General features: G+C 40.9%; 1 protein-coding gene and 1 long non-coding RNA gene across 5 annotated transcripts in view; one reads left to right on the forward strand and one right to left on the reverse strand.

The window, feature by feature from the left end:
* LOC123371639 overlaps positions 1-5,309 on the reverse strand; it is a 17,921-nt gene extending 12,612 nt beyond the window's left edge. Inside the window, exons 1-3 of one of the 2 annotated variants that reach the window (XR_006579878.1) lie at positions 5,267-5,309; positions 3,479-3,578; positions 2,570-2,652 (exon numbers count right to left, since the gene is read on the reverse strand). This is a non-coding gene — a long non-coding RNA (uncharacterized LOC123371639). Of the gene's footprint in view, positions 1-2,569; positions 2,653-3,478; positions 3,579-5,266 lie in introns of those variants that run through there. The other variant, XR_006579879.1, reaches the window with a different exon arrangement.
* A 21,107-nt stretch (positions 5,310-26,416) lies between these two features.
* On the forward strand, positions 26,417-105,085 carry PPARGC1A (PPARG coactivator 1 alpha). 3 transcript variants are annotated; one of them, XM_045019418.1, is made up of 13 exons: positions 26,417-26,528; positions 31,663-31,842; positions 68,111-68,305; positions 69,690-69,812; positions 70,684-70,888; positions 75,058-75,103; positions 75,212-75,285; positions 84,615-85,527; positions 86,058-86,162; positions 86,299-86,419; positions 95,883-96,004; positions 96,361-96,512; positions 101,436-105,085. In XM_045019418.1, exons 1-13 carry the CDS (start codon positions 26,481-26,483, stop codon positions 101,537-101,539), a joined length of 2,388 nt encoding a protein of 795 aa, XP_044875353.1. In that variant the 5' UTR covers positions 26,417-26,480; the 3' UTR covers positions 101,540-105,085. The 3 variants fall into 3 exon arrangements, with proteins under 3 accessions (XP_044875353.1, XP_044875354.1, XP_044875355.1); XM_045019419.1 differs by having other exon boundaries at positions 26,486-26,584; XM_045019420.1 differs by lacking the exons at positions 26,417-26,528; positions 31,663-31,842 and having other exon boundaries at positions 68,274-68,366.
* The last annotated feature ends 39,094 nt before the right edge of the window (positions 105,086-144,179 follow it).

Below are 144,179 nucleotides of genomic sequence, written 5' to 3' on the forward strand. Positions count from 1 at the left end.
TTAATCATAAATCAACATAATGAGTCAAATCCTGCTTGCTGGTTCCAGCAGATAGTCCTGTTATCTGGGATTTGTCCCATTATTTGCCTCTCCTATCAGATAACTTTTAAGGTGTAAATTATTTAGGCCCGTTCCTGGAAACAGGTGAGTAACATTACTCATGTGAGTAACCCTATTGGCACTGATTATGGAAGTAAAGTTACTCATGTGCTGTTGTGTTTGTGGGATCAGGGCCTAATTTTTTTTCCCTAAAGGGGAGTGGGTGTATGTGTGTGTGCCAGAAATAGGTCACTGAACTGTGGATACCTTTGATCTCCTTTGCGCTGTGAGGTTTGGGGCTGACTGGAAAAAGGCTAATGTAGTGCCCATCTTTAAAAAAGGGAAGAAGGAAGATCCAGGGAACTACAGGCCAGTCAGTCTCACCTCAGTCCCTGGAAAAATCATGGAACAGGTCCTCAAGGAATCAATTCTGAACCACTTAAAGGAGGGGAAAGTGATCAGGAACAGTCAGCATGGATTCACCAAGGGCAAGTCATGCCTGACTAACCTAATTGCCTTCTATGATGAGATAACCGGCTCTGTGGATGAGGGGAAAGCAGTGGATGTGCTATTTCTGGACTTTAGCAAAGCCTTTGATACAGTCTCCCACAGTATTCTTGCCAGCAAGTTAAAGAAGTCTGGGCTGGATGAATGGACGGTAAGGTGGATAGAAAACTGGCTAGATGGTCGGGCTCAACGGGTAGTGATCAATGATTCCATGTCTAGTTGGCAGCCGGTATCAAGTGGAGTGCCCCAAGGGTCGGTGCTGGGGCCGGTTTTGTTCAATATCTTCATTAACGATCTGGAGGATGGTGTGGACTGCACCCTTAGCAAGTTTGCAGATGACACTAAACTGGGAGGAGTGGTTGATACGCTGGAGGGTAGGGATAGGATACAGAGGGACCTAGACAAATTAGAGGATTGGGCCAAAAGAATCTGACGAGGTTCAACAAGGACAAGTGCAGAGTCCTGCATTTAGGACGGAAGAATCCCATGCACTGCTATAGACTAGGGACCGAATGGCTGGGCAGCAGTTCTGCAGAAAGGGACCTAGGGGTTACAGTGGACGAAAAGCTGAATATGAGTCAACAGTGTGCCCTTGTTGCCAAGAAGGCTAATGGTATTTTGGGTTGTATAAGTAGGGGCATTTCCAGCAGATCGAGGGATGTGATCATTCCCCTCTATTCAGCACTGGTGAGGCCTCATTTGGAGTACTGTGTCCAGTTTTGGGCCCCACACTACAAGAAGGATGTGGATAAATTGGAGAGAGTCCAGCGGAGGGCAACAAAAATGATTAGGGGGCTGGAGCATATGACTTACGAGGAGAGGCTGAGGGAACTGAGATTGTTTAGCCTGCAGAAGAGAAGACTGAGGGGGGATTTGATAGCTGCTTTCAACGACCTGAAAGGGGGTTCCAAAGAGGATGGATCTAGACTGTTCTCAGTGGTAGAAGATGACAGAAGAAGGAGTAATGGTCTCAAGTTGTAGAGGGGGAGGTTTAGGTTGGATATTAGGAAAAACTTTTTCACTAGTAGGGTGGTGAAGCACTGGAATGGGTTACCTAGGGAGGTGGTGGAATCTCCTTCCTTAGAGGTTTTTAAGGTCAGGCTTGACAAAGCCCTGGCTGGGATGATTTAGTTGGGTTTGGTCCTGCTTTGAGCAGGAGGTTGGACTAGATGACCTCCTGAGGTCCCTTCCAACCCTGAGATTCTATGATTCAGTGTGAGGCATTCCCAGCCCTGGGCCTGAGTGTGCTATCTGGCCTGCACAGAGCAGAAAGGCTGAGTTGGAATCTGAGGTTCTGGATGCTGCATATTGGGGTGCGGGGCTGGACCTATTAAGGGGAAGTGGATGGCTAGGGAAAGTTTATGCATGGGGTTATTCTTCTTTTATAAAGTTGGCAAATACTGCGGTGTGAATCAGCATTATCATGCGCATTATGACCTTTATCCTGATTCCATCGAAGTCAGTGGAAGTGTCATCACTGACTTCAATGGGAACAGGATCAGGCCATAAAGGGAAATGATGCCATGAAGAGTGACTGTCCCCTCCTGCTCCACCTCATTTCCCCCTTCCCTTTGGATTTGCAAAGCCTCGACCCCACAGCAAGGGCTTCTGCAGGCCTGGGGCAGGAATGATGCAGTGAACAAAAACCCTCCCCTCCATTCTGTGTGTGCCAGTCACTTTTGGCCTCTCTCCAGGCAAGGTGATCTGAGGCAGTAAGGACTGCAGGACATGACCCAGTGCTTTCTGTGGACTAATGATGGGTGAGCCTCCAAAGGCTTTGGGTTTGGATAAGTGTCCAAAATTCAAATACTTCTCTGAACCGTTCTGTAAAACCCCTTCATACTAGGAATGCCACAAAAAGAAGCTTCCTTGTGAAATTTGTATCACTTCCTGTTTGTGGGAGATGTGGCAATACTACCAGAATGGCTGTGTTGCAAAACTTTGAAGTGCAAAGCCAGGAAAAAAATGAGACAAATGGAAAGTTAACTGAATTAAAAATAAAAAGGATTCAGTTTGCACTTTGGGCAGTGGTTCAGCTTGGTTCTTCTGCCTCATTGTGAGAATTTGGCCAAGTCACCAGGTTTCTTTGTGCCTCAGTTTCTCCATCTGTAAGATTGGAATCATAAATTGCTATTTCACAGGTGCTTTACGAGTTTAAATCATTAATATTTTTAAAGTGCTTTGAGATCCTTGGCTAGAACATGCTATAGAAGGTAAAAGAATTATTAATTTATTTTACTAGAACTGATTCACACATTCCTCATTTCCACAACAATCTATTTACAAGCTTTTTCCTTTACGAAATGTTTATCCTAATGCTATTTTATTGGGAGAGGCACTGATGGAATGTATTCTGGTGTGAAGCAGATGTATCCATTTAATAGTTTACTTTGATGGCTCCTTTAAGAGGTTTTATAATCTTTATATTTTTCCATTGGGTTTGGAATTTTATGTTCTTTTAACAGGTGTATTACCTTGATCAGATGTTTTCATTTTAAACTGTTGACTTATGAGCACATGGCCTGCAGGGATTGATTTGCAGTAAATTTATTCTTTTAACAGATTTATTCTTATATTCATTTTTTTATTTAGTGCAGGAGTTCACTGAAAACAAAGATGATTGATAACAACAGTTCATTAGTAAAATTGAAACTGTCCTACAGTTGAAATCTTTGTTTTCTCCAGACTCAAATGTGTCTGTAAGAGATCATTAGTGATATGAGAACACTTAGAAAAGCCAATTAAAATTAAGAATCTTTGAGGTCGGAGTTTAATTTTCTGAGTTCACATTTAACAAAAATGCTTTTAAAAGTCTCTTCTCAGTGCACAGGTGTTATTGCTTCATGCACAGTTTTATCATTCAACCAGTTTAAACTGTTTTAAAAGGATGTGTATAGAACTTACTTAAAATGACCATAGTAAAGCTCCCTACCTGATGAATTTGTCGTATGAGAACCAAACATCCATTTTAACAGAATCCAGTAAAAAGTTCAATCTGTTGGATATATAAGATGGAATGCAGCAGCAGGGCCCTGAAATGAAAATAGCTTATGTAATCAGTAGAATATAAATGGCAACAGCGTCCTGTACTCCCTTTTATGATGGTGGAAAGAGAAGGAATTCAGTGGGCAGCCATATGACCAAGTCCTGCATGAGTGAGAAGCTTACATTTTTGCATTGTGCTGTAGCACAGAAACTTGTGTATCCAGGAGGAGGTAAATTGTTCCACTGCCTTGTGACTAGAAACTGTGTCGGAGGGGGAAAAAAGCAGAATAAAGAGCCATTATTTTAGCATAGGCATAAAAATCTGTACGACTGCTGGAAGCATTAATTAACAAAATATTTTCTCATAATGGCCCTAATGTCCTTCTGAAAATAGAGTGGGGAAGCTGTTTGAACTAAAAACTGCATATAAGGCTGGGCGGTTTACAGTTTAAAGCACTGCCTATGCAGACAAAAACACAGGGATCATGCCTGGAAATGCAAGGCATGCAAGGATCAATTATTCAAGGTTTAAATGCAAGGAAAGATTTTAAGCCATTTTATTCAATATGTGATCCTTTCATCATGAATGTGTGATCCACATACTGTTTCCAGTATGGATGGCCTTTATTAGAATCTGGTTGGAGTCCAGTCTGTGTTACTGCATGAAATGAGTTTGATGGTATCAGGTCAGTCCCCTGCGAATGATAATCCAGATTATAAAACTGCTGTAAATGATTCAACATGATTTAGTATTATTTTCAGCTAGTGCCCAGGAGAGGCCAGGACTGAGCTAGCATTAAGAATGAATTGTACATGCTTCCTTCTCTTATATAACTAAGGGTTGAGGTCACAGATAACCATTGTAAGAAAGTAACCACAGCCGCCTTTTGCCGTGTAGATCACTTGCCTTCATAGAGGAAGGTTTTGAACAGGGTTATAAACATATTTGTATTTCAGTTCTAAAAGTGTTTTGTGTTTTCTTGCAAAATTTGCACCTGATTCTGCAAGGTACCAATGACTTCCAGCAAGGTGCAACCCTCACCTTCAATAGTAATTAAGGACACTCAACACAGAGTAGGAAGTGCTCAGCACGTTACAGATTCAGGCCTCTTGTTACTAAGTGGCTAGGAATAGAACATGTCTGTTTCTTGTCAACAGTTCAGTTGCCAACTAGGGCTAGGTGGCCACTACAGTTTGCTAATTTTGATTGTTTCTTCTTTAAAGTGGCAGTCAGGCACCCCTTGCAAAATCAACTTGTTGGGGTTGAGTAATTGTTTGATCGACGAGTACATTATCATTAGTTTTTAGCATCATCCTGGTAAAGATGAGCAGATCTTTTGTTGTTCGGTTGGTTTGTTTTCTGTACGCTGGCTGGTAAGTTGTCATGTGATTTTAAAAGGCTGCATTAAAGGGCGCTAATATGTAGTACTTCAGAACAGGGGATGGGCCAAAGCAAAGCAGATAACATGGAAGCAAAAGCCCTTAGGCAAAACTGAGAACTGTAAAACACAGATGTTAACTTGCAAAGCTTCTACTTCAGTTTTTAGCAGCTTCTTTGGATCTTGCCCTGTTGTTGCAGAGGTCATCTAAGGTGGCAGCAAATAACCCAGCTCTTGGGAATAAATGCATTTGTATCTGTTCAATTACAAGTGGCTATTCTTAGTATGCAGATCGAGTTAATTTAAATAAGCAGGTCCTGTGTGTGTAATGGACTTGGCTGTTCAATCCAACCTACCTGTTTGGTACCATTCTCACTCATAGATGGAAACTATCTTGAGCACTCTTTTCATTAAAGCATTTTCTTGCATTTCTGAGGGAGGAAAAATCATTGCAAATGAGCAGCTACATTAAACATGGCTGATTCCTGCTTGTTGCGCTATTCATCTTCCTGTATTCAGAACACTTTTGCAAACCTAGGCTGAGTTTCTAACAAAACTGCACTGGGTGTAGTAGTCAAGTTTATGGTTTGACCGTTTGGGCTGGAAACTGTCTGAAATTTGGTGGCTTCATTTGCTTGGGAGGAGGCAAATCTGATAAAAACTTGGTGGGTTTTGTTTTGTGTTGTTGGAACTGAAACTGCCAAGCATCGCTTAGTACACAGAGGGGTTGGTGTATGTGAAGAGGAGTCTGTGTCTGTAAGGAAGTGTGTTGTCTTCTTAGTGTTATTTTAGCTGTGTGATAAGATGGGAAGTAATATTTTTGTTCATGCAAAGCGTTAGCTAGAATTCCACACCAGTGGCAAGTGTATGGGTGGCAGGCCTTGCATTGTAGTAGTGTTATTTCTAGTTCTTAATGGTTATACTGCCTGTCAAATTAGGGACATTTTCCTTCTTTTAGAGAATTATTTTCCCTTTTTAGGATTGAGCATCCCTCATAGTCCAGCACCAGCGTAACCATTTCTGCCCCAAACAAGTAGGCTTTAAGAAACGGAAAATCCTGTGCTTCTGTTTCCAGTGCATTCTGCACTCTTATTTACAAGTAAATTCCATGAAAAACCCACACAAATGGAGTTTATCTTGTTAACCCCTCTCTTCCCACACTCCCATGCCAAAGGCCATTGTTGTCAGTAAAATGTCAAACAATACAGTGTACAGTGTGTCATTAAGGCTTTAGAAATGCCCAAGAAGCAAGACTATGCTGTGTTTTATACAGCATTTGGGAAGGGATTAATATTCTGTACTAACCCCAAACTTTAATACTGAAGAGCAAAACAAAAAAGTTTCCTCCTCCCCCTGCCTCCCCGCCCCCGCTGCTCCACAACTTATATGTAAATACAGCTTGTCATGCTGAATGATTTTGATCTCTTTTTTCCAAACTCCATACACTGTATCACACGGTTATCTACAGACAACAGGTCTGCTGTTTGCAGTTTTTCAAAGGGTCAAAGTCTTTCAAAGTTTAATTGTTAATGTACAGACCAAAGGATCAAAAGTAGGATCCGCATTCACACAGATGGGGCAAACGCTGGGAGAAGAGCTGTGAAGTTACACCAGTGCCATGCTGCTGTCAGTGCTGCTGTAATTAGGGTGACCAAATGTCCCGATTTTATAGGGACCGTCCCGATTTTTGGGTCTTTTTCTTATATAGGCACCTATTACCCCCCACCCCATGTCCCGATTTTTCACACTTGCTGTCTGATCACCCTAGCTGTAATTGTGGTAATTTGGGGAGATGGGAAACATCACAAAGCAATATGCAGTTTTAGTGACTAGCTCTGAGGAAAGTGAGTGAGTTTTCTCTATCCACAGCTAGTCTTCACTGACCTGTTTTATGAAATGCCCCCAATGTGGATTCAGTCAGTATGCTATGCAAAAAACTGACCTTTGACTGAGCCTAGTTTAGCACTGCTCCAACTGGTCTGAAGGGGAGCTCTCGTCTACATCACCAGATCCAGTCAGGTGAGCTGAACATGATAGTTGTCTGACCCAGTTCCTCCTGCAGCAAGTAGAAGGAGTCCTCTATATTTAAAGGTGTAGTACACAGAATAAAGAATAGCAGCATCTTTCAGTCACATAAGTATGGTATGTACACCACAATAATGAAACTCGGTACGTGTCCAGCCACTGGGTGGGGAACTCTGATAACTAGTTAAATCCATTCTTGTGTCTGTCCGACTTTTGGTGGACACAACAAACAGAAGTCTGGTCTTAACAGAAATGATCTCACAAAGAAATTCCCATTATGTAGGAGGAGGATCTCTCTCCCTCTCCAGGTTCTCACAGTGACTCTAAATAAAATAAAATAAATAATATAGGATGAAGATTGGCTAGAGGACACCCAATGAAAATTTAAAAAAATTATTGATCTGGGTTTGGGGGAAAACTTAGTGGGAGTGGAATGGGAGGGGGGAAGGTTTTTAGTTCCAAACTATTTAGTGTTGAAAGGCACTAGTTTAACCCATGAGCACTGCATTTCTATCCACACCCAGTTTGCACACTGATTTCTATAGCTGGATAACAGAGCAAAATGTGTATTACTGATATTATTTGTCAAAAGTGACCTGCCTTCCTCTCAACACCATGTAAGGTTCTGTACATATGTAGGACCAAACGAGTGCTGCTTTGAAGGGCATGCAATTTAGACTTGTGCATTCTAATTCTGCTTTCTCTGTTTTGCCGTCCAGTCCTTCTTTCTTTGTAATGTTTTTAGTTTTGTATCATTATATTTATGATATTTCTTTGAAAATTGTAGGCATTATTTTTATGCTCATTTTTGACAAATTGTGATGGGATTTCTTTAAGCAAATCATGTTTAAAATGTGTAACGATTGCAGCTGTAAAATTAATTTCATTTGTATTTAGTCAGGTGTGGGCACTGACAGTCAAACAATATCTAGCATGATAAGTGAGGGTTCAAAAATAATTATGGGTTTCTATTGTCTTCCATACTTTACTCCATTGTTTAACTTAACATGTAGGCTATTGCTAGTTTCGCTATAGCAGGGTCTCTCATTTTGTCTGCTGCTGTTTTTACTGTGCTGAGTCAGTAGCTACAACATAACTTTTTTTCTTTCTTAGGGTACAAACAGTCTGAAAAACAGCTTTATCAGCACATGAAATGGTAGAACTTGTTGTCAATAGCAGCTCTTAATCAAGTGGGTCCTGACAGATTAGTAGAGTATCAGTCAAACCTCATTTTTTTATATATGAGAATATCTGTTTTTATTACTAGATGTAGTAAAAACAGAGATGCTCCATATATTTATAGGATTTGTGCGCCATAGGTAACTGCAGTATAATCTGCATCTTTCACAAATTCAGCTCCTACTTGGAAAATTCCCCTCTTTAAGGGTGAGAAATATTTCACTCTGTCTGCTTGGCCCTACTTGATATCTTCCTACCTCATGCTAATACCAGTCATACCGAATTGTTCTAATTATAAACATGCCAGTTCTGTGAATTTGGATTTTAAACTGCTTTTTCATTATACCATATATTGAGATTCCCAAAAAATTTCACTGAGGAGTTAATAGCAGACTTAAAGAGGTTATAGGCCTGTGTTTTATCCACTAAACCACCTAGTCCACACCTGGAATTGTGCCAAGGAGTACATCTGCTATATATCTCAATGAACAAACTATTCTATTCTGTAAGATTGGTATCAGCAGGGTCCTCTGTTTCCAACCATGCACATTTGCTCTGAGTCATGAAATTAATTAATTGAAAAAAATTTATTGTAAAATAGAGCAGCAGTTCTGATTTACTAGACTTCTGTGCATTTGCAAATATTTTTCCCCCTATGGCTAGAGATATATTAACAGGTTTTGTTTCAATAGATGAACTAATGTTTTAAACAGTGATATCAAAAATTAAATACTTGTAAAGATTCTTGCATATTCTGTCATATTTATTTAGATTTATAATATGCACCTCTTGGTGCACCCACTGTATCTACTGTACTTGCCTCCTACCTTATGTACCAAGCAACCTTTTCTCGCTTTATACTGAATCAGCACTTCTTGAATGATCACACCCTGTCATGTTATGCTTCCATAAATGATGCTGGAGCACTAGAGAGGGCCTGACCCTGCTCCCACTAATTTCAGTGTGAGCAGGACTCAGCCCTTAAACTGTGTTTTTGGACGGTTTTAGAATAAGAAGTGGTATCTCTAGAAATAGGGCTGACTTTTAGTTCATTTTACACAGGAGTTTTTTTTGTTGAAATTGATCAACTGGCTATCTGCCTAGCTGGCACCCAGATATTTTGTACTAGGTGCATTATCTCCATTAATACATAAAAAAAATTAGACTCAGGTAGGTCATGGTCGGGATTGATGGACCTCGGTAGGTTCACAAGGTCATTAACGATTTGGAGAAAACCACAGATGTATGGGAAACTTTTTGAAGTTAAAAATCAATTGAAGTTTCATGCCTAACTCCCCTTCATGCCTTTGAAAATCTCCTACTTATGCATTTTGTCTTCAGTGAATAGCATCTTCAGACACAAGTCCTATTGAAGTCAGTGGGCTATTTGTGGAATAAGGCACTATTCAGTGTGAGACAGCCTCAGAGTTTGGCCCACAGGAAGGGGAGACTCCTACTCCCACTGGCATCAGTGAGACTCCCATTGACTGCAGCTGGAAAAGGGTAGGATCAGATCCTATGTGTGTGTATATTCTATTTCTCCTTGTACGTACATTATCCATAGAATACGATGGAATCCTGTGAAAGAATAATCACACTCCTCACTCTCCCCATCATGTTAATCTATATGAGTGGAATTTCAGAATGACCAGAGCTGGATCCTCAGGTCCTTACTTACTTATTTTTGTGTTGCTGAATGTTTTTTCCTTGTATCCAGAGCTTTGTAACTTGTGTGTTTGTAATTTTATGTACACATATTATCTATTATGATAAACAAAAAATGAGCTCTGTAGGGCCCGATTCTGTTAATTCCTTTAACTTCAATTGACTTAAGTAGTTCAATATCTGTAGTAAACTGAATTATATGAGTATTAATATTACAGCACATGAAAATATGGGAGTTGCCATAGTGGGGGGTCAGTGCTAACGAGGCCAATTCAATTAAGGTGGAAGTAGCCTATTCTCAACAGTTGAAAATCAATATGAGTTTTTCTATCTATATGAGTATTGCTGCTCTTTACCAGATAATTTGTGCTTTGTATGTCTAATATGTAACATGTTGATTAGTGTTTTTGTTATACTAGGAAGGTATTTATTTTACCATATGCCAGGTCTCTTGCAGATTAGTCTACTTGTATGCAGTTTATTAGACGTGCGGGGCAAGATTTTCAAAGGAGCCTCAACCTAACCTATACTTAGGCATCTCTGCTTGTGTGTGTTTCTTGAGTAGACTTGTGGACATGGGCGAGAGAATTTACACATGTGATGGCCACCATCTTGGCTGACATATTGGGGACTGAACCAAAGACTTCCAGAGTTAAAAAGCATGAGCCAAGCCTCTCTAGTTGGGTTGAAACAGACTCATATAACAGATCTCTGTAAAAGGTCTGATGGGGACCTGTAACACACCAACTAGTAGATTACGTATGCACAATTCCCTGTTGTCTAAATGGGTTTTGCATGTGTATATTTTATCATCTCTGCAGGTTACTGTGTTAAAAATTGTGTTTGCCCATGGAGAGTTGTACAAACACAAGTGGAGACAGTGTTTTCAAAATGTCTTCAGGATTAATGGAGAACCTGATCATCCAGTTATTGTCTGAAACCATACACCCTGTGAATGCCCCCGCATACAATGTTATGTGTTTGTGTTTTTAAAGATGATGGTTGTGGAGAGGATTATCTTTTCTCTGTTTACTTTATTAATCCAATTAAAATATTCAAGACTAGGAAGTATTTTTCTGGTATTATGATCCCATTAGTTAAACAAAAGAGGTTATAAGTGCAGAAAGAAAACAGACTACAGTAGAAGCTGTGTAAATAACATACAATAACTATCAGTCTGCTCTGAAATGTAACTAAAAATGGCAACGTCTTACTCAGCAGATCTGCTCCCTATCTATTCCGTTAGCTCTGTTGATATTAGGGATATAAATATACTTTTACTACTTTTTTTACTTGCGGTAGTACTGCAGAGCCAACGAAGTTAAAGGAAAAGGAGCTGGATTCAATTCTGACTCATGCATCATCTATCGAATTGTTAATTAAGGGCCAGAGTCTGCTCTATGATGTATGAACAGAACTTCCACTAAAACCAATTAATGTTGAACCTATGTATCTCAAGGCCAAATTTGCAGGACCAAAATCTGCCCTCACTGAAGGCAGTGCACTTGCACAGATGTAAATGAGACCAGAATGTGATCTGTAGGACCTTTCTGTTTCATGATGCTACATGAGCCAGAAAGAATTCTGATTGATATTCATATCTCAGGATGTGTTCACAGGTTGGCAGTTTGAAAATGATCATTTTGTTAAGTGAGAAAATTGGATTGGGAGTGAGACATAACGATAAACATGGAACCCCAAGATGCCATCTGTACATAGTCACTTTTCAAAGAAGAATGGCACCTTAAGAACATTTTGTTTTTTATTGGAGAAGCATATTGTCTCGTTAATATTTTCAGGATTCTGCGAAAGAGAAGGCGAGGCATGTGATTTCATGCATAATCACCAGTTACTGCGTTGTATATTCTGCAGTCCTTTCATAAAGATGCCAGTAATGAAAGCAAGGGACTCAATATGAGAAACAACTTTCTATTAGGGAGGCAGGCTTTCTAGAATAGATACTGAAGCAGCAAAGAACTGAAAGTGGTTTTTGAGAAGTGTTGACCTCCTTTCGTGCCACTTACTGTGAATTAAAGCTGTGAGTGAGAACTAGTTTGGGCATGTGGTACAGCACTTACAGCAACTGCTGCCAAGGAAAAAGATTTGTGTTTCTAAGGAAATGCAACAAAAGAAAATGGTTTAAGAGCCAGTAGCTGTCACAGTGTAAAAGTATCTATGTTCAGATAGGGAAAAAAAAAGCTGAAATAGGTAATTTTATACACAGGTTGCAGTATGCTCTTATTCCGATAATGCAAAGTTCAAAAGCAAACAACTGTAAGCGTGCAGGGCTTAGCACATCTCATACCATTATAGCTTTCAAAGTCAAACTGGATAAAATCAGTTGTGACCTGCTCTATGCATGTGATTGCACCATGACTTGACTGTTGTTTGTCGTTCCTTTGGGAGTTATTAGTAACAGCGAGCTGCCATATGAAAGGGATATATTTAAGGGAAGGAAACTGGGTTTTTATGGCTACTTGGGAATCCTTTCTTAGCAAACCAAAAGGGAAAAATTGTCAGCACTCCAAAACCAATGCTGCCAAACACTGTCAATTTCCACTACATTACGGTTATAAATATCTGGGGACACGAAGCCAGTTTACATACACTCAGTGATTTGTTGCAAGGATGTTATGAGAATTGGTCATGCAATAAAGTGTCATTAAAGGACAAAAACCATAGGCAGAATGTGAAGGAAAATTACTTCTATATTTATACAGTGCCTTTAACTCCTTTTTCTCCCTTCAGTTGGAAAGGGAACCACCTGTCTCTGTTGCTTATGTCAGACTGCTCCGTGGAGACATAAGGCTGTTGGAAAGCACATGATACAGTACATATTTACACCAAGCCTGTATCTGATTGAGATTGGGCTGTGAGACCTGTGAGTTGACTAGTTTCTTCATCATACCTTTATGCATTAAATAAGTGTTTGAACTCACTTGAAAGCCGTGTGATCTTATGATAGATGCATTTACGTAATAGTTAAATGACTGATCATGTGCTCTCCAACTCCTTTTCCATGCAAATTTTGAGGAAATTGAATATTATCTTATGCGGTGAAATGTCCTCAATAACAAATTACTGTTTAAAATAACCAATATTTGTATGTATATCAATTGCCTAGAAGATATTTTTGTCTGCTATTTGCATGATATGGAAAAGACTTTCACTAACAAGCGTTTTAAGCTACTTGGTGTTGTTTTCCCTTTGGAATGATCAGAAGTGTGCATATTTGGGGATGTATTTTCCGTCTCGCTTTTTTAAGCCAGCAAAGTATCTAATTTGTGGAAGAAGAGAAGAGTCTGAAATAGTAACAGGACTCAAGCTTGAACTAGCAAGTCTTTGAGCAGTTCTGGAAATCCTTATTCAGTAGCAATTGGTAAAAATGAAGGACTACATTATGCCCTTGGATTCACCATTCAGCTCTCACTCAAGGCAGTGGGAGCCAAATGGGAACATCTGACTGCAAAATTTGGCCCTAAGAGTTGTAATGTTCTCTTGTAAAGACATAACCTGTAATCAATGGGAGTTTTGTGTGCACAGGGACATCAAAATCCAGCCCTTGGGGAAACACTGGGAGAGGTTCATCCAAGGCTCTCTGTGCAACAGAATCACTGGTGCACCTCTACACAACAAGTTGAGTGAAGCGGTTTCACATGGAGAACTTTTGGACCTATTGTGCACTAGAGAAGTGCTGACTCAGGGCAAACTTGAGGTGGGCTGGGTGAAAGGCCAGTGGACCTGTGGATACATGAACCCTCACACAGCGAGCATAGAAGAAATCCGGACAATATTCAGCCGTAGTGTACTGCAGCCAAGTGGCCCATCCCACAATTGGGGAGTGACCTTCTTTTCACGCTGAACAGCTACATATGGCCTGATTGTCAGAATTTCATAGAATCATAGAATCATAGACTATCAGGGTTGGAAGGGACCTCAGGAGGTCATCTAGTCCAACCCCCTGCTCAAAGCAGGACCAATCCCCAGACAGAGTTTTGCCCCAAATCCCCATTTTGTATAGGAGTCAGGAATTTCATCCTTATGGGCTACATTCTACCACCCTTACTCATGATGGGGTTGCCTCAGTGATTTTGTTGGGACTGTTTGCTGAATCGGATACTACTCAAACGTGGCACAATCTGGTCCTATTGCTTTGGCAGAAGGGCCATGTGCATTAGTAGAAGAAAGGACTGGAATGAGACCTATAGGTGGGATTTTCAAAAGCACCTAAATCACTTAGGAGCAAAAATGCTCTTGAAAATCAATGGGACTTATTCTCCTAAGTAACTTAAGCACTTTTGAAAATCCCTTGCTATGGGTCAATGCCTAGGGCTTGGCTCTTGGGATCACATGATGAGACAAAAATCTCCACTTCCATTTTTAAAAGTATGTATTTAGCCGTCATGGCTGCCAAGAAATGCTTGAAAATATGAATTTATAGCCCCAAATTGCCCTAATTCAGCCCTGATAGCCTGTGCTTCTCTTTGTCATCTCCTAGAGCACAGAAGTTAGGGCTGGAAAGGAGCTCCTGGATAATCTATTCCAGGGGCCGCAAACTCAATTTACCTTAGGGCCAATGCCAGTCCTCAAATCCTCCCAGTGGGCCAATGTCACTCATGCCACCCAGAACCCACCCCCCAAAAAACTCTGCCCCCCACCTGCCTAAGGCTCCAGGATGGAGTTTGGGTGGGGGAGGAGGTCTTGGGTAGGGGATTGGGGTGCAGACTCTGTGAGGAAGTTTGGGTGCAGAAGAGGTGAGAGCTTGGGCTCTGGGAGGGAGTTTGGGTAAGGGAGGGGGTCTAGGTGCTGGCTCTGGGATAGAGTTTGGGGCTGGCGGGGTGTGGGGAGGGGTTGCAGACTCTGGGAGGGAGTTTGGGGGTAGGAGGAGGTATGTGGGAAGGGGGTGCAGGCTCTGGGAGGGAGTTTGGGGGCTGGAGGAGTGTGAGGAGGGGTTGCAGGCTATGGGAGGGAGTTTGGGGGCTGGAGGAGTGTGAGGAGGGGTTGCAGGCTCTGGGAGGGAGTTTGGGGGCTGGAGGAGTGTGGGGAGGGGGTGCAGGCTCTGGTAGCAGGTTAGGCATTGAGCGCTTACCTGGGGCTCCAAGGCGGGGCAGGCCGGGGGGCCTCCATGCACTTCTGCCCCCAGGCACCACCCCCGCAGCGTCCCATTGGCCGCAGGGGCGCTTGGGGTAGGGGCAGCACGTGGAGGCACAGCCCTGCCCCTGGGTTGCAGGGAGGGGCCGAGGGGCCGGCAGCCACTGGAGCGAGCAGGCAGACGCTGCTCAGCTCCGCTGCCCAGCTGGGGCCCCTGAGGGGGAGCACCTGGGAGCAGCAGGTGGGGCCAAGGGAGAGACCCGGCTCCAAAACTGCTGGAGCCCCATGGGCCACATTGGGGAGGCTTATAGGCTGCAGATGGCCCATGGGCCAGGAGTTTGAGACCCCTGATCTATTCCATTCCCATATGTTAATGCAGAAATCTCTTGTCTACCAAACCCCTCAGTGCTGTAAAATATGATTGATATTAATTAGGTTTTTGCAAAGTACTGTACTCCTCAACTTGAACTGAACCAGAAATATATATATTGCCATATATTAACATTTTATTGGTTGCGAAGAAGAATAGGATGAAGGCACCTATGTGAAATCCAAAGTACAAGCTTCAGATTGAATTAATGCCAGCAGTGCCTTGAGATTAATTTGGTTACTATGGGTACAGCATAAGAAATAGTATACCATAATGTAACTATGTTTACTGATTCATTTCTGGCATTAAAAACTAAAGCCACATTATATATGCAACAACAGTCTTTTTTCCTTGGAAGAAGAAGGCGGGTACATTTTAGTAATTAAAGTGAATGTTGCCCTCTGAAAAGTGCCAATGGTCTACTGGAAGAAAAGCTGTTGTTCTCCTTCAGGATCTGGTCCACCACATGTAGCAGAGTGTGATATACCAAATGAGAACTGAGAAAAAAGAGTCATCATCCCAGGAAATTTCCAGTCTTCTACAGCTTCTTGTTAAGTTTCTTTTGTAACATGATGACCTCCGTTTTATATGCCATTCAAGTGTATTGGTCAAATGTCACTTTCTAACATCATGTTTCTTCGTATCTCATCAGTATGTAAGAGATGGAACAAGTTTTGCATCTTAAGATGTTGAGAGCTGGGTAATAATAAAATAATGCAATGAAAGTACCATATATTCAGAAAGCAATTATTTTAAAGGGTTTCAGTTTTGACATGCTTAGATTAAGTATGAAGCTTTTGTTTCATACACTTGCTGTCAAGAATGTTGTTAAATACTGATACCACCTCCTAAGAGAACAACTTTTAAATTCCAAAATGCAAAGGATAAGCACTAAATATTTTGGTAGATATATTATGCCATAATGTCTACTGTGTTGTTCTTAATACAAAGCGCAGTAGGGCTTAATTAAAAAGTGATTGTACAATCTATCACAAACCTGCATTAGGGATATGGATGCCAAGAAAATTAAGTTGTATAGGTGGTGATAATGAAATCGATTTTTTATTGAATAGTTTTTATTTCTATGGCTTTGTTTTCTGTTCTTGCCTCTTTGTCAACAGTTAAGACATTCTCCATCCAAACTCTTTGAAAGAGCTAATTTGAGTCCGTTGCTTCTTTGTTTGCATATTTATGACCCATGTAAATTATTTTGTTCGTTTTTGATCTATTAAAAATCTTGATAAACTTTTGACTCAGAGAATCAGTGCAGAAGAGTATGACAATAAACAAAGAAAAGCAAGGCCTTCAGATCTTGTTTTTGCTAGTTCCTCCAAAGGAATATGCAGGTAACTACCAGCACAAAGTTTATTTTGATTTCATGGGGTAAGCAAAATTCACAGAAAAACTAAAAGGCACCAGGTACAACCTGAGATATTACTTCACTGACTTACCCCATGATAAGTAATGGTCTGGCATGAAAACATGATAAACAGAGAGCAGTAATGAAGATGAAACTATACTGCTTGTAGTGTAAGAGACAGTGAGGAATGTAAAATGAAAGTAAGAGTCTACAAAAGCTAGGCCAGATTTATCTCTGGTGTAACTCCATCAACTTAAATTCCATCGATTTTTCAATCCCATTGGCGCTCCAGTTATTGGAATTACACCAGGGATAAATTTGATCCTTTCTGCTAAAGCCAAGCACAGTTATTATATACAAAACAAAATGTAAGGAAATAGTCATTGTGTCCTCTGCCATGTAATAATTCCTCACCAAATAGTAAGTCAATCAGAGTTGAATGTGCTGTTCGAGAAGTCACATTATTAAATATTTAGAAATGGATCTGAAGCAAAGTAAACAATAAAACAATAATGATTTGAATACATCCTTTCTTCTTTCCTCTCTCCTTTTTATACTTTAAAAAAGTTGCTGTTTGCAAAATACAGAGGTGGGCTTTCCTAAGCAGAACTCTGGGATCAGCCAGCACAGCTTCATTTTCAAATCTTAAGTTCTCATGTTCAGTTTTGCCACAGTGTCCATTATGCTGTGAACTCAAATAGCACAACAAAGAGGAAATACTGCTTTAAATGATCTTGCTGCTCATCCTGAGTCCACATATTGCAATGCACTGCACATCGCAGCTAGCAACTCCTGTCGTGCTTTGGCGCAATATGCAACGTGGGATAATGTAATAGAGAAGACAAGCACAGCATAAGGCACTGAAAGCCATAAGAAGCACAGAAAGCTTACGTTTCTGGTATGCAGCAGTACAGATATTTGAAAGGTTAGGTTCTGTCTATTTTTAGCATTGGGACTGATCTAAAAATGAGGGTGATGTAAAAATTACATGTCTCTCTCCTGGTTTGTCAGAGATTTTGAACAAAATGTATAAAAGATACTGCTCTCTAAATCAGATGAGATTTTTTGAAGTAAAGCTGTGCTTTTTATTTAGAAAAGAACCTTATATATCCATGATTAAAATACCTTTACTGTCTATTTCACTATCAGATGAGCATTTTTAGACTTTAGCAAAATTAAAGAAATATGACTTTCCCACTTATTGTTTGGGAAGATTTATTCTCTTGTGTAAATGACTTTTTAAAAAAAATTGGTAAGGCATTTTCTCTGGTGCAAAATAAATCTGAAGATAAATTATCTGTACTGGTTAATATCCCCTATCATTAAAATGGCTAAATGAAAATCAAACATGTTGTTATTTAGTGCCTGCATCCCTTTCATGGGAGACAAAATTGAACATGTATATTGGGCAGGAATTGTCAGCTATGCTACAATTTATAGCTCTGTCCGGGGCTCGGATTAACCTTTACCATGTGTTTCCCCCACCCTATCCTAAAACTGTCAGCACTCTATCCCTAAAGTATATGTCTCTGGTCAGATTTGCACACTTCCATTCAGCTTTAAAAGAAAATCTGCAAACAATGTAGTATTATCATGAGCTGGAGCACAAACGCTTTTCCATTTCTTTGTAAACAGGGTTGCATATGAGAATGAAACAGCTGGAGATATACATTCACAAAACCCCTGGGGATGCTTCTTAGTCATTTCTTCATTGTATGCAGTTTTGGTTTAATAAATTGGTAATAATATTATGATTAAGTGCTCTCTGGTTTTGGTTTGCTTGCCTTTTTTTTTTTTTTTACGTGCAGGATCTACTTGAAATTCATAAGTTAAAATAAACTTCAAATTAAGCAGCTTCCTATTTTTGGTTGGTTCTTTTTTGGTGGGAGAGGAAGGGTAAATCTGTGAACATATGTGAAAGACTGATGCTACAGCCATGTCAAGGGTTTGGTGCAGGCACTGTTTCTGCTCATGCATCTCAGTCCTGATCTGCTGTTCCAGGTGTGGAGTTTTATTAAGCAGAGAATGCAAATATTGCTCAATTGTGTCAACTTGCCTAGGAGCTTTTCAGCGAGGAAGATATTCACTAGGGACAAGCATGAGACCAGCAAATTCATTTTACTTGTTGCCTGACATAGATTTGAACTTTAAATGGGTCTCCCCTATGGCTCATAATTTTGGCATTGAAATGATGAAAGAGCAGGCATACAGAAGAGCTTTCAGGATAGGGCTGGTACATATTTAGTAAAGAAATAGCAGACATTAACCTATTATGGACATAGTCAGTGTTATGTGCCTGAGGGAAGAGGACATTATAACAATATTAAACTTAGTAGGAACAAAGAAGTTCCCAGATGAGGTAGTAAAGGCTAATGCAATACCAGTTATGGAACATTGCTACCTTCCCATTTCATTCAAGGAGAAAACTCTGGAATATAGGAGGTTGATCCACATCCAAATTAAATAGGGAAGAGTTTTTTGGAAGCGTTTCTGCTCTGAATTCTCTTGTCTCCATCTCCAGTGATAGGGCCTGATCGAAAGCCCACTGAAGTCAATGGAAAGACTCCCCTTCACTTTAGTGGGTTTTGGATCAAGCCTATGGTAACAATTTTCAACACGGCCCTTCTAACTGCCTCTTTTCAACTTACTGCACATCACTTTCCCACCAAAATGTCTGGACACGTGGTTTGGATAAAGTAGAAACCAAACCAAAAAAAATTGACTTGAACTTGAATCGCATCTTTTAGAGCGTTGAAAATGTGTGGTCAACTTTCCTCCCATTGTATTTCATTTCCCTACACTGTCCTTTGGCTCTGGTTTTAAGGTAGACATGCCAAAATAGTGAACCAAACCTCACTAGATTTGGGTGAACCACAGAAGGTTTGGTGTTTTCATTTGTTTGAGTAAAGATCCAAAAGTTGGCATGCTCACCTGAAGGTTAATTAAATGATCGGAATGATTTGGGTCTTGCACATTTGGCCATTCGGATTAATTGTGCTGATCAAAGAACAAGGTTTGAAAGAATACTTATCAGAGGGGTAGCCGTGTTAGTCTGGTTCTGTAGAAGCAGCAAAGAATCCTGTGGCACCTTATAGACTAACAGACGTTTTGCAGTATGAGCTTTCGTGGGTGAATACCCACTTCTTCGGATGCAAGTCCGATGCAGCCGAAGAAGTGGGTATTCACCCACGAAAGCTCATATTGCAAAGAATACTTAGACTTTCAAATGCTATCAGTTGGACACCTGGAAACTTTTGAAGATTCATCCAGCACGTTTACATATTGCAAACTGTAATGCAAGGAGAGTTATGGCTAAAAGATAACATTTGGGCTCAGTTATGGCTGGCAGGAACAACTCTGGGTAAGGGTTCATGTAAAGCTGCTCCTCCAGGAGACATTGTTCCTAAGTGAGGATCTGTTGGCCCGTGCAGAGAGTGGACAGCACCTTGACCCTGCCTCCTCCTGGCTCATCTCTGCCCTTTTTGACGTATCTTATGCCTGCAGGAGCATGAGGCAAGACCATTCTCTGCACTTATGGTCATTCAGAGACTAAGCTGGTGCCAGCTGCTTAAAGAGATAAACTTCTTGTACCCTTTCCACACTCTTTCCTTCCCCATACTTGCTTACTTGGAAGTCAGGCACAACCTGGCCCTTTATATGGTGCAAAATCAGATTTTGTAATTCCCATTGTTTTTGTATATTTTATTTTCCTTTGTGTTCATATAAACCATATCTATGCCCCATATTACAACAATTAGGTCAAATGACTAACATTTAGAATTATTTCCACCTTATACTTTGTTTTAATATAAAAAATGCCAAGAGCAAGGCCCAAGAAAAAAGGCTGACTCAGTTGTACGGAGCTCTGTCTGAGGAAGTTTTTTATTTGAACATGAGAGATGTGTCGGTAAGGCTGTCTGTCATCTCTAGTTTATTAAAAAAAATTGCTAGGAGGCACTAAAGCTGTCCACTGCCTTTCCCTCTGTTCCTTCACTCAAAGGTGCTTCATTCACGTTGACTTTACCATAGCTGTTTTGTGTAAAACAAGATTAGATTTTAGAGCATTTAAAGATTAGTGTTCTTTTCAGTTCTGTACTGTGTACACTCCAGTGAAACCATTTTCCCAGCCATTTTACAGAACAGACGAAGTTAGAAAGCTATGTGATGTTTTCCCCCCATTAGATACAGTAATGCTTTGAAATGGAGCTGGTAGGGAAGGGTGTTGTGCTTGCCCGTAGCAATGGGAACTCCCCAACATTTTGGTTTGTGTTTGGAGATCTCAGCCCCATGAGCACTCGAAGTAAGTCAATCTAAGTCGATCTAAGATACGTTGACTTCAGCAACGCTATTCTCCTAGCTGAAGTTGCGTATCTTAGATCGATCCCCTCCTCCCCCCTCCCCCAGTGTAGACCAGGCCTTAGAGAGCAACTCATCTAAAAATAGATTTAATATTGTTAATAGTCGTATATGTTAGTATTTACAGTACTGAGCACCAATAGTGTACACAGAGTGTACAGATACAGAGGGAGTCAGAATCCTTGCCCAAAAGAATTTACTCTTAATACACCTTAAGAGTACTTTAGGTGAGACTGTTAGAACAGTCTTAGCTCCTAAAAAATTGCCCCACCTAGTATGCTCCATGTGATACCAGATACTGAGGTTACCCTAATTAGGATTTTCTCAGAACAAGTCAGAAAAATATTGATCATTGTTAATGAAAAACAATGGAAGAAGTTTCTACAAGTTACTATAAGAGCTTAAGGGAAATTAAGTTATGACTGATGCTAATAAGTGTAACCAGGAGAATCTGGATGGGATTTTCCAAAGCACTTAGGAGAGTTAGGAGCACAAGTATTATCCCTTAGGTGCATTTGGAAATCCCACCTCTGGAACTGTTGCCTGGCTGTTTCTTGTGTTGGAAGAGCAATTGCACACATGGAAAAGTGCAATAACAGTAAAGTGTTCAGCCTGCTGTATGGAAATGGTGCTTTTGAACACTTGGGGCCAGACTGAGTGGGAATGCAATTGAAGAGCTTGCAAGACACTTGCCCCTAGTGCCCACAGTCAGTCTCTGCATGCTTCCTAGGGACTTAAGAAAAATGGATTTTTTTAAAAGGGGGGGGGAATTAAAGAAAGAGAGAGAAAAATAACTCAGTGATTCCCATCCCATTGCTGTAACAAAGAGGTACCAACAGTGATCTGTGGTCCCAGTCCTGCAGCAGACTCTTGGCAGACAGTTTCCTGTGCTGGTATAGAGCACCACTGACTATAATGGAGCTCTACTCTGGTGTAAGAGTCTGCCCATGTGCAACAAGTTGTGAAACTGGAGTCTGTCTTCCTTACTAGCAGGAAGTATCCAGTTTTTGTTTTGTTTTGTTTCCCCTAAATCTGCTCTCAACCCCTTATAAAGGTTTCTATAGGAAACTGGCTCCTTTATGTGGTTCAGTCTCCCAAGACTGAAAAATTCTAAGCTCGCAGGTGTGATATAAAAAAATGGGTACATTTCTTTAGTCTTTCTTTAAAACAGTGATACCGAAATGAAAGACATAGGTCGTACTACTTTTAATGAGGTTGACAAACTGGGTTTTTTTGCTGTTTATAGCGAATATAGGTTCTGGAAAAACACGTGTTTCAAAAGTTAGGTAAAACCTATTATAACAAGCATATTATTATACAGTCAATTTTTGGTGGTGACAAATCCCTTACTCTTGTCTTGATTTAATAATATTCACTAATAAATAATTTTGTAATGTTTTTTAAGGGAAGATTTCAGAAATGCCAAAGATAATTAGGAGTCTAACTTTCAATAGGACTTAGGCTCCTAAATCATTTAGGCACTTTTGAATATCTTCCCATAAACTTTCAGTCATAAAGGACTATGACTGTGAAACCCTTACTCCCACTGATGAGCACTTAATCTGGTAACTGTTCATCTTCAGGGCAGTGCGGTCACTCACATCTGTAAGTATTTATCAATGTGAGTAAAGCTCAAAGTATGTGAAAGTATCTATTTTTAGACCCAGTCTTGGCCAAACTCCCATTGTCTTCAGTGGTGGAGGACTGAGGCCATTGTACCAGTATTGGAGACAGACAAAAATCTAATAGGGCAAAAATGTAGCACACGGCTGGCAGAGTGGTAAACAAATGCAAAGTGAAGAGGGGTAGAGAGAACATTTCTAATAAAAAATTAATACAGTATGTATACTTTATATAGGACACCCATTTGTGCTAACTTAGCTTCTGAGCAATGTTCTTCTGTCCTTTATACATAGCACAGGCTTATCTTACATAAAAAACAAATTGTATGACTCCTGGGGGAGGTAGTGGAAATGAGTTTAAATTCCATGAAAACTGGTTTGTAAACTGTAACTTGCTGAGAATCTAACATGTTGTTTGTGATTTGTTAATCCTAATGGTTTGCTCATCATTAGACTGCAGCATCTCCTCTGATAAAGTAGCTAAATCTGTTGAGTATCAGGAACATAGAGTACGGGGGGCAGGGGAGGGCATGTAAGTACATCCCTTGTTGATCAGTGGTACGGGTGAGAGAAAAGGGTATTAGAAGAAAGAGACCAAGTGAAGGATGTGTGCAGAAAAAGATTGCGGGACTAGAGATAGGATCCTAGAAGAAGAAAAAGCAGAATTTTGGAAGCACAGCGAAGCAGAGACGGCATGCTTGGGAAGCAGAGGAAGTGAAATGGCCGTCAACAGAGTGCTGGCCTGACAAGAGAGGGAAAAAAAAACAGTGCCAAAGATGCCTGAAGTCTTTACCATAAGATCTCTCTGACTGAGGAGTGTTTTTGTTTCACATGATGCTGCAGGGCAGTCTAATTAGTTTGAAAAGTCTACTTGTAATGAGTGTGTCCTCAGCAACTGCCTAGGAAACACATTTGTTCAGCTTTTAGCATTTATGAAGCATTAGGGATGAAAGTCACTGAAACTGGCATAGGGAGGTGTAAGAATCCAGGTTCCTTCGGGGAGAGTAGCTTTAACTTCTACTGTCAGCATCCATTAGAGGCTGCGTCTTCATGTGTAAAGGCTGAACAATCATATGAACCCATCTTTTACTTTGGAGTAGCCTCCATAAGCTACCCTCCTGTTAGAAGGCAGTTTGTGGCCATTGCATGCTTCTTTGATAGATGAGACCCTGCCATCGCTCTTTACTCTGCGTGAACAATAGGAGACTCTAATCCCATAATTGAAAACCCTCTGTCTACACAATTGCTTATGATCACCTCAAAACTATTTTCCATCATGATATACTATTGTAACTTTGTTTTGCATTACATATATGGTTGGTTACACACCATGTTTAAGGACATTGATAAAAAATACCTAATGGGCAAGTTCATGGTAAAATTTGAGCTAGACAGATCTTTAAAAGGTAAGCCATAATAGACTGAGAACCCTTGTTTAAACCATGTGATCTGGAATCGTGTTGGAAAAATGGTTTTCAAGTACACTTTGGTCAGAACATTCCTTGACATCCATTCTGGAAAATTGTTGCTGCAAGAATAGGTCAAGCCAAAGTGTGGATGGGCCATAAGTAAAGCTCTAGAGGCCCCTATACTGTTATTAGTTGTTGCTGGTACTATCCACTACGTGCTAGGAAAGTTCTCCCATCTCTAAAGCTTGTATGAAATCACCACAAAGGTTACAGTTTGTGTTTATCAGTTAATTTGCTAATTTGAAGCAAAAGCAGTGAAGTGGAGTTGTAGAAAATAGAAACAACACGAGCAGGTCAAAATATCCAAAACAGCAATATAAAATGTTCCAGTGTAAATAAATTTCTATAAGAGGTGTGAATGGAACTTAAAAAAAAATGATGGATTCTGTACAGTCAATGAACACAATTATAAGTAGGTATTGAAGGAGAATATTCCACCAAGCATGGATCCACTGATAATAATTAATAAGAATCTACTCCACTTCAGTCAGTCGGGTGCCCAACATTATTTCACAGTTGACTGTTCTGAGGGTAGAGGTAATGACCTTTGCCCCAGATCTTAATAATTTACTGCAGTTTTATCATTAAATCAGCATATAATTGGGAAGGAAATTAGTTTTTTTTCATGGTGAGAGCCAAGTAATACCGTTAATTTAATCATTTGTAGGAAAAGGCTTTCTGTAGTCACAGGGTATTTTGTTGTGGTTTTTTTTAATTAAGTAAAGTAAAAACAATGCCATTTTTTGTCATACATGTTTGATGAAAATATGACAGTGTGATGTGATTTGCAACTTAAACACAAGCAGGGAAATCTGTACTTTTTTTCAAATCCGGCAATGATAAATTGTCAAATAAGTCAAGTGTTTTCCTGTGACTTGTTACAATTTTTGGAATGCATTTAGTATCTGAAAAATAACCTCTTGCAGCCTCTTTTTGTCTTTTCTCTCAGCAAAATCTCTGTAGCTGGATAATAACCACATTCATGTAGCATTTAGAATAATCAAGTTTGCAAATAGCTTACAAGTGAAAACGAATAGATCATAGCAAGGAGAATGACCAATGATGGTTTTGTGACTATAACTAGCAGGACAGCGTGACTCATATCTAGCACTTATATTTTGCAAACTAGACTTTTGAATCCAGCTAATTAAAAAGACAAAAGACACAACTTTTTTTTAAAATGAAAAGGCAGGTGGAAACGGTTAAACAAGACCTTTATTTTTTTCTGTTGTGGGAAATGTTCTGCAGTTATGTTTGGTACCTTCAGTTTGTTATGTATTCAGTGTGTAGTGTCATCATAAACCAGTTGCACCTGCAGCAGCTCCCATTGTCTCAGAGAGAGAGCTGTAAAAGGCTTAAAGAAGAAACACTTCTGTTAATTGCATGTCGTGTTTTCACATGACAACAAGAGCATTCTTGTTTTTAAACGGAAAATGCACAACCCAGGTCAGTGAGGTTGGAATACAGTGTTTATACAAAAATGCACCCTGAGGCAGCACTGAGGAAATACTACTTATATGAAAATGCAGACAGGAATCTGAGCAGTTATGGGCAGGACTACAACAGTTGTATTTAATAACACTGTTTTCCAGGATGCAGGAATGAGAAATGGAAACGATTAGAGAAGAGCTGAAAAAAGAAATCTGTATTTCAGTGGGAGCAGGATTAGGCCCCTTGTTTGTAGCAGATGCTAAATAATGTGTTTGCATTGATGTTTGCAGCCTCACTGTGAGGTACAATCTGTGTAGATACCTTTGCTTGTTAAAAAAAAAATAGCTCCAGTGGTTATTGATCAGAAGTTTCTAATATACCACAATTTAAAAAAAATACTCCACTAGGTATAAAATGACTAGTAAAAATTAATCATGCAGTAACTTTTTACACACCTCTCTAATAGCATTTCCAAATTAAACAGCACTAGTTAGCCAACCCTAAGTAGCCCACTTAGAATCAAGGTATTCAAAAAATACATGTTTAACTCATATTAGAGTTACTTCACTTTTGTCTTTGTAATAAATACAGCTTTGTCTGTTGTTTGTTTTGGAAAAAAAGAAATTAAAAAAAGATTGTAGGGGATTTTAGTTATATGGCAACAGCACAATTTAGGGGGTGTGGCATTAAAATCTGATTTTAATCACAGTGTGGTGCTGAAGACTCAAAGGTCTGAGTGGTTTTTAAAAAGATTTACTTCACTTAAGCCTAGGTCTGCCTCTGACTAGTGACGTCACTAGTTTTAGCAGCAGCACAAGAAGGCTGGGTGAGTGACAGCCCAGCCTACTTTTTAAATAGCTTTGTCATGTGACTGGGAACAGTAGTAAGACAGGTGCCTTCAGTTCACTCTCAGTAAGGGTCTAGTTGCCTGCATGAGTGTATGCTCTGTGTGAGACTGTGGATTGTAGTTTAAAAGCTATACTGCTGTCATTCAGGAGCTGGATGGCGTGGGACATGTGCAACCAGGACTCTGTATGGAGTGATATAGAGGTGAGCTTTGCATTATGAACAGTGTGAGAATTGTCTTGTCTGCAACCCTTCTGGAGGTAATTTTTTTTAAATGTAATAATTATAAAAGTATACTAGATATTATATGTTGGAAAGAAGTCTTATGTGAACCCCAGTAACTTTACTAATTTAAGGTTACTCTATGATGCCTTGAGCAAATCAAAGCTTAGCTGCTGTCATCAGTATCTCCTGCAGTTGGAAACTATTTTCATGTGCCTTTGGCTCGCTTGCCAGTCATATGCAATATTTATGCTCTAAGATATTGATATGAATCAGTGTCTGAAGTCTTTCCAGTGGCATTTAGTGGCCTGGTTGGAAAAATGCCATGTCTATTTATAATTATATTAAGACTTTTTAAAAAAAGTTAAAATTACTCAGTGGTTTCATATTTTGATTTTTTTTGTTTTGTTTTTTGGTGTGCTCTGTTCAGGATTTTTCTCATTTATCACTTGCAGAATTGACACACACAGACAGAGAAAGATGAATATGATGTTGTTGCTTTATTGTTTTAAATTCCTTTAAAACAGATTACTGGAAATAGATGTTACTTTACTTCTGATTATTGAACTGGATTATAGTATTGCAGTTAAAATGTTCCATAGGACAAGGTTCTCAGTTAATCCAAGTAGTCCAGCAAATAGTTAAATCCTACTGTACAGCAGAGACAACAGGATGAACCATGAGAATAGAGTTTATGCGGGACTGTGTGAGCTGCTGCCGCTGCCGCCGCTGCTTCTATAAAAATAGATGGCAATACATCAAATCCACAGCTTCTGCTGGCTACAGTTCATAAAGGAAAAAAGCAAGCAATTCCCTGGTAATCTCTGGAGTATAAAGTGAGGTTTGAGGATTTCTGCATATTTGCATTCAGCAAAATGGAGCATTATCTGAAAGTTCTGGCAACTTGTGAAGCAAAGGAAACTTTCTTTGGACCCAGTTGAGAGGAATCCAAAAGACAGACCTGCTCAAAGGAACTGACCCCCTGACGACAAGTTTGGAATAAGTACTTAAAATGCTCCCCTTAGACATCTTTTAAATGAGATGCATATATGGTGCAGAGATACACATCTAAAGTGAAAATGTGCTGAGTTCTCTGTTTGTACAATTACATTTTTCCTATCTAGTAAGGCATGCATCGGATTCTTAACTCTTTTTGTCGTGTTTTCAATATTTGCAGCACATCATTGTATCCACTGATTTCTGTTTGCATATTGTAATTGCTCTTATCTTGTTTTGATTTCTTGGTAAAATGGAATAGATATGGATAATTCATATGTCCTGTAGCTATTATGAGTCAAGGCTGTAAGTGGATGACTTTCTGGCTCCAAAGTTCTAATTGTTTCTGAGTAGCTGGAGTATCCTGTGGGTTGTTGTCTGGTTTATAGAGTGGGTCTCAGCTGCTGTAGCTTCATTTTTCCATCCATGTATTATTCCTAATGCTGCTAGGATTTGATTGAGGAACCAGCTTATATGGAAATATTGAAGATTTATTTTAATCATCAGAGTTCCTGCAGTAATTTCAAGCTAGTAACAGAATAGATCATTTATAGCAATCATTTTTTTCACAGAGGAAAAAAGAGCTGATCTTAATATTAATTGTGTGGTGGATAGGATTAGCTGTTGGTAGATTTTTACCAACTGGCTCTTGCATTTTACTTTGTATAGCGACATAGTGGTGGCTGCATGCTGCTTTGGCTCTGGGGATCACCTTTATGATCTACAGTATTACAAGCAGCAGGTACTGTAGGCAGCATTCATATTTTGAATTGTTAATGTTTGTTGTCAACTTAAAATGCATTATACCCTCTTGCACATAATGACAGGCTAGCGTGTTGCTTAATAAAGGCCTGCATCACTATAGCTGATCAGAGTCCCCAGTGTTTCACTGTTTAATGAAGGTGATGTACAGTCAGGTTGCAAAGATTGATAGAGAGAATCTGCATGGCACACATTCCATCAAGTCTGTCATTCTTTACTAGGTTCATCCCCTTGTTGTTTCAACAAACTTGTTAAAAATAAAAAGAAGATTATTTTTACATTAATATAATTAATGTGGCACAAGTCCAGTCTTTTTTTTTTAATTTACCTTCAAAGGCACAAAGATGTCTAAAAGGTTAATGAAGAATTATACTTAATTATAATGATTCATTATCATCAGTGCAGTTAAGCTAATTTATTGTTTGCTCCTTAACAAAGAAAAAAAGTCTGTTGAGGGTGAAATAATACACAATAATTAACCTTTTGTGTTTAGCGACTACTCTATCCTCTTAAATCTTATTATAAAATTAAGGATATAGTTGTGAAATAACTGTCATACCTGTGAAAAGACAGTGAAATGTGTTATGGCAATGCAGGCACACCTGTTACAGATGTAAAGGCAAAGAGTAAATATCAACATGTCAGATGAGGACAGTTATAGGACTTGGAGTGTTAAACCTGGCATCATCCAAAAGCCAAATATAAATTAATAACAGGAACACTTGTTACTAATGTGTCTCAGATTAGAAGCATAATACCATATTCAGAAACATTGATTTTATTATCATGTTAACATTGGCAAGAGCATGTGTACTTCATTTCAGCTGTTACATTTTTTAAGTGACACTGCCGTCGTTATAGACAAATGAAAGCTGCAATGGACATTTTTATACAGCTGTTTATATTGCTTAAAATGCCCACTGCAGGACTTTCAACATGCATATTACTATGTCCCTAAGATGTTTAACTAGGTGATGCACAGAGGGAAGCTATTTTTACAAACGAAAGTAGTAACAGATCAGCAGGATACTTTGGAAGTCTACAGCATCAGTTTTAAGCCAGTGACCTCCACAACATAAACCTGGGAATGATGCTGAGAATCTACCTTTTCAGTCAAAAACTAGATTATCCTTTAATGAGATCTCATCTGTGCATCAAAAAAAGGTCATCTCGGCATTATAAGATTGCTGCTGGAAGGTTATGTGAGCGCTAGAAAATGGGGAAGCTTTTTAATTTCTTTTTCTTTGCAGTTTTTCTGTGGCCAAAATAAAAAGAAGTAAATTTCATTGTACAAAATTTCACCTAAGCAAGGCCTTGGCCTGTTGAAGTTCCAAGCCCTCTTAAACAACAGGAAGAAAAGCAATTGATATTTCAAAGGCTCCCCTTGCAATCCCTTGGTTCCTTTGCCCCTTGGCCTATTGTATAATTGTCTTGTAGTGCCCTAGTAGGCTAGTGGAAGTTGCATGGTAAATTATAGCCTTTACCAACTGGACTGAGTCTATTGACTCTGTTCCTGGTTCCCAGAGTGTTGCTCACTTATGCTGCTGCATATCGCCCATGCAATGCAGACTTGCAAAGATTCCCAGCTACAAAAATCTCAGTGAAATTTATTTTATTTAAATGTATGTTCAGCTCTCTTATATCACTGTAAAAGGCAACATTTTTAAGAGTAGCATAACTAATATTGAGTTATCCACATCAGTGGGCATGGTAAGGTTAGTGCCCTACAAACCTAGCTTTTTAGATGGTGGTACTTCCGGGATTGACTTCATTTGAAATTGAACCTAGGAGATCATTCAAATTGCCCAGTCAGCTAATTGGAGTCCAAGAGTTTCTGATGTCTGGATTTTCTGTTTGGTCCATCCTTAACATTAACACAAACTGATAAAGCTAGAGACAATCAGTTAAAGGCAATTGTGAAAACCCATTCTCAGCTGACTTTGTTATGGCTTTTAACCACTTAATTGCTGAATCTGCCAGCAGCCTCTGTACAGAAGAACCCTCCACCTTTCTTTCCAATGATGTATATGGGGCAGCAGTGAAAGGAGCTGCTGCATTGGTTATCGCTGAAGGTGTGGACTTCAATTGTATATTTCTTGGTTTCTGTTAATAATGAAAAACGGTTCAGGTGGTATTTTTGAATTAAAGTTTCTGTGCTACAGTAGAAGCATAGTATGAAAGTGTGTATTTTTTTTTAGCTCAATTGATACCTAAAATGACTGATCCTGACGTACTAAAGAAAATATTCTGGGTTTCTAGTAATGAAATTGATATCATATTGATCTGTACTCTATTTCTAAGGTATGCAGAGGACGACATTCACACTAGTGAAGAAGGTCCACACACTTTAGTCCCCACCCCTTAGTCCCTTAATACTGGGCTTAAATGTTGCATCTGCTCTATGGTGAATTTCCCCAGCAATGACGGGAAGATGAGACAAGTGTAGCATTGCACTAGATGGGGAGGCCAGAGGAAAGCTCCCTCTTGGTGCTTCTGATATAGCTGCTGCTTACAGACCGTAAGTCTCTTAGCTACAGCAGTGCACACACGTACAAACAGAACAGCCACAGGTTGGGAGTCTCCATGAAGTAACCATGACTGCTCTAGCACTTGGCAGGTGCATGAGGTACACTTCATGGTTTGCTTACTATGAGGACAATAGTTTAGAACCATGTTGTTAAAATCTGTGCAGTTCCTGAGGGTGCTGATAAGCCAGAGCCTTTGGTAGGTGGCTATAGAAGTGTATGGCCTGTGGCAGGCAGGCACAGCGTCTCCAGGAGCTTTGGGAAGTCAACAAAGCAGCATCTACTGCTGTATCCTTCAGCAGGGTGCAGTACATGTGGCAGTCAACATCTCGACTGATTAAACCAAGGGATTAAACAAGGCCATGTAGAGCTGAAAGCATGAGCCTCCGCAGCTTGAGGTGCAGATCTAGCCTGTATAGCTGGAAGCTGTAACAAGACTCACATCTTCTGTGGTTTGGGCATCGAGGAGGATGCATAAAACACACTTACCAGTTGGTTACCCAAGCACTCCCACCTGCTCTGATTCCTTTCTGCCAGCCGGGACAGAAAAGATAGGGCCATGTCTTGGCAGTCCTTGTTGGGATTTCTAATGCTGCAGGTGCTGGACTCTCCAAGGAGCATAAGAAAAAGGATAGTAGTGGCCACTTTGCTCACTTGTGCAGGCTAGTCACAATCTAACACGCGGTGTATCTTTCTAAAAATGAGATTAACTCTAGTGACCTGCTCTGTGGAAGTGAGTGACTTAATCAAGGCTTAATTCTCATCCCATGCAGTTATGGTTAACACATTCCAGTGATTAATGAAAGTGTGTGTTTCTGTACTTCTCCCTGCAGTGTGCTGCTCTGGTTGGTGAAGACCAGCCTCTTTGCCCAGATCTCCCAGAACTTGACCTCTCTGAACTCGATGTGAATGACTTGGATGCAGACGGTTTTCTGGGTGGACTCAAGTGGTACAGCGACCAATCAGAAATCATTACCAATCAGTACAGCAATGAATCATCAAATATATTCGAGGTAAGGGAAGCTGATGCAAAAGTATATTTCAGATTGCTTCATGTTTTTACCAGGTGGAATGACAGTCTTCTAATAAAAAAAGAGCCAATAGATGCTGAAGTACAGCTGTGACGTCTGTTATAGCCTCCCTCTGACACCCTTAATCTTCATGATCAAAACCAGATCTATTATCTGGAGAGAAGAAATGCTTGGAAAGAATTAAGTGGAATTCTGATTTCTGGAATGAAAGTGCTGAAGAGATACCAGGTTACACTATGGCATAACACAAAGATATTGCGAAATAGTCTGTTGCAAAGAAAAACAAAAGTTGAAACCTGTTTGTCGTCTTCTACGTACATTTGGCAGAAACAACCACAGTGGAATACAGCATCTGTTGATGGCTCTTTAACATTTTATATGTTACTAATTATTATTACACCTACAGGCCCCAAACAGGCCCCAATTGTGCTATGTGTTGTACATGTGCATATCAAAAGTCCTTCCATTCTAAGTACAAGATGAGGCCATAGGTGGATGCAACAAACAGACTGGGGGGAGCACAGCATCAGAGTCAGATTATTCTGATTAGCATAATAAGCAGTGGTCATAGCATGCCAACTGACTAGCCACCGATGTGTGTTTTGTAGACATAATAGCAGAGGGCAGTCTTAAGGAGAGAACTGAAGGATTTCAGGAGCGATTTAAATGCCCTCTTTAAAATACTGCTGTGGGGGTCAAGATGTATAAGAGATGGGCTATGCTCTCTTTACCTCAACCACTAATTCTCCTTTCCTGTGTAAGACCTCAAGATTCTCCACTACTTAATTCTCAGACAATCATGCCCCTCCCGAACCCTAATCTTCTTTCCTCCTAGATGGTAGTAAATGCAGTAGATCATCCTCTGGCTGGGAAATTGGGCAATAGTACATTTGATGAGCTGGCAGGAAGACCTTGGGCAACAATAAGCTATCACCCCTGCTTCACCTCTGCCTAGCAGATCACAAACATGTCCTCTCCAGGAAGCATTCCTGGTCCACTTACTTGAGGGAATCCCCAGAATAAAGACTGTTAAATTTAATACCTAGCAAATACTAAATGTTTCAATAAGGTAAAATGCAGTTGGAGGTGAAGTACAGCCTTTATGAAATACTCTGAACCAAAATCAGCTATTACTTATACTGGCATCATTCAACTGCAGCAAATTAAGTTACTCTGGTGACACTGATGTCACTGAGAGCAGAAACTGGCCCTCTGAGCCTGGTCTTTCTATCATTCACACTGGTGTAATTCAGGAGTAATTTAATTCAAGCCTATAGTATTATACTAGTATAAAACCAGTGTAAGTGGACCAGAAGTCAGTTCTCTGTCTCCAAGGGAGAAATTTAGAAACATTCCATATTCTGAAGTTTTGTGAAACTTCAAATTGTTGTGTCCTGTGCTTAAGTTTCAGTCATAGCAAGTAAATGACACGTTATAATCAAGTAATTGGGCTGCTCTGTTATAGTATTCTTATAGGGTGAGTATGGGAAGGAGTTAATAATGTTTATAAGCAAGGTTAAAATAGTGTTATATCAGAGAAAATTAATGAGTTAGAACTTCTGCTTCCAAATAAATCACTAAAAACCAAATGTATAGACCTCTTTCATTGGCTGAAGTAAAATCAGCAAAGGTTTAAATTCAGTGTTGATAAATGCAAAGTAATGCACATTGGAAAACATAATCCCACCTATACATATAAAGAGATGGGGTCTAAGTTAGCTGTTACCACTCAGGAAAGAGATCTTGGAGTCATTGTGGATAGTTCTCTGAAAACATCCACTCAATGTGCAGTGGCAGTCAAAAAGGTGAACAGAATGTTAGGAATCATTAAGAAAGGGCTAGATAATAAGACAGAAAATATCATATTGCCTTATATAAATCCATGGAATGCTCACATCTTGAATACTGTGTGCAGATGTGGTAGTTACAGCTCAAAAAAAGATATATTGGAATTGGAAAAGGTTCAGAAAACGGCAACAAAAATTATTAGGGGTATGGAACGGTTGCCATATGCCATTAATAAGACTGGGACTTTTCAGCTTGGAAAAGAGACGACTAAGGGGGGTTATGATAGAGGTCTATAAAATCATGACTGGTGTGGAGAAAGTAAATAGGAAATGTCATTTCCTCCTCATAACACAAGAACTCAGGGTCACCAACTGAAATTAATAGGCAGCAAGTTTAAAAAAAATGAAGTATTTTTTCACACAACACACAGTCAATCTGTGGAACTGCTTGCCAGAGGATGTTGTGAAGGCCAGGACTATAAGGGTTCAAAAAAGAACTAGATAAGTTCATGGAAGATAGGTTCATCAATGGCTATTAGCCAGGATGGACAGGGTTGGTGTCCCTATCCTCTGTTTGCCAGAATCTGGGAATGGGTGACAGGGAATGGATCACTTGATGATTACCTGTTCTGCTCATTCCCTCTGGGGCACCTGGCATTGGCCACTGTTGGAGGACAGGCTACTGGGCTAGACGGACCTTTGGTCTGACCCAGTATGGCCGTTCTTATGTTCTTATGATTTAGTCTTCTAAAAATTAAGATCCTGATTCTGCAATGTATTTAAGTGTGTGTGTAACTTTAATACATTTAATTTCAATGGGAATTAACTCCCAATGAGACTGCTCATGCCTTAAAGTCAGGCATGTTCTTAAGTATCTTGCTGAATCAATGCCCAAACTTATAAAGGACAGAATTGTCATTTATCGTGCATGCTGATTCCATTCCTGAAGATCAAAATGATATACAAACACAGGGATAAATACATGATGTTTAAACTGTCTTGGTTGGTGCACAGCTATGTCGAGACATTGGTCCATCACGTGGCATTTAAAGTCAGTCATATTAAGGTGCATTTGGAGGTGCAGACAACCAGGGTGCAGTAGAAAGAGGTAGATGGAATACATCTAGAGGAGTGCATTGTGAGGCAGCAACCAACATGTCAGAAACCAAGATTTGGAGAAGTGTTTTTCCATCTTCCCTAGCAGACAAATTCTGCCATCATTTACTCAAATGCCACCCCTCAGACTTCAAGGACTTCACTGACTTGAATTACAGATTGCACTGAAGTCAATGAGGGCACACTTTGGCTCAGAGACTACTGACTCAGAGGGGCAGATTGTTGTCCAATAGCACTTTGCCATATTGTGGCATAAGGGCAACACTATATTCAGTCTGTCATTTATTATATTTAAACTGCCTTAGTTGGTGCACAACAATATGTACAGCCATTGGTCTATCATGTGGCATTGGGGTTTAAAGTCACAGTCACATTAGTCTGCATATGTCATACCTGAGTGTAGACAGAGGTAGGAGGATTACATCTAAAGGGCAGCAATTACAAGAGACTTGAAAAGTGCAGTGGACACCCTTCCTATGCTGGGCCCTAGCTGCTTCCAGTTCTCAAACGTAGGCAGGGTCCTGACACACCGCTAGGCCCCCCTTGGGCTGTGAGATATTGTTGGCAGCAATAACACACCTCTGACACGTAGCCTTTAGGCCTGGCATGGCTAGTGCCAGAATTCTTCCTGCATTCTTGCAAGTGTGCAGCGTAGGCTAAGACCCAGATTTTCAAAGATATTTAGGTATTGCTACATTCAGCATTGCCATGCATTATGGATTTAGGAACATACGTCTCATTTTCAAAAGATATGTAGGCACTTAGGAACCAAAATCCCATTGACAGTCTATGGTATTTAGGCTCCAAAGTTCCTAAATCACTTTTGGAAATGAGACTTGGGCTCCTAAATCAATTAGATGTAGCAAGGCTGAGCACAAGAACAGCTAAATACCTTTAAAATTCTGGGCCTAAGAGTTCATCTGCAGTTTCACTGTTATCACACAACCATTCATGACTGGTCACAATATCTCTCATTGTGTATATAAGCCTGTGTTAAACTTCATGCAACACAGGCTGTGGGGAAGGGGAGGGTTGCTATGTAGCTTCTGGCAACCTGATTGAAGGTTACTAATATTCCGTATCTTGTTATCATGTTAATAATTTCCACCATTACCGTTTTTTGTCATCATTTAGTTCTAGGAAGGAGGGAAATAAAGGAGTTGTTTTCTTACAGGGTAGGCAGTAGCGATCAGGCAATCCAAACTGAACAATAGAAAACTCGCCCTTCTTTCTGGGCCAGCTTTTTCCAAACTTTAACCCCTATCCCCATTCTCCATTATGCAGCTGTATATGTAGCACTATTTCTTGTCTCTGCTGCTCCTTAATGAGACAACTGGGGGTGCTCAAGAACAATAAAAGATGTGTCCTTTCTCTGGGGATTATCTTGGTGATGCTCTGAGACAAACTACTTGTGTTAGTGCAGAGAATGGAACCTCTACCTAGTCTCTTGTTTGTTAATTTCTGGATTTTTCTATATTGATTAGCTTTGGCATTTCAGCTCTTTCTTTTTAAAGAAAATATAATTGTATCTTAATCATCCTGGGGCAATATGTTTTAGAAGCCTTAAAGCCTCTATCTGAGAGCTGACTGCTATGAAAACATAAAATATATTCCAAATTTGTTCAAAACAGAATTGCAAACAAAAGATCGAAAGTACAAGCTGCACAATAATAATTGAAAACCTAACCTTAAGTGACTCTCTCCTTTGAGTTACCAATGCATTGCTTATGGCACTGTCTAGGTGAGGGCCTATATTTGCAAAAGGGACTTATGAAATGTTGGGTTCCCAGCCTGAGGCACCTTTAATGGGGCTTGTGTTTCAGAGGTGAATACTCTGCACTTCTGCCTCAAGCTGAAAACTGAAGCATACTAAAGGCATTTTCCTTCCAAAAAATAGTGAATTAACTCTTTGATAATTGAGTATTGTAGGAATTATTATTATTATTATTTATTTATTGTTTTATTTTATGACTGTATTGTGGTAGTGGTTAGGGACCAGCTGAAAACATGACCCACATGTACTAGACAATGTGCAAACAGAGTTTACCCTGAAGAGCTTACAGTTTAAATATGATGCATTTACAGGCTAAATCTAATGAGAGATTACAATCTAAATGCTAAGATTGACAGCATTGCTACAGAATAGGTATTTCTGATTCATCACTACAGTACTCCACTTGTATCCCAATGCAACTGGTTTTACACTGACATGAAACTGGAAGAACACAGTGATGAATTAAGGCCTTCCACTGATGTTGCATGTTCTTTATCAGTGTTGTACATTTGTTAATTTCTTTTTCTATTCATAGCCTGGCTACCTCTGTTTTCTCCCCTGATTTTCATTGCCTGTGATTCTGACCATTGGAGATGTATGTTAAGGGAGCTTTTACCCCTAAGGGCACTGTCTATTGACATAAGCTCATGCAAGTAAATAGTTAACTGCTCGGGTGTGACTTGTTAGGTAGATGGCTTTCTTTATCATTCACTTTTGTGATTTGCTTTTGGAAAGGATCAGACCTTCAAAAAATATATTTGTACAAAACTGATTCTGCTGCCCTTTTACAAAAAATATACTGGTTTCAATTCTTAAAGTCATTGTTGTATGAAATGTGGAGACCTGTAGATCTTTGAGTAATGTGAATTAGAAGGATTTTTTGTGTTCTTCCTCGGGAGATGAAAATTGTTACCTCCTGAGGTGTATTTCAAATATACCGTACCTGCTATATAAGGTTAGTCATATTTAAAATTATTTACGAAGAGTGGACAGCATTATACAGAGGATAGACATGCGCAAAGATAAGTATATGCTGTCTGCACCATTCACAAATAGATCAACGGAAGTCATCTGAAAAGAGAAAATACAGCTAGACAACAGCCAATTCAAGTCTAATTTAGCAGCATAGTATCAAAAAGAATTTTCAAGTATGGTGTTCTGACAAAATATGTTTCACTTTTAAACAGATTTAATAAGACCTGAGTTTCTTGGCCTGCCCTGAATTTAATTGCTGGGTTTTTGTTTTGTTTTTAAATGCAATTCTCTATTTTTAAAGAGTTGTTTGTTTCTTTTTAATTGTTCAGCGTAGTCCAAGTTACTTTCAGGACTGTGCTCTGTGTTATATATTTGGAAAGCTGAATAGGCTACTGTGTTTCACTGTGGGCTGCCAAAAATGCTGTATTACAAGCAGTGAGAATGAGGGAGTGCGAAAGAGATTCACAATGAATTCCATACTCTGTTGTTCTTGGCAAAGGAGAAATTTATGAAGATAAATGACTGCTTATCCATTTGGAATGGTTTGCATGAAGAAGATGATGGGGGGCTTTTAACACCATGAGGGTAATTTGCATCAGTTCAGGTTATATACTCTAATCTTCGGTGGTGCTGCCAGTCTTTGTTACTACTGCAAGTTATTCATTCAAGGTTTGCAGCCAGATTGATTAATGAATTACCAGATCTTACGTAAAAATAACTTGGCCTGACTTTTAAACAACCACCAGTGTTTTCTTTGCCAGTCTTGTGACTGGTGTTAATGGGTTTCCAGGGACTGAACCTCTATAGATTTTCTGAACTGGCCTCTTCCAGAATTTTTTCCACTTTTTAATTTTCTCTAAAACTAGTAGCCCAAGGCAGGCAGTTCAAGGAGATATAATCTTGGAGAAAAAGACATAGTAGTCAAATCCTTGATGGCTGATGCCCTTCAGTGCCAATTCAGCATGATTTATCATAGCCATCTATTCAGCACAACAGAGTCTAGAGGTGAGCTGCATGGTGTACCTCACACAATATGCATAACTAGAGCTCTGAACTTTGAAGGAAAGCCTCAGAGCTATTTGCAAAGTGCTGGTGCTTAGTGAATACTAAATTACATTTAGGAAATAGTCTACTGCTACCAGTTATACTTCATTTTTATTCTTGACACAGACACCTAAATCAGAGAACAGTAACATTTCAGAGATTATGGAAGCAGTTTGGGTATGTTCCAACACTATAATAGGATCAGAATTTTAAGGCCTTTTTTATTATTACCAATAGTCACTTAGTTTCTACTGCAGTGTACTTTGTAGGGAATTACAGCTTTTACTAAAAAGATTAAAATGCTATTATGCAAATGATTGCAGTATGTTATTATGTTTACAAATTAACATCCATGGCTCAACACACAAATTAACTAACTATTCCATCTATATTATTAAGGATTTAATAAAGTAACTGTTGATAAAAATGGGGAACTTGGAACAGTTAATAGGAACTGATTGTGATTTAACATAGAACTTAAACATTGTGTTTAATGTTCTAGATGGTATAATGGCAGAATAAAGCTTATCAAAGTGCTTAAAAGAATTGAGATTGTGTGAACAGCATAGCAGTATGTCTTAGACCTTAGCAAACATAAACTAAGTAGTTCTGGGCCATAATGTATAGTGGGCAACATATCAGTAAATCTAAGGGTAACACAAAGACCATCTTATACGAATACGTACATTAGTGCACTAATATGTAGTTTATTAAAATTCTAATTACTGTACGTTAAATGTTTTATATATTATAAACATGTCTAGCATACTTGGCAACTTGTGTCCCTCTAAAATGCATCTTGTAATGAATTTTTGCTATGGCAAATGGGATTTCTCTGCAGAGAGTATCACTGTATGACAAAGGAGGGGAAGGTTGAGTTCAGACTGAGATGGCTTTACAAACAGCGCTGCAAATTGCTATTCCTAGCAGTTCATAAGAGCTCATAAAAGCAAGCAGATAAGAGCCACCAAGGTCCTAGAGAAATGAATGTACAGTATGTGGTTACAGGACAGATTTAGTAGAGAAACAGACAACATTGTAGGTTTAGTACAACAATAAACATAAAAGGGAGAAGATGCAGATTTGGGATAGGAACTTTATAATAATAATAAAAGATAACAATGCTGTAATAAAAAAAATTTAAACTAGGAGAAAGACCCTCAGTTCCAATGGAACAGAAGAGAGGATATAGGGCAAAATAGCAGGTAATGTAGCAATGTCAAATATGTTATGTAAATATGTTTACCTTTACAAATATCTTTGGCTTGAGTTGTATAACACATTAATAAGAGAGTTAAGAATGAGATTAATGGGTAATACTGCATACCCTTGGCGCTCTGAGTCTACTAAATAAGTGCGTCTCAGAAACAACATTACATCTGTATGACAGGTGTGTGTAAGCTATAATCCACCACAAAGTTTGCTTGGGTTTAAAAATTCTCAAGCAGTAAGTGCAATTTATTTTGTTCCAAACAGCTACTATGTTATTGGGAAGTGTTTATGCAAATTTTCTATATCTTGCTTTAGCAAGGTGCATTATTTCTTCGTTCTCTTTCCCAACTGAACAAACTGTGCTGTTCTGTACTAGTCCAAATTTGTCTCTGTTGAAGTAAGCCCTTGTAAATTAGTTGAAACCTTCAGGCAAAAAGAACCCGCAAAATGAAAAAAAAACAATTCCTTTGAGAGCTTATTGTTTGATGGCTTAGTGGCCTTGTACCATTCCCAGGCATGTGATCAAGAAAGGGCACACAATCAGCCGCACAATCCTGTTATGTGTACATTCCATTGCACTGCCCAACATTTTACTTGGAGTGGCCAAGGTTTCATGAACTCACTGTGTCTTTACTCAGCCTAAGCATGCCCCTTTTGCAATATGGATAAAATAATGTTCACCCAGAACAGTGGTAAAATACTGGCAGACAAATGGCTTGACCTGTGTTAAGAGGTTCTTAAGGACACAGTGTTCCACTGTGTTCCCACCAGTCACATATCTAAATACAAACTGGTGTCAGTTGCCATACAGACAAAAATGTATTAGCCTCCTTTCACATAGGTCATTATAAATCCCTTTTGGTCACAGTCACACTGCACATCTGTTTTAGTGAGATGCAGCTTCTTAAGGTGGCTTTTGGACTTCATCAGCACACAAATAACCAAGCCATAAATTACCACTGCTGGAGTTATTTTGAATAAGCATATACTGTTTCATATTTATAATGGTGAGACTTCATAATATTCACACTGAATATATAACACAGATCAGTTCAACAAGCATGAAATTGTATGTTGTCAACTTGTCACATAGATAGAGCCATATTCTGGCTTACGATAATGTTGAACTAAACATTTTTCCCTAGAATTGCAGAGAGGGTCACAAAAAGTGGGAAGGTAGCATTTCCTTTTGTAGGATACACAGTCATTTATGTTCAGAAATAAATATTGCTGTGTGGCTTTTCTCTTTTTCTCCCCATTTAAAAAAAAAGTTTGATTTACTTAGACAAATGTTAATTGGCTAAACTGATAATCTTTCCTCCCCAAATGGTTTATATTTCTAGTGTATCCTTTTATTATTATTATTGTTGCTATTTTCCTACCGCACATCAATGCTAATTGCTACTAAATGCTACAACTTAACCCTGATATGCTCTTTTCCTCGTGCCCCATCTCATGTAACATTAACTCAGGCCCATGCTATTAAAGAAGGATGAAAATCATAGCTAGGCTTAATGTAGGATATTTTGTTTTCCGCAGTACCACTAACCTATTATAACTGTGGCAGGTGGAAGGGTTTGCTGAGAGCGAAGTTGTATAGGAAGAGATATTTGGTATTGACTTCATAAAGTGAATCCCTTAAATAAATAATTCATGCAAGCAACAGCTTTCCCTAACGATTCTAATAATTACACGTTCAAAATCCTTGACTAAAACCTTAGCTGTACAGAATATGAAGGGGCTTATTTTTAAACGTTCTGAACACCTACAACTCTAGTTGATGTCAGGGAGAGCTGTGAGTGCTCAGGGCCTGATTTTCAGCCTCTGGCTTCCAGTTGTGCGTGTGCAGTTTTGTGGGTGCACAAATGCATGTATGTATTTTCTGTGTACTAATGCCTGTGGTTTGTAAGTGACATATAACAATGGAACATGCAGGAGTTAGAATTTGCATGTACAGAACCCCACTGGGAACACTTGTGTATGCATCAGTGGAGGACAGGTGTAGGCCCCTCTGGAAATCAAGCCCTATAGAGTGTATAGGAAATGGCTTTGAATACATTTTGTCTGCTGAAACTCAGACAAAGCAGCCTTATTTCATAATGGGCTTGCAGTTTGTGATAGGGATGAGCCTGTGTGGCTGTTGGTTTGGGTTTTTGCCACACCTCAGTCATTATGTTTTGGTTTTTAAAGCACAACACCAAAAAGTCCCCCAGATTTTGGATTTTGTTTTGGATTGGCCTATCTGAATACAGCTTTTGCTGTGAGGAACCCACATGCTAGCCTCACCTTCCTGGTATTGCTCTGCTTATTGATTTATGAAACTACCATTGAGCTGTCTGAATGGATTATCACCATCACATGAAGACTAGAAAGGGCCAGATTTACCACCCTTATGTCATGGAATTTGATGTGCAGGGCTGAATCCCTGACAGACCTAGATCTGTGTGCTGAAAGGGGGCACAGAGAACTTCCCATACCTGTTGACTTTTGTCTGCAGTAGCAGCTGCTTCTTGAGGGTTCTCTGCAGACATTCATCATGTCCTCACACCAATATAGGGAGTGATGGACTGCTCAAATAAGGGTGAATGTGGCCTGTAGATCTCCCTTGTGTGGGGTCTACTTAATCTGAAAGTGGAGAGAATGTCTCCTGACTCATGGAATGATTTCTATGAAAAATAGTGCTTACCAGCATCTGAAAGAGCTGGTTTGTCTGATGGCATCCAACTTCCCCAGTGAGCTATTAAGAGGACTCCCCTGACAGGATTCTGGGATGTGCTAAAAACTACCCCCAAGTGGGATGATCTCTGAGAAGGAAATAATTCACTCTCCTCCCAAGCTGCCCTCTGAGCCTCAAAAACTGACAGACCTTTCACAAGCCAGTCACGGAGACAAGATAACTTACTTTGGTGAAATGGTACATACCACCATAATGGGGACGTTGGAGAAAACACTGGGAGCTGATTCAAGGCTGAACAATCAAGCGATGATTGAAAGTTCTCTTGACCCAGAGTGAAACACAGGTATTTCTGATATAATGGAGTGACGGGTTTATAAATATTTTACATATATGGCTTCTAGGAAGTCTCCAGGTTACAATTCTGCTATGCTGCCAGTTTTCTCCATCGTTTATCCTTCATATGCACTTAGCTTTTAAATTAAGCAAGCACACATTTCACTGGGATAGCCTCAATTTCCATGGGTCCTATTTTGCCCATTCTGGTAGGCTGCCTATTCTTTGAAAGGTGAACTAGTGGGATATCTCACACAATCTTTGACTTGATCATTTACTGTATAGAGAATCGTGCAAATAGTGCAACTTCCACCAGCTTTAGTAAACAGAAAGCTAAGTGCATGGCTGTAGAGCATAGCAGACCTCTGACTGGAACTGCCTTGCAGGGCATTCCACTAGTCCACAGGGAATTGGGGCTTTCAAAAGGAGCAAAGTGGCATGTGCCTGGTAAGGACTGGAACACTGCATGGAAGAGGATCTACAATCCTTCAGAAGTTTCCTCTTTTTCTTCTTTAGACTTTGCTTAATTACCTTTCCCCCCGACCCAGGAGTAGGTGGAGGTGGGGGAAGTGTAATGATGAACAAAAAACGCTGTTTTCATTAGCAGGATGATTTGGGGAAAATGCTGCCAGTTTGTCACCCCCATTATATCTGGAGAAAAGCCAAAATTCATTGGTTTTCTGATGGGTGTGAAAATGTTCACAGTTCTAACACCACAGAGCTTTCCATTTGCAAATCACATCCCTTTCTAACTAAAGGGTGTCAATCTGCTTTTGCTTGTACATGATTTTAGTATTGCCATCCCTTGTAATTTCTTTGCTGTTGATCCCGCTCTTGCATATAAAAGGTCAGTTCAAATGTCGCTGGAGACCAGACCTCCTATTTGCAGGAAGAAGTCTCTCAGGTGGAGAGGATAACATTTCAAAATAGAGGGTTAACATTACAAAACAGCTCTGCTTCCTCTGACGCAAGCTAGAGCTTCACAGACCAGCACCTTATTATCTATGTTTTTCTGTAAATCCAATCTGAGACTGTCATTATCAGTCTCAGATAGGTGAACAACATCTGGGTGAAATAAACCTGTGCCAGTGATGGCCTGGAGGGGCTCTTGTTAGTTAATCATCCCTGCCTTGCCTTTGATTACTTAATTTGTGTGTTGAGCCATGGAGGAGCCCCCAAGAGCCTCTTGTTAAAATTCTGCCAACAGATGGATGATGGGAAGATAGGGATGATTTCTCTGCCTTGGATGGAGTTCATACTATCTTTGATATTGCTAAATCTTATGTAATACTTAATTTGGGGTGGGATCTCTCTGTTAGAATATTGGCAGCACGTTACTGTCTTGTGTATTTAGCCCTTAAAATCATCAGCAGTGACTCAGCTCCCTAAAAAAATCATATAGTTACTTAACGTTACTTTCAGTTCTTTGTTAAGGTGGTCTAGTAGCTTGTCTGCCACCACACTTGCTTGATTAAGATGTCAGAGCATACTCTTTTTTTTCTCTTGAAGATATTATTATTTATTTTGTAGCAGTAGTGTCTAAGGGCCACCATCAGGGATCACAGGCCCATTGTGTTGGGAAGTGTACAAAAACACAAAATAGATGGCCCCGGCCCCATCCTTGACATGTTCTTGTGAGTAATGGGTTCTTCTATCAGTCCAAATGGTAGCATTCAGAAACGTTGCCATCTCGAGATCATTAGCTCCTAGTAGTAACATTAATATATCAGGAACTGGGAGACCCACTTGTGTTTACTGATGTGGCCTTCACCTGATTTTAGCATATTTCCACTTACCTAATTATTGTAAAAAAAATTATTTCCACTAATTATTGTAATTTGTCATCCATCAATAGGATACTTAACTGTGTACCAGAATTCCTGTGTATTAGCCAGTTTTCTGACCAGAATGCATAAGGATGTACAAAAATCCATCCACGCTTCTTGTCCCTTCCAGTACTTGCTTTTGGGAGTGCAGTGATAGATAGCAATTTATTGTGTATCAGAGCTGGTGCTATGTGTACAGCAGATTTAAGAGTTTACATTAGGCCACAGTGCTATCTTCCACTTTTCCTAATTCTATCTCCTGGCAATCCCTCAGTTATACAGTTGGGGTGGCTGCCCCTGTCCCAAAAGGAATTTGTGTCAATTTCTGCAGGGACAAATCCTCCCTGCAGTAAATCGCTTTGCAATATTTGCTCAGTCTGAAATTTTGACAAAGACATTCAGTCCATATACACCAAAAGAGATTTTTAAATGCTCTTGGAGGTAACTGGATGCTGCCTGTACCTGGCTGATAACTGAGTCTGTATATCTATGCAGCGTCATCCATGCCCTTTTTAATTTGTCTTTGAATGACAAATGCGTATCTTCACTGAGTCAGCAAAAGAGATGATATCCTGCAATAGCACTCCTGGCCCATCTATTGCTTTTGTAATGGGGACAACCAATTGGTTTGCCCTGAGTTTTCCCCATCTCCCCTCCTCCACACCAAAAAGAAGAAATTTAAAAGCTAATGTAAACAAACAAGAAAAAAAACACGCTTCCATCTCTTGTTCAGAGCACCCCCAAGTTCTCAATGTGTGACAGGAAATCTCTGATCAAGGATCATCTATTGATTCTTTAGAACCAGAATAGCCCCATTGGGTCCTGATACATTCCACCTTCAGAAAGGGTAATGCTACTAGATCTTTGTTGAAACTGATCAGTTTCACACTGCAGGTATTTGTCCAAACATTCAGTTTCAATCCTGATGGGCTGCCACCCTCCAGTGTCAACCTGAATTTTGAGTGTGACTGACCTCAAAAAATCAAAAGCAAAATTCATCAGAAGCCACTACATTTCACAGAGAAGCCATGCACAAATCAGCCTGGATTTGCTTGAAAGGTTTGCAAACTTTTCAAGGAATGAGTTTTGCGTTTATAATCAGACCAGAAATCAGGGAAGTTTTGCATGGTTTCAGTTTTCACTGCAAGCACTTCACACAGCCCTAAAATGATACCGCTATTACCTTTGTAACTGCTAAATCATAAGCCAGACCTTCCTCATAAATGAGATCTTGGCAAAATACCCCTGTGATGGGGCAACATTCCTTCATAATAGTACCCTTGTCTACATTAGCAGAGGATTCATAGTGTGAATGGGAATGGAAAGAAAAGGTATAAAACCTTGCTGACTGCTAATTAAATGCTTGAACCCTCTCAGATTGTTTGGATGCAAAAACAAGCAAGCAAGCAAACAAACAGAAAACACGTCTTCTAGTGCCAAGTTTCTACATATCAAGATTTCTGGAAATAAATCCACCTGCTACTTTCTGAACACTTGGTGAAACCTCTGATATGTGTAGATAGCCTTTCTGATCCTATAACCAGAATGTCAGCAAATAGTGAAGGACTGCAGCCACTTCACCAGATTTTCTTCCTTCTGGAGCCCAGTAACTGTAGTCTTACCATCAGCATGCAGCTAGCCCAGGGGTCGGCAACCGGTGGCTCGCGGCTCGCCAGGGTAAGCACCCTGGCGGGCCGGCCCGGTTTGTTTATCTGCCGCGTCGGCAAGTTCGGCCAATCGCGGCTCCCACTGGCCGCGGTTCGCGGTCCCAGGCCAATGCGGGAGGCAGGAAGCGGCGCGAGCCGAGGGATGTTCTGGCCGCGGCTTCTTGCCTCCCGCATTGGCCTGGGACCGCGAACCGCGGCCAGTGGGAGCCGCGATCGGCCGAACTTGCCGACGCGGCAGATAAACAAACCGGGCCGGCCCGCCAGGGTGCTTACCCTGGCGAGCCGCGAGCCACCGGTTGCCGACCCCTGAGCTAGCCTGACTGATATCTGACAAGCCTTAGTCCTTCAACCAGACTCCATAACTCTGAGCATCTTCCCAAATTGCATTCTGTGATTTGGTTAGATTATATCTTATCTTTAACCTTCTTGCATCCATAAACACACACTATCTAGTCTATCTTTAGATACACCTTGCAAACAAGGGAAAACAACAGGACTTAATCGGCTGCCAGCATTAGTGGCATGATTCTTTTCACTGATTCCTATTCACTTTATCTGATATCTCACAAATACCTTTGTGGAAGGCTTCCACTCCTGCCCATGTCCCAAGGAAGTTTTCTTCATCGCTAATTTGTCTGTCCTCTCATAACTTCCAGGGTGACTTTTGCTGAATGTAACACCTTATAAGGAGTTATGCATGGTAGGCCACCATTCATCTCTCAGTTGTTCTTCAAATGCTGGATTAGTCAATTTGTTAACCAAGCTGCTGGGGCTACTAACTAGCTAATATTTCATCTAGAAGTGTTAAAACTATCCCAGAATCAATAAAAAGCTAGTTGCTTTGCTGCTGATTAGCAAAAAGAAAAATTCAATTTGAAGGTATCAAGAGGAGTGAAAGGCGGAGTTGGCAGTAATGCAAGCATTATTTTCTGTCTCTGGAAGTGGCTGGTCTTGCAGTTGCTCCATATGAGTCTCTCAAGAAACAGAGCCCAAACCTGAAGTCATGGCAGAAGGTGAGGATGCACAGAGGCTACCATTGTTGTATTTCTTTTCAGCATTCTGTATTTTAAAGATTATCCTAATCCCAAAATAAAATCTTTCCTTACTCAGTTTACAGTAACATGGGAACCTCTAGGTGAAGCTCTGCTGCACAGAGTTTCCACCCTCCATAAGTTTACCTACCACCTACCTTTCTCTACCTCAAACCTTTGCTTTTGTGTGTGAATGCTTACTTGTCTTCCCAAAGTAAACTAAAAGGCTAATGGGAGGCCCCATTTAAACACCTTGTTCTTCCCTATCCCTCCAGAAAATGTCATTGTGCAAGGATACTCACCTATTTGCCTTTTTACGATAGCCTATTCCCCTGTGGGGTTTTAATATGTTCATTTCTGTAGTCTTATAGTAATGTCTTTGCTCACTTTAAGACCATACGTTACTTGGCCCCTACCTACATGCCTACCCTTCCCCCTTTATTCTTCTCTGCCAGTAATGCCATCCCCAATGTTCATCTCTCATACAAATATCTCAGTGACTCTGTTCATGCTACCCCCGATGCATGAATTGCTCTTTCAACTGTGGAGTTGAGGGTCAACCCACTATCCTCTTCTCATTTAAGTCCCACTGGAAAACTCACTTCTGCAAAGCCAACAATGGAATCAATACTATATATATTCCGCAATTTCCATGAGCAATTTATTTCAGTACTTAACCACCCTGACCTCTCAGTCTTCTCTTTTCCAGACTAAACAAACCTATTTTTTTCAATCTTCCCTCATAGGGCATGTTTTCTAGACCTTTAATCATTTGTGTTTCTCTTCTCTGGACTTTCTCCAATTTGTCCTCATCTTTCCTGAAATGTGGTGCCCAAAACTGGACACAATACTCTAGTGGAGGCCTAATTAGCGTGGAGTAGAGCAGAAGAATTACTTCTGGTGCCTTGCTTACAACACTCCTGCTAACACATCCCAGAATGATGTTTGCTTTTTTTTTTTAAAGTATTACACTGTTGACTCATATTTAGCTTGTGATCCACTATGACCCCCAGATCCCTTCCTAGGCAGTCATTTCCCATTTTGTATGTGTGCAACTGATTGTTTATTCCCAAGTGGAGTACTTTGCATTTGTCCTTATTGAATGTCATCTTATTTACTTCAGACCATTTCTCCAGTTTGTCCAGATCATTTTGAATTTTAATCCTAGCCTCCAAAGCACTTGCAACCCCTCTCAGCTTGGTATCATCTACAAACTTTGTAAGTGTACTCTGTATGCCATTATCTAAATAATTGATTATGATATTTAACAGAACCAGATGCAGAACTGATCCCCGCTGGACCCCTCATAGAATAGAATCATAGAATCTAAGGGTTGGAAGGGACCTCTCGATATGCCCTTCCAGCTTGAGTGTGAACCACTGATAACTACTCTCTGGGAATGGTTTTCCAACCAGTTATGCACCCACCTTATAATAGCTCCATCTTGGTTGTATTTCCCTAGTTTGTTTATGAGAAGGTCATGTGAGAAGTATCTAAAGCCATACTAAAGTCAAGATATGCCACATCTACCACATCCCACTTTTCCAAAAGGCTTGTTACTCTGTCCAAAAAAGCTTTTAGGTTGGCTTGACACGAATTGTTCTTGACAAATCCATGCTGACTGTTATCACCTTATTATCTTCTAGGTGTTTGCAAACTGATTTTGTAATTATTTGCTCCATTATTTTTCCAGGTACTGAAGTTAAGCTGACTGGTCTGTAACTCTCCAGGTTTTTCTTATTTCCCTTTTTATAGATGGGCACTATATTTGCCTTCTTCCAGTCCTCTGGAATCTCTCCCATCTCCCATGGCTTCTCAAAGATAATCGCTAATGGCTCAGATAGCTCCTCCATCAGCTCCTTGAGTATTCTAGGATGCATTTCATCAGGCCCTGCCAACTTGAAGACATCTAACTTGTTTAAATAATTTTTAACTTGTTCTTTTCCTATTATAGCCTCATTTTCAGTGGCATTCACTAAGTTAGACGTCCAGTCGCTACTAACCTTTTTGGTGAAAACTGAAACAAAAATGTCATTTAGCACTTCTGCCATGTCCACATTTTCTGTTATTGTTTTCCCCCACTTATTGAGTAAAGAGTAGGCCCTATCCTTGGTCTTCCTCTTGCTTCTAATGTATTTGTAGAATGTTTTCTTGTTACCCTTTATGTCTTTTTAAAGTTTGTTTTTGATTAAAATGTTAATAATAACATATAATAATGTAGATGGATTAATGTTTCCCTATGTGATTGTGAAGAAAAGGCTGGCAAAATAGATTAATAAAACTGAATGCACATTCTCAAAGGCAGGGCTTGCTCAGCAGCCTAGTGACAATGAACATGTTGTTTATTTGACAGAAGCAGTGAACTTAACTCCTGACTCACAAAGAAAAACTTGCTTCCCAAATGAAGATGTATGGATGGTTTTAATGACAGTTGCAAGACATGTGGCTATGTTACGCCGCTCTGCTTTAGCATATAAAGGCACTGCATGTATATCTTGTGAGGAATCTGTGATTTCCACCACTGCTTAAGAGCAAACTCCTTTCTCACCCTTAAAGAAAAATTATATCTAAGGATGACCTCAACCAGCTCCACTGCAGTCGAACAAGTCATCTGGCCAAAGAACCAGATATTGTTACCAGTATGAGAAGAATCTGTTCCTCAGCTTCATAGCTCTGGGTCCTGGTTTAGTCTTGTTCCGTATGCTGACCTCACTCGAATGTTTTACATCTTTCAGTTATGTATATGTGGCATACTTTGAAAATTGTAGTAAAACCAGCCTTACTGGAAAACCAGCTTTACTGGAAAACATGCTAAAATACATGTCTGAATAAGGTTCCATTTGGCAATGCAGTTTTTGGCAGTCTCTCTAGTTCTGCCATTGTTTTCCAGCATTAAGTTCCAGGTGAAAGGGAGTGGATAGGAAATAGTTTAGAGGCATTTGTGCTGTTCTGAATCTTGGGCAGGTTCCTCATGCAGTGACTACTAACTACAATAGAGCAGACTGTGTCCAGAGGTGCTGAGAGGTGAAACAACAACAGGGAATACTAGTCATGGTATTTCTGCTATTCTCTTCTTAATGCTGCATGGCTGCATTTGTAATCATACTTTTCAGGCTTTTGCTAGTAGGGGTAAAATGAACATAAGGGCTGAGAATATCTGTGTTGTGCTTTGGAGGTGGTCCTTGCTATGGTATTTGGACTATGCATGATGGAGGTGCAGAAAAGTGGCCAAGATTTTCAAAAGTGATTAGTGCTTTTGGGTGCCCAGCTCGAGCCACCTTCAAGGAGCCTGATTTTCAGAGGGCAGGTGCTTAGTGCTTTACAAAACTCACCTCCTTTAAGGTATCTCAGTTTGAGCCCCCCAAAATTGAGGCACCCAAAAGCACTAATCCCTTTTGAAAACCTTGGTCAGTGAGCTTAAAAATAGTAAACTAAAGTACATTTTAATTTCTTTTAAATATGTAATAAACCAGTTTTTTGTTTTCCTGAGAGATGCAAGGGAGGGTGAGGGAGTGGTAGGGGAACGGTATCTTTTCGTTTGCTCTTTGCTGCTATGTGTTGAACATTTATATTCCAAAGAGGTATTTCTACCTACCCTGTGTGTTTGGGAGGTCCAACAGCTCATTAGATGTTCACAATAGCACCATTGCTCAATAGAAAGGATTTATAGGCAAAGTACCCCCCCCAGGCTATATCTCTGAGAGAAAATGTGGCAAATAGAATCAGAAACTAATTAAACAGACAGCTAAAGCAAGCATAACTTTAAAAAGCTCTAAAACTACCAAAAATGGAAACCTATTCCAGTTATCTGCATTCACAGTGCAGAACAAGTTTGGTAGTATTTAAGATAATTCTCTAGTGCCTGCTATTTTTAGTCCAAGGGTAAGCTTCTGTAAGAGCCTTTCAGCGTTGCATCCCTTTAACCTGGCCTAACAAGCTAAGCCAATAAGCTGTCTGATTTCCGTCTTACATGAGGAAGAGAGATAGCTAAAACAAACCATTTGTGGTGAAAATGTTCAGCCTATCTTGTATTAAGAGCTTTTTTCATATAGATTTTTCAAACATCCCAATATTAAGTGTTGCTTGTCAGAGACCAAAATGTCAAGCTCTGCTGTTTGGAAATTGTAGAAGATGCAAAAGGAGGATTTTATAGACCCACCCTAATGGAAATAAACATTGCTACGTTACCACTGGTGACACTGGATCTTTGCAATTTGAGATATCATTATCAATATATCTGAAAGAAAAGGGAATGTGTTCAGTTTTTCTTTAGGGAAAGAAAGGCAAGCATAAGGGGTCTGAGTCTCTTCTCACTTACACCAGTTCTGAACTGGTTTAAATCTACTGACTTCAATGGAGTTACTTTTGGTTTATACTGTTGTAAGTGGGAGGAGACTCCAGGCTAAGATCATGGTAATTAATTGTAGGACATTGACTTCAGGACCTAGTCGCTCCTTCCTGTCAGAGTAGAAAGCAAGTACAATGCAGCTGTAAAACACTCAGCTGATCATTCTACACTAACTTGCAGTAGGGTGAAGTGGGGGGTTGTGGTGCAAAACATCGTTGCAATATATTCAGTTACAAATATTTCTTTCTTCACCTGAAATGGTATGCTTTTTATTTTTGCATTGATTTGTAAGATAAAATAGTACCTTCCTTTGTCTTCCTCACTGGGTTTACAAAACATGATTTTATTGCTGCCTAAACATGAGTGAGTCCCAGCCACTCCCTGAGCAGCTGAATGCGCAAGAGTTGTTATGAGTATCCTGCCCTTTGTTTGAAATTTATAGTATTAGAGGTCATGCTGCCTTGGTTAATGTAGGCGCTTCAGCCTTCTTTCTCCCAGCTTTCACTTCAGTGGAGCTGTGCATGTGAGTAAGGGCCCTAAATGAAGATGATGTGCTGGATTATGAGGGGCTACGTGGGTGTCCAAAGTGTGGCTTGTAAGCTCTTGTAGCCAGATGTTAACCCCACTTTGAAACAGAGATACAGTTAGCAGAAGGCACAAGTCTCAGTGTATAATGCTCCATCTTGATACAAATTGAGGCCACCTGTTATCAACAAGATGGAGTGTGTGTAGTGACCAGTGGTTTCTAAGGATCACATCTCAGTACTAAATATGAAGGTGAATGCAATTTGCTCCATTTCTTGCAAATTAGGCTCATCCCTCAGGCGCTCCACTCTGTTACTTACTCATGTTGACTTCAGTGAGATTACTCCTAGAGAAAAATGCTACTCAGCATGAGTAGCATATTAGAATATTGCCTAGAGTGAATATGAACTCACTAAGAATTGTGACAAAGTTCCTCCTCTACCTTGGTGGGTCCTGCGCTAATTTGGCAGATTTGCTCCCCTGAGTGATCTTCCCCACAGTCTGGGTCAACTTCTCCTGTGTCTGATCAGGAGTTCGGAGGTTTAGGGGGAACCCGGGCCCTCCCTCTACTCCGGGTTCCAGCCCAGGGCCCTGTGGATTGCAGCTGTCTATAGTGCCTCCTGTAACAGCTGCATGACAGCTACAACTCCCTGGGCTACTTCCCCATGACCTCCTCCAACCTTCTTTATCCTCACCACAGGACCTTCCTCCTGGTGTCTGATAATGCTTGTAGTCCTCAATCCTCCAGTAGCACACCCTCTCCCTCTCAGCTCCTTGCGCCTCTTGCTCCCAGCTCCTCACACGCACTTCCTCTCCTCTGGCTCCCTCCTCCCTGACTGGAGTGAGCTCCTTTTTAAACCCAGGTGCCCTGATTTGCCTGCCTTGACTGGCTGCAGGTGTTCTAATCAGCCTGTCTGCCTTAATTGGTTCTAGCAGGTTCCTGAATACTCTAGTGCAGCCCCTGCTCTGGTCACTCAGGGAACAGAAAACTATTCATCCAGTGACCAGTATATTTGCCCTCTACCAGACTCCTGTACCCCACTGTACTGGGTCTGTCACATATCCCTCCCCCCTGCTCAACACAAGAGGTTGGGCAGCTTGGGATGCCAGACAGTGCACACGTGACAAGCCATCGGCATTACCGTGACGGCTCCCTGCTCTGTGTTGCACACGGAACTGGAAAGGTTGGAGGGATAAGAACCACATTGGTCACTCTTGTGTTCTTCTCCTTGTTCCGCTGCATCCATTGAAGAGGGGCATGGTCGGTCATGAGGACAAATCTGCGCCCGAGCAAGTAGTAGCGCAATGCTTCCATGGCCCATTTTACGGCGAGGCACTCTCTCTCCACCACTGCATATTTTTGTTCCCTCGGAAGGAGTTTCCTACTGAGGTAGAGAATTGGGTGTTCCTCCTCCCCGACCATCTGTGATAGAACGGCCCCCATCCCTACTTCCGATGCATCTGTCTGCAGGATAAATTCCTTGGTGAAATCAGGGGCTATCAATACAGGGTTACTGCAGAGGACAGTCCGTAGGTCTGTCAATGCTTCCTCTGCTGCGTCAGACCATCTCACCAGATCAGGGCCACGGGCTTTCACTAGGTGAAAAAAGGTGAAAAAAGGTCAGGGGGCTTGCCCTTGTGGCAAAGTGGGAGATAAATCGTAGGTAATACCCCACTACACCTAGGAATGCCCGGACTAGTTTCTTGTGACGTGGTCAGGGCCAATTTTGGATGGCCTCCAACTTGTTCACTTGGGGTTTTACCAGACCTTTTCCCACAATGTAGCCAAGATATTTGGCCTCCGTAAACCCTACAGCGCACTTGGCAGGGTTTGCTGTAAGGCCAGCTCGCCTGAAGGTATCAAGGACTGCCTCCACCTTCTCTAGGTGGGTTTCCCAGTCTGGGGTATGAATGATCACATCGTCCAAATAGGCAGCAGCATAACTGTTATGCGGGCGTAATAGCTTGTCCATGAGGCGCTGGAAAGTAGCTGGGGCCCCAGGTAGTCCAAAAGGGAGGACAGTATATTGAAAAAGACCCTCTGGTGTAGAGAACGCAGTCTTTTCCTTTGCGTCTTCTGCAAGGGGAATCTGCCGGTACCCCTTTGTCAAGTCTAGGGTAGTCAAGTACCGGGCATTCCCCAGACGGTCCACTAGCTCATCCATGCGAGGTATGGGGTACACATCGAACTGCGATACTTCGTTTAGTCACCGGAAGTTGTTGCAAAACCTTGTGGTGCCATCAGGTTTGGGCACCAGCACGATTGGGCTGGACCACTGACTGTGGGATTCTTCGATGATCCCCAACTCCAGCATTTTTTTTACTTCTGCTTTTATTTCCTCTCTTTTGGCCGCTGGCACTCAATAGGGCCTCATTATTATTTTGGCCCCAAGGTTCGTGACGATGTGGTGATATGTCTCGGTTGTTCAACCCGGTTTTGTCGAGAACACATCTTGGTTCCGGAAGATCATCTCAGACACCTCATTCTTCTGGTCTGGTGTTAAATTGGGAGACACTCTGACCTGTTTGGCAGGCTTGTTTTCCTGGGTTAGGTCTTTTTGGACAGTTATGCATGCCTCTTATGCATACCAGGGTTTCAGAAGGTTGATGTCATAAATCTGTTCTTGTTTTCGGCGTCCTGGCTGCCGCACCTTGTAGGTTACTTCCCCCCTGGGTTCAACCACCTCATAGGACCCCTGCCATTGGGCCAGAAGCTAGCTTTCTGCTGTGGGTACCAACACCATCACCCGATCCCCTGGTTGGAACTGTCGGACTTTTGCCTGGCGATTGTAATGGGTTCTCTGGGCCTCCTGTGCCTTTTCCAAATGTTCCCGTACAATAGGGGTGACACGGGCTATCCGGTCTCGCATCTGTATTACATGTTCTATTATATTTCTCCCCTCATTGGGTTCCTCTTCCCAAATCTCTTTGGCGATATCTAGTATGCCATGGGGGTGACGCCTGTATAATAACTCAAATGGGGAAAACCCAGCTGAGGCCTGAGGTACCTCTCAGATAGCGAACATAAGGTAGGGCAGTAGGGTGTCCCAATCCTTCCCGTCCCGACTTACCACCTTCCTTATCATAGCCTTGAGGGTTCGGTTAAACCTTTCTACCAATCCATCATTCTGTGGATGGTAGACTGAAGTTCTCGGGGTATGTATATGGAGCAGCGTACAGAGGTCCTTCATTAGCTTTGACATAAATGGGGTTCCTTGGTCTGTTAATATCTCCTTTGGTAGCTCCACTCGGGCAAAGATCCCTACCAGCTCTTTGGCTATCCGTTTAGAGGCTGTGTTCCGCAGGGAGACGGCTTCTGGGTAGCGAGTAGCATAGTCCAAAACAACAGGTATATATTGGTGGCCCCGAGCCGTCTTCTCTAGGGGTCCCACTAGGTCCATGGCTATTCACTCAAAGGGGACCTCTATGATGGGAAGGGGTACTAAAGGTGCCCTCAGGTGGGGACGGGGACTGTGCAGCTGACACTCTGGGCAGGACGCACAGTACCTCCGCACTTCTTCATGTACTCCGGGCCAGAAGAACCGTCGTAGGACTCGTGCCAGGGTCTTCTCTATCCCCAAGTGCCCCCCAAAAAGATGACTGTGAGCAAGACTTAATACAGCGTTCTGGTGTTTTTGAGGTACTAGGATCTGCTGTACCTTCTGTCCCTGTACTGGTGCAACCCGGTATAAGAGATTCTTCTTCATTATGAAGTAGGGTCCTGGTCCCTGGGTTTTCCCTTCCACAGGGACCCCATCTATTTCAGTCACCTCCTTTCTAATGTTGTCGTACCTTGGGTCTTCAACCTGGTCCCGTCCAAAATTTCCTCTTCCGGGGCTAATCTGCCCAAGATCTAGGGGCCCAGTCTCTGTTACCTCTACTGGTTCAGAAGCGTTAGGGTGGGGGTCAGACTCGGGTGCTTCTCCCTCCTGGGTGGCCTCCTTTTCAGCTGCTCGGGTCCGCCTACCTACGAGAGCGACCCTCTGGCTTTGGGTCAGTATTCGGGTTCCCAAGGCCTTAGCTGCCCTCCTTTCCCTTTTCGACTTTCTACCCTGTCTGGGAATGGAAAATAAATCTGGGGATATTTCAGAGAAGACTGGGGGTTGACAGTCTACTGTGGATGCCTCACTAACTTCAGGGTTCCCCTCTTTCTCCAATCCTCCTACTGGGAGTAAGTCTCCAAACCCTGGGAAGTCCCTCCCTATGAGCACCGGGTATAGGACTTTAGGGTCTACACCTGCTGCTACCTCAGTAGTGTTCCCCTGAATCTCAGTTTTTACTGGGATAGTGGGGTAATGGACACATGTTATCCCCTTCCCGTATGCTTAGCCCGCAGCAGCTGACTACACTTCATGAGCTTCCCCGAGACAAGCGTGGTAGCACTCCCCGAATCAACCAGTGCTGTGGTCTCTACCCCATTTAGCTTTACTGGTCTGGTGTACATATGTGGGGTTAGTGAGACCCCCACAAGGTGGATTAGGAAGCATGGGTCCGCCCAGTTCCCCAGGTTACACTGCATCAGCTCCTCAGCATTGGGACACTGTGCAGCTATATGTCCCCACTCCCCGCAGGCATAACATCTGTATGGGGCCTTAGGCATTCCCCGGTCTCTTGGTTTGGGCAGTCTAACATCACGATCCTCTTCTCCCTCAATGCTCCGACTCTTTGTGGCTTCTGGTGGGCCTTCAGTCCCTCTCTTTTTCCACCTATGATCTCCTGCTTGCCCAGTCACCCGAGCTCTAGGGCTTGGTGCTGCTAGTTTAACCCTGGGTGCCTCTTCCTTAACTGGTCGGGTCAGCTCCCTCGCTGTCCTTTGCCTCTCTACCAGTGTGACAACCTCATCATAGGTGGAGGGTTCGTTCTGGCTTACCCAAGCACGAAGGTCTGGCGGTAGCCCCCTCATGTATCGGTCGATAACCAGAACCTCTAGTATCTCTTCCGGACCCCGGGATTCCGTTCGCAACCACTTTCATGCGAGATGGATGAGGTCATACAATGGGACCGCGGGGTTTTGTTTTCCTGGTACTTCCACTCGTGATACCACTGGACCCGCACTGCAGTTGTTACCCCAGATCTGGCCAGGATCTCTGCTTTCAGTTGGGGGTAGTCTGCTACAGCCTCTTCAGGCAGATCATAGTAGGCCTTCTGGGCCTCCCCACACAGTAATGGGGCAAGGATGCCAGACCACTGATCTCGAGGCCAGGCCTCCCGTAGGGCTGTCGTCTCAAAGGCCAGAAGGTATGCCTCTACATCATCCTCCCGCATCATTTTCTACACCCAATGGCTGGCCCGTATGATCTGCGTCCCATCATGGCAGCGGTTCAGCTCTGTAAGGGTCTTTACCTGGTTTACCAGTTCCCGCAACATAGCTCGGTCTTGAGAAGCCTGGTCCATCAGCAGGCGATTAGTCTCTTGCTGCAGCCACACTGCCTCCTGTTGGGCGGCTGCCTGGACACAGGTAGCCTCCTGCTGGGCCGCCGTAGCTTGTATCAATGCCTGCACTAAGTCATCCATTGTGGTGAACCCCCCCCTTTTTTTTTTAAATCACCCTCCTCCTTCTGCCGCGCTGCGCACACCAAATCCCACTGCTAACACCAGTTGTGACAAAGTTCCTCCTCTACCTTGGTGGGTCCTGCGCTTATTTGGCAGATTTGCTCACCTGAGTGATCTTCCCCACAGTCTGGGTCAACTTCTCCTGTGTCTGATCAGGAGTTGGGAGATTTGGGGGAAACCTGGGCCCTCCCTCTACTCCGGGTTCCAGCCCAGGGCCCTGTGGATTTTAGCTGTCTATAGTGCCTCCTGTAACAGCTGTATGACAGCTACAACTCCCTGGGCTACTTCCCCATGGCCTCCTCCAAACACCTTCTTTATCCTCACCACAGGACTTTCCTCCTGGTGTCTGATAACGCTTGTACTCCTCAGTCCTCCAGCAGCACACCCTCTCACTCTCAGCTCCTTGCGCCTCTTGCTCCCAGCTCCTCACACGCACTTCCTCTCCTCTGGCTCCCTCCCCCCTGACTGGAGTGAGCTCCTTTTTAAACCCAGGTGCCCTGATTAGCCTGCCTTGATTGGCTGCAGGTGTTCTAATCAGCCTGTCTGCCTTAATTGGTTCTAGCAGGTTCCTGATTACTCTAGTGCAGCCCCTGCTCTGGTCACTCAGGGAACAGAAAACTACTCATCCAGTGACCAGTATATTTTCCCTCTACCAGACTCCTGTACCACACTGGTCTGGGTCTGTCACAGAATATAGGGTCAGATCCCCAGCTGGTGTAAATCGGTGAAGCTCCGTTAAAGCCAATGGAAAGTAATTGATTTACACCAACTGAGAATCTGATCCCTAATTCTATTTCTTTTGGTTACGTGTAGAAAAAATTAAATAAAAGCCTATGGTACTATTATTTATATATATGTATACATATATTTGTATTATGGTTGCACCTGTGGACCCCAATCATAGATCAATATCCCATTGTGTTAGGCACCACACAAATATGTAACAAAAAGACGGCTCCTTCCTTGAGGAACTTAAAATCTAAAGTTATACAGTACAATATTTTAATGCAAGCCCTTAGAGGTTGCAATCTTTGTTTTTAAAGAGGCAAATAGAAGAATTTTGCACTTCTTTTTCACCATCTCTCATGATATAGTGGCTTGATAAAGCATCGGCATCTCTCAGATCTAAGAAACAGGCAAATATAATCTCTGTTATGTCTTTCATAGTGAGTGGTGGTGGCCAGGAGCATAGCTTTAAAAGGCTATCAGAGAATGAGCAGTATATTTAATTTTGATTAAGAAATGTAAACTTTGAATGCAAGGAATGCAGCCCCTGTGTGATTCATAACATGCACGGCAGCATTAACACTAAATAGCTCTGTCTCTGCCAGACTGGTGGGAGCAAACTAGCAAAGCATTTTACCTGTTATACTGAACCACATTTAATCAACAGTGTCTATAATGACTAATGAGCTTCAGTGTAACTTGAAATCAGAAACCAGCAGACTTACTCCAGACAAACCCCTGTAACAGAGACCCCTTGCTGTGATTGTTCTGTGTAGTTTGCTATTTAAAATCTCCTACCTCCAGTTTATGATTCTATTCACACACACACACAACTGCATTAAAAGAACATTAAAGTCATGGCACATGGTGACAAATCAAGGAAATATATAGTTAAGGGTATTATGAGGTGGCTGAGACAGCTAAGCCAATCCGATTGCTTGACTGGTTGAACATTCTGACACCTCTCTTTAGAGAGATGATGTTGGCTGACTGCACCATTCTGTTGCCGCTTTTTGCAGTGAAGGAGGTCATTTAAATATTGTGTAATGTTTATATTTTGATTTAATACAACTATATAAAATGAGCTGAAAATGGTAAAATGCATTTGTGCTTTGTGCTACATTAGTACTTGCACCTGACAGTATTACTTTTACTATTAGTGTCCTCACATTCTGAATTAGAGCTTCATTGTATGATCTTTTTTGGTTTCATTCAAGTGATGATGCCATAAGGCAGGTACAAATAGAGGAAACTGTAGGCCCAACCAAAGCCCCTGAAGAGATTTGTAAAGGAAATACACCATTGTGACTAGGTATCAAAAGACTTGCTGGGCAAATTCCCTCTTCATACCTGAATGCAGCACCCGTTAGTGACAAGCCTGTTTAACTTCACAAGAATTGTGCACACATATCTAAGGACAGAATTTGTCCCACTGCCTATGATGTGTTTCCCTTGGTCATTTTTGGGTTTAGTCTTATGAAAGCATTTTCTGTTGTGTCTGCATCAAGTCACTTAAAGCCAGCCCACGAATATAGAAAATGTGTGGTGTGTTGCTATCCATCCAACTGGATCACAATAAAAAGTTTATGGGAAGCCCAGTTGTTTTAACAATATGCTTATCCATTCACGCTACAGGTTTAAGAGAAACCTAGATATATCTATTCCTGTGTGAGCAGGACTAAAATCTGTCTGTTTGAAATACCTGTTCAATAGACCCGTTTGCATAAATTTGATGAAGCTGAACCCACTGACCAGTTAAAGCATTCTAAAAAGTAGTTAATAAATAAGACACTTTAAAAATTCTAATTTCTTGGTCAAAATAAATTGTTTTTTTAAACAAAAGGCATCAAATCAAAGTGTCTCTCATATTTTGATCTTTACAAAGAAGCTAAAAGGCATTAGAAACCATTTTTAAATGCCTCTGACAACAAAAAAAGGCTCCACATATTTGAACCAAAATTAAAAAAAAATAAAACTTCTTCCTCATCTGGGAACCTGTGTACTGTGTGTAATTTCACCCCGAAAGGAATTTATTTTTATATAGAGTCGTAAATCTCCAGGAAGAGATGGGGGTTTTGATGGAAGTCCTGACATAGCCTTAATTATTGTGAATATAGCAAATGTGACATGACAATAATGAGATGATTATGTTGCAGAAGAAGGGTATATAATGCCACAATAGCACATTTTTATGGAGACGTCTGGCATTACCAACAAGAAGAAGGATTGGCATAGATTAAATATGTGAAATAATCAATGTAAAATAGAGTGAAGTGGTGTTCTTTTCCCCTTAACATACTGCCTAACAGGCAGATATATGGAGCAAAGCATGTGTTGTGGGTGAGCATTTAAAAATTCCTTGCAACTGCACACAGAGTTTAGGATAGGCGTGCACCACACTTCAAATAAATAAAGAAATGTGAAAAAACAGACAGTGTTGGAGTATTTGGGCTGAAATGTTGTTGGCACTTTCAGCAGTAAACGAGTAAGGGGGAAGAGTCCCATACACCTCTTCGATCTTATTACTGTCTTTATCCTTCCTCTTTGCTTCCCCCTTTTTTTCAATTTAAGATCCTTGGGTCAGGGCCTATGGCTTTGAAGCACCTGGAACATTGTTAGGCATTCAGGACCATGTCACTCTTATGAATTACTGGCTGTGGGTGGGGGGAGCCATGATGCTGTGGGGAAGGAAGCATGCATGGTAGGCACCACATGCCTCCACAGAGAAAGTTGCTAAGCTGTAAGCATGGATGTTGGCCTGGGTAACTTCAGATACTCTCCATTAGCGTGAACTACCCTTTTGCCTCTTGCAGTTTTAGATACTTCTCACAGGCCTGGCTATTCTCCTAGTTTCACCACCTTCATCGGCGTTCCCAAATTCTCTCAGCTGTGGTACCCCCTTGCTCAGCTCCCTCCTTCATCAACACCCCATGCTGACCCAGACCCCACTTCCTTCATTCACAGATTCACTATGCTGCATGCTACACTCACTCACATTAATACAGGCTGCCAGCCCCTCCTCCGAAATAAGGAAAACTTCCATCCTGTCCCTCTCCCCTTTCCTCTACCACTCCTGATTAGATTTATCTCCTTCCATGAGCCCCTGCCATTGTCTTCCATTCTCTCTCTGCCAAGGAGAGGTGGGCAGAGCCTTGCATTTGAATGGCAGGGCTCTCATGCACCACAAGGGGAGATGCTGCGGACATTCCTAGTTTCCGCTTGGATTGCAATTCCACATTTCTGGCCATGGACTTCACAGACCTTTTGCCATGAGAGGTCATAATGTAGCTCTTGCGTGTTGTATTTCTTGTCTCCGCAGAGCAGGAGATAGTTCCGCTAGGTTCTCAACACTGTGAAATGCAGTTAATATGTTAATGATAAGATATCTGGTAATGCTTTTATAGTGTCAAGTTCTTTACAAGTTTAAACATCCCTCTGGTGAGCCCAGACCAGTACAAAACATAGGTAATGCATTTATTTAGTAATCAGCAAATTACCTTATGTAGTCAGTAAATGTTGAAGCCTGAACTGCTGATAAGATCATTTGCTTTCAGGTGTTTTCTCAATATTGTGCTCAGCATCGAGTATAAATTGAATAGAGTGACCTTTTGATACTGAGTCAAATTGACTGCATTTCCAAAGATTCTGTGGTTTCAATTACCATAAATTTTTGATATTGGGTCCACAGCCACTGCATTGGCTCTAGCATAACAATATCTTATCATTGGTCCTGTTAACACAGTCAGCAGAATTATAGCTTGTTCTCTGTGTTTTTGTTGTAGGTTTGTTGTGTCTTCTGTTTTGTTGTTTGGTTTTTTGTTGCTCAGAAATCGAAGCTTACTGTCAGGTAGAGGAAAGATATTCAGTTTATACAAATGAAATCTAATCATTAAGTGGCTTGCAAAATGTGAATGATTTTTGGTCAAAAGATGTAAAATGTGTCACAGGTTGCTAGCTGGGATCCTGAGTTTGTGAGATGGATAAGTCAATTAGTAGCTCCTCAGTTTGTTAGAAACTTAATTGTCAGTCTGTAATGGAAACTTCTGAACTGCAACAACTCATTAGAAGTAATAAAACGTGTCTTTTTGTAGAAGAATATTTAGAGGACTTGTTTAAAATGCCATATTTGTGTATAGTATAAAAGCTGAACTTTACACCTGGAAAGAAGTTTCAGATTAAGGGGAAGTGAGGAAAGATTCTATCTGATATAGCCTGTACCTGTGGTTTTCAGCTGACATCTGTTGCCTAAATAGGAGAGATTTCGTAATGCTTTTACAAGTCAGGTTCATTACTAGTTTAAGCATTTCTCTGGTGAACTCCAGATAGTACAGAATGAATATCTGTATGTACAGCTAATACTTGACTACCTGATTGGCATGTGCACAGATCACGGGTTTTTTGCATACAACTTGGCTCTGAAAAATTACAGGCACAATTTAAGAGCCTGAGTAAAGATCCCTTTGAAAATATGTTACTTTCTCTTCAGTTGTGCATAGTGCATTACTATTTCTTGTGGCCAGCAGTAAAGTGCTATAATGCACTATATCTTCCTATCAGAAAGAAGAGAGGTTGGGAGAAGATACTAAAAATGGATGCAGGGATTATTTGGGAGGTTGCAGATAACGTGCTGGCTGTATGAATATTTATTTATTTATTTAGTACTATTACTGTTGATTTGCTAAATACTGCCTCTCTGTTCAACGCCGTTAGAGAAGAAATGAAAATGGCCCTTGTCCTGAGGAGTGTACAGTTTAAAAGACAAAGGCGGAGAACATGATGCACTGAATAGCTGACCTGCTCACTTTTTGTTGGCAAAGCAGAAGTACTCTAAATGAGTACTAGATATCCCCTACACACCTCTGAGCAGAGGTGATGCATGGGACGGGCATGCAGGGTCACATGTGTGGTCCCCTTCCCCCCCAGATTTGCTGCTTGGCTTGTACAGTTGTGAAGATTAAGGGTAAATTTTCCAAAAACGCCTCTTAGGTGCCTAAATCCCATTGAAAGTCATTAATGTGCTCTGAGGTCAGTTGTGTGTTTGACATGTGTAGAGCACCGTGAGATTCTCAGCGGGCAGATGCTATAGAAAAAAAAATTAATTATTATATTATTATTTAGTAATAGTGCTACTGTACTCCTAATCTCTCAGGCCACCAAACAGCTGTAAGAAATGAGTTGATGTGTTGAAATGACAGTTCCCAGTGGCTCTAGGTTTGCTGCTACCAGATGCAAACTATCCTTACCAGCCTTCTTTACCCACACAAATAGTTATCTTATATTTCCCTGCCGCTAGTTTCCCCCGACTTTATTCTGCCAGGCTGGTGGAGCTGGCTGTCCCGGTGATTAGGAGTTTTTTCTATGACACATTTGTTACTTGTTGGCAGTCTCATTATAGAGACCACAGACTCAGTGAGACAGGAGTCTGAGCTCCCCCTTTATTCCTGGAGATGGCTCCTCCAGGAGAGATACATAGGTGGTGTGGTGTGGTTGCACTTTCTTCTTCCTGAAAAGAGGATCCTAGTCTCCATGGATGTCATCAGCAGTGATATCATCAGACTAAATTTAAAAACAGCTGCCATCGCCACCATCCCCACATCACAAGTCCCTAAATACACAGGGGGCCAGAGTCCCAGCTAGTGTAAATCTGTATCGCTCTGTTGTAGTTGGTAACACTATGCAGATTTATACAACATGAGGATCTAGCCCATCATTTTAAAGATTTTTTTCCCAGTGCTAATAGTAACTCCATCACATTATCCTTTGGTTCTTTTTCTATCATAGTATGTGAGGCTTGATCTTATTGTAGTCAATAATAATCATACCTACCTCTTCCGTAGCACTTCTCATTCATACACATCAAAATGCTTCGACCTCAGAAACTAAAATCAGCTAATGAATGATGACGGTGCCCCAAAGTTTTCTTCAGACTGATCATTTGAATGATGAGAAGGGGCTTGATTTTTGCCCACCTAGAGTCATATTGGAAGATTAAGGGCTTAATTGTGACATTAATCCACAGCCATGAGTTGGGAGCAGTGGGGAGTTGCAATGCCCCGGCAGACAGTCCCGGATTCAACTGGTGTAAATTGTCATAATGTAGCTATGGGGTGCAGCAGGTACATATCTTTGTGGCTAAAAAACTCTGCTCCCAATGTGCCTCTTTCCATGGGAAGCCATTAACCAAGGACAGTCCTTAACCTCAGAGATGTGGAAGGACTGCCGCTGTGAGTGGCTGTTACACAGGCGGTGTAAGTTGGAGAAGACTCCATGCTTCTTGGCTCCCCCATTGTGATGCACACCTCTAGGGGCCAGACATGTTCTGGTCCTAATCTGTTTTTATCAAATGATCTTTTAGCAAAACATCAAGCATGTGTGACAAAGTGGGAAAGCAGCACATAACTGTCCTGGTAGCAAATGCATTTAAAAAGTCACAGTAATCAGCAGGATCCAGTCATTCCAATGTGTTTTCACAAAGTCCCTATTTGCATGTATTTGTAAATCCTCCCACTCCGTCTTCCATGCAGACGTCCATTCAGGTAATTCTTGGCAGTTATCTGTTTCTTATTTAGATGGAAGCCAGTACAAATTTAGTGTCACCGTGTTTGGAATTTATGGGCACAATTCACTGATCTGCTGAGTGCCTCCTGTGATGTGCTGAACATCCTCAGTTCCCACTGACCTCAATGGGAGCTAGGGGCGCTCAGTGCCTTGCAGACAATACTGAGCAGCTCACAGGTTCAGGCTCTGTGAGATTAGAAGGCTGGATGCCCGTATGGAAAATGACCCTCATAAGTGGCAACACTAAAATGGTGGAATTTACTGCATTTAGCTGTTGCATAGCTTCTCCCTACTGCTGTCAACACTAAGACTCAGGCTGTGATAGTGAACCAGAGTTGCCACTTTAGTGATTATTACTCAGCCGTTCATCTGCTATACCATCTCACTCTCCCCAATTCCCCCACAGCCCAGTTCCTGCTGTATCTAATAAATATATTCCTATATAAACACTAATTTAGGACAATTAGGAACAATAGCACAGTTAAAGCTTTTAAAGGTTATCTTGCAATGTCATTTTACTGACTAATGTGTTCCTGCTGCCATGTCGTTTGTGAACAGACATGTGTTAGCCAGCTAGTGTGCTTCATCTGTGGTGACTTTGATTTATTTGCTCTGTAAATTGGGACTGAAGCAATAATGGAAAGTGACATTAATTGTTTAACAGAGTCCTCTTTGTCACATCCTTTGCTTTCTCTAGGGTGTTTGATTGTTGAAACTTGTACAAAACTAATTGAAATTGCTATGATGAGGAGCAGTGTCCACTCAACTTTCTGTTCTTGAATGTCAGTGCACTTGAATGTCTGTTTAAAGCACAAACGCAAAGCAGCTAACAGCAAATATCAGGGTTTCTCCAAGCATTATATTATTGAAGGAGGCATTCCAGGTCAGAAATAGTAACACTTAGGGCTCTGCTGTGGGTTTGGTAGGTTGTTGTGCACAGAGGGGAGGTGGGAAGTGGGTGAAGGTGCACCATACCAGCAAAATGTCCAGGCATTCTCCTTGCAGAGCTAGTGGTCAACTGGGCAGAATGCCTCTGGGGCCCCTTGGGGCAATGTGCTTAGGAGTGGCTTTTACACCTTCTTTTCGGACTTTAAAATGTAGTCTGCCTCCTACAGAATGTCTGCTATAAATTTCTATTCATAGATTTAAATATTCAATTAAAAGGGTATTAGTCTATTAGGTTGTATAGAGTTGTTATGGAAAAAGGCTGCCTTATATACCAGCATTTGGACTTTAATTTTGCTTGTTTATTTCAACAATGCAACTGAGACAACCCAAGTTAGAGGAAGATTCTCTTTAAAAAATTGGCTTCCATCTCTTCTCCTCACCCCCTTCACCTCAAAACACAACTGTGATAAACTGGTGAATTATGCTTATAGTTCTTCCCATGATTCTGCTGTTTTGCTTAAGATGTGGTCATTTATGTTGTTATGCTGGGAATCACTAGATGGCACTGTTAAATGTAGATTTGCAAGTTCTTTTTCTCAGAGTGGGAGCATTGTTCAGTCTTTGAATAAACACTTGTCTTGTTAGTTTCGTGATATCGTTTCTTTTTGAGGAGCAGTTGCAAGCAATAAGAGAGTTTTCTCACTGCTTTAATTTTTCTAACTAGAGTAGAGTCTTAGGTCAGATCTGCTCTCTCAAAACGGCATCAGTATTTTCTCTGAGCTTCCTGAAAGAGGGAATTGCCTCAGTGCTATTTGACCACCTCTGTTCAAAGATTGGTGCATTTAGTGTGAATAGAAAAGTTACACTAAGAAAATACCTAGACTCCACATCACTGATTTCTCTTCCAACACTTAACTGGCAAGACCCCAGTGTTTGCTAGTAGTTGGCTGAGGGATGACAATATTTTGTTGTTAGATTATTCAATTTACAGTCTCTACAGAGAAACATATTTTTAAGGTCTCGTTGGTATTTTATCTTGCAATCTTTGTCCATTCCTTGATCTTCTAAACTGTGAGAACTTTAAAAAATGTTTACTCAAATTTCTCTGACAAGGTGTGTGTTGGGGGCTGGCCCAATTTCCATTAATGTCAATGGATAGACTACCATTGGCTTCAATGAGATTTGGATTAGGCCTCTGAATTCAATGGGCGTCTTTTCATTGACTTTAATGGGAGTGAGATCAGAGTCCAAATAATAAATAATTGATATGACAAATCTCCCTAAAATTAATATATAACGTTTTTATTTTCTGGGAAACCTTGTTTTCCAAATACACTATTGGATTGATTGATAGATAGATAATTGAGAATGTATTGCATTAAAATATAAGGAATTTAAATTTATTTGATTTGACACAAACAAGTCCTGTTACGGAAATAAGATATCTAATATAAATTCACATTACCTCCACATCTGATGAGGAATTAATCTACTTTTTATAATTGCAGACTGAATTACATAAATGTATACAATAGTTTCATTGAGCACTCTAACTACATAACTGGGAAGTACAACTTCAAAGGCAACGTGCATAATACATTTATTTTAAAAGAACCCAAAGAGTCTATCAATAATGTGAGCGCTGACTGAGAACAGAAACGTGTGTATTTGTTTTTGGAGCAAGAATTTTTAGAAGGAGGTGAGGGGTGACACAAGATTGCATACATGATCAAGACTTGCCTAATTTCTCAACTAATGCATTTTGGTGTTCTGATTAGCTGTCTTATTCTGTGACTCTTGTAATTTTGTCAGGTCAATTAACTGGAGTTCAGTGCTAGACAGAGAGAAAGAAAGAGACAGCCTGGGCAGTGCTAGCTTCATTAGATGTCAGTAGCTTAGGTGCATTCTGTAATACAATTTGTGCATGATAATTTAACCATAGTTGTTAACATTGGATTAAAAAAAATCATCTCAGGAAGAAAGTAAATTGGAATAATACACTGCAATTGCAAAGAGATTTCTCCCGCCAAATGCGGAAATGGATAATTTCATTGCCAAAAATTACATTTTATGAGACTCAATTGCAGGTTGCTATTGCAAAGACAAGTTTTAGACAAAGTTTTTACTTTTCATATAGCGATTCACCATTTTATTTCTCCTGTCTCTCTTACATCTGTCTGTCTCTCTCTGTCTCTTTTTTTGTCATACAGAAGATAGATGAAGAGAATGAAGCAAACTTGCTAGCAGTTCTCACTGAGACACTGGACAGTATCCCTGTGGATGAGGATGGATTGCCTTCATTTGATGCACTGACAGATGGAGATGTGACCAATGAAAATGATGCTAGCCCTTCACCAATGCCCGACGGCACCCCTCCGACTCAGGAGGCAGAAGAGCCGTCTCTAGTAAGAACCCTTCCTACTGTTTAACAGGAATTGGATGTGCCTCTGGCTACCCGCTGCATGGGTATGATGTAGTCACAGTAAGGTTTGGACTTTTCATTTAGACTGAAACCAAAGGAAAATCAAGTCAAATACTAAAACTTGCAGAGGGGGCAGGGGGGCAAATCCCAGGATAAATATTAAGAACTTCTATTGAAAAAATGTGTTGAAGAGAGAAGTTTTAATTTGAGATTCTTGTTTTAGAGACTGACACTTTTGGTTATTATTGCATTCACATGAGTAACAGTAATGTTTTTAATTCACATTTCCTTTCTTGGGGCTCTGTTTGTATGTATAGACTTCACTTCTGATAATGTGTAAAGAGATCCCTGTTAATGCTGGCTGGATTTGACACTAGCTGACATGCCTTTAACAATGACTTGACTAGTAAGCACCAACATAGTGCTAATAGGGGTGGGGTGTCAAAGGAAGATTCTCTGTCTTTAGCTTTCTTCCCTTCTGCAAACAGTAGCATCACATCCGCTTCCCATGCATCCTGCTGTTGTGCAAGTTGCATAACCTCACAGATAGTTAATTTTTAATATATCTCACTCTAAGGATACATCTGCGCTGCATTTGGAGGTGTGACTGCAGCACAGGTTGGCATAGCCATGCTAGCTATTTTGCTAGCATGGCTAATAATAGCAGTGAAGTTGCATCAGCTTGGGCTTCAGTGTGAGCAAGCAGTGCAAGTATGTTTCTAGGACCCCCGGTGCCCTTGTACAGCCTGAGATGAAGCCCATGCTGCCATGACTTCATTGCTATTTTTAGCCATACTAACTAGATTAAAGCAATCATGGGTCTGCTTCATGTGGACATATCCTTATGAACCCAATGTCAATGGACTTGTAGTGCAAACCCATTACTTTTGCTTTACAAAAGCAATTTTGAGTCCTGACTCCTGATCTTGCTTTTGTTGAAGTCATTTTATTATTGACTGCTATAGGAGCAGGATCGGGACCTTAATTTTAATATTTCACATGTCTGTTAAGGTGACTTTTCTTCTGGATAGAACATAAATGTTCTACTGTTGGCATGGATCACTGAGGAGATTCTCTTTTGCCTTGCCTTGCAGAAAACCAAGGCAGTCGTAATTTCTTCCTGCACTGCAGTATACTGTAGTACAGGAAAAGGAAACACGCCAGCAAGCATCAGAGAAAAATCAACCCTTTTTTGTCCTGTGGATTATAGAGGACTTTGTTCTGTGTTAATATACGCTGCTTGAAGAGACTGATGTAACTAATTTTAAGTAACTGTGCAAAATAAGATAAATTATTTTAATCCTTACAGATGCATAACTTTTCTCTCCCCAACCCACCCTCCTTCTTCTTCCCTCATGTGTTTGTAGCTTAAGAAGCTCTTGCTGGCTCCAGCCAACATTCAGCTAAATTACAATGAATGCAGTGGTCTCAGCACACAAAACCATGCAAACACTAATCACAGGATCAGAACAAGCCCTGTGGTTGTTAAGGTACAAACTTAATCTTTGTAATAAGGCAAAAAAAGTAACTAAGACTTTTATGCTTTCAGCAACTGAGTAAGCAGTAGATCTATATGTACAGTATTAATCTGCCCAGCATCCTGCAACTGCTTCAGAAAATGTGAACAGATTATAGATTTGGTTCCAAAAAAAATCACTCAAGCTCCTTTATGCTGTGAATAGTTCATTTATGCCTTCTCTCTTGGCATTAAGAGGTAGTCCCACCGTCTGTCACTCTTTGCCCACTTTATTGATATACAGAATAGTAGGGGGTGCAATAAAATTTGCTGATGGGCTGATGTTGTTTATGAATGACTCCAAGATGCAGTACTGCCATTTTACCAGCTGTCTAACCTAAGAAAGATTGTACTGGAATCTCGGCAAAAGGTCTGTCTCAGCCATTAATTGGGTAGAATACTGGCAATGACATAATTCTGTTAGCAGGCTGTATTAAACAATGTTTGTCTTGCCATTCACTGTAACTGGAAACGGAGCATTTAGGGGTACTTAAGAGAGTTGTGAATACTGGGCTCAAGCAAATCAGGAGCAAATTAAGGTTTAAACCAGTTTATTTTTTTGTTCACAGTAAAGGTGCTGTAGGGTCTTGTTAGTTACATGTTGCTGAGAAGGAACATTGAAACGTAGGAGAAATGAAATAAAAAGCTGCATAAATGTCATTTAGGAATTTTAAATGTAATTTTCTTTCCTTGTTCTGCAAACAATTATTCACAGCTCATAGATCTAGTACACTTAGACTGAACACTTCATTGAAAATCTCATCTCTTCAGAAAACCTATATCCATTCTGATAAGGTTCAGTTCACTAATTTTAGCTTTTTTTTTTATTATGCCTTGTTTTTAAGACCGAGAATTCATGGAGCAATAAACCGAAGAGCATTTGTCAACAGCAAAAGCCACAAAGACGTCCCTGCTCCGAGCTTCTCAAGTATCTGACTACAAATGATGACCCTCCTCAGACCAAACCAACAGAGACCAGGAACAGCAGCAAAGACAAATGCATCTCCAAAAAGAAGCCCCATCTGCAGTCTCAGGCACATCATTTGCAAGGTAGGCTTGGGACCCAAGAATGTAATTTTGGCAACGGCGTTAATGGCAGGAAGCTGAAATGCAATGACAGTGAAAACACTAAAACCCAGTACTTCCTCTGTTCTTTGCGTTGGTATCTGTGTGCTGTAAATTCAGAAGCTGTTCAGCATAGAGGGAATTAACAGTCTAGTTAAACGTAGCCTTTTTAATATAGACAATTTAAATCACAATCCCCTTAGAAAAGGAACCTGAAAATTTTAACCAATTTACAAACAATTAACAGACACTGAACCGTCCGCAGAGGTTTAATCATAGAGTTCTGTATCACTAAAAAGTACTTATACATCTGAAGAAGCTGGGCAAGCCAGTTCATTAATGCGCTTCTTTCTTTTTGCCAGTGTAAAAATGAAGGCATTGTTAACTTGCCACATGTGCCTTAAGAGACAATAAATAGTGCTCTTGCAGCTACTGAATAGGCAGTAAATGTGTCATTCCTATTACACTGAGAATGCCAGTTTGTATTTTTATTTTGTAAATAGTTGAAGGTTTAGAAACCAGCCTGACCCTTCTTTCTCTCTCTTTTTCTTAAATTTCTTTATGGCCAAAACGAAACATCTGTGTTGACTTTTAGCATCCTCCCATGTACAAAGAGCTTGGCTGGTGCTGTAAGTAGCTTCTGTGGCAGAGATGCAAGAACTTAAAGACGCTCCCCTGGCAGACATTTTCTATTCTCTTCTCCCTCCCTCCTCCCCTCAGCTAGGATAAAGAAAAACTCTATAAGCTTATGGGCCCAAAGGGAGCTTATTTAAAGTTACTGTTATTTTAAAATACACATACTTATGTACTGGTGGTGCTTCCAAGAGAGCAAGGTTCTGATCTCAGTTACATAGGTGCAAATCCAGAATAACTTCCTTGAAGTGAGTGGCATTTACCCTGCTGTAGCTGAAATCAGAATTTGACCCGAAGGTTGCTACTCTGATTTGTTAGAGCAGGAATAGAAATATTTTAAAGTGTCAGTTCTAAACATACGCATCTTATTTTTGTTTTGTTTGCCCCCATTTCCCTGCCTGTTACCCCATCCCTCCTCTCAAACCTCATTTTGACCCCTGATTAATACAGCTATGTTTAAATCTTCTCTCCCCCCGCATTTTAATCTTCTCCCAGCTGTAGATTCTGACCTTGGTCGTGTGGTATTACCCATTTCGGTTCAAATTCATGTAAACAAGAGGCTGCTTAATGGCAAGTGACACTCCTTTCTGCAGGTTTTAGCAGACTGCTTCAGAGCAAAACCAGACTGGATTGTTCAGGGATGATATGGGTCTTTCTGCTGAAACTGTGCTGAAACAACTTGATAAACTCAGTGTACAGATGCAAGACAAGTTGGGTTTGGGCTAAAGGTGAACAGGAGGATTAATACTCCCCAGTGTGTCTGTATGTGTCTCTTGTCTTTTACTTACATTGCAAGCTCTTTGGAGCAGGGACTGCATTTGTACAGCACCTGGCACAGTTGGGTCCTAGTCCATGTGAGGGGCTCCTAGGCACTACAGTAATACACATAATAAATAAATAATAGAAAAGACCCCACAAAGAACTGTACTTACGGGAGTTTAAACAGAGTTTGATTGTTGGCTGTGGCTTTAGTAATATTACAATATTGTCAATATTATTTTCTTGAGTTCCTGCAGCTTAGTCTCCAGCCCCCCAAAAATGTAATTTTTCATTAAATACTGCTCTGGCACACCAGAGCATGGCGATTAATATCAGAGGTCCTGCATAGGTGCAGCTGAGAGCAAAATTAAGCCCTGAAACAAAAATGGGCAAAACTGGGCAAAGTTACACTCCTAAATCTTTATTCAGGTGCCTAAATGTGAACTTGGAAATGTAATTTTAGGCACTCAATTGTGGAAGTCTCATCACTTATCTTTCAAAACCAAGAACATATATACTATAAATACAAGAGGTGTGTGAAACTTCAACTTGAACAACAAATGCACTTGAAATCAGCCTTGCAAATTCAACCCACATTCCCAAATCAGCAGTAGTTTGCTCAAACATTTAATCAAAACTGGATAATGCCTTTTTGCTCCTTCCATAAATATGAGCTTGCTCTTTTATTTCAAGTGCCATTTATGTTGACTGGGAAAACTCACTCGGGATGAGACAAATGGCATTTTCCTTTAGGGTCACTATCCCAAATTCTTTGTGAACCCACATGAATGTTCACAAATCCATCGAGGCTGAGCTTGTCTGTGGTTTTGCAATGAGATTTGCCCATGAGAAACTGGGTTCTTTTGAAACTGAACATTTTTAATCTACAGGAGGAAGCAAGCTCATGTTAACTTTTATTGGCATTAAAATAGAATAGAAATTGGAAGCTCTAATAAACAGCCAGTAAGAAAACTGGCATCATGTTGAGTAAATATTTCCTCACAATTATGTGTGACGGTGTTTCTTCATAGCTGTTGTACTCAGATTCAAGTTCAGTAGCATACAAAACTAATAACTGGCGTAGTGGTTTATAGTGAGTTTAGAGCTGTTTGAGAATTAGCCACTATCTGCTTAAATCTAGGGATCAAATCACAGGTCTGAGAGCTAGCATCTGAGTTCAGTTCCCAGCTGTGTCCCAGATTTCCATGTCATTGTGCCTCAGTTTTCCAGTCTGTAAAAAATATGTTATTTTATACTTCTCTTCGCTGTTGTGAAACTCGGGGGGAGATTTTTCAAAAGCACAAAGGGTGATTAAGCACTTACTCTCCATTGGAAGGATCAGTCATCTATAAAGCGCCATGTAGATTTTACTCCATTAATAGGATGGATGTGCTTCCACAAACTTTGCCACTATGGTTGAAAATATCAATGCTTTTTAGCCACTTAAACCTGTAGCTAGCCATTGGGGACTTTGGCAAGCCTTATTGAACACAAACATTTGTCTAGTAAATATGTATGTGCCTAGCTAACATGTCTACAAAACACGTATTCATCTCATGGTAACTTGCTAGTTAGTATATAGTAGTAGCCATACTGGATCAGACAAGGGGACTGTTTCGGGCAATTTCCTATCTCAGGCTCTGGCTAGTTCCTGATGCTTCTGAGGAAGGTGAACAGAAGTGCTTCATCTTCCTTTTTGAATTTTCATAAAAGGAAAAAAATGCCTGGCTCATGAGGATTGGTGTAGACTTTTAAAAAATGAATGATCTCATTGGGAATACTCTAGAGTTTACAGAAATAATTAATTTGCATGTAAAATCCTTTGATGTCAGTGGGAATTCCATACCTGGAATGAATGCAGATTATGCAAGAGTCACACTCTGGACAAGAGATCTGCAGTGCAGGAGTGCTAGAGAGGAAAATGTTGTCTTAAATAATTAATTTACAGAAAAGACCCCCCCCCCCAGTAGCAGTTTTTGATATATTTACTGCCTTTAAAAATAAATCCAACTCCTGCAAACTAAAATTTGCAAGTAGTACTGTTTTTAATTTTTAATCACTTTATTAGCAATTAAAGAATGCTTAATCGGTTGAAAATATTTTAGTCCTTGGTTTGCTTTGTAAAAAGACAGATCTGAACAAATGGTAACTACGAAAGAGTTGTATTTTGTAACTAAAACTTTGTTGTACACTTATTTAGTGTAAACCATCTGTGACTATATCTGTGGTATAGCATAGTTTGCAGAATAACTTGCAAAAATTTGGATTATAGCTGATTCAGTCTTAGCCTCACAGAAACAACCTATTCTCAACCTTGTATATAGAACTGTATGCTGTAGAAGTAAAATCAACTGACTATTCATAACATCCTGGTGCTTTATAGTTATTCTGCTGCTCTCATTTCCAAATAAAAGGTGAACTGTAGTTTAAATTAAATCTAAGAGAGATAACATTTTCACAGCATATTCTGTAAATTTCTCCATTGATTGTTAACATGTACCGCTCTATTTTCTGAAAGGTTCTTTACATTTGGGCTTTATACCATACTTCAAAGACTCAGTAATTGATGTAAATCAGTGTTGGAATTTAGGTGCCAGTAATAAGGGGTCAGAATGGATCTCGTTCTTATTTAGCCATCAGATAAACTGAGTTTAGCCCTAATGGACTCAGGTAGAATTCCTGCACTGATATAAACAATATACTAATATAAATGTCTGAGTCTCACAATATTTCATAATCAGTTTCTTTTTTTCCTTCTTCAGCCAAACCAACAAGTTTATCACTTCCTTTGACACCTGAGTCACCAAAGTAAGTATTAAGAAATGTAAAAGTTTACAAAAGGGAGGGGGCTTTAATACATTTTGGCTACAGCAACTCCATTTCAGCTTGTTTTTATAAATGTGCCCTGTCTTCCAGTGATCCCAAGGGTTCCCCATTTGAGAACAAGACTATTGAACAAACCTTAAGTGTGGAACTCTCTGGAACTGCAGGTGAGAGATGTGGAATATAAACATTTTTGTCTGTAAGCCTGACTTTTTTTTATTTGGTAAGAAATGTATAGTGGGATGTTAAGGAGGTCCTCAAGGGATTAATTTTAATGGTTTAGCATTGACTTTTTACCGAGTTGCCTCACATGGGGTATGTTTAAAACTGACTTCAAACCTACAAGCAGAGCACAGTTTCTGGAAAAATGTGAATGAAAGCATGTATCTGGAATGTTTCCCCATTCCCTCAGAGATTTGTGTGGTGCTGAGCATTGTTTTTCAAACAGATCCGATAGCACAGACTACAGAGGTTGCAGATGGAAAAGTTGTGTTATTGAGTCAGTATGATGCTAATGTAAGGCTGTTCCTCATTGAACATTTTGGTCAGTTCTAGATTTAAATGCCACAAATGACAGAGTTTCTTCCTTTTTCCTTGGGAGAATGTTTTTCTGATATTCATCTTAATCTTTTCTTTTCTTAATTTCATCCCATTAACCCTCTTGATACCTCCTTTGAGCGATCTCAATCATTCCTCTCCTTGCTCTCTGGTGTTTTCATCCTTCAGGTATTTGTAGACTTTTATCTTGTTCTCCTTTAATTGACATTTCACCAGGCTATACATGTTTAACTCATTTGCTTTTGCCCACAAAAGTCAGTTCCTCCAGATCTCAGATTTTTCTGTTGCTTTCCTCTGAATGCCCTCCAGTTTGCCTGTATTATCATGGGAATGAGGTGCCCAGAACTGAGCACAAGATCATGGGTGTAGTTGCACCAGCATTGTTTAGAGAGAGACTATTGCCTCTCTGCACAGAACAATACTAAAGGACAGTGTGGTAGAGATGTGTTTCATTCATGAACATGTACAAGAGCGGACTCTGAGATATAAATTACTTAAACTTAAACTTTTGTGAGGCACAGCAGCAGCATTATGTTAAGGCTTGGATTCTCCTGCCACCATCTGAAGGAGGAGGTGGTGACATGATGAAGTTCTACATGATAATTGTTGAAATGGCAGTACAAAGAGCAAGCTGTCATCCATTCCAGCCCAGAAAATCAGCAGCCTGCACTTCACATCGGCAGACTGGCCAGAAACAAGAAGTCAATATGACTTGAGGGTTTGTAATGGTGCCACAAGTCATGACAGTTGGAAATGCTCTGGTATTACCAGGTTCATTCCATTGATTCTCCTCTGTGTGTAGCAGAAAAATGTAAACTGTAGCAGTGTTCTATGAAGGTCAGATCTACAGCTGGTGTAAATCAGCATAGCTCCAGTGAAGTCAAAGGCTGATTTATACAAGTTGAGGGTCTGGCTTTAAGTTTGTAACGGCATTTTGGACTATTGATTTCATGCACACAAAATCATCCTTCCACTTCTTCAGAAGCTGCTTCATTAATTCAGCATTTAAACATAAATGCGGCATCCTGATAGTCTGCAGCCTGAGTTTCTCCTTATTCAAGTGAGGAAAAAAAGATCTTTTGGGCAGGAGACCATCTTTCGGTTCTGTGTTATATAGCATCTAGTACAGTGGGGTCGTGGGCCATAACTGGGACTCTTTGGTGCTAATGCAATACAAATAAATAATAATAATAATAATTAATTAATTATAATGTCAAACTAAAATGGTATGCAGGCTTGCTGTAGCCGTGTTTGTCTCAGGATATTAGAGACATAAGGTGGGTGAAGTAATATCTTTTATTGGACCAACCTCTGTTGGTGAGAGAGACAAGTTTTCAAGACAATGGTCTGATAAAAGATATTACCTCAACCACCTTATCTCTAGAATGGTGACATTTGATCTCTTGGGAAGAGAAGGAACATAAGGTTCTTTCAGTGGAGCATCCCAGGGCAGGTGGTACTAGTGGGTAGGGAGGAACAGTTCCCCATAGTGTCCTGCTGGTATCTGACTTCTGCAGTATAGCACCCAGACAGCACAGGATGTAGCACTTGGTAATCCTCATAATAGCACAATCGTGTGTGGGAGTCCTTTGCCATTGAACCCAGACATTGAACAAAGATGCTATATGATGTAAAAGACACCTTCCTTCCTCCCAATGGACTTCATCTTTATAAAATCAGATCAGATGTTTTTGCAAAACCAGAATAATCTACAGTGTGTACTCATGGAAACCAGTGAGCATCAGAATGGCTCAGGCGCAGTGGAACCAGCTTCATCGTCACTGCAAAGCACATCAGGACAAGACCAACCTTTTGTGAGGCACAGCAGCAGCATTATGTTAAGGCTTGGATTCTCCTGCCACCATCTGAAGGAGGAGGTGGTGACATGATGAAGTTCTACATGATAATCGTTGAAATGGCAGTACAAAGAGCAAGCTGTCATCCATTCCAGCCCAGAAAATCAGCAGCCTGCACTTCACATCGGCAGACTGGCCAGAAATAAGAAGTCAATATGACTTGAGGGTTTGTAATGGTGCCACAAGTCATGACAGTTGGAAATGCTCTGGTATTACAAGGTTCATTCCATTGATTCTCCTCTGTGTGTAGCAGAAAAATGTAAAGTCTATATTCATGCAATCCAATCACGTGTTGCACCAGCAGGTAAAAATACTGTATGTGCTGATGGGTAAGTGCCACCATTGCTTGAGCTATGAGAACAAGAGCATTATAACATGGATATACCCTGCTGTTTTTCGGGAGACCATGTCACTTCAGTCACTTAATAAGTGGGCTGGAGAGGGGGTCAAAAAAGAGAGGAGGAATACTGGCCTTGGGAGTTGACACTTGGTTTACAGACAGCATAGAAGACTACCTAGCAGCACTCCTGCCATGTGCCACATCGTAGCTATTTCTCTCTTGCTTCCAAACATTTGCTTTTTTTTGTGTTTCATTGTATTAATCTGTGCCTTTTTGTACATACTCTATGTGCAGACAGGTGAGTGGAAGTGACCCATTTTTCAGTGTATTATTATTTATTGTATGTATTGTGGTAGCGCCTGGAAACCCCAGCCCTGCTGTGCTAGGTACTGTACAAGCACATAAAACACAAAAAAGAGATAACAATCTAAGTGGGCGGTCTTTGCAGGGTCAGGGCCTAATCAATAATAAAAATAACAGTAGCAGTAATGATTAATAATACTTAACAGTAGTATAAAGAAAGACCCTCGCAAATCCAAATTCTACCCAGATGACTACATTGCTCAGTCAGCTTATACAGCACTAGCACCATCTATTATAATTTAAATGGTAGTTGCCTTGATCTCACTGCTGAACTGAAAAGACCATTAGTGGTGTTGCTTGCACTATCGAAGCACAAAGTATGTTAGTATAAATAGCAGCTGCCTTGATCTCTCTGTTGAAAGCAGCTTCGTTTCCCGCACCAATGAATTAACTGTACATTAGAAAAATAAATAAATAAATAAATAAATAAGTTAAAGTATTCCCCACTCCAGCCATCAGTGTTCATCACACATACGTAAAATTGAATTAAAAACTGTTCTCTTACCCAAATGAAATTTTCTTTAGAAGGGGCTGCATATTATACATACATGTACTTTTTTTCCCGTTCTAAAACTGAAAAAATAATTTCCATTTTATAATTCCAATATTGCCTACAAACTGCATATAACTCCAGGAAGTTAAACCAGCTCATGCTAAGGCTAAACTGAGTTGTTGATTCAGAGCTGCTTATGGAGTCTGGAGAAAGCTGTACAGTCAGCCAGCAACGGGGTATAAATATACCAGGAGTCATTTAACTGGAGTAGGATCATGCGGGTGTACTAGCAGCATCCCCTCTAGCAATCCTAGGAGCAGAAGGAGAATCCTGCTTGGCTAGAAGCAGGAGTAGCAGTAGCCCCAGCTGTAGCAGCACATGGAGAATCTTGTTGCTGATTGTCATCAGAAGGAGCAACAGTGTCGAGCTCAACAGCCCCATAATCAGCACAGTCCTCCTGACTGGCAGCAGAACCAGCGGCAGGTGCCACCTCCCCAGCAGCAGCAGCAGCAGCAAGGAGCAGCAGAGCCCCTCTCGCTAGTTCTCAAACAGGAGTGGAGCATAAGACATCATGCTAAGCAGTCCCTGCTTCCGCCGTATCATTCAGATAGGCCGGAAATAAGCCTGGCGCTGCAGGACTTCAGTGGTGATTGTCCTCCTCTTGCTTGTCAAGCAGTTGCACTTGTAGCCCTCTAGCTGCCAAAAGCCCCGTGTAAGCAGGTTCTGTTCCCTCCTTATTGGCTGTTGCTGGTTCTTACCTCTGTCTGTCTCCAGGAGCCACTCAACCACTGTAAGCTCTTGCTCTCTCCTATCCATGACTCATTCCTACCAAGCAAAAGCAACACCCAGTGGTAAGCCACATCTCTGCTTTATGCTGCTCACTGGTCAAAGGGCCTGTGGTCTGGTCCTTCCTGACAAGCTCTGGTGCTTTCTCCCCTATCCTCAATTACCTCTGACATTATCATGGGTTGAGGAATTCCTCCCCAGATGTGGGGATCAAGTGACTGTTGGGGTATGCTTGGGGTATGCTGTGCTGTGTGTAGAAGTGATTGCAGAGGGCAGTCATTCCCAGGTGCTGATCCCCATGCCTCAGCATCTGGCCACTGCTGCTTATGGTTTTTTGAAAATCAATGGCTTTCTTGGCCCCACATACTCTCCCTGCCTCCTAACACGCTCTGTCCCAAAAGTACAAAGCCACTGTATAAGGTATATCAAAGGGTGGCTCAGTGAACACTTGCAGAATGATGACACTCCTTTACACACAAATCCCTGTATTTATGTGAGTAAAAACTCCCCCCACAAATTTTCATGCAGACAAAATTTGGTCACTCAGAAAATCTGACAAAAAAGTGTGTAAACAGAGATTGAATAGTGATTTGGAATTCACATGCATTTTTGCAAACCCCAGTATTCGCCCATCGCTAGACCTGAGCAGCCGCTTGGTTGCCAGAACAAATACTTCAATTCTACCAGGCAAAAACTTCTTTGGCCTCAAAATGATTTCTGGTACTTGAGACAGAGAAAAAGAGATATTAGTCCAGAGGGAATAAAATCTAGTAAATTATTAGATATTTTCAGGGTCTATATTTATCCTTTGCGGTAGTGACAACAAGATTAAACTGACTGCTCAACAAGCATGTAGTTTTTTATTATATGATGGCTATTTAATTTTATTATATTTTCCTGGCTTCTGCAGTCTTGTGCTGTACAAAAGCTCTACCGATTACTTTACTGAATCAGGCTATTATCTTGCATTCAGTGCTTTAAGTGGCCTTAAATAATGTTTCTCTTGATAATCCCATTTTCAAACTCATAAGATATAAAGGAATCCATTTTTAATAACCCTCAGAACCTCAGTGCGCTTGTACAAAGGTTCATCAAGATGCATTTCCTGAAGGATGTGAAGGCTCCAAAAATATACCAACAAGCAGAAGCATCATCAAACATTTAAATGCTAACAGTAACATTAGATTTTGCTGCCTATATGAAACAGCATTGTAAATGAGTCTTAAAAAGTCAAGATGTGACATTTACTGTAAATGTATTCCCCTAATTTATTCTGATAAACCTAGCTGAGCTAAATGAGTTACTAAGTTTTCTTTACCGCAGCTCATGGAATGCATCTAGGTGATATGAAAACTTCTGCCTGTCCTCACAGACTTTTCTATAAAACAGGTCACTGAGCTGAGCTGGCGGAGCTGGCATACATATGAAAGTCTGTTGTTGCACAGATATAAGAAGTGGTGCTCATTTGGCATATACACTATTTTAAAGCAGAGATCATTGAGTGAGTTCATAGTATATAGATGAAGCGAGGCAAAGTACAAAGTTACCATTTTCCAAAGCCATTCAATTAAAGAAAAGTCCCTACAAAGAAAATGGTTTTATAGCATGTCATGAAAAAAATACTTGCCTTTTACTTAAAAAAAAAAAAAAAAGACTGTTTAAAGGGGATGATTGTAGCGTATGTACCACTTCTAACAGATTTGCTGTGCAGAAGTACATAAGTGTGAGTGATGTAGAGGTACTTGTTTATTATAGAGCACATTTCAATGCAGTAATCATAAATATTGCTAAGGTTGTGCTCTGTTGAAATATGACCTACATACTCTTGATTGTTTGTGTTACGTGATTTGTCTGACACCCATTACATTCTGGGTAATGGCAGCCATTTGTTGCTGTGCACAGCAGGCTCTTTTGACAAAAGAAAATAGGCAGCAATAAAAAAGCTATAGTCTGAATTACATTCTGCACAGTGCTGCACTGCTGAGAGTTTGTGCAAGTGTGTTAACAATGCTCTGAACTGCCTCTTGTCAGCCTTCAGCCTGTAATGGCCATCTGTCCTTACATAAATCTGTCAAAACCTGCTAAGTTCAAGAGAGAGCCCGGAATATACCTTGTACTGTCAACACTCAAATGTACACATTCGCAAAGAAATCAGCATGCATGAAATAATCCAAAGGTCAGAGAATATTTTAGCACTATTGATTTAGGATCATGGTGTGAAATTAAGATTACTGTGTAAAGATGAGCAAAGGTGACAGTGATGGTGAATAAGTACAGAATTAATTTTCTCAAAGTTTAGCTGTTTGGATGCTGAGCATGGGGAGGGGCTTGGAGGTGTAGAATTCAGCAGTGACACAGACAAAACAAAAGCCAACTCCAAGCTTTGCTGCAAACTAAAACACTAACCTTTTATTCAGGTTTCAAATGTCCATCGAACTTTTTGAACAATTTATTTTTCATTTCTGCTCACTTGTGCATTTCTGCTTCTGTCCAAGAGCAGAAGGACAGGTGCCAAAATGCCATGAGGAAACCATTCCTCAGGACAGTTCCAGCATGGTTTTGCAGGTGAAAGAAACTCCAGTAGCTAGGCTCAGCACCGGTTCTTCTCTACACCGAGCCTTGGTCTCCTTTGTGGTTGGCTCAGCATCACTACTCCTGAAAGCAGTTACGCTGTGCGTAAAGCCAGTGCTCACACAGGGCCAGTTTAACAAAGGAAGAATGCAGAGATGATTTTATTTTGTTTTGGTAAAAAATAAAAAGTAAGTAAATATTTCAAATGCTGACGGTGAAATGCTTGTGTTTATAGAAAAGCAGCAACTAGTGATGGGGATAAATATTCTCCCAGGTCATTCTTCCTGAAGGGGCCATTTGGCATTGGTTTTTTTAAATAAATATAAAAATTTAGTAATTAACCCTGGGGTCACTCATGGGGTATCTAATTTTACAAATCAAAATGCTCCTTGTGAATTTTATTTGACAAAAGTAATGGAATTTACTCATTAATTATTTGTTGATTTTGAGTCATTATTTTTAATCCAGAAATGATGGTGTAGAATGTCAAAGGGAATTGTTCTCTCCAATTTACCCAACTGACAGTAGCCCATCTGGAATATTCAGCATGCACATGTAATTGGCCATTTGGCTAGTTTGTTAGTGGGTAGGCAAAGAGGAGGAGAAAATGGAAGATGTGAACTGAAGGGGATAGTTGTACCAATCATGAATTTAAAACGTAAGCAGTTTGCTGAGGCAGCTTTAACTTGAGGACCAGTGTTTGTGTATTAGGACTCATTGCCCTTGATGCCATTAGAGGAAGGCCTTAGTACACATGAAAAGTTCATAAACATTATTTTCAAATGTTCAGGCAAAATCAGGCTTTTCTTTTGCATCAGGTATTCATGTCTTGCTGTTCCTATCTGTTTTGTTTTTTTTTCTGGAGCAGATTCATTGCCGCTAATGCAGTGGGACTCCCAGTCTCCATTTATGTCCCTTAGAGAGCACTATGCGTTGATGGAGGCTTTTCCTTCTTTGCTGCAAACTGCTATAAAACATGTTCCATTTCTATTGATCTGCTGAGCTCCATTGTATGGTTAAAAATACAAAACAAGAGGAAACTCTGCCCATATTTGAAATAGGCATTTTCCCAAACTGTATTCACATTCCCTGTCCATTCTCCCTAGGGAAGTGATGGAAGGCCCATTGCTTGAGTATTTTAAAACTGGGCTGGACAGCATTAGAAAGTTGGTGTAAGAGATGGACTAGGTAATCTAGTATATTTTTTCTGTCTCTCTCTACGATATTTTCCTATCTCTGGCTCTGATACAGGAAAGCACTTCAGCACATGCTTATCTGTAGCATATGTTTAAGTCACAGGGAAACAATGAGATGTAAATGCATGCTAAGTTAAGCATGTGCTGAAGTGCTTTCCTGAATAGTAACATTTTCTTGAACAAGAGCCGCGATTTACTATTGTTCTAGATTTGTGAACAAAGTTGTCCTTTTATGCAGTGTGAATGTCTCCTTGTATGATGTCTGAAAGAAACTTCGAGAGCAATACACTTTCTCTGCACAGAAATATTGTAAAATTAGCTGTAGAATGTAGGTTTGGCTCCCTGCTTTTTAAGGATTACAGTTATGTTTAAATTTTCATCTCTGTCTAAAAATGTAACTTAATAAATTATCATTGTGCTGTGGAAAAACCTGGTAGTTATTGACATGACATTTATCTAGTCTTTATTTACATATGTGTTCAGTTGATAAACTCAGGTAAGTTTCAGTCTCTCCACCTCATGACACTCCACGAATATTTAGTTCTAAATAGAATGGCTCATTGCGGCTGCAATATTTATTGGTACAGTTCACTTAGGTTTTTGCTGCAGAACCACATTTTAGGCAAAATGTATTAGTTATGCTTACAAGAATGTATTATACATACATTAGCAATGGTTTACTAAGTTAATGAACTGTGGAGACAAGGAATCATTGCAGTCAAGTTGTATAGTTGCTGTAGTTCCTTGCATTAGTGCACTGTGCATTACAGAAGTTACTTTGGTAGCATTCATTTCATTTTTCCAGATTTGCTTTCATCCAGGTTTTCATCTGTTAATTTCTTTGGCCTCAGGACAGACTTCTTTGGTTTGGGGGAAAAAACAAACTGTGTGAAAGCTAAAAGTAACTTTCTCAGTATACATCTTATGTAATAAATACAGTTGAAGCTACTGCAGGACTCTATCTCTCTCTGTATACAGATACACACACACACAGCGCGCGCACACACACATACACAGAACATTAAAGTGAGTAGTAGATGTACTTGTAAAAAAAGTGACAAAAATAATATTGAAGACCTTGGGGCAATATGCTAATATTTGCTAGTGTGCTGATGTTGTTAGCATTTCTGTCCAAAACTCTAAATACTGTTGCTGGTGCATAACATCCTAGTAAAGTCAATTTATGGTTACAGAGGTACTTAAAGAAAGCAAGTTGTTTTTTTTCAGGCCATGGGAAGGGAATCTTGGTTTAATTTCTTTTTCAAAGAAGAAGAATCTGTGCTTTCTGGAAAAGCATTTTTCTCTGTTTAAAACTCTCTCTTTTTTTTTTTAGGCCTAACTCCACCTACAACCCCTCCTCACAAAGCCAACCAAGATAATCCTTTCAGGACTTCACCCAAGCTGAAGTCATCATGCAAGACTATTGTACCACCCTCAAAAAAGCCCCGCTACAGTGAGTCTTCCAGTTCTCAAGGACATAACACAATCAAGAAGAGTCCAGAACAGTCTGAGCTGTATGCACAGCTTAGCAAGACAACAGTACTGTCCAGTGGACATGAGGAGAGAAAGACAAAACGGCCTAGTTTGCGGCTGTTTGGTGACCATGACTACTGTCAATCTGTGAATTCAAAAACCGAAATACACATTAAAATATCCCAGGAACTTCAGGACTCCAGACAACAAGAATTTAAAGATTCTGCACCTGGGTGGCAGTGTCAGATTTGTTCTTCTTTAGAACAAGACCAGTATTACAAGAAAGAGACTTTACAGGCAAGTAAGCAGGGTTCCCACTCTAGCAGCCGAAAACAGCTCCAAGACCAGGATATCCGGGCCGAACTGAATAAGCACTTTGGTCACCCCAGCCAAGCTGTTTTTGATGAAGAGGCAGATAAGGCCAGTGAACTGAGGGACAGTGATTATAGTAATGAACAATTCTCCAAACTACCTATGTTTATAACTTCAGGACTAGCTATGGATGGCCTCTTTGATGACAGTGAAGATGAAAGTGATAAACTATGCTACCCTTGGGATGGGACAGAAGCCTATTCATTGTTTGATGTATCGCCTTCTTGCTCTTCTTTTAACTCTCCATGCAGAGATTCAGTGTCTCCACCCAAATCCTTATTTTCTCAAAGATCCCAAAGGATACGCTCTAGATCAATGTCCTTTCCTCAACACAGGTCTTGTTCCCGTTCTCCATATTCCCGATCAAGATCAAGGTCGCCATGTAGCAGATCCTCCTCCAGGTACTGTCTGAGAAATGCAAATATATTTATAATGGACATGAAGGAAAATAAAACCAGAAGCAGCTGAATCTAGAGAAGCTCCTCTTATTGCCTTTCTTGAAGATAATGGGATTGTGACACAAAACACTTGTTGCCATTGTCCTTTAAACTTGCCAATGTTGAATACTCCTAGTGGAGACAGTCAGACCATAAACAGAGCAGTCAGTGAGAAATTTACTTAGCTAACTGTTTCCATTAGCTGCAAATCTGCCGTGTGCCAATCTCGTTGCAATCCATATAAGATAAAGTTCACACTGGCTGACTTGGTGCTCTGTGTTAGCATGAATAAGGGATACTTCAAAACACAAAACAAAACACTGCACTCCAAGGCTCCTAAGTTAACTATGAGATCATAAACCGCCACTAGAAAATCTCACTGGTTGCGTCAAAGAAATTGTAGGTTCAGATAATATGTAGCTCACAAGAACACGGTGTCAATAGACTTATACTAAATGATAGAAACAAATGTCCTTTTGTGTTCTTTCTTACAGATCTTGTTACTATTATGAGTCCAGCCACTGTAGACATCGAGCATACAGAAGTTCTCCTTTATATGCAAGATCACGATCCAGATCACCGTATAGTTGTAGACCCAGGTAGCATGTTTTGTTTGTATTTGGCTCATTTTTTATTCTGTTCTTCTGAGATAATGAGATGCTCCAGAAATTGTATTATTCATTTTACTTTGACAAATTCAGGTACTTGATTTAATGATGAAGTTATGTTTCCTAGATATGACAGCTATGAGGAATATCAGCATGAAAGACTGAAGAGGGAAGAATACCGCAAAGAGTATGAAAAACGGGAATCTGAAAGGGCCAAACAAAGGGAGAGGCAGAGACAAAAAGCAATTGTAAGCACTGTGAAGATAATTTTCATTTTGAAAGAGGTTTTGGGGTGGTTATTATTGTTATTATTATTTTTGGGGGTAGATTACTAAAGCTAAAACTGTGGCATCCTTCTCGCTTTTCCTTATAACAAACAAAATCCATACAAAAATCTCTTGGCACACATTCCTTAATAATTCTGATCTCTTAGGCTAATATGTGTTTTCATTTCAATTTTCATTTTGACTGTACAAATTAATTTTTTAAAGACACTACTAATTGTGACTTTCAAATCTATTCACAGTCAACAAACAGGCTTTACTAGACAAAGCTTTGTCACAGATAATAAGTAGCATATTAAACATTGGTCCCATCTCTTCATCATAAAAATGCATCTACATATATTAATCTATTAGAGAAGCAGCATCTGATACAGTACATCATCTACCAATAATTGCCAAAAATGTGACACAAGTATGTACTCCAGCATTTTGATTTCTTACACAAGAAGTAATAATTGGTATTGATAAGTGCACGTCTTAAAACTTGTGTCTTCATGGTACTCAAAAACTGTACCCAGAAGGCCTGAAGTATAGTTCTGTGGGGGGAGGGCAAATTGGGCCCTTAATGACAAACACACCAGCTCGGTCTTTCTTCTGTCTATGATGTTATTAATTTTAAGAGATTTTATAGCAACCGTTGAAACTGGCTCTTTTCTAATGAACAAGTGCTATTTAATTAAATATCTTTTCAAAGTCTTCAAAATACCTGATGCAGTGGGTTTTTTTTTCTATCCTAGGTGCAGGGGTGGCTCTAGCCATTTTGCCGCCCCAAGCACGGTGGCATGCCACGGGGGGCACTCTGGCGGTCGCCGGTCCCGCGGCTCCGGTAGACCTCCCGAAGACGTGCCTGCGGAGGGTCCGCTGGTCCCGCGGCTCCGGTGGACTCCCACAGGTGTGCCTGCGGATGCTCCACCGGAGCCGTGGGACCAGCGGACCCTCCGCAGGCACGTCTGCGGGAGGTCCACCGGAGCCACCTGCCGCCCTCCCGGCGACTGGCAGAGTGCCCCCCGCCACGGGCCGCCCCAAGCACGCGCTTGGCGTGCTGGGGCCTGGAGCCGCCCCTGCCTAGGTGCCCTGGGCACATGGGGCAAGGGCAAAGGCCATTGTTGCTGGGATCAGTAGCAGTGTTGTAGCAGTAGGGTAGTAGGATGGATCCAGTAGGGAAGGACAGTGTCTGACTTCTCTGGTTCCGTGCTGTCATTGTATGATGGTCTTAATAAAACTAAATGTGGGGGCTGCTTTCAGCCTGGCTCCCCTGTCCTCTCCTTTTGATGGCCTGTCCTAGTGTCCCCTACTTTTGTACTCGTTCTCCCGTTCTTTCCATTCTGCCTTCTTCCTACTGCTCCTCCATATCCTGCTCCTCCAATTACTCTGCCCTATTCTATCTGCACAATTTGGGCTCCTTTAGGTTTCCACAGCACTCTTCTAGGGCCTAATCCAAAGCCCATTGAAGTCAATGGGAGTTTTTCCATTGTTTTCAGTGGCTTTGTATCAGACACTTACGCATTCAGCTGACTGCAGCACTGACACATTTCTCCTTACACTGCTGGGGGCCTTAACCATTGAGATCAGGCCACAGCAACTGCAGTGAAGGGAAGCAGTGTGGGCTAGTGGCTAGAGTACTGAACAAGGACTCAGGGGCCCTGGATTCTATTCCCAGCTCTACTACTGCCCTTCTGGGCAACCATGGGGAAATCACTTTACTTTTCTGTGCTTCAGGTTCCCCAGCTGTAAAATGTCGATGTCTTTTGTAAAGCGCTTTGAGATCTATAGATGAAACGTGCTCTGAAGGTCTGATCCAAAGCCCATTGACTTCACCCTGGATCAGTCTCCATAAGAGTTAGCTGTTGTTATTCATTTGTAGAATACCAGGCTTGTAGCTACTCAGAGAAGAGCACTAACATTCAGTAGCTGTAGCTCTCACCTGAACTTCTTTGTTAGGTACAGGGCTTATCTGAAACTCAAATAGACCGCCGTCAGAAGTACTGAATCATGCAACCGAGTACATAGAAAAATGTATGTAACTTAAAACAGCAAACACCTTTGTTCTCTCATAGGCCAGCAGCTAGTCAAGTAAAAATGAGGAGGCTGTGAAAGGTTACATTGAGGTGGGCAGGGGTGAAAATGAAAATGAAGTCCAGGTATCCCCAGCTGCGTTTCCTGTATGTTAGAAGAATTTTAGACAGTTCAAAATCAAAACTCCATTAAGAAAGCAAGCACCTGGTGTGTACTTATCCATAAATCAGTACTAAAATAATCTAGCAGTGTGGCAAATTATATCCTGTTAAAATACCAATAATTGCAGCATAATAAAAACATAGAGCCCTTGTGTACGTTGCATCAGCAGAGGATGGAATCCTATCAGTTTTCTGTCACCATCATAAGCTTTATATTAAAAATGGTAAAAAATGAAAGCAGGTTATTTCCTCGCCTGTATGAATGAGCACCAGGAGTGAAATTCTTGCCCGTTGAAGTCAATGGCACAATGGGGCCAGGGTTTTACCCTGGGTCTCTCTGTCCCCCTCTCTAATGCTCCTCTCCTTAGAAAGCTCTTTTCTACTCATCTTCTCTCTTGAGAGACTCTCCTCATTCCCTCTTCAACAACAACAATCTTTCCTTCATATTCTTTCCTTGGGACTCTCTTCCCACTTACCTCCAAATTAAGGTTGCTTTGTCCTCCACCTTCGTCTCTTCTAACTCTGCAAGGACAAATCTATGTTTTCCATATAAACACGAATTCCTGAAATATGAGGCTCCAGCTCACTGTCTCATGCTACTGAGGTTGGACTGGACAGATGTCTCTTCTCCACAAGAGACGCAGAGCCAGGATCTCAGGAGCTGACTGCAGGAGATGTGCTAACGAGGCAGCAGGAGGTTGCATAGGACTAGGTAGAAGCAGGTATGATTGAGCTAAATCCGGGCAGGTATTAATGGTTCAATACACAGAGTCAGCCTAAATGGTACAGCAGCATAAATGCACCTAGAAAGAAGAAAAAAAGACACATGAATCAGGTAATTTAATATGTCAAAACCAAATGTGCAAAAATGCCTTCTGATTGCACATGGCCAACAGTCTGTACATGCAGTTAGCATCTTGGCAAATGCAAATATATATTTTAGCCACAAAATACTGAAGATGCTTGTTTCCAAAATCTAGATGCCTGTTCGTACTCCAATGTGATGACTGTATGTGTAAATGGTTGTCCATTCAATCTGGTCATGCAGAAACTGATGCCAGGTTGAGGCTGACTAAAACTGTGAGCCAACATTTTCAAACGTGGATGCCTAAAATTAGGCACCTAAATTCATATCTGACCATATAAATAAAAGTGGCTTAACGTTCAAAATGAGGGGCCTCCTCAGCTCCCATTGAAGTTAATGGGAGTTCAGCCTCCTGAAAATCAGGCCACTTATTTGGGTGTCTCGATATGGATTTAGGTCTTAATTTTAGGCAACCAAGTGGTGGCCTGAGACAATATGTATTTTTTTAAACTGGAGTTTAATAGTTTTATTAATGCTATTGTAAAAGGAGATGTTCTAGGGAGTGGTATAACACCTTGGTGAACAAGTTTTATATATGTGGGGTGAGATCCTGGCCCCATTGAAATGAATAGTAAAACTCAGTGGGGTCAGAATCTTACTCTGTGTGTGTGTGTGTGTGTATGTGTGTGTGTGTGTTCATAGAACAACAGTTGAAGCCCTCTTTAGCTAACAAGATGTATCCAAATCACTTAATAATGCTAAGTGGCAGCTTTCTAAATTATCATAATAAAGACCCCTCCATCATGACATTTAAGGCACAACTCTAAGGGTTCATGTATACTGCAGCCAGGGGTGCAATTTGCAGCTCACATAGACATACCTGTGCTAGCTGTCCTCTAGCTAGATCCAGGGCTTAAGTTGTGCCAGGACTTGCCAGGCGTGGCAGTTCATAGCCCCAGCACCTCTGGGCTTGCTGCATCAGTTATGAAAGTACAAAAAAATTGCTTGAGCCCTGGCATTTAATTGCTTGAGTCCAGCACCTCTTTCATTACCAATTAAGCACTGGCTAGATCATTAAAAACAGCACTGAGGACGCTGCTGTATGGGCTTCAGTGCAGGCTACCAATGGAAGTATCTAACCTAGGAGAGTTGTGGGGGAGGGGGTCAAGCAGGCTTGTGCAGCCTGTGCTGAAGGCTGCACTGCCATGTCCTCACTGCTACAACTGGCAGCAGTATGTTACTCGAACTGAAAATCAGCTCCTGCTGCAATCTAAAGGTGCCCTGCAACAGTTGATACAGGGAACTAAGAATCCAAACCAAAACAAGTGACGTGCTATGAAGATTCAGAAGCGCCTGATTCCTCTGAGAGTTGCAGGTAATTTCTGAGCTGATGCAGAGGCTTTTGCCACCACAGCCTATATTCCTACATGCCTAATAATTCTCAAGCTGTGGTTTCAGAATGATAATTAACGCTTTACATTCCTGGAATCTGCGGCTGGGGTAGCAAAGCTTAAGTAGTGAGAGGAATTAGCAGATGGATGAACATCACAGAAGAGACATTGTACTGGCCAAAGAACAGAGTGGCAACTCTGTAGTGTGCTACCCAGCATGCAGTGGGAAGCAGTTTAATGTCATCAGTGAGAGGGGAAGAAATAGCAAGAAGGCAAAGGCTTGAGAGCAGTGGTGGCCCGGAGGCCTAGTTGTACTGCAGAGGAAGCTTGAAAGGGCTGTAGAGCTACAGGTGTGATGGAACACAGAGCCAGCCTTCAGAGCATTATCACTTTAGAAACATTGAAACCCTTTGATGGTTCAGCAGCTCTCGACGCACCACTAAAGTGATGCCTTAGAACCAAAAGGTTAAACCATGTGATTGGCAACCTAGCGTTTATAAATCTGTGCTGCTGCTGCTGTGCTGATTTTCTGTAGAATTCTCAGTCTCCCCTCATTTGCAACCTGCGCAATCTGCAGGCAAGGAATCAGGATAACACAGTGCCCCTTTGAAATACGAAACAAGAAAATTACTCTTAACATCTTTACTTCTCATTTCTTAAGTGCTGACAATGGACATGACACAAATCTCAGGAGAGCCCTTGCCCCAGAGAACTTATAGACACAGGGAGAGTACAAAGGAAGCATCATTTTAGATCAAATACATTGCTTTGCAACATGAAGGCAAGAGAGAGACCTTTTTATAAATGACTTCTTTAAAACACACCAAACACTGCCTAAATCCCCAGTGGTGAGAGGTTCACGGTTTCTTTTGTCTCAATGATTTTCGATTGCCCCTCCTCCTGATAATTACGATGTATTATTGTATTGCAGTAGCACCTAGTGGCTTTACCTCATTGTACAAACACAGAACAAGTGCTATCAACAATCACTCTTTTTTGCCCACTCTCCTATAGTTCACCTAAGTGCGTTGTTGGACCATTGCAAACATGGAAATCAAAAACCACACAGGACACATTTTCTTTTCAAGTCTTCGTGCTCTCCTTTTTGCCACACTTGTTTCCCTACAGCAGCATTTATTCACTGATTCACTTTCGAAAGCAGGTCTCCCGTGTGACCCTGCTTGGGTTGGAAGAAGGTTGAGATTTTCCCAACTTTTTTTTTCTTTTTAATTTCTCAATCTAACCATTCCCATTGCACTTTCAAGTGGGGGCTTTGCCTGCAGCTATAAGGATGAGCTCCTTTATTATCTTGCGCTAAAACTGACTTGCAGATCACTTACCATGGTAGGGAAGGTAGTGATAGGGTTGTAACCTACTTTCCACCCACTCTTGGGGAAACAGCAGATCCTTCAGACAGGCCCAGGAAATAGTGAAAAGAGTTCAGATTTACCTTTTGGTCTCCCATGGTACTGCCTGAGTTTGTGTAAACATCTTTATATATACTGGATGATGTAGCATTATGTGGATTTCTGAGAACTGCATGCAGACCACACCCTAAAAAGGGTGGGCCAGGGTTTTGTTAATCCAAAGCAAACATGGACCATCTTGGAAGGACATTGTGAGCAGCATTGTATGAGCCTTTCCCAGTGCACTGCTGCAAGCACACCAGCAGTGCACAAAGGGGAAGGAGAAGCAACAGGGAGAGACATGGCTGAGCATGGCTTCCTCTAGTGCTACTGCCTTTGGTAAACACAGCACCCAGAAGTCACTCGGTAGCAGGGGCGGCTCTAGGTATTTTGCTGCCCCAAGCACGGCAGGCAGGCTGCCTTCGGCGGTTTGCCTGCGGGAGGTCCCCGGTCCCGCGGATTCGGCGGCAGCCTGTGGGAGGTCCGCCGAAGCCGCGAGACCAGTGGACCCTCTGCAGGCATGCCGCAGAAGGCAACCTGCTTGCCGCCCTCGCGGCGACTGGCAGAGCGCCCCCCGCGGCTTGCCACCCCAGGCACGCGCTTGGCGTGCGGGTGCCTGGAGCCGCCCCTGCTCAGTAGCAGCCCAGGAGGCAGTGGGCAGAAGAGCCTGGCATGGAAAAACTTTGTTCCTTGCAAAGCTGACATTTGGGGATGAGGGAGAGAGTTCAAGCAGAAGGAAGAAAGTTTGTGGGGGAGAGTGTTTGGGAGGCAAGAGAAAGCTCAGCATAAGATGGCAGTCCTGGCCAAACTGGACGTGCAGATGGCAAACCTGGGTCTCATTCTGACTGCAGTAAGGAAAGCTTGGTCACGCTAGGAATGCTGGCCTCACTAGCTTTTTAAATTTGAAACCATACATTTTATTTATAGATCTACATGTTTTCCTACCCACACGGTCAGTAAGCTAGTTTTTCTGAGGACAGGATAAAAAGCAGGAAGGTGATCTTAAATTAAATCCAAAGGAGGACCAGGCATGTTGGGCCAGAGGGGGTTGGCAAGGCATTTCTTCATATACCTGGCAAATCACTGAACCATACTCAGAGCTTGTGATGCAAGGTAAATGATCTGCAGACTGGGGTGAAAAGCTTGACAGTGTTTTCCAGAGTTTTCTGCACATTTCTCTCTGCCCACATTAAATTCAAAACAAAAAACTTTCCTCTGTAATTTTCCAGTGTCCCAGTTCATACATCATCATCTATAACAAGTGCAATAAAGGGCATATTTAATGTGTACATACGGACTTGTGCGTGTTACTTTTTATAAAACAAAAGGAGTATGTTGTAATCTTGTTATGCTTGTGTAGCTCCTGTTATTAAAGGTGTATGTCTTTATGAGAGGAGATTACAAATAATCTCCCTATAATCACAATTAAATCAACAAACGCCAGCCATGCCAATGTCAATGCTGAAATGAGCCCTATTCTCTCTAATACTTAGACATCATGGCACCCCCTTTAAACAAACAGTTAATGAGAACATCTTGTTGTGCCTACATATTGTAGGGCATATGGTACATTTCAGCTTTACATTTGAATTTCCTTAATTTTGTAGTTTTAACTTATTCCCTTAATGATACATTAGCAAGATTTTTTTAAATTGTTCAGTTTTGTTTTTTTACAATTATCTTAAAGATAAAAGGGCAAAAAACAAACAAACAAAAAACCCTGCACACACATCCTTACTCAGTCTCACAGAAGTGTGTGCAACAGTTATTTCCATCACATTGTTATATAACAATCTCAGCATCCATGTGTGATACATTATGTTTTTTCAGTCAAAATGTAGTATCTCAGATGACGTGCATTAGTCAGTTTGATCTGTTATGTTATACTCCATCTGGCCAGTCATTTAGGTTCAATATTTAGTGTCAGTGGAATTGTTTCTTATCAAGTGGTTCAGTGCGGTTACATCCTCTTTTTGGTAAGACAGTCTGGAAAGTAATTATTGTGCATATGCAGTCTTTACTGTTTTTAAAGTCTGTGGCGGGGGGGAAGGTCTGTGCTTCCTCATGCCCAATCATACTGAAAGCAAGCAGAGAGGAGAGGAAGGAGGTTGGAGTGCTGACCTCTGCTGCACGCTTCTCAAATCCCTCGTCGTTAACAGAAAACCCTCTGTTCACTCCTCCACCTTCTGCATAACCATGGATCTGGGTTGGACATCTTGGAGTTAGAGGTTGAGGATAGGACCAAGAAACAGCTGCTGTCCATAGAGTGTCTCCCTCGTAATCCCATGGTTATCTGTGCGCAAGTTAATGCTTCTCTTAGTTGCATTAATTTCTTTGTGCTGTGTTACTGTCAAATTCTCTACTAGTGTAAATTGGTGGTGTTCCATTAACCAGTAGAGCTGTGCCAATCTGTAGCAGAGAATTGGCTCTGAGACAGGATATTGGACATACATGTGGGTGGGAAAAGCCAAAAATGTGACAATGGTTAGGCTACTGATGTGGAGAGACCATGACCTATCTTGCTGGACTAATAGTGTTTCCATCTGTCTATCTATAACCATCTTTTTTATATTGTCTTAGAGTTAGATTGTAAGCTCTGTGGAGCAGGGATCATCTTTTCTGTGTCTGAACTGCACCTGGCACAGTGGGGTCCTGGTCCGGGAGTAGGGCTCTTAGACACTACAGGAGTTCTTCAAAGAACTGTGCTGCCTGAGTGAAGTGTTAGTCAGAAAATCCTTCAAGTGAAACTCCCAGAGTTCCCTAGGTTTGGGCACTCTGTCATGGATTTTAGCTTGGTGCGGGGGGGCGGGGTATAATGTGGAGCTATGGCTGGAGTTTGGGCTATTTGAAAAGAGGTTTGTTCCAATTACCAAATAACAACATACCAGTCAGCATTAGTGCCTGCAAAATTGCACAATTGAATAAGAATGTTTCAACATTTTTACTAAAAACCAAAAATGGAACTGTAACTATAAGAAATGTGTTATTTTGCTTTCTCAAAGAAACCACTCGTAATAAGAAATTGTCTCTAGTCTCAGGCTGAGAACAGGTCTTCCTTCATTTTGAGGTTATAAATCACTAAAAACTAGATTATGGTGGCAATGCTGACTGTCCCGTACCTAGGTCTGCTGTGTACGTGTCTAGAATGTATTTTTATTATTGCTATGATTGTTATTTATTATTTTTATTACACTTGCCCCCAACTGAGATTGGGTCCCCATTGTGCTTGGTGTTGTTCGGACACATACTAAGAGACAGTCCCTGCCCTAAAGAGCTTACGGTCTAAATGGACAGACAGACAGAGGACTGGAGTGGAGCAGAGACATAGACAGATGTTCCATGTCACATAACGGACAGTGGCCTAGACAGTAATAGAAGCACCCAGGTCTCCTGACTCCTAATTTGGGGCACTATCCCCTGGACCACACTACCTGTCACATGTAATAATACCATTTAAATATCTACCATGTCCTTCCTCAGAGAACAATATTGCCATTATCAGGGGGATGGATCTAGTAGGCCCTTTCCACCTCTAACTATACTACCATCATTATGCAGCCCCAACACACCCCTATATATGTAAATATATATCATCTGTATTGCACCTATCATAAAAAGTCCCTCTTCTTCCTTTCCCCATCTCCACAGGAAGAACGTCGTGTGATGTATGTGGGTAAAATCAGAGCTGATACCACCCGAACAGAACTGAGGGACCGGTTTGAAGTTTTTGGTGAAATTGAGGAGTGTACTGTACATCTGCGGGATGATGGGTAAGAATTTACAAGGCTATTTCTTGTTTAGAAGCTGCCCTATGTAAAAAAAAGTATGACAGTAAGATCACCGGTAGGGGCGTTACCAGTGTAAGTGCTGTGACAGATGACATGCTGAGTTCAAAACCTTATTTATTTTCTTTCAGCCTTATTTATTAATGTTGCTAGTTGAGATTTCCTGTCCCAGAAATAAGTATTTAGCTGCATGACAGGACAATCATGCTGATAAATGGATGCAGTAGCTTTGTCATTTGCACTACAGTAGCACCAGTATGTTCCTGCTTTCAGGAAAGGGTTACGTTGATGTGCATTAACGCTTTTTAACTTTTCTTCCCAACTGTATTTTTCAATTACAGAGACAGCTATGGTTTCATCACCTACCGCTATACTTGTGATGCGTTTGCTGCTCTCGAAAATGGATACACTTTACGCAGGTCAAATGAACCTGACTTTGAGTTGTACTTTTGTGGACGCAAGCAATTTTGCAAGTCTAACTATGCAGACCTAGGTAAGTATTTTGCTGTACATGAAATGTGAGTACTTGATATAGAGATCAAAATAAAACACATAATCCAGGGCTATCCAGGGTTTGGTTTTGTTCGTAGCTATTGTATTTAAGTGTTGCTGTTTTTTTAAAGGCAAATGGTTTCTGCTTATGTGGCGAAAACAAGTTTAAAAACTACAACTTTGTCTTATGGCTGAGTGGCAGGCTTTCATAGAGTTTATGTACCATTCATTTGCAATTTATCTATATCGGTATGGAAATCAATGGACCCTATTGGTGAAAATATTGCCTTGGCGAAATGACAATACTTGGAAAACTTTCTGCATGCATTATTATTCTCTGTAACATTATAACTTCTTGGTGCTGATATCGGATGTATTTATATGATCCATAAATAGAGGTAACGGTAGAGTCCCCAACAAAATAAACTTCATCATGATTTTTGCCCTTTCATATGTTTAGGTGCTAGTTATGTAGAACCAGCTGAAGACAAGGACTACAGACTCATAGGGTATGTCTACCCTGCAATAAAACACCTACGGCTGGCCCATGTCAGCTAACTTGGGCTCGTGGAGCTATAAAATTGCAGGGTAGACATTTGGGCTTGTGCTGGAGCTGGGGATCCCAGACTACAGCCCAAGCCCAAACATCTACACTGCAGAATTATAGCCCTTCAGGCTAAGCCCCACGAGCCCAAATCAGCTGAACCAGGCCAGCTATGGGTGTTGTATTGCAGTATAGACATGCCCATAGATTTTAAAGCCAGGAAGGACCATTATGATCATCCATTCTGACCCCTTCCATAACGCAGGCCATAGATGTCACCCTATGATTCCTGCACTGAGCCCAAGCTTGTAACGGAACTAGAGCTTTTACAACGACATCCAATCTTGATTTAAGGACTCCAATTGATGGAGAATTTACCCACTCCCTTGGTGTTCACTGTTCCTGTGATTGTCTCTAATTGCAAGCACTTAAGGCAAAATTGTCACAGCCCTTCCTGATATTGGAACATGCTGGGTGTAAGACCTCAGCTTACTCCCCTGTTCAGACTGTGACTCAGGCCTTGGCCAGGAGAGCAGGATGTGCTCATCCAGTGCTGCTTCTTGCAGGCAAGACTGTTTAAAGTGTGTGTGCAGGTGTTAATTTTTTACAGCATGCACGCAGGTGTTTGTGTGTGCACATACAGAGGCCATATGATCCACCTGAAAATTGGCTCTTAAATATGTTATCATGCATACGTTCATCATATATACATCCTATTTTAATAGCAGCAAAGAGTCCTGTGGCACCTTATAGACTAACAGAAGTTTTGGAGCATGAGCTTTCGTGGGTGAATACGAGTATATGTTTTGGAGTATTCACCCACGAAAGCTCATGCTCCAAAACTTCTGTTAGTCTATAAGGTGCCACAGGACTCTTTGCTGCTTTTACAGATCCAGACTAACACGGCTACCCCTCTGATACTTGATCCTATTTTAATGACCTTTTAAAATGCGGATTATTCACTAAATATTAAACCTTAGCTAGTACCTGTCTAAATAGAATTAAGGTAAAGCAGATATTCTTTTCTGACTAAAATACCAAGGGAAATGTTATTACAGTACCTTCATTAATTGGTTATTGTGTTTTTATGAATTAATGACCACAATCATTAAAATCTCTGCATAACCCTGTAACACAGGGCTAATGAAATCTTGTATGCGCTGCCCTTGGCTTTGTGTGAAGCAAGAAGTGAATACAAATATATTTTTTTCTAACCAATTGATGTCTTCTCAGAGTAAATGATAAAAGTGATATGCATTGTTCACAATGAATATGCTATAATTCACTTCACTTGCTAAATAGATAGTGTAAAGCTGGGAAAAGGCAGCTGACTGCTGAAGAGATATGGGACTGATGATGAAAATATAAAAGGTGGCAAGTCATTTGTTCAAATGTTGGCTGATAAAAACAGCAAAGACAGATTGAAGTCTTGACTTGGTTTGACATATCTTCTTGCAGTGATGAAGCCGGGGTGTATCTAGTATCTCAATACATCTGGGGCTTAAAATAAGCTTCCTGACGGGGACCCTCTTGAACATTATTCATCATTGGCTGTGGGCCCTTCAAGATCTTTCTCTATTGAGTGGGATCCTCAAAGTATTTCTGAGCTGAACACCTTTGCTTTGTACTACTGACAGCCTGTGCCTCTCTCCACTTCAGATTGCCCTCTCTGAATTTCACAGACTGTGTATCAGATATAGGGAAATGATGGAGTGAATGTTTAACTTCATGAGTCCGTATAAGGGCAGAGGCAATTAATCAGCACTGGGTTGAACGTCTGACCTAAGGATCAACAACATCAAAAAAATACTGGGAGCTGCTTTTGAAGTGGCCAGAAGTTTAGCATTTCCATGATGAGGCCTAATCTCAAAGTCAAAAGAACTTGTAATGTGCATTGTGTATTCAATGCAAACATATCTCATGATTCAACCTCAGATGTTAAAAATGACTATCATATATGTAGTGTAGCACAAACACAAGAACCAGGAATAGTCAGTATTAAATAGTGATGTGTCTGAAATGAAATGCCCGCAACCTCATCAATGTACCATGGTCCCACTTCTGCATTACATTCATATCATTACATACATAACTTTTCCTACAAGAGAATGGCCTCACTGAATTCACATGACTAGAGTTACATGAGTGATTGTGCAATCTCGGGCACGGTGGGTAGGTTACTTCCAAAACACAAACTTAATATTTGTTTAATCATTGTAATCTGGACTGTTGAACAGCTGTGTCTCCTTAACTCTCTAGCCTGGGGTGCCTTTTACACTGTTTTGCTGTCAGAACATCCACTCCTGGCCTGCTCACACAGCCTTCAGCATGCAAATACACTCCCAGCTAAATACATGAACACTCTGAGCAGTCGCTCATGAATTACATACAGGGCAACACCCTCAAATTCTTAGTCCCAGCCTTGTTCCCCCAGAAATGTGCTGCTTCTACTGTTCAGTTCCCTTCCAAATAGTACAAGCTCTTAGGAAGTCCATCATTTCATCAAAGGAAAATGATAATGCACCAGCCTTGTTATCCCAAATGGAGTTTCCCATGCACTTTAATCCAAACACACTCGTTAAGATAAAACAATAAAATACATTTATAAACTAAGTGATTACAAGGGATGATACATAAAACTCAAGATTGGTTACAAAAGAAAATAAAAGTGTAAATCACAAGCTAGTACTTAACAAACTAAGAGAACTTAAAAGTAAATGGTTTTGCCTCACCATTCGCTGGGTGGGTCTCCTTTCAGCCTGGGACCCTTCCCCCTTAGTTCAGTTCTTTGAGAGCTGTTGATGTCATGAGCAGAGATGAAGGAGGAGAGAGGTATGAACTGTCCCTATGATGAAATGTAAATTTCTTTTTTTACACCTTCCCGTTGATGGAGAATGGCTGCAGATGATAGTTTTTTAACACCTGACTGTGGTGTCAGTGTGTCTTTGTCTCTGAAAAGCTGGTTTGGGCCTGCTTTTTTAAAAACTTGGAGCATGTTACAGCAAGGATACATAATAGAATCTTATAACTTCACATATAATGTTGATACACATATTTTACCAGGACAATAATGTTCAGCAGATTATGACACTTCAAATGATACCTCACAAGGCATATGTTGTTTAAAATGTATCATAGTCTTGAAAAAGTGATGAACATAATAGTATAGACCAGCAGTTCTCAAACTATGAGGCAGGCCTCTGAAGGGAGGCATGGAAATGTGTCAAGATATGTGCGAGCTGTGTACTTTTTTTTTTTTGAAGAGCTCTCGCTGTCAGCCCTGGGTGGCTCATGCTGAAGGTCCGGGCACACCCAGGAGGCAGGAATAAAAGGGACAGCGGGGGCCTCGCCAACCTGGGGCTGACAGCAAGAGTCCTGTCACCTGAGCTCAGGCTCTCCTTCCCTCCCCACTCAATCCCTCACCTGGGGGCGACAGGCCTCAGGCTTTCCTTCCACACTAAGTTTGCTGTGAAAAGTGATTGACAAATATCACTTTTCACATTGCCACTGTTACTTCTGCGCTGCTGCTGGCACAACGCTGTCAGAGCTGGGTGCCTGGCCAGCAGCCGCTGCTCTCCACTCTGCCTTCAGAGCTGGGTGTTGGTATGTGTACTTGGGGGGAAGACCATAAATGACTACAGACCCAAAGAAGGGGGGCCCAATCAAATCAGTTTGAGAACCACATTATTATTTATCATTTGTATTATAGTAGCATCTAGAGATCCCAACTGAGGGTCGCTAGTGCCAGATGCTGTGAATGGATGACTGGAGATGGATCACTCAATAATTTCCCTGTTATGTCCATTCCCTTTGTAGCACCTGGCATTGGCCACTGTTGGGAGACAGGATACTGGGCTAGATGGACCTTTGGTCTGACCCAGTAAGGCCATTCTTATGTTCTGTACAAAGCCATAGTCTTTGCCCTAAAGAGCTGACAGTCTAAATAGACAAAGTAAACAAAGGGAGAGAAAAAAATACAGGAAGGTGAAGTGACTTGTCACCCAGCAGGACAGTTGCCAAGTTAGACATAGAATCCAGAGCGCCTGGGTCCCAGTTCATTGTTCTATCCACTGCCTTTCTGCAGAGCCCTTTATCCATGATTTTAACCTGCCTTTCTTCAAGCTATGATTTTATTAGAAAGCCCCTTTCTTACACAAAGCTTCTCCACTACCCAAAGTCTTGATTCTGGCACCCTGTCATATTACAGGGACATGTGAATTTGCTCACTGATGCCTTGTTGTTTCCATAATGCTAGTGATTCAAACTGATATGAAGAACAAACTGAAAGCCTTAGGAAGCATTATTGTGTGGGGAGGGGGAGGGAAGTGTCAATGAAATTTGCAAGATCTCTTAGCTCACCTCTGCATCTCTTGGTTTCAGACTCAAACTCAGATGATTTTGATCCTGCTTCCACTAAGAGCAAATATGACTCCATGGATTTTGATAGTTTACTTAAAGAGGCACAGCGAAGCCTGCGTAGGTAACATGCATCACAGCTGAGGATAATGGAGGGATGGCGAATACCTCACGGACATCATGTCCTTCAATAATGGACAATTTAGAAGTCATACTTAGGAATTTCTCCTACTTTACACTCTCTGTACAAAAACATGGTTTACATGAACACAGCTGCTTGAAGAGTGAAGAGGCAAAATGGATATCCAGGAAGCACATGTATATCCATGGGTGTCAGCTTTACTTTCCTGGGGTGATTGGCAGTGGGGGGGTTCTGATGTTCATAGAGAGTGCAAGTGCAAACCCCTTGAAATGGCAGCAGTTCCACAGAGTTACACTTAAAATGTAGAACTTCAAAATGTGTACATATCACATTTTAACAAAACAAAAATCAAATTGAGAACTACAGCTGCTGATGTCTGGGAATCAGACGCTGCATTTCTTTAAAAAGGCGCTTCTTCCCACAACATAATGATAATATGACAATCCAGAAGAAACCACAGGTCCTAGAAGCTGACTGTCCTTTTATTTTGTTTTTCTGATGGAGGAGAAAATGAAAGGCTAAACCTTGCCTAACATTTTGAAGTTTCATCTTTTAATTCTGACACCCATGTAAATGTCCAAACTGTTGATCTTCCACAATGAATTTTTCAAAGCCTTGTTAATGGTAAAATGTGCAGCTTGTTCAGCAATTTTATTCTGATGAGCGGACATGGTGTTGTATTACTAACGAGAGTTGGGTATAACTATCTGGGGGAGCGATGTGTACAGATAGCTTATTTGCTACATTCTCTAATGTAGTTGAGTATTTACTGATGTGAAATGGGAGTATTTTTATTTTGTGTACATACTGTATGACAACGTTCTTTTTTGGTTACAGCTATGCACTGTAAATGCAGCCTTCTTTTCAAAAACTGCTAAATTTTTCTTAATCAAGAATATTCAAATGTAATTATATGAGGTGAAACAATTATTGTACACTAACATATTTAGAAAGCTGAACTTATGCCTATATATATTTGATTGTAACAAAGAGAAAAGTGTGCGTGTGTGTGTGTGTGTGTGTTGAGTGCAAAAATATCAATGCTTTACACACATTCATCCCTTCTTTGGTGACCTTATCTAAGAATTTTGTCAAGAACTATCCAAGCCCAAAAGGTATTAACCACTTCTGCAATATTTTCCACATTTTTCTCATTGTTTGTTTTTCTTTTGCCGTTTTATACACTGAATTTGTTAGGGGAATGAAATTTTCTCATCTAAAATTTTCTAGGAGATATCATAATTTTATGTAAAATCTCTTAAATGGGTAATGGTTAAGAAATGTTTTTATTTTATGTATCAACAGTAGTTTTGGAACTAGAAGTCAAAAATCTTTTTAAAATGCTGTTTTGTTTTAATTTTTGTGATTTTAATTTGATAAAAAAATGCTGAGGTACTAAGCACGGTATGATTTTTACAATAATTTTGTGTGTCTAAGCACTGTTCTTGAAGCCAGTAATCTTTTCATTGGCAGAGCTTGATGGTATTTATCTATATTTTTTACAGTTATGCATCCTGTATAAATACTGATCCTTCATTCCTTTGTTTACTAAAGAGACATATTTATCAGTTGCAATTAACATATTTATTATAAATTATGAGACGACTAAAATAATAAAAAGGCCAGTGGAAATTTTGTACCTAGGATGCATGACACTTGTCAGGTTGGAGTAAGTGCTTCATTTGGAAAATGCAGCTTTTGCAGGAGCAGTGTTTTTTTACTATGCACTACCATGGCCTCAGATGTGCCCATGACATTGTTGATGAAATTGCTTCTGCTAAATTAAATAGAAACTTCAGGAAAAAAAAACTACCATTCTGAATATCAGGATTTCATCTGAACTTGGAGCTTCTAGACTGAATCAGTAAAGTTTGGAGTCCGCTTGTAAGTTTATAGATTGGTATTCTATTACTGTTTGGCATTCATGACTTCTTTTAAAGATATGGCACACCTACCTATTTAATCTCCCTTCTCAGCCCGACTCTTAGAAAACTGATTTCACCCCCAAGCCAATGCAGCTGATTTTGATAGCTGCATTCATTTTATCACCAGCATATTGTGTTCTGAGAGATTCCACTGTCTGTCTTGTTGGATGCTTGCTTGATTTTTTGGCTTCTTATTTCTAAGTAGATAGATAGCAATAAAAAAAGAGAACTTTTTCACAGGTTCAGTGTTACAATTGTAACATCCTTTAATCTGCATAATTCTTGTCGTTGCTCTGTAGGTTAAAATGCAGGTATTTTAACTTTGATTGTGTGAATGCCAAACTAAAGTTTACAGTTTTCCTTTCTGGATTTTGAGTATCTTCTGTTGTAAAGAAAAGACTATTAAAAGCAATAAATTATTTTTTAGAAATCAATATTTAGTATATCATATTATGTGTTCAAGGACCAGATGCATTACCTATTTTGCCTTTAAATTCCTGTGATTAAATTTTAAGTATGTTCTCTTTTGCCCTGGATTGCTGAGATGAACAAATTGTGTGCTTTTCTCTTCCTTTTCCCCCCCTCCCCCTCCCAACAGACATTATACCACAGTTCAATTTTTTTTTCACTGGCCTGACAAATATTCTTTTCTTGAAGATGGCTTTCCTCCGTGGACTTACAGATTGCATATGAAATTAACGTAGAAGTAGGATCTCTGAATAATCTGAATAAAGCTATTTGTATCTTTTGTAGACACTGTGGCTAGCCCATCAAAATGTAAAGTTAGGGATTTTTGTTAAGAGAACATTTCAAATTAGCACATGTATCACATCATCACTAGAGGCAAACTGCAGTATAGATCTGTATGTCTTTTAGATGAAGATTGTACCGTTGCTTCCATGCTGTGGTAAGTACCACATCTGCAATACTGGTAACAGAACTGGTACTTAGGAACTATGGTCTTTTCTAGAGATGTAACAAAGTAATTCCTACATAACACAAATTGATCTGAATCCAAACAGAAGGAGCCTAAAATTGAGGGGGAGGGGGATTCTCAATCTGTGTTAAACAACTCTGAACAACAGTTGGGTTGCCAGTGCCGATAACAGCACGGAGAGAAAAGTTTGTGCTACTAGGGTATAATAGTTGGGTCAGCTGAAAAAAGAAAGCCTTCTTTTCATCTCTTTAAATGTAAGCTTACAGTAGGTAATGATTATGTGTCCTTTTTGATGGCTGTAATGAGAACTTCAATCACTGTAGTATAAGATCTGATCTATAAATGATCTAGAATAGCCATGTAATATAATGTGATGATTCTAAATTTGTACTTATATGACAGACATTTTCAATAATGTGAACCACTGATCTGATGGAGCTACTGTAAAATTTGTACAGTAGGTGAAAGTGTAAAGCTATTGGTTGGACTATGCTGAATAGGGAAAATGAACTATTAGTTTAGCCCTAGCTGGGCTATTTTCCACCTGCCAATTCTACATGTACTGTTGTGGTTTAATTCATTGTATGAAAATTCCTGTGATTTTTTTTTAAATGTGCTGTACACATCAGCCTCACTGAGCAAATAAAGGGAAACGAATGTTTCAAATTCATTTCTGTTTCTCTTATTTATCACAAATGAATTAGTGGCCTATTTTCTAGCTGGACACGCACTGGGTTTCCTTTTACGTTCTATGTATGTTCATAGCGGATTTCAAACAATACAGCTTGCATCTGGGCTATTGCTCTTTGTTTTGAGCAGGGGCAAAATAATGGGTTTACAAAAGAAATCTACTAGGTGAAAAATTGCTCTCAGATTTTTTCACCTGATGTAACTAAGAGTCACTTTGAAAGATCAGCAGATCTAAACTTTCAGTTTAGAACTCGCTTAAGGAAGAGTTATTGACTGTTCAGCAGTTGTAATGGGGTACAGCCTTTCACTTCTAGGTCACCCATTTGAATCTAGCTCAATTTGGTAAAAGGGGTTGATATTAATATTGGCTGAGGACCTCCGTCTACTGCCTAATGAATAACAAGCCTCTGTATCATGGAACACCCCACCACAACTGGCACTCATTAGCATCGTTATCTCAGTAGAGAGGCCAAAGTGTTAACAAGCATGGAGATTTGGGGCTCAAGCCTCCTTTGCAAATGGAAGATGTACACCTGCAGAGCCATTCACATTGGCTCAGGTAACACACAGGCAACAACCTCAAAGTTCAGTACAAAGCCTACTACAAAGCAAAGTGCATACCCAGTATGGTGACCTGGCAAACTATACTTTCAGAATGAATGCACAGAAAAGAGGTGCAGGTGGAAGGGGAGAGAAATGAGTTTATTGGCTGCAGTTACACTGAGCTCTCATGCATGGTATATTAGTGAGAAGTCGGTGACCAGAAAAACCCCATGCTATGGCACTCTGCTGGGAACCTACAAGGATGATTAGTAATAAAGCACCAGGCAGAACGGCCTTCTCAATGGCTCTTCTAGTGAGCCCCCTCTGCATGATTAGGGGGAGGGATAGCTTTACCACCACCACCAAACCAGTGGTTTGAGCATTAGCCTCCTAAACCCAGGGTTGTGAGTTCAATCTTTGAGGGGGCCATTTAGGGACCTGGGGCAAAATGAGTACTTGGTCCAGCTACTGAAGGCAGGGGACTGGACTCAATGACTTTTCAGGGTCCCTTCCAGTTCTGAGATAGGTATATCTCCATATATTATGATGCTAGCTTGAGGTTTTAGTCACCTTCTCCTCCAGAAGAGAACTGCGGTGCATGCGGATGGTTGCCAATACAATGCTGGAGGTAGTCTGTAGATAAAAAGAGGACTGTCTGTCTGAGAGATTTCAGGAGCTCTAAATTCACTTTAAAAACAATTCTGCTCATAGAGCATATTTCAGTTCTGTCAGCTCCTACCCTGTCCAAATTACAACTCGTTCCAAATCCTGCCATTCATTTGATCTTCTGTCTGCATGTGACTCTGACTGACTTAAATGCTTCCTGCTTCCAAAGCATCCAGTTTAAGGTGCTGACTCAGGTATTTAAGGCCTTTCACTCCAGACTTCCATCTTAACTAAATAACACAGTTTCAGTAGTGAACCAAGTTAAACTGCTTCTGCAGCTGCTTTGTCTGTTGACATGAAAGGAGATTCTAAGTACGTACTACTGCACTGAAAGGGAGGAAGTATGGATCTCTGCTGGGGCTATGCCTACTCCTCAGTGTCCCCCGGGCCCAGAATTGTACAGGGAAGGCAACCATTTTTGTGGGCACAAGGACAGACACCGTGTCCTCTGTCATGCTGTGTGTTTTGGCTCACAACTGCAAGTACCTGCCTCAGGCAGACTTTAAAAGGAAGGCAGATGCCCCAAACTGGTGCTGTGTTCTCTCATTAGATTTCACCACGCCAGTAACAAATGTGAACTGTAACAATCTTACCATGGCGTTACAGGCAGGCACCTTAAACTGGTGCATGTATCTTGCCACCTGGGCTTAGTGATAAATGGTCATTTGTAACAATAATCACATCACATTTAGGTTGCTTCCAGTCCCAAGAGACCAGTCACTTACCCCAGATCAACTGGTACTCTAGAGCCTACACCAAAGACAATGCCTGTAGTCAATCCTGTAATAAACTTTCTAAAGGTTTATTAACTAGGAAAAAGGTATAAAAGAGTTATTTACAGGATAAAGCCAGCAAACGTACACACAAATTGTTACCATCTAAATTCTAAGAGTGACAGAATTGTAGTGATCTGTCAATTCAAAGTGTCTTTCAGGGCAGCCCCAGGAGGCAGCCCCTGGCTTCAGCTTAGAGACTCTGGCCTTCCAGAGTTCAAACAGCCAAAAAAGATGTGGTTTCTGTTTGTCACAGATCTTTATCACCTCCCCCAGAGTTCAAGATGATGGGATGAGTTCATCTGCATCTCTCTTCTTCATGGGTGGAGTGGGAGTGGGGAGGATGCAATCAACAAAGTCTTTTTTATTTTGATGTTCTGCAATGGTTTGTGTGGTGTCTATGGACCTTCTGTTGTTGGGCAGGCGATAACATCTCCTGTGGCAAACTAGTATTTCACACTTGGTAATATTTCTCTCCTGACTATGGGGGTTTACGGTTTCAGAGCAAACACTTAAATCAGTGTTTCCCAAACTTGGGACGCCACTTGTTTAGGGAAAGCCCCTGGTGGGCCGGGCTGGTTTGTTTACCGGCCGCGTCCGCAGGTTCTGCCAATCGTGGCTCCCACTGGCTGCGGTTTGCTGCTCCAGGCCAATGGGAGCTGCGGGAAGTGGCGGCCAGCACATCCCTCAGCCCGCGCTGCTCCCAGCAGCTCCCATTGGTCTGGAGCAGCGAACCGCAGCCAGTGGGCCCCACGATCGGCCGGACCTGCGGAGGGGGCAGGTAAACAAACCGGCCCAGGTCGCCAGGGGCTTTCCCTGCACAAGCGGCATCCCAAGTTTGGGAAACACTGATTTAAATAATACCTTATAACATGGGATATAGATATTATAAGTGAGATTAATACATGCAGCAATATACAGGCATTTCATAGAGTCTAAGCACTAAATACATCATTTTGCTCAAAATAGGTATTAGTCTTATAATAAGTGTGATCTGGTCTCCAGCTACGAGGTTGTCAGTTCTTAGCTAATGCCTGCAGCCTGTCAGGCACTGGCATCTGGCCTGCGGCATCACACTGATGCCAGCACAACAGGTGCAGAAGCAGTTCAAACAGAGTCTGTTGGCCACCTGATGACGTCATTAGACTGCTTTTTGCTTTTGTCACACTCGTCCCAGTGCTGACTGGCTGCTCATCCCAAACCGCTCCGTCGTCTCTTCCATTGGCTGGTTGGCTACACAAGTCCCTCCTAACAAAACTCCATCCAAAGGTTTAAAGGCAAACACTAACCAAACAAAAAGCCATGGCACAGACATGAAGGTTGGAAAACCTGTACTCTGCTTATATGTGCTAGTCCTTTCCCTCTACCTTTTGCCTGTCTTGTCTGTTTGAACTTACAGTTCTTTGGCACAGGGACTTTCTTCTACTCTACATTTGTACAGCCCCTAGCAGTTGGCCATTGCTGAAATAAATATAATAATTAACCATAATGCTGGGGTTTCTGTTTAGTAGCAACATTTTTAACCATTTACAGATCCTAAATATTGAGCTTTTTGCTCACATTGCTCTTGGAATGAAATTTTTCACTGTGTGGGATTGACAGTGATGCATTGTTCCAGTTCATGTTAATGCCTAAAACTTAGCAGGCCAAATCCATCCTTGATGTAATTAATCAATGTCAGTGGAGTTGTACCAAGAATGAATTTAGCCCAATATTTCTCTAGTTACTGTGCTATTTAATTTAATTTGTTTATTCATGTCATGACTTTTGCAAAGCACTTTAATGCTTGCAAAAAGCACTCTATTAAATTTGCAATAAACTAAAGTATTTCTTTTTTTCCCATTCCATCATTTGATATTATTAAGGTTTGTTGCATAAAATCAGGCTCTCATTTAATAAGAAAGCATCTCGTCTATTGCCTAGGCTCCACCCAGAGTCCTAGACTAAGTACTGAGCGTTAAGCTCCTGTGGTCACATTTAGGCACTTAAATAAGCAGCCACATTTTCAAAAATGCTGAGCACCCAGCAGTTCCCACTGACTTCGCTTACAGCGGCTGGTGCTCAGTACATTAAGATCAGAGCATATCTTTAAACCTGCAATTCAATAAGCCATTTAAACATGTGCTTAAGTCCTGAATCAGCAAATTACTTAAGCATGTATTTAAGTTCCATTGAAGGCAAGTGCTTAAATGTTTTACTGGCTAGGGATGGAGTGCTAAATTGGAGTCTACATGCCTAAATTTGGACTTAGGCACCTAATTTTACACACCTGTTCTTGAAAAGTTAGGCCTTAGCTGTAACCTTTAACATGACAGTGTCTCTTGAAAAGGTCATGATGTTAATGCAAATTTTTCAGTAATAAAATAATGATAGAGAAATGACAGAAAATCTTACACATAGTCACAGTTGTGACTAAATAGAATGTTTTAAAAGTTTTATAACTGGCTTTAGCAAGATAGTTTGCTTTATTAATATCATTTCACAGTACACTACTAGATATAACTCATTGAACATCATGTGCTGTTATTCTATTGTCATTCAGGATTAATTAATAAACCGCTAAATAAAAGTTTAAGCAATGTAACTTTTCCCTTATATTTTGCAGTTCATCCACTCAACATTGGTATTCTAGGTTCACAAGAAAAATAAACTATAAATCAATTTTCTCTACTTTATAAGAAAGTAATAAATAAGGTCACAAACAGTACAGTAGTTCCTTGGAGGTTTGTAACATCATGATTTAAAGCTTAAAAAGATTGAATCAAAAGTTGAATTAATCCCTAAGGGAAAAGATTCTATATAGATTCTATTGATAGACACAGAGCAGCCCAACTTCATTGGCATGTAGTATAGTTGTTAATATGCTGGGACAAAGGAAAAGAATCTCAACGAGAAAAGAGAATTAAATCTTCAAAGGGAGGAAGTGAAAACATCCTGGACAATCCCACCACTTCATGTTGATCTGCTTTTCTTCCTTTCTGCTGGGAAAGCACCAAACAAATCACTTTTCTAGAGGACAAACCATTTTTCTGAATATGTATAGTACATGTCCTTTGCTTATTTGTTCTGAGGACATTTTTAAAAACAATCTATAGTCTCATAAACCATTGTAAACATTCCATGTGTCATGTGCACTAAAGCCTAAATGGATGTGATTGAATTCAGATGATTTCCCCTCTAAACCTTAGCAGCATATGAACTAAACGCAGAGGGAAGAGTTCTTCTTCATGTGTAGGTTCAAATGTCAAGACTTTGAAACACTACAAATATTGTTCCAAACCTATAGACATGTGTGTTCCCCTCCAACTCTTTTGTGAACCCATAGTTTTTAAAGACACGTGTCTCCGTTCATATTAGTTAAAAATAAAAATCTATAATCTAGCCACCGCAACTGGCCTAGGTGAGGCAACCTCTCCGTCCAAATTTAAATAGAAGTAATAAATAGGAATGAATCCTTGGTAAAGAAACCTATGGGAATATTTTTCAATAATTGCATTTTGTAGTAGTTTAGAATAACTGTACACACAGAATAAATTGTAGTGGTGATCTCTGAAATGCACTATGCTTTTGTGAACAGATACCTTTGTAAATGCAGTATGAACCCAGCATTTCAACTTCCTCACTGAACAGTTTCTTATGGTATTTGCTAATAGAAATTCAGCTACCCATGGTAGAGGTAACTGGACAAAAACCTTAAGTGAAATATTGATCCCTTCGAAGTCAGTGACCAAAAAATGCCAATTTACTTCAGTGGTGTGCAGGACTTCACTCTTTATGTTTACACCAATTTGGAAAATAGTGGCCACTTATCAACCATAAATGAGCCATGTGCCTTATCTGCTCCATGCTGCAGTGTCAACCACATTTGGGCCAACTGAAAGCCAAAATTAGTGCAAAGAAAACCATGTTCTAAATGGTGAAATACCTAAATGATTATGAGGCCTGTTAATTGAATAAAATGTTCGCTGCAATTTATTCTTGACACTGTACACTCCAATCTCAATTAAATTAATACCTGATAAAGTACTAAAATTGTTACAGCCACAAAGTTACAGCCCTATGCCCCCAAGGCAAGGTATTTAAGCACTCTCCTCTGTGTCTTCATAATATTGACTTTGGCATCATGAAAAACATGTACTTGTACCTCACAGTAATGTTTTCCTAACACAGTCTTATGCATACAGTGTGATGGCAGTAACCTTTTTTTTTTTTTTTTTTTTCAGAAAACCTACCTACCACACACATGAAAAATGATGCAGTGCTTGCTCTCTTTTAACCATTTACTAGGCCCATGGCATTGTAACTATAGTTTTCTACTGTATGACTAATGTATCATATTAGCTAGACATGCTCTCGGTTACAAACTCCTGCCAGCAAGTAGTGGATAGCAAGTGCTATCACTGAATAATGATTAATTGCTCACCCTTCTGAAGGAGCCTCGTTTCATAAACTGGTCACACAGCATGTTACGTGGACTGTGTCAGCTTCACATGAGGTTTCTTGCAATCACTTAATGAGACATAATGATGCACATCGCAACGATGCTTTGTTGCATGTCTTTGCGCAATGGGAGTATAGCTGGAAATCCATTTATTTACTTCTTTCATTTGCCAGTGGGTACTAAAGTTTAGCGCAGTGCTGCAGTGGTGCGGGTGCTACTGCTGCAATGCTGACATTTTCCATAAGACACTATAACAGCTTGTTTAGGCTCCTAGATCATCATTTTCAGTGTATTTTCTTTAGACAGAGTGGGCTAGCAAGCAGCAGTGGGGGCGAGCCCCTAAAGGGGTGACGGCTGTGTGGATTGGATACTTATGTGACATGTCTCCAAACCCCCTTTGCTGTAGAAATCTACTGGACATCTTCTGACAGCAGACGTGCACACAGGATTTTCATTCTACCAAGGTGTTGTCTTGTCGGGGACTACGATGCAAACAGGTTTTTGTGTGTGACATTGTGTGCTTCCACTTCTGGCCAAAATGAGGCTATTTAGCAATACAGGCCTGAAAAACAAGCATCACACATCTTTCTGAACCTTGACAAAGGTTTGATTTGGTGTTTGGTTCGTGCACTTTGTGAAAGTTAAGGTCACATTCTAGTTTATCCAAACCAGTTTGCCCAGTCCCAGTAGTGTATTAGCACAATGAGGACAGCATACCAAGAGTAATCATGCATTATAATGCCTACATTAGCCCTTCAGGTGTCATGTAAAACTGTTTTCCTCTAAGTGAACTGGATTTTATAAATTCTGAATGAATTACTAAGTATGGTTAGTTCAGAGTTGTGTATCATTCTACTGGACATATTTACAGTCCGGGCTCTCCCTTGCACACAATGCTTACGATGAATCACATCTTGCATTGATAACTGGATCAGTGCTGCTATATTTCTATGCAAGGCACAATGAATTAATTACTCCCTGTTCATCCTAGAGACCATCAATGGCCAATTATTTATTTTCTTTATCGTATGGGATCAATGAAAGGCTACTGAGGTAAGATGCGCTAATTGGACTGTTAGAGTGCTTCCATTCCCATGTAGTAGGTATTTATCCTGACGTTTCTCAAAGCCTCACTCTTGCCCTCTAGCAATGTCATAACCTCAGCGTGCACCTCGCCCTCCTGTGCATGGCAGTCATGCAAACCATGACAGATTGCTATGTGCCTTTTCACTGAGCGGAAGGCAGCCATGAGATTCCTTCATGTGATACCAGAAGTTTAGCAGAACACTGGAGGAAATCCATCTGTGTGCACTAGACCCCAGAAGGGGAATATTACAGAGACATGCTGGCTGCTATAATATTGTGGTATACTGTCTGGGTGAATAGCTAGCCTAATCCTACAGACACTAAAAGATATTCTCTTTTAGCAGAAACGGTAGACGCCTGCATTTTGGTGGCTAAATATTGTATGTGGTTTATTGTATGTGGCCTAACATATGTGGTTTAACTGACTAATGTGATATCTACATGTATTTACGCCTGGATCCTTGCAGACTGAGACCCTGGGCAGCTGAATTGAGATCTATGTGTAATCTGTGATGAATAGGGACAGGGATTGGACAAGAAGCACTGAGCAAGTAGGTTGTTCTGTATTTTGCTGCTATGTTTAGAAAAGCACAGTGGAAGGAAATCTGCCTTCATCCCTGATGTTTGGCAGGGATAGAATACAACCAGGATAGCTGAATGGAGTTACGAAATAGTCGGTAACAAATTACTTACAAGAGAGCAACAGCTTCAGGCGCTGCCGTGTATACCTGCATGTTCACAGCAAATGCACCTCATCGAAGAGCTTATAAGAACTCTAGGCTCCTCCTACATTCCCCCCGCCCCACATTTCCCATTCTCTGACTATTAGTAAGGCCATTTGTTTTGGGGGGTTTATTGATTTCCTACCAAAAAATTCGTATCAGGGATTTTTTTTTGGTAAGACATAAACACTGGTAAATTCATGAGAAATTTTAAACAAAATAAAAACCAAAAATGAAGGGCCTTGATTATTAGGAAGACAATGTATTTTCTGAAATCTATGCTTAGTCACTGTACAAATAACATAAGACAAAGATAGTAACACAGTAAACTAGCTCAAGTGAGGTACTAAATGCATCACAAGAACAGACTGAAGATTATTCTGGCCCATCTGTGTTTGCTACATCTATCCGGCTACTGGGCTCTGTAACACTTGGAGTTCCTTATCACTCTCCCTCTAGAAACATTGATCTCAGGACTACTATTTGTTGGCACCTAACTAATAAATACAAATAATAATGTGCTTGGTGCTGTACAAAATATAGTTCCTGCCCCAAAATCTTAAAGACAGATAGAAAGAAAGTAAGACTTACCCAGAGGAGGAACTAGCTTGGAGATTTCTGCAAGACCCAGAGGAAGGCATAGACGAGAGATTATGGGTTTTTTCCTTCCTGTTTACAATATATAAAATTATTTTGATTATTTTTAATGCAACAGAGTAAGAATCAGTCATTGTTACCTTTTGGTGATCGTGACAGTCTGGCAAAATGGTTTGCGTGGCTAGCTCTGCCCCTAGTTTCCTGTGCAGTAGAAATGGTAACGGCTGATCATGTACCAGGCATCTCGGAATCTGGGATGGTGGATTGCTGAGTCTCATTACAATAACTCTCCTGGGATGAGTGGCAAATTTCTCCTGTTCCTCTTGATTGTATGTCTTGGTATTGGCTGTGTAGGGTCCTTTGAAATGTTCATTTGTTTTGTACAAAAGCAAGTGTTGCTCAGTCTCTCTCTCTCTCTCTCACATACCATCCAATTTTACACTCAACCAAGCACCAGCTAGGCAATGCCCTGGAAGATTTCCTTTTGTCAAAGGGAAATTTATATGGATCTTTTGCACTTTTCTCAGGCTGTCTGACCTTACTTTAGATTTGCTCTCTTAGGGTGCATTTAGTCTGCTACAGCAGTGAAAGCAGGTGGAATTTCCCCTCCACTCCAGTCAGAGTATATGCACATTTCACATCTACTCCACATCTACTTCTTTCCTCGGGGTTGGCTTTACTAGTAACTCAGATGACAATAACAAAATATCAACTTCAGTCTAACTTTTCTTCTCAAGCCTGGTTGTTTGTAGGATTTTCTTGCAAGAGCTAGTTCCTTCAGCCCAAAGAGATACCCCATCCCCACTTCTATTTTTGATTGGTGCTAACAAGATCCACTTACCAGCACGAATTGTATATTTATGCAAGGCTCTAGCAGCTGAAAGTAGGGTTGCTCAACAGAGGAGCACTGAATTCTTAAATCATCTGGGTATAAATAGGCTATTCTTCATATGTGTTGAGCTACATTTTATTCAATTTATAATGAGTGGCTGAAGAAGAGCCTGGAATTCCTGCACTGGGGAAATCCCGGGAATTTTGAACGGCCTTTATGACATCCTGACCTTTTTATCCACCATACAAGGGGCAATGTGAGTGTGAGCATCTCACCCCTAGTCTTTCCCCCTGTGCAAGCATTGTTCAAGGAACTTATCAAAGTTACCCTGGGAAGATCAGGAAAAATATGCAATTTCCTAATATCTGAGACAAGTAGTCAACAGCCATCAAGTACTTCTATCAACCTAGCTCACAAGTGTCTAGCCCAGGGGTAGGCAACCAATGCCATGCGTGCCAAAGGTGGCACACGAGCTGATTTTCAGAGGCACTCACACCAGTACGGTGCGGGGGGGGGGGAAGGAGTCTGCAATTTAATTTAATTTTAAATGAAGCTTCTTAAACATTTTCAAAACCTTATTTACTTTACATACAACAATAATTTAGTTATATATTATAGACTTAGAGAAAGAGACCTTCTAAAAACGTTAAAATGTATTACTGGCACGCGAAACCTTGAATTAGAGCAAATAAATGAAGACTTGGCACACCACTTCTGAAAGGTTGCCGACCCCCGGTCTTCTACAAGGTCTTGTCTGGCAAGTGAATAATTTTTAATGTTTTCTTAAGCTGGAGGTGCTTGGTTCCTTGACAAAGCTCATACTTGACTAGTCATTTGAATGCCATTCCCAATCCCTGGTCATAAAACAGACATCTTGGCTCATTCACACATTCCCCTCATAGTGTTGACACAATCAGGATTTACTGTAGCTTTTCGATTTATGTACTGAATGTATTTATATATCACAGACATTTATTTGGCCTCCATCACCATCTTATCTGGCTACAAATGGTTTAGATGATACACAGCATTTAGCTGGTACAGTATAGGTGCCAAACTCCCAGGATTTCTCATATGCCTGCAACTTTACCTGACACTGCTGGGAAAACTCTGCCAGCAGGCTGAGTTCTAGGGGAAACCAGTACCAACCATTAGTTTTACTTCACCTTATTCTGCGGTGCTCACTTCTGTCAATGTGTATATAAAATCTGGATGTTGAACTGGTGGGATTTACAAAGAGAAGTAGGCATTGCAATGCTAAGCGTCACAGCATCTAATTTTTAAATGTCTAGAAAAATCACAGGAACAACACTGCAATCCACAAAAATCCAGTTAGGTGCCTAGGCTTTCTGTACAATGAATGGGGAGATACAGCTGCCTATGAATGAGATCCACAAACATCAGCAGGGAACAGTGAAAGCTACCCAGTGGAAGATGCTGATGACAGGGGTGTGTTCTAAGCTATGCCCCTCTCTCGGTTACAGGTGCCTAAGTCCGGGCTGCAGGGAGGCACCTAGCTCTGCAAGTGATCCCGGCTCCTGGAGTCAGAACTAAGTTGGGTCTTGAGGGAATGAATTAGGTGCCTGCCTCCATCTACACAAAATGGTTGGAGGAGGAGAAGGTGGTGCTTAGAACACTTGCCTAGGATGTAGGAGACCCAGGTTCATTTGCCCCTGCTCTCTGTCAGAGGGGGAAGAAAGGTTTTGAACAGGGGTCTTCTATTTCTCAGGTGAGTGCCCTAACAACTGAGCTATGGGGTAGTCTGATGTGGGTTCCTTCAGTTTCTCCCTTGACATGCTGGGTAAATGAAAGAATTATTAGAATAGGGGGACTGGACCCAGGGTATCCCATCTCTTGCGGGGGGGCTTGCCACTGGACTCCACAGAACCATTTTATCTCTCTGGCCCACCCCCATCCAGTGTCCCCTCTCTAGACGTGGCCATCTCTGATGCTTCAGAGGCAGGAGACCAACCTCCCTTGCACACCCAGAATACACAGGGAAGGGGAATCTTCCTGACCCCTGCAGGTAGGCAGCTGAAGCCATGAAGCATGAGATTTTAGAAACATAAACTGGAAAGGAGCCCCAGGGATGCCGAGTCCTGACCCACCCCCACAATTGCATGCATAAATTTGTCCAGCTCTCTTAAAACTATTTAAGTTGTTTGCCCCCACAACTCCTAGTGGGAGGCTGTTGCAGAACCACACCCCTCTGATGGTAAGAAACCATCTTCTTGTGCCAGCCTGAATTTGTTCATGGCCAGTTTATAACCATTTGTACTTGTGCCAACATTGTCCTTTAGCTTAAGTAACTCTTTACCCTCCCTTGTGGTTACCTCTCTGATGTATTTATAGACAGCAAGTATACCGTCTCAGCCTTCTTTTTACTAGGCTAAACAAGCCAACCTTTTTCAGGCTCCTCTCCTAAGACAGACCCTCCATTCTCCTGCTCATCCTAGTAGCTGTTCCTTGCACCTGTTCTGTTTGAATTAATCTTCCTTCAACATGAGTGACCAGAACTGTAGGCAATATTCAAGATGAGGTCTTACCAGTGCTTTGTACAATGGCTTTTCTAGCTCTACTGGAAATGAGGAGCCTGATAGGATTGCACTTGCCTTTTTCATAGATGCATTTCATTGGTGGCTCATTTTGTCATCAACCTATATATCCAAGTCTCTCAGCTCCTCTGTTGCTTCCAAATGATGTGTCCCCACCTTGGAGCACAAGTTCTTATTATTAGACCCTAAATACATGACCTTACCCTTTGTACTATTGAACTTCATCCCTGTATAATTTCCTGTATAATATTCTGATCTTCCTTTGTAGTGATGCCTCCCAATTTTGTCACAGCAGGAAATTTAACCAGCACACTCCAACTTTTTGTGCCAAGGTCATTAATAAACATATTGCATAAGATTGTCCCCAAGATCAATCCTTGAGGAATTCCACTAGTGACCTTTTTCCAGTTCTATAGTTCCCTTTCAGCACAACCTGTTGCCTTCTCCCCTTTAGTAAGTTCCTTATTCACCTAATAATTCTGATACTAATCTCTATCTTCTCTAACAATGTCTCATGTAGTATCCAGGATATTACCCAGGGTAAAATCTGGACAGGTAGACAAGTGTGTCCCCTCAATTCTCCAACCTGAAGTGCCTTTTACACTGCTTTGCTGTGACAGCAACAATTCCTGGTTCTGCTCACAAACAGCCTCTAGCATGTAAACTACTCCCAGCTGATTAATATGAGTGCTGTTGGCCAGCCACTCCTGAATTATATTGCAGCATGTGATGGGGTGGACTGGACCCAAAGGCCCCCGGCTGGAGACCTCAGGATCCTGCCACACCTGTCCCAGGAAAGAAGCAATGGAGCTAAGTCCTCCAAGTGGCTTAGAGAGACAGCACAAGATGCAGCCAATCAGAAGGCTGCAAGGGACTAGCCAATCAGAAGGCTACAGGCTAGTATAAAAGGAACTGCAGCACAGTATACAGTCTGGTAGGGCTGAGGCTGAGCATAAAAGAGCCCTGAGGTAAAGCTGAAACTTTGGTGAAGGGAGGGTTTGTGGGGAAGTGGTTCAGGGAACTGAAAGCTGTTTCATTAAAGGGGTACAGTGGTGTGTACCTGCTGTTTTTAGGGTCCTTAGGCTTGGACCCAGAGTAGTGGGTAGGCATGGGTTTCTCTCCCCATAGGCTACTGGGGAAGTGACCTACAATTGAATAGCGATAAACCCCCAGAAGGAGATCTGAACTACTTAGTGGCCCAGCTGAAGAGTCTGTGATTTCATTAATAGAAAATGCGCAAACTTTGTTCTCTCAAATGGAGCTTCCCAAACACTTCAATCCAAATACACAGTGGTTTAGATAAAACAATAAAACAAGCTTATTAACTACAAAAAGATAGATTTTAAGTGATTACAAGTAATGAGGCATAAAAGTCAGAATTACAAACAAATAAAAGGTAAAATGCAAACTAATACCCAGTTTAACGAGCTAAGTGAATTCAAAGTGAAAAGTTTTCTCTCCACACATGTTTACAGCAGTCTGGCTGTATCTTTTGAGCCAGGACCCCTCTCCGCAGTTCAGTGATGTCTTCTTTGTCTTCCAATGTTGTTGATGCCATGAGGGGGGAGAGGTTGTTTGGGGCCTCAGTTCCTCATTTTTATATCTCTTCCTCCTCTTTGAGAATCCTCTCCAGCTGGGGTTCAGGTGACAGCCAGTCTAGTTACAGGGGAACCCCCAGCTATTCCATTGCCAAGATGTAAATTTCTCGCTTACACCCTCTTCCTGCCAAAGAATGGCTGCTAAATCAAGTCAGTATTTGACTATGCTGACACCTGGCTGAAATGCTGGCTAGACTTTTGTCTTTGGGAAACTGGTTTGAAGCTGTTTCCCTAGATTTGGAACATATCTATACAGAAAGGTGCCAATGGGGGGGGAGCAGGGGAGAGGGGGAGCCCCCCCATGAGTTTCATACAGGTGTGTAAGCTCCCAGGTGGAGCTTTTAAGTACAGCACAGCATTAGTGTGAAATGTAAGTTCTGCTGCAGAGGAAAGGTGCTCCTGGGGCAGGGAGTCAATATTTTGTTTACAAAGCGAGACAGGGTGATTAAGATAAGAAATGGCTGGTGATTAAAATAAGGATATGGAAGTTTAGCCTGTAAAACAGGAATCCCTCTGTGGAGAGGGAGGAAGGGTTGTTTTAGAGAGAACATGGGGAAAGGGACGCGAGGGAAAAAATACAGCAAAGCACTGAGCCTAGGTTACATTCAGAAAAGGGGGAGATTTGTGGGCTTAGGTGAAAAGAAGGGGTTAAACCCAGGGAAGCGATAGCAGAATACAGAGAAGTTCCCACTCTACCCGTGGCACTTATGTGGCCCCATCACCATGGTACCATTAGCTGGAGACTCAGAGAACTGGCTGCCTTGTTTTTGCCCCCATCTATCAGTCCTCTTTTTTTGCAGCAGGCAGAAGAGAGAGAGGTTGGTCTGCTGGATAGGTTCTGCCCAATGCTGGGTTGTAGAGCAATGGCTGCTGTGCGATTTTACATTTTAACTGAAAACCATTTTCTTCAGTGATTTTTGTTTGTTTGTTCTGAGTTTGAGAAAAGGAAGGAATAAGAAAGTGTCAGATGAGTATCAGATGTGTTTATGCCTCAAATTTCAGCTGGATTCAGGCCAATACCAGAACAAAGAACAGAAACTGCATCCACAGAGTCTATAAAGTCAATTATTATTGCCATGATTTGCATTATTCACTGAGCACCATCTACATGCTCAGCGCGGTTCAGAATATGCCAGAAAATCCAGTCCCTCAGCCAATGCATATAAGATGTGTGACTCTGGATAAGATGGCTCAGATATTTAAGTATGAAGTGTATAGTTATTGACCACACATGTTATCACATGGTCACTGTGATGTTTATATCTATGAGTGGAGGCACTGATGGCAATAGACGTTTTAGCTGATTAAGAACTAGAAGATTTGACTCTCCAACTTTCTTGCTAAAAGAAGAGCTGCCCAGTGCTCCTGTGCCTGTTTCTTTTCCTCTCCTGCCTGCAGTGGCCCTGATATACCGCAGAAGTCTCAGTTTTCTTCTCAGCTTTAAAATATAGAATTTTCTTAGTGTTTGGTTTTAAATATTCTCCTGTGAAAACTGCAACTCAATCTCTGCAGTGTTGTGTTTAAGAGACTTCTGGAAAGTAACTTGCCTTTAAACAGAAGTAAAAGCAGTGGTGTCAACTCTCATGGTTTTGTCATGTCTCATGATAATTGTTTTCCTTAAAGCCCCAGCTCCTGGAATCAAGTAGATATGTGACGATTTCAGCCTTTATTCTTAAGGAAAAATAAAGTTTCTAGTCCTCATGGCTGTGGAGAAAGCTTCAAATGGGACTCCAGTGCACCCTAAAGGCTCAAAAAGCAGAAGGCAAATAAAAAGAACCTCAAATCTGTTATTTTTATGTAAGCTCCTGATTTTAAAGCCAATCTCATGATTTTTGGTGAGCCTGAGTCATGAGTTCTTTAAGTGACTGAAAGCATCAGTTTCACTCCTGTTTAAGGTTAGTTTCTAGTCTATTATTTGTAGTGTGGTATCACCTCTAGAGCCCGAGGCAGGTGCAGTATAAACTCCTGGGCCTTGCCCCAGTTGGATGATTCCAAATTTAAATGATCTATTCCAAGCTTGATGAACTGCAGAAATGTGGTAGAAAGTAATCTAGATTTTTCTACAATTGTTTCAATTTTTGTATTCAAGAGTTAGTAGCAATGAATATGCATTAAAATTTTAAACTTAACCAGTGTTCCTTAAGTGACTTGACATAAGACAAGAACATGTTAGTATTAGAGCTGAGTGGGTCCAATATTTATTAAATCCTCTCTTTAATATAGGAATTAGATACAGTGCTCCTATTAGCTAATTCCTAAGTTATCTGTAAAAAGAAACCCTAGAGATTTCAGGTACCTAAGTGCCCTTGGAATCATGGTTAAAGTTGCCCACCCAAAAAAATCTAAAATGTCGCCCCTGAAAAATTGTGTAACTTTACATAAAATGTTGCCACACATATTTTACCAGGACAATAATGTTCAGCCGATTATAAGCTTTCAAATGATACCTCACAAGGCATACTTTGTACAAAATGTATCATAGTCTTGTAAAATGGGTGAACATAATGATACAGACTGTCACAGTATCATGTCACATGCTTTATTTATGGCCAAGTACATTAGATCTTCTGTGTCTCTGTATTTATGTGCTCACTGAAAACATTTTCCACTGCAACTCAAAGCCCTTTGGTTCCTTTTGCCTTTGCTGTAACTTACATCAATGAGAATAATGTCCAAAAGGGGTCAAGTATGCACTATGTAATATCTTGCAAAGGCAAAGCCCATGTTGCCTCTTTGAGAAGGGTGTGGTGGAAATGGATTGCTACTGGCACTATGCTGTAGGGAGAACTGGACTACTTTGCCAACAATTAATGTAGTCAGTCATGTTGCTAAATTGGTACAGGACTGGCATTAGGGAGAAAGCGCAGCTGGTTTGGTATGTGACTTTAAATGAGAAGTAGAACTATCTATTTTTGTGGGCAACGGCGATAATGTTGCTATATGCTATACATCTTGTTCTGTGTACTGGTAAGTGGAAGAATAAAATCCATCCCACTCTAAGAACAGAGGTAATTGTGGGTTAGGAGATGATATACATTCAAATATATACAAGTAGCCATCATAGCATGTAACATTGGGCCTGATTCTCCCTTCACGTATATCAATTTTGCACCATTGACTTCAGCATTTACATTTACATCAGTATGCATTAGAGAAGAATCAGGCCCAATATGTTAGGCCTATGAACACAGCATAAATTTGGGTCCCAGTAGTGGGCAGAGGACAAGGCCATCCAATAGAGCACTTGGTTTAGAAATTGCAGCATGTTATGTGTCCTTTGTTCCCTTATCTGCTTTTTCTCTCATTTCCCCCTTAGCTCTTGTTTCTGTCATAAGTTTCTCTTTGGCACAGTTTCCCAGGACTCTCTGTTATTCACCCTTAATAGCAATCTAGATTTAGCTATAGGCACCCAATTGCAGATCTTTACTATGCATTTGACAGCTTGATTTACTTCTAAACCTTCATTGCAAAGCTGCTTCTTGACCCTCCCCTAATATTCTATATGCAATAATTTTTGTTGGGGAATAGGCCATTACCTTAAACAGCAAGTTTGCACAGCAGAACAACCTGTGTGATCAGACCTTCAAATCTGTGTGTTACTACGTAAGCTGATGTTATTGATGATTAATAATTTCTGTTTCCCTGTGGATTCTTGACTTTGGTGCTTGCACATTGGACTTTGACATTGTAATTTTTTTTATGCAAATCCAAGAAACAGAACTAAGAACAATAACTCACTGAAGATTCACACCTTCCTTTATGGCCACATGGAGGTCCAGGAAACTCACAGATAACAGAGCCAGCCTGCTTGACACGTCAGTTCATGCAGATCATTTCCCTGTATTAGTCCATGCTAGTGGCAACAATGCACAGAAATATCCTACACTATGCACTGCTACCTTTTAATAGAAATGGGGTGGAGGGCAAGGGCATGTTTAGTACAAAAGACTTTTAAAGGGAATGTCCAAAAAAGGAGAGTCACTGCTGGTGATAGCAAAATAGAAATCAGGCTTTCAGAAGAAAAGCAGATGTTTTCTTGAAATAAAAAATCACACAAGCACTTCCTGCTGCATATAGATGTATTAGCATCCTACAATAAATCATTTTACAATGCTCCTATTACTTAGTTTTCCCTCATATTTATCAGAGAATCAAGTTTGTGTATTATATAATACCACTATTAAAGTCTTCTGCCCTTCGAGTGGTAATAAAATTGCTCTGAGGAAACTGGAGGTTGTAAAAATAACAATGTCATATGAAAGCAGTTGTTGGATAGTCCATTTCTTGTTTAGGGTACATGTACTCGTTTCACCAGAGAGCATGCCAGTAATATGACCTGAAGGCTAACTGTTTGTTTGCCTTTTTTTTCCACACATGCTTGTGCAGGGACATGCATTCTTAAAGTGGGCTTTAGTTAGCCCCTGGCCTTTTAGGCATTCTTTTAAAATATGTTATTGCAATAGTAACCGATTAAACGAATTAGTAAGAAAGAAGCATGTTTCAGCACTTAAGTTAATTGAACTGTTACAAACTAAATATGATTCTAAATTGTTTCTGTATTTCAAACCTCTTCATGCATGCAGATCAAATGAAAAAATTACTAAATCGTTTTGAAATGTGCAAATCGGGCATACAAAACTGACATTTAGATCTGTGACCTGATCACAATGTAGTAAGTACCTTTAAAAACGTTGCAGATTTTAAAGCTGTCATACAAAACCTTTGAACCACTGCTTGATGTGATATTCAATAAGTGGAAGGCAGGCTGCAATCGAATTGTGGAACTGTCTGCATCAGAGTTTTACTACCAATTTACCCAGAAAATAATCTTTCCCTGATTCATTTCACGCGCCAAGTAAGAAAGAGATTGTTGAAAGGAGGAATGACTTAATGTATAAAATACCATGCTTTAGCCTATGGGACTGTGGTCTGAGTTCAATTTGTGGTCCTAACTGTAACGAGCAGCTCATTCCCCAATGACTAGTAGTCCATATCGTTGAACTACCACACACAATTAGGTACAATTGGCCATCTCTGCATAGGAGAAGTTGAAGACTGATTTAGCATGGAGACTAAATCACATCTTTCAACCATAAAGTAGGATGGCCCTTTCTGGGACTGTGTGACAAATAATAAAACATATTGTTTCTTTATTTCAGCATTTCTCTGGAACAAGGAAAATAAGGGATGGGAAAGGCTCACTCTCTTATAATGAAAGCCAGATGGCAGTGCTAATTTGCAGCTATTCTTTTTTATTAAGAAGCTAGCAACTACTACAACCGGCAGAGTGCTGGTGAACGTATCGGTACAGAGAACAAATGCAAAAAAAAAAATTATACTGGATAGGCTGAAAAATCCTATTGCTTGGAAGCCTGGGCAAGATATCTACCTAGCTATTTGTCCTCCATGACCACCGTATCTAAGGACTTGTCTACAGTGGGGTTTCAGCATGTTTCTGCTCTGGGCTAAGAAGCAGTGATACAACAGTGGTGTAAGCCAGCTCTACAAGTAGGGGTTGTACAACGGGGAAAGAAGAAGAGAATGGCTGGATGAGCTGAGTGAGAGAGCAGCAAAGAGAACTGAAAAGCATTAGGAGGCAGAGTGGGCTGAGAAGAACAATAAAGCTGAACTGCCAATCAGAGGAGCTAGTGAGGCTAGAGGGAATCCTAATGTGGCATAAAGCTGGAGTCAGTTTAAGTCACTGGAGCTATTTCATTATACCCCACTTGAGGATATGGCCCATGATTTAGGAAAAAATAATTAGTGATATTTAGCCATCCATACCTTCAAACATATGTTGTTGTTACAAAAGAAACATAGCAACTTGCTAAAGAAAGTGAGTAACATATGATACCTTATATTGCAAACTATTGTATTTACCAACATGACTCCCTGAAGGGAGTTCACAGACTTTTTTGCAGATTTTTGGCCCTTCTCGGGGAATCCATTAATTTTCATTACTAGCTGTACTTGTCCCTTTCATCTTAGGAAGAAAAGGCTGCACTTGAATGTAGACTGCAGCTCTACTTTTTTTAACTACTGGAAATGAGTTAATAAATGCAGTCACAATAGAGGGTACCATTCTCATTCCTTACCGATATCAACCGTACTGTAACAATGAATTTCAAAGTGTTGCTGATGTAAACTCTACCTGAAGCCTGTTTGATCTCAGATAAGTATCTTCATCCCATTCTTCATTTCAAGAAAAGAAAATCTTACTGCACAGCAACATATTAATCTGCTTTGGGTTCAGTTCAAGATAAGCCATGCTTTGCAAAAAAACCTAATTAATATCAATCACATGGAAAACAGAAATCGGAAGGAAATGTGCTTTCATTTTTTCAAAAACAGATCACCCGTGATACGTATGCAAAAGGACATGACAATTTGTTTTATTGTGGACGTACCAGAAAAGACACATTCTAGTTATTGAGGTTGTTATTAGAGAACGCAGGCCTAATTGTGTTCTCATTTACACTGGTTTAAATAAACCAGTAATTCTACTGTAGCCAACAGATTTACAATGGTGTAAATCAGAGATGACTTAGACTGTAGATTCTGTTGCAATTAAAAGAATGTATAGTCAGAAGTCCAATAATAAAATAGTGCACATAATGTGTTATGTACTTTATAGAAAAAGAAATGGTCTCTTCTCTAGAAGACTTTACAATCTACAATGTGCCACAGAAGTGGTGACTAGTAGGACAATGCACTTCTGCCACCAACTCAAATCCAAGCATAGCACATCCCCTTACCCCACCCCCCCAGCTCTGTGTACTGGTTACCTTTCCAGAATGCCAGAAAGACTAGTAACTAATACATAGGAAATACAACAATTGGAGAAACTGCTTTCACTAATGTTAAAGAGGAGTTCAACAAGTATTAAGAAAAATATATGCTGGGTACAGATGAGGTTACAGCCCTAGGGTCAGATGCAGACCTGGTAAGTGAGTCTCAGGTTAATCTCTTACTGAATTTATGTTGGTCCCATAATTCTAAAATATTAAGCTGTAAATGAGATGTGCATAATCAGATGCAATTTTTTTTGAAGCATAGTGTGTGTGTGTTTGACAAAATAATACTCAGTTCTCTACAGTTAACTATTTACAAATGATGAAAGATTAACTTCTAATAACATCCTCTCTCTCATACTTTTATATTTTTACTGAATGTTATGAGAAGAGTCTATACAAATTGTGTGTTGTGTAGAGGAATTCCTCCAGATCTGGCATATTCCATTCAAATATGGATATAAGGGATAAACAAACCTGTCCAGATAAAATCAGTTCCCACACATTAGCTGGTTGTAGAAGGTGAATTTAAACCAAACCTTTACTGAAGATCAGGAATTATTTGGCTATCTCATTTTTTTCACTCCGGTTGTCAGACAGTACCAGAAGTACTGAAGTAATATGAGAAAATTTGTTTGTACTTCTCATGGCACTTCCAAGTGAGACTAAAAATGGAAGGCCAACAAATACCATGGGAGAAAAAAAATCTATTCAAGAGATTTCCAAACCAGCTTTGCCTATTCAAAAAATATGGCCAGCTCATATAAACTTCTAGCTAAACATCAGACTTACCTGAACCAAATCTGATTACTGCATTTGTTGAGGTTTTGCCTCGCTTTCATAGAAATACAACTTTTTGCCTTCTTGCCACACTTAACATATTGCGTGAGGGAGAGCACAGACTAGCTGGTAACAGATGTGCTGCTTAGTCCCTCCCTCATTTAGCTTCCCATAAACATACGTGAGCACCTTTAGTGGATAAAACTGCCATTCTGAGCATACCCAATGAATAACAACTAAGATTTGACGAACTGGAGATGCCACTCCATGTTTCTAGAGCCCCAGTTTTACCATTACAAGATACAAGTAACTCCCATGAATTTTGTGTCCTGCAGGGGGAAAATGAGGCACCAGGCTAAGGAAAGGCATGTTCTTAATGGTCATCCATGCTGTCCTTTTTGAAATTACTCCAGATAATGCCAACTATGTGGCAGGGGAGAAACAGAAATTAAAAAAAAAGAGAGAGAAATTAGTTTTAAATTGCTCATTTAGAATTGCTAGTTTCAATCAATGACAATTTTGAGATATTAAACACATTCAAGAGTAACTTGTCAAAAAAAACCCTGCAGTTGCTGACATTCTCAGAGGTTTTTTAATAAGATCAGGGTCAGTGATGGGAAATAAGCAGGAAGATGAATAGGATGTCAGAATTAAATTGAGTTCCAGAAGAGTTATCTCAAATTCCCCAGCAAAAGGAGCTCATGAAACTTTGTCTCAAACTAGATGGTTAGTGCATGTTTCAGCTTAGACGGCACTGGGAAGGCTGATGATCGTCTCTAGAGGTATTAGCAACCTATGCTTTTTTATCAGCTTGAAAAAACACCTTCTTCCTTTGAATTCTGGGAGAGAGAGCCTTCTACTCATTTTACATCCTAATGATTTCTGCTGTACCAAGCTTTCATTTTTATACAGGAAACCCAGATTAATTGTCACAACCATCTGACTATCCATTACAATCACAGGATGTACATCTTGTTAAAGTTTCAGACTTGTTGGAGAAAATACAATTTTTAATAACCCATATGTCCGTGGATTTTTTTAGCTATTTTGTTAAATATTGTAGCACTTTCTTTTGTAGAGATTGAACTATGCTATAAATCCACTATTGACCAGGCTTGTTAATAATCATCCATGTTATCAATAATCAAACATTCAGTGAGGCAAAAAAGTTGGACACCGAGGACTGTGGACTAATTAAGGTTTTTGAATAATACTATTTTGGGCTTATTTGATAACAGAGTATGAATGTTAATATGAATGTATCAATGCTTCATGGTAATGCTGTCTAACTAGTGGCTAAAATCCTACTGGAACACCGCTACAAATATCGAATGGATTGATTTCTTAGTGGCCTCCATCCTCCACATCATACTAGAGTGGTGTTCTCCCAAAGATGTTTGGGTTCTAGAAGTTATTTAACCATACAGATGCTAAACTATTTCTAAATTCTGAGTTCTCAAATAAGGTGCTCCCTCATTAATACTCTCTGAAGTTCCCGAGTAGTGCTGCTGCATGGATAGGGTATCATTAGTTTTCAACAGTTAGACCTGGAAGTGATCTGTAAGAGTTAAGGCCCAGATCCATAAAGCAACTTTATGTGTTCCGACACTAAGCATAGCCATGCCTAACTTTTAGGCACTTAGAAAACCACAGGAACAATATGGCGATTCACAAAGCCTGAGTTGGGTACCTATTCTCCCTATAGGCGAGAAAAGGGAGAGAGAGGTGACTAAGAATACGATCCATAAAAGCCAGCATGTTAGTGAGGGAGCCACCTAAGCTAGCCAAGTGGAGATGTTGACAAGAGCTGTGTGTCCTAAGTCCCGCCCCTCTCATGGAGATAGGCATCTCCCTGCAGGTTGGGTTTCGATGCCTATCTCTGCTAGTGAGCCATAGCTAAGAACCCATCTCCTGGCATCAGGCAGCTTAGACACCTCAATCATTTATTGTGAGAATGAGTGATGAGCTTACATCACTCCACGCAACAGCCTGGGGGGTGGAGAGGAGCAAAGGTGGTTGTAATTCCCCATCCCCATCTTATAATGTTGAGGCTAGTGGTTAGAACACTTCCTGGGATATGGGAGGCCCAAGTTCAAGTCCACCCTTTGCCTGAGGGAGAGAAAGGGATGGGTGCCCTAATCACCAAGCTATAGAGTCAATTTCACACTGCCCCAATGACTCATTCAGTATTTAATCCACAGTGGAACAGTTTCCTCAGTGAAGACTGAGTGAACCCTACATCAGAATATCCCATAGCTCAACAATGGCAGATGAGAGATCTCTGTTCAAATTGTTTCCCTCAGGCAGAGAAGGGGATGGAACTTGGGTCTCCCACATCTTAGGTAACTGAACTAACCAAAGTTTTAGGATGGGCAGCACCATCACCTCTTCTGCTGCCTGCTGCAAAATTTTGAACAGGACCTGATCGGATAGGCAGCCTCTGAGCACACCTACCAAACTGGGACTCATGGGTGTGATGGGTGCTCCCCTGCCTACCTTCCCTCAGTTTGTGGATTGTGCAGGGATTGGCAGCTGAGTGACGGCTTTGTAGATCTCATTGCCTAAAACTGGGACTTAGGCACTTAAACCTTGCATTTTGGTGCCTGTGTATTTTTGTGAATCTTGATTTAAGTAGCATTATTAATAAAACTTTCATAGACTTCGAGGGAGCAAAAAGTAAGCAGGGGATACAGGCTGAGGCGTAAGTATGGGTATCATCTTACTAATATGAGAATGACTATAGTAACACCTCTGTTAAGCTTTTGAACATACTCAGTGAGAACCTGCATAAAGCAGGAGTAGCTCACTTGAGGTCTGAAGTCTCTAGAAACTACATCAGTCAGTTTGAGCTGGCTGTTTGCCCGACGAAATGCTGTGCTTTCTCACCAGCGATCCTGCTTAACAACACAGGGGCAATGCTGGCGAAGACAGCTATTTGGGGGAGAGGGGCACTGGCTTTCTGTTTGTGGCTCAGGGAGCAGAGTGTTTGCCTACTGGTTACATATACCATAGCTAAATGTTTGGGTTATCTCTGGGGCTTGAACACAGCACTCTGTGTGTAAAAAAAAAAAAGCATGAGCTTCTGCCACTTGAGCTAAAGAACCTCTTGACATACGAGTACTAGTATCAAACTAGCCTGTAGTGGGTGACAGACTGTGTGGTAGCATGATTAAAAAAGTACCTAACTAAGCATGGTCCTTCCAAAGAGAAGGGTGGCAAAGTAGCTTTATTATATTAGAAACATGATTTTTTTTCCCTAGCTCTGCTCAAAGTGTCCTTAAATTAGTGCTCAGTTATCTTATCTGTGAAGGTAAATGACTGTTACACCCTAAAGTTGCAATAGTAGGCCTTGATTTTTAATAAGGGCTGTGAAGGGCACAGCAACACTCTCAGGGGTCAGTGGAAGAGCTGGAGACAAGGGCTTGTGCTGTCTAGGCTGTCAGATTAGAGCCCCTTCCCCTAGACTACAATGCATCATGTGGGTCTCTCTCTTTCTGACTGTGTTTCTCCCAAGTCATATGAGGACTAGAACTTTCCCTGTCTTGTCTTTGTGTAACTGTCTACAGCGGGAACCAAAATCATATTATTTGTGTGTTGGCAACACTTCAGTACCTTTTTTCTGCTTTACTTATTAATCCCATACGCTGACTGGTTTGTGTCTCAGTCTTGAGACAGAACTGAGTAGGCTCTGCTGAATGCAACATCATATAGGGAAAAACTGTGCCGTTTGGACACAGCCCCATGCGAAGGTCAGAAAAGTAATTATTCCTCAAAAAGGCACAGCCTCTTGCAAGCCACAAAGTGCACAGGTGTGTGTACTTGCTACATCAGCCTCTAGGACGGCTAAGAACCTATCTTCACCCACCTGGGTGAGGCCACTTCCCACCCCACCTGTAGTGTCTGATGCTTTGGGAGCTCTGAAGTTATTCCTTCAGACCAAGATTCCACTTGTCTCAGCTAAGAGTTCTCCCTAGCCCACCTATAGAGTGGGAACCATAGGCTGTGTAATAGCTTCCTGACCAAAGCTGGTGTGGCAGCAGCATTGATCCCCTTTACTCTTATCCTTCCCACCGAGCTCAGGGTTACTGTGAGGTGCTATGGTAGCAGCCTGGGTTCCCACCATGGCCGAAGCTGCTGTGCCTCCTCCAGGATGCTTCATACCAGCAGTCTTCTCCTGCAGCTTGTGTGCAATGACAGCGTGGCAATGCCATTATGTAATTATGATTCCCTGAACCAGAGCCTTCGGTATCAGCCTAGTATTTAATCTGGCCTTGGTAGCGCATGTATCAGCAATTGCTGATATATTTTTCTATGTTAACAGGTTTTCAAGAAAAGTCAGATATTCTGGGTGGCTGCTCAGGAAGTTTGCTATTTACTCGAGTAATTTAAAATCTAATGACTTTCATGGTTAATCCTGTTTCTTTTGCAGCGGCTTTATCTCTTTTGATAATGATGTGAGCTTGTATGTAAGTGTGAAGGGCATAAGTATATACCAGGTAAATCACTCAGGTCCTCTATTTGATCATGCAGATCTCTGATCTCACACAGACCTGAAACCTTGCAAGGACTATGTATAGCATTTATTTCAGTGACAGAGCACTTTTGCTGCCTCACATTCTCTTAGTTCACCACTCTGTGAAATACATGGATTATTTGTACCTTTCTTCTTATTATTCCTTTCATTCTCTCTTTCCAAGCTACCCCAGCTGTATGCATAATAATACTGGTGCCACGCTCCCACTCTACATGACACTGAATCTGCACCTGTATTAACACTGGATCAGCACTGAGGGGCTGACCCTGCTCCCATTGAAATCAAATTCCCACAGATTTCATTAGGAGCCAGATCTTGCTATAAATGTCTGAATTCAGCATTCAGAGAATGGGAGTGGCCAGGTTATACAGAGAGACACTCCAAACATCCAAAACATCTTAATAAAAATTTTAAAAGTGAGTTCCACAGTACAGTAGTAGAAAATTACTGAGCAATCTGAATTTTTGAATGTCAAGAATTTACTGAGTTTACAATTTTTTTTCAATGAAAAACTGATTGGCTTAAGACTTTGACTATATTATGTATATAAGTATTCTCTCTAATTTGTGAACGTCAAGTCAGTTTGCGAACAGTTTTGGTTTTACTGGAACTGAGATGGCCTCAAAAATAGCTTAGCCGTATGACACAGTTATGACCCATTTCTCAACTCAGCTAGAGTTCAGAAAGAATAGCAGAGCTGAATAGATAACACCAGCACACAAAGTAGATCACCATTTCAGTCGGAGATTGTTTGGTCTCTAAACAAAGTGGATATTATGTGAGCAAAATTGAGAATCTCTGAGAAAAGCTAGATTATGGCAGCAATTCGCATAAATACAGCAAAATCGAAATTTCTATGGAAAACCGCAATTTAAAGGAAAAGAATAATTTTTCATCCACTTAATAACTGGCGTGTAAATGAATAGAAGTCAATTTTTTGGTATTGTATTGCTTCTCTATTGAATTAAATCTTTGTCCAATTTAAAAGATTCATCTTATTCTGTCAATCTCCTGAGCAGCTATTCAGTAGTCTATCAACACAACAGAATTTCTGTACGTTGAACATTCTTCTTCATTTTTGTATTGTATCTCAGTTGTTCATTATAGTGGTGCTGCTAGCACAGCTAAAGACAACAGTGTGTCAATATTTCCATGCTAAACCCTGTTTTATTGTTAGATGTTTATAACCAGACCATTCTAATTTGTTTAATCAAGATGAAGCTAAATACAACTATTCTGAATCCTGATACCAATTTTTCTCCAGAAATACACTTTACATTTTTGGCCATTTTTTAAAATCAAGAAGGTTGAAAATCCAGAGAAGTGTTGAGGGTTCAAACAAAGTTTGTCACTGGCTGGTCTGCTAGTTTTAAAAACAACTGGGTAAGAAGGCAAGTGGGACATCTTTTTTATTGGATCAATGTTTACCTTATAAGTTTTAATACAAAAGCTTTGTTGCTAAGGAAGTCCCTACTGATGCCTGAAAGGAAAGGGTTTTGGCTTAAGAACTTAAATATTATGACTTGTGTTGGTCTATTACGTGGTATGTTACTATCTGTGGTGGAGACATTTTTGCATTATTCCATTGCATTATTATTGCTATAATTCTATAAGTAAAGGTCTACTTCACACAGTCCACAGGCAGTTGTTCCATAAGAGAACGTAAATGATCTTTCCCTTCTACTGCTGTGGGACTGTGCTTGGTATTGAGCACTGGCAATGTGTATGATGGGAGAAGATAAGCTCCTAGAAGGTGCTGCCTCATTTACATGCTATTTTTAGTAGGAAGACAAATCTATCATCTTCATTATGGCTGTGCTTCTTATGCAAGTCCATGGAGATGAGCCACATGGCAGTTTAATATTCATCCCCATGACCACCCCTCAAAGGTGCTTTTCTGTCTGAGTTTTACATGAAGCCCAAAGCTGGTGACCTTTGCAGACCTTGCAGGCCCAACCCCCCTTTAAAGTAACCCATTAAATGTTTTAAAAGTCAATTGGGTGAATGGGATGAGGGAATTATGCATAGGTTTTTTTTTATATCTAACACCACATGCCCCTCAAGTTCTCTGTTTGATATTAAGCTGCTAGGTATTAAATCAAAGGAGGCTGTTACGGGAGAAACAAACAGGAAAGGTAACATAATGCCTTAGATAAAGAGCATCCCAACAAATACAATGTCAAGGTTTACAGCTATGAAAAGGTAAATCCTTTGATCCAACCTGGCGATGTTACCGTTTTGCCAAAGCTGAGAAGAGTGAGCTCAAAAGGAACACTTAACCCTTAGATGAGTCCAGGGGCTTGAAAAGGTTATGGGGAGTGGTGTTGTGCGAGTGGCCACACACTGCCCTGGGAGTGACGGTGAAAGCTGACAAGCTGGCAAGGAGACATACAGAGACAGAGAGATCCTGCTGTGAGCAGGAGAGGCTGTTTCTCCCAGCCAGAGATGGAAGTTAGCTGGGCTAAGGAGAACTTGTGCAAGCTGGCAAGAAAAGGTTGAACTGTAAGTAAGATCCATGCATACAGGCCTTGTATTTATATTCTTTGCTCTACACGCTTTGTACTTTATGGGAGTATGAATTAATTGTTACTTCCTTTAGAAGATGTGGTTTTTGAGTCACTTTAATCAGCTACTGTCACAGGTCCCTAGAGGAACACAGTTGGGCCTGTTGTGTTAACATGTTGGTAAACAGGGAGCTGCAGCCCAGAGACCTAGTCTAGGAGTAGTTGGACCAGGTGGTTCTGTTGCATCCAGTGTGAGGTGCCACAAACCAGGCCTGTCACCTGAGGGGTGCACTGCAGAAGGACAAAAAGGGGTCTCAGATGTGGCTAACCTAGTAACCATGACAGGAGCCTCAAGATTGAGGCAGAATTTAGACATATTGTATATTACTACAGCGCCTCTGTCTTCTATTCAGGGAACTCATAACACTTTACAAACATTAATGCATTGAGTCTCGGTAATGCTCCTCTGAGGTAGGTAAGTATTAACCTCTTAAAATGTGGTTAAGTGACTTGCTTAAGATCACCCAGCAAAACTGTGGCAAAGTTGGCAATAAGATCAACTCTCTTGAATGTGTAGTCCTGTGCTTTATCCACACCATCATTCTCCTAATGGAGCTCTCTTAGGTCTTGTTCGTCTCATCAGCAGAACGGTTTTCCAAGAAGTCCTTGCTACTACAAAAATACCTTCTCTTTGGTCCTAGCACCAACTACACCCAGAGTGGCAGTATGCATAAATAAATGTCTTTCCCTTCCCCCATGAAAGGGGCTTGCACTGGGTCTGCATTTGATCAGGCTGGCAGTTGCCCTGGAGAGCAATCACTGCTATTCCCACTAGTCACGAGGGCAGAAGTCAAGATCAATAATCTTTATTTAAACAAGTGTTTGTAGCTGCTTGTTAAATTTGTTGAAGGTTGAAGTCTGCCCTTCTGGCTTGTCAGAATGATATAGTGGGTCCCTTTTAGAATCATAGAATATCAGGGTTGGAAGGACCTCAGGAGGTCATCTAGTCCAACTCCCTGCTCAAAGCAGGACCAATCCCCAACTAAATCAACCCAGCCAGGGCTTCGTCAAGCCTGGCCTTAAAAACCTCTTAGAGAACCATTGGGCCAACCAGAGGAATACTGTCATAGTTCAACACAACTGCACCTGTATTCCCCTTCTATGGTCCAGCAAGGGCACCCACTCTAGCTCCCAGCTCCTTGGCCATCACCACTCTTGGGTGGAGACCAGCATCTTTCCCCGACCTGACTGGAGTATTTCCAGACTGCAGAGCTCCCTGATTATACCATGATATCCCCAGCAAAAGGCAGCTTGCTTAGCAGGGCTGCTTCACTTCTCTCCGCAGAGATGGTAAACAGTGTAATTGCCCACAGTTAAGCTACCACACGGCTCTTTCTAAGTGAACACATTTATTTTGAAGGTAAAACCATTACAGAGAAAATGTATTAAACAATAATAGAACCTATGTGTATGCTAATAAGCTTGCCAGAGGTCACCCCCTTACTCTGAAAAGGCTCTAGTTAGCGGTTAGTTTTTCAACAGTCCCTCCTCCCCCCGATACAAGTTCATCACAGCATCAGTTGAGAACAAGCACACCCAGTATTATGGGGTCTTGGTGAGCTGAAGTCCTTCCAACCCTTACCTAAGGATTGGACCCCTCCTTGGACCAGAGGTCCTGTCAGTTTGCTGGATCAGAGAGCATGCCCCGAGTCAGTTTAAACTTGGGTTCTTTGTCTATTGCTCCCTGGAGAGTCAAGTTTGAACCATATAATGTTCACTGTTCTTAGTTCCTAGAAGGCTGTGGTTACCCTCATGCCCCATGGACTTACATCCGATCCCTGGCCCACAATGATACATGAACTTAATTCAATAGGTTTGTCCATGATACTGCAGGAAATTACCATGCCTGTCACAAATTCCACATGACGAAACTTGGGTGATATGCAAAGTGACAGTGGTAGAGTAAGGATTTGTCAAATGCCACCCTAACTGGACTCTCATGCTGATCATTACCATGGTGCTAAGATCACCTATAGACATCTTAGTATAAGCCCCCCGGCTCTCAAAAGGCTATTCAAATCCATGAGTGAAAGGAACACATCAGAGCTATCAGACTAAAGCTTCACATATTTTTTTCAGTGGGCAGAAGAGGAGGGGGCTTACGCATTAAATTTCACCCATGGATAAAGGCACACCAGGCAAAATTTGCATTTATTCATATTTTTATCTGAATTTTGCACTAAAAATCCCCAAATGAATATGAATGTCAGCCTCTGTTCACAGCCTTGCTCTTTATGCTTTCCCTTGGTAGTAAATTTGACTCCTGCTAACAGCAGGTGAAACTGCTGTGCACAGAATAAAAGAAACTGTTTATTTTTTTTTAACTCTTTTCTTTTGGCTTGGTGTAATCGTTGGTGAAGGCATACATTTAATAGTTTATTTAAAATTTCAATTAATCAATCCATGGGATTTTTTTTTATATCCAATTGTTTGAAATTGAATCACGTTTCCAAAGATGCACCATTGTCCATGAAAGCAGACATCAGTCCATCCTGTCGTTGGTGACAGCTGACATGGGCAGCTAAAGTAAGTCAGTGCTGGTAGCAGGGAAAATTGTCATCCACACAGCTTCTACATACACCCCTCTGTGTGAACAGAGTCTGATGGCAGCAAAGTCAACTAACATTTCCCCATTTCCCAATTACTGGAGTGGGATGAGCTGGATGATAGGTAAGAAACAAACACAGCTGCCTACTTCTCTCTCAAAAGCAGGCCCAATAGTCTCTTCCCTCCACTAAATATTTACCTTTTCATCAAAGGCTCCCCTCACCTATGAGAGAGGAGAGATGGTTCTGGCATGTGCCTCTATTCTCAATAGACTACTTTGATCAAGAGGGAGGGCCATGAGATTTCCTCCAATAGGTAATCTAATTTGGGCATGAACAAGCAGATCAGGAGAAAAATACCTCAAAAGACTGAATTAAATACATCCGCACAATCCTGAGGGCAACAGCAGTCAAAATAATTCCCCTCTGTAGTTCTGTAGTCCCCACAATCTCAGCTGCTATTCTTAACTTTGGATTCTGCAGTTGCCACTGCAGCCAGTCGCTGAGCCAACTCTGGATGTGCTTAATCAGAGGGCAGACCCTCACTAGAACCACAGTTCCACTTGGCAAATCTGAGGGGCAGGGAGGCAAAGATGGCCTTAAACCAGCTTTGCTCTGTCATGATCCCCAGCATTACTAGGGTTGGTGCAGCTCCGCAGGTAATGTAGAGCAGCCTCATATCTATTCTAAATGCCCAAGGGGTTGTTGAGCCTGCAGGGATTACCAGAATGCCATACATACCGGCCACGCCCCATCCCCTTTCTGACATGCCCCTATTCCGTCATTTTACAAAGCCCTTCGCACTGCTGGAGCCTCATGAGAACGCCAACTCTTTCAAGTTTCCCACCTGGTTTTAAAAGTGCAAGTGGTTTGGATATGCCTTAGTTCAGTATCGATATTTTGGATGTTTCTCTGAACCTGAACTGTGAGGGAGAGGTTGTGAATCCCTCACTCTAATCTGTGAGTAGTTATGAGTATGTGAATTGTCATATGAGGCCAGATTCTTCTACCTTTACTCACATTGAGTAGTACTTTGCTCTAGGCCAGATTCTGGTTTCAAATGGGGCTGTTCCTGGAATTCTACTCTGCCTCTGAATATTACCGTAGGTTTGGTGAGGGTATCACATTCTGGCCATCCATAAGCAGGCTCACTGAAACTGCAGAGTAAGGTACTACTCAGTGTAAACAAGGATTCTGTGGCCTGTGACTCAGTTTACCAAACTATCAAATATTGTGAATGAATAATGTTTTAAGTTAATTCTGTTTTAAGTTAATATCCACTACTGGGTTGCGTTAAACGTTTATGCTACTTGCCATTAAGTGATTCTAATCAATCAAAAGTTGTCTGTACTTAGTGCCAGTGGAAAACTTTAAGAATGTGGGGTTCACCCCAGCTCTTTCAGAATGAAAAAAATGAGTGTAAACTCTGCAATCAGAGCTAACTGACAGATGTGATGGCATGCTGTGTAAACTAAGTTTTTCCAGCAAAATTTGTTAATCCTAAAATCACCGAAACACACATTTTCCCCAAAATGAGATGCAGTGGTGTTAAGATAATTATACTACAATTACAGTAATGGAAAAGAAAAACCTAATCAAACATGAACAGCTTGTATAACCATTAACCAGCCGATGGTGAACCATTACTTAACTCTGACTTAAGTGATCCATCATGGGATTCAAGGCAGCCAGTTAACTAATGCTTAAACAATTCTATAGTAATTTAAAGCTGAGGTGAATGGCAGTACTCAACCATGCAATCACTCTTAGTGTTTGTAGTTATTTTTAACTGGTATGAAGTTATGCTAACCCTCTCTAAAGTTGAAATATGCAGAGAGAATCTGTCTTTTAAAGAGATCCCTGGTCAAACTTCTGTATAAGAACTTTCTCTGTTTTAAAGTCTCATGTCCACCCCAACCCCTCATTTTCAGATACCTGAAATTCTTCTTAGGGCAATATATCATATGGGGTCCGATCAGCTTGTGCTGCCAGATGAACTGTTTAATATAAGGCTGATTATAGGTGACATTAGTAATTGTTTTGTGTATTGTACATTATATTAATTTGTATTTTGTCCTGAAACAGTAGGGTGTTCAGAGAAACTAGAAGAGAAGCAGTTAAATTAACTTCCCGTACAACAAGGCAGACAGCATAAAAGAGCTTACACAGAGAAAATGAGACCTATGGCACTGATGCTGACATTTCCCGCTTAGTCTACAACTGAGCCCAAACTAGTGACCAGCATCAGTGCTAATGAGGAGGAGGTGGCAAGGGGCTTTTGTTGTAGCTGCTTCATGTACCACCACAGATGATCTCCCCAGAGCACATCTCTGAATAAGCAAGCTGTTGGTGGGGAATCACCCACATCCTGTAACATTAGTGTGAAATGCATTATGTTCATTCCCTCAGATACCAGTGCTTCTGCTAACTAGAAGGAAACAAACAGATTCAGCCATACTGCCGTATAGAAAAGAAGAGAGCGAGAGCAAAAATAACCAAAACTCAGTGCTGGTGTTATTCCAAGAGGTGCTGGCTATTAAGCTTCAGCACCTACAGTTGCCTTATATTACAAGATTTGTGAGAATGAAAATTAATTTAGGATCACATAATGAGTAGGAGGCTGTGAAGGAAAGGACAGGCTGCACTCACCAAAGGAGGAGTGCTGAAGAAAGCGCTTTGTTCGAAGGTGTGCTAGGAAGGAGCAGCTGAAGTCAGGTTAAGTGCCACCCCAAAGAAAAAGCACCTAGCACATTCTAGTGTAAATAATAAGGATAATAATAAACAATACAATAACACACACTTAAGAAAAGAGTGTGGTTTGGGGAGGAGGGAAAGATAAATGCTTGAGGCAAAAAGAATGAGTCTAAGACATCTAAGTACAAAATAAAGACTTTTCAAAGATGTACAAGGCCTCACAGGTCATAATAAACAACAGAGGTACATGATACCCTAACAGTGGGAAAACACCACAAATACGCTTTAACCTCTATGTCTGTGCTGGTGCTATTCCAGAAGGACATGGTGGAACAACTATGGTTACTATCCAAATTATGCAAAGGGCAAATTAGTGCAGGCCAAAAAGAACAGAACATTTTACCCTGCACATTGACTGGTTCAACAAGGCCTAAAATGCATCTTTCATTACTTTGGAATATATTTAAAATTTTCATTCATAATTTTGTTCTGAGCATCGTCTTAATGAAACACAACCATAAACATTTTTGCCTGAGACTCATGCCTTCAACTTGCACTTCGGAGAGGGTCTGATTCTGATCTCGCATACATGAGTCTGACACAGTTTCCATGGAATTACTACTTATTTACACTGCTATGAGATGAGAGCATGAGCAGACCCTGCCCTGTCTAGTCTATTGGCTGCATATACTTGAAGCCAGATAGAGAAGTACACTAGCATGGTACCTAACTGTGTGGTAGGCAGATTGTTCCTTTTCCCCAAATGAACTTCTTCAATGACATCTCTTGCTACAACAAAATTGCTGACAGGGATTTACTGAATTAACCTTTAAGCCCCAATTCATGCTGGTGCAGTGCGTCAATATCAGGGGTATGCACTGGTGTAACTAATTGATTGAGTTACAGTAGTGAATATTTTCTAGCTTTGTTGTTGCAAGTAATCTTCCTCAGTCTGTCTTTAGTATAAATCTGTCCTATTTAGCATTCCTATTTGTCTCATTTGCACACGAGTCACACAGCAGTATGATGTTCTTTCCCAGGTCTCTTTTACCTGGAGATGCTAGAAAAGATGAGTTTACATGAGTGGTTTGCATTTCAGCAAAAGTGTCATCTCTTCAGAATCAGGACTCATCTGTACATTGCGTGAAAACAGTTCATGCGACATCTGAACTATTTTAATTGGACATGCAAGGCATAACACGTGTTTCTGATCCCTGATTGGAGGAGCATAACTCTTAGGATCAAGTTTATTGTGTGAATGGCCATATTTATGGATCTGAAAGTTGCTTTCTGAGAGTATCCTGCAATAGTCGCTTAAAATTTGCTGTTGCTGTTCCCAATAATAAGCCCATTTGCTATAATATGCATGACAGTTGAATGCAAAAGATATGGACATAATTAAAGCAAGCATTTAAAACTGGTGCTAATATTTTCAGAAAATAGGTTGTAGTATTTGCTCAGCTTTAGACCTGGGGCCAGTTACAACCCTTTCCCCTCCTCCCTACCTCAGTTGAGTAGTCCCATTAACTTAAATGGGAGTACTCATCTGTATAAGAGAAAGAGAATTTTGTCCTTGATTCGGAACTACGGGCCTGACCCAAGTTTAAGTCATAATCTGTTTGGGACTGGGACAGTATTTTTATTATATGCGTGTAAAATTGGGCCCTGGTCCCTGATTAAAGCTTTTAGTCACTACTGCAACACATATAATAAATAATCATTATCATAGTAATTACCCCATCATATAACATAAGACCTAGGGGTCACCCAATGAAATTAGTAGGGAGCAGGTTTAAAAAAAACATAAGGAAGTACTTCTTCACACAATGCACAGTCAGCCTGTGGAACTCACTGCCATGGGATGTTGTGAAGGCCAAAAATATAACTGGGTTCAAAAAAGAACTAAATAAGTTCACGGAGGACAGGTCCATCAATGGCTGTTAGCCAAGATGGTCAAGGGTGCAACCCCATGCTCTGGGTGTCCCTAAGCCTTTGATTGCCAGAAGCGGGTACTGGATGGGGATGGATCACTCAATAATTGCCCTGTTCTGTTCATTCCACTGAAGCATCTGTCACCGGCCACTGTCAGAACACAGTATACTGGGCTAGATGGGCCACTGGTCTCACTCACTATGTCCATTTTTACATTCTTATGAATAATAAGCTAATGGAGACCTACCTGTTGTCTAAGCCCTGGCAGAATCTGCACATTAGGAGTCATGTTGCCTCACTATCTTCCTGCAGGGCTTGATCCAGTACGCATTTGCAGAGGCTGCTTACTAGAACCATCCTCCCACAAAAAAACTGCAGCAAGCAGAGGATGATGAGACAGTGGTGGTGGGCCCTGCTTATAACATTTAACCCAGTGGTTAGAGCACTCTACCTACAGGTAGAAGCCCTGGCTTCAAGTCCATCTCTGCCTGAAGTCGAGCAGGAACTTGAACATAGGTCCTGAGTAGGCGTCTCTGCTGTTGAAGCTGTTAACAGACTTAAATAATTAAGTATACACTGGGGCACAGAATTATAGAGTAATAGAAAACTGGGTAGGGCCCTCAACTGGGATGTAGGAGCTTCAAGTCCCCGTTCCAAAGCATATTTACATATTTTATAGAAAGCGCCACAGCTTTAAAAGCAGGACTTAAGCGAGCCCTACCCCATAGATGGTTAGAGCACTCTCCTGAAAGACAGGAGACCTGCATTCAAATCCATGCTAGAGTGGAGTTCAAACCTGTGTCCCCATTCCATCCTGGGTGAATGCTCTAACCATTTGACTAAACATTAGAAGTAGGCACTCTCTCCCCCACCCCCTTTTTTTGAGAGAAAAAGCCTAGGTGAGCAATTTCAGGAGAAGGTTTACACCTGTGAATCCCAGGCAAAGGAAGGTGCCTTTCTGCGGCCTGGAGTTAGATACCAAGGTGTTGTGAAGGGCAAGGCTTATGCTCTTTATTCAGCATTTCCTCACCTATTCCTTAGGCGGCTCCCTGCTCAGCGTGCTGGTTTTTGTGCATCCCATTCTTAGGCACCTCTTTCTCTCTCCAGGCATTGCACAGGGAGCCTGGGTCCTCACTCAGTGCCATGGTTCCACTAGGTAGCAGGACACCTAAACATTAGGCATCGCAAAGTTAAGTCTAAATTCCCTTTTTGATTCTAGCCCCATGAGTCTAGGCAGAAGTCTGAGTTTCTGACAAATTGTCTGACAAATTGAAATGATCCAAGCAATTCTTGATATCTCACTCACCCCTCAAAACTTCAAAGACATTGTTTAGATACCATTTTATGGGGGTTGGGGTGGGGCATTGTTTCTAATAGTTAATTTCAATCCAGTTTCTTTAGATACTGAAGTACTTTTCCCATGTTATTTGCTTTAATACTATTAGTTTCTAGTCTCCTACACTGGTCCAATAATTGTGAAATGGAAAATACACTAGAAGGGAGTAAGTGAACTGTATCCAATAGCTCTTATTAATGAACTATTATAGGGAATACATGTGGGTTGCAACCTTTATCAGAGTAAGAATCATGCTTTTATGAAGAGCATATATTGGAACAATACCCATTTTGCAATCTGATCCTGTGAAGAAATGGTTCTGAAATGGTGCATTGCAGAAGCAGATAAAGAGAGATTCTTAAGTGAATATTTCTTGGTAGTCTTTGATTTACCTAAGTCATAAACCTGTAACTCTGTAATAGTTTTAAACTGTTCATATCTTTGGAAAAAAAAGTTGTCAAAAGAAAATAAACATAGGTGAGTTTAATTTATATGTTTACTACATGAAGTAATTTGCCACTATATTAATGGATTAATGGAAAAGAAAACAATGTTTTCACATATAAAGTGAATAACCCCATTCCCTTAAATATATTTCTGCAGCCAAATACTTTTCTTCTTTTTTAATCTGTTGTAAAAGACATGAATCAGTAATGTCATTTTCAGGAAAAGATTCTTCTGTAGTCCAGAAATGTGAACTTCATCATACAGTTTTATGCATTGCAAGGAGTGCTGAAAATTAGCTAAAACAATTTTTCATAGGGATGCAATCAACATTGATCTTGGGGCATTTACTGATTTGTGAAAAAGAGATACCCATATCTTTTTCAGATCTAGATTTCACATTGCTCTTCAGTTCAGCTAGTGCTTTTTGAAATAAATGTTACAAATTGTGTCAGATGCAATAGCCCCAATATTTATTAATGTGCCTATGAGCACCTTAATAATATAGCTCAGAATTAAAATAATCTTTTTAGCAGGGCCATTGAAAAATGACAGAAATCATCCTCTTCATTCTAAGTGTTGTGGTTTATATATCTATAAATTGCAGAAAGTTGTTTTACCATTTCTAACAAATTTTCTGTATTAACAAACCATTTTTTAAAATACTTGTCTGATGTGGACTACCAATTTCTATAATTATCCTGTGCAGGGTGAGGGGACCTCCAGGGTAGGTGGAGAGGTTCCCAAGTCACATGCCTCTAACTAAACACCAAGGGCTAGATTCACAAAAGGATTTAGGTGCCTAACTCCACTTTAGGCACCTAAATCTAACATTTAGAGCCTCAAAATCCCAAGTCAGCTGCCACCTACCCTGTAAGCACCTAAAATCCCCAGTCATCTAGGTTTCCACTGATGAAGTCCCCATGGTACCTAAAAATCTGTCAGCCACCTAAATTCTGATGCCTGGGTGCCTAGCTCACATCAAAGCCCTAGCAAGATCCTCAAACTTCGTGTTGCTCTGCTGACCGGATCAGGCATTGCACAAAACAATCAGAGGAGGTGGGGCAATTTCCTTCCCCACTTGTGACCTTTAGCCCAGTGGTTAGAGTGGAAGACAGGTTTGGGCACCCCTTTGAACCCCTGGGCTATGGCTCTCTCATTCTCGCCTGTTGAAGCTGTTTCACTTTGTATAAATAGTCATTGGGACAGGGATTTCATCTTCCACATCCCAGATGATGGCCCTAACCACTGGCTTATACACTCACTCACTCTCCATCTGTTCCAATGACTACTAAGTATTTCATACAAAGTGGAACAGCTTCAACAGACAAGATTGAGAGAGACCCACCCCAGGATACCCCATAGCCAGTGGGTGAGACACTCACCTGAAAGGTCAGAGACTCCTGTTCAAATCCCTGCATCATATCAAGTAGAGGAGGGATTTGAACCTGGGTCTCCCACATCATTGGTGAGTGCTTTAACAATGAGGCTAAAGGTTATGAGGGGGCTAGGAGTCAGGGGGCACCATCTTCTCCTTGTGGTGGTGTTTGGTTTTTGTCATTTGGTCTTGCAAGAAAGGGCTAACCTGTCTTAGGTGCACAACTCTAGGTTCATGGATGTGAATCTCGAGCAGAGAGAGG

This window comes from Mauremys mutica, chromosome 5 (assembly GCF_020497125.1).
Source record: "Mauremys mutica isolate MM-2020 ecotype Southern chromosome 5, ASM2049712v1, whole genome shotgun sequence".
Lineage (NCBI taxonomy): Eukaryota > Metazoa > Chordata > Testudines > Geoemydidae > Mauremys > Mauremys mutica.

Excerpts from the sequence above, each read along its gene's own strand:
- PPARGC1A (XM_045019418.1), top strand. The coding sequence starts at position 26,481 with ATGGCGTGGGACATGTGCAACCAGGACTCTGTATGGAGTGATATAGAG. Across the intron at positions 68,306-69,689 it reads AGGCAGAAGAGCCGTCTCTA|CTTAAGAAGCTCTTGCTGGC; the intron begins GTAAGAACCCTT and ends ATGTGTTTGTAG. Across the intron at positions 96,513-101,435 it reads GTCTAACTATGCAGACCTAG|ACTCAAACTCAGATGATTTT; the intron begins GTAAGTATTTTG and ends TCTTGGTTTCAG.